Source organism: Boleophthalmus pectinirostris, unplaced genomic scaffold (assembly GCF_026225935.1).
Source record: "Boleophthalmus pectinirostris isolate CB_2022bp ecotype Guang Dong unplaced genomic scaffold, ASM2622593v1 HiC_scaffold_9, whole genome shotgun sequence".
Classification (NCBI taxonomy): Eukaryota; Metazoa; Chordata; class Actinopteri; order Gobiiformes; family Gobiidae; genus Boleophthalmus; species Boleophthalmus pectinirostris.
Window position 1 is genome coordinate 31845364 of NW_026571541.1, and position 144179 is coordinate 31989542.

The window sequence follows — 144179 nt, forward strand, 5'->3', positions numbered from 1 at the left end:
TTCTGCTTTGACTCATTATAAGACAAGTTCATTTTAAGGTGAAGCCAAGTCAGTTCCTTTTGTAAAGTTTTTCAAAGTTTGGTGCAGCGTCTTCGCTCACGCTGCTCAAGACGACATCTTCAGGTGCGGCCCTGTCCTGCCGCTTCCCCAGTTTAGGCTCCTGGCTCCACTAACGCTGTTGGGCAAGTTACTTTAAAACTGTAAGGTGTTATTTATGACTTGTTCAAAGTAATTTGTTACATTACAATATTACTGTATTTAAAATGTAAAACATTACATGACTATTGAAGCACTTTAAGTTACTCAACAAAATAACAGTCGTCAAATAACAATCAGCGAGCAAACATGCCGAAGTTTTGTTCTGTATATGGACTGAACCAGGTCTAAACCAGGACTAAACCAGGTCTAAACCAGGTCTAAACCAGGACTAAACCAGGACTAAACCAGGTCTAAACCAGGTCTAAACCAGGACTAAAACAGGTCTAAACCAGGACTAAACCAGGACTAAACCAGGTCTAAACCAGGTCTAAACCAGGACTAAACCAGGTCTAAACCAGGTCTAAACAGGACTAAACCAGGACTAAAACCAGGACTAAAACAGGACTAAACCAGGTCTAAACCAGGACTAAACCAGGACTAAACCAGGTCTAAACCAGGACTAAACCAGGACTAAACCAGGTCTAAACCAGGTCTAAACCAGGACTAAACCAGACTAAACCAGGTCTAAACCAGGTCTAAAACCAGGACTAAACCAGGTCTAAACCAGGACTAAACCAGGACTAAACCAGGTCTAAACCAGGTCTAAACCAGGACTAAACCAGGTCTAAACCAGGTCTAAACCAGGACTAAACCAGGACTAAACCAGGACTAAACCAGGACTAAACTAGGTCTAAACCAGGACTAAACCAGGACTAAACCAGGTCTAAACCAGGACTAAACCAGGACTAAACCAGGTCTAAACCAGGTCTAAACCAGGACTAAACCAAGACTAAACCAGGTCTAAACCAGGTCTAAACCAGGACCAAACCAGGACTAAACCAGGACTAAACCAGGACCAAACCAGGACTAATCTTGGACTAGGACTTGGAATCTAGGACCGCCCCTGAGAGAACCCCGAGCCTGTGGGGCAGGGTTTCTGCAAAGCGCGATCGGGCATCAGCTGCTTTAGTTCCGTGGAGCGTGGAGTTCTGCGTCGGTCCTTTCGCCCACGGTCACCTGACAGTCTACACGGGCCAATGTTGGGGCCCGTCCCGACATTTGAAACCGTAACAATGGCGCTTCACCGCTGCTGATATCGTGGTGATTTTAGCGAATCTGTATGAAGAAAAATGAAAAACCCACCACTTCAGTCTGGATTAAAAAAGCATTGTGACGCACGTTACTGACATTTATACCCAGTAAAATATCACCATTTTTTCCCTGTGATGCCAAACATTACTGTGTTACAGCAAAAAACAACGCATTAGTTACTTTTATAATGCGTTACTCCCAACATTGATCACTAATGACATCACTCTGCTGCGGCCAATGAAAAAGCGACGGGGTAACCCTGTCGTCATATCACTGAATACACCTCAGAACGTCTAATAAACAAACGGTCTGTGAACTAAAACGTGCTAAATTAATACTATTGTGTTTGGAAAAATATCTGAATAAATGTTTATTTTTGTTTATTAAAATAAAGTGGCAAATATTGGGAGGGACTATTTTGTCTTCCCCAAATATCGGTTGTGACGTGTCCCCACCGTCCCTACGCCCTCGGACAAACAGACCTGGAGTTGTGTTTTGTTTCCTTCACACTCATTCATGTTTAAAGGTTGTATAGAGGATTTTTCTAGAAATCACACTTGTTTACAGCCAGTGCGTGTTCAGAATTACTGTTGAGTGACCTGTCTAGAAATAATTTAGGGACTGACACGTCAGTTTTTAGACCCTTCGTCTGCTTCATTCGCGCAATTACTGGAAGGAATCTCCAAGAATCACCTCAGTTTGTCTTTGCTCCTTTTCCCCTTCTCTTCTTCTTTCAACGACCTCATCGCAACAAACTTTGTGCAAACTGCGAGGAAGCTACAGTTTAAAAAAGCCTCTAAGAACCATTGCATAAACCACATAATCCCCGCGCCGGTGAGTCAGTTACACTAGAAACATAGGGAGTTTGATTGACAACCTAACAGCCAATAGATAAAGAGGGAGCCTCGTTTTCTATTGGCTGTTGTTTCTCTGGCCTCACTACATCCACAGTTGATAGATTTTCGTTCTTTTTTTTTTTGGTCATCATAATTACAAGGCTGCTGCTTCTCTGTAATGGTATTTTAAACTTTCATTGACAATTTGAAACTAAAAAAAAAAAAATCCTCCATACAACCTTTAACACACAAACTCTGCATATTTAGGCTGAGATCTTTTCTCAAATCTGAAAACACTCACTTGAAAACTACAGCTACATGACATTATAAGATGGTACAGAACATTTTGAGCTTTGGAGATGTAGACAGAATAATAATAAAGAGCTACTCAAACACATGTGAATGAAACAAAACACAACTCCATGTCTGTAAGTTCATTTTGACGACATAACGACACTCTAACATGCCTTAAAGCGCCCAAGAGTGAATTTAGCGTAATATAGGACCTTTAAATTGGACTAGGCCGGTCCTAAACGTTTCCTGAAGCCCGTCCTGCTGTGAGGCGAACGCGCTCACCCCCGGACCAACAACACAAACCGTAGTATTCTTAAATTAGCGCCGACCTCACGTTACGGCTTCATTATCATGGCCCGAACAATGGAACTTTCTCTCCGTACTTTAGACTTTCCTTGGCGCAGTAATTCCACGTCTATAAACCTGACGCGATGTGAATTATAGACTCCGTAGCGCAGAGCTGTAGAAACCTGTGTGCAGACCGGGACGGGGGCAGCACTGGTCTCGTGGGAGTCTTCAGAGCTGCTGTATGGATTTTATTAAAGACATATCATGGAAAAGTTAGACATCACGCCATCCCTATTTTCCTTATTTTTACAGCTATAGACATAAAGTGAAGTCATGACCTACAAACGGAGCGGCATGGAGCTGGAGGAGATCTGGTACAAGCGCAGACCAAGACTGTAGCTGCAGCCAGAGGGAAACAGACGGATATGATGAAGAATTAACATTATAAAAAGAGTGTAAAGGTCAATGTAAGTCCATTTGAAATGTCTTGTTCTAAGCAAAATTGACCCCCTCCCATACGTCGTGCAGACCTGTGCCCCCTCCTGTGTTTCCCACGCCTCTAAACCAGAACTAAACCAGGATTAAAACCAGGTCTAAATCAGGTCTAAATCAGGACTAAAATCAGGACTAAAACCAGAACTAAACCAGAGCTAAACCAGAACTAAAATCAGGTCTAAACCACATCTAAACCAGGAATAAAACCAGGTCTAAACCAGAACTAAACCAGGACTAAACCAGGACTAAAATCAGGTCTAAACCACATCTAAACCAGGAATAAAACCAGGTCTAAACCAAAACTAAAATCATGTCTAAACCATGTCTAAACCACAGGTCTAAACCAGGACTAAACCAGGACTAATCCAGGTCTAAACCAGGTCTAAACCAGGACTAAACTAGGACTAAACCAGTACTAATCCAGGTCTAAACCAGGACTAAACCATGTCTAAACCAGGACCAATTTGATGGAACGATTTCCAACCAAAAAGTAAAAACTGAAACCTAAAAAATGGCTAAATTGGAGAAACAAGTGTTTTTTTTTGTGCAAAAATCTCAGACATAATCATCTTCGCTGTGTTTTAGTAAAAAGAGCAGATTAACTTGTTATATAGACTCTTTAAAACCACAAGAATGTATATGTTGTGTCTTTGGTTTTGGACATCTCGCCGTATAAGCCAGACCGTACATCTGTTCTGGTCTTTATATAAACTCTATATAAACTCGTATAACTGACAGAAAGATCGCGGTCGTGACTGTGTTTATTGTAGCTGTAAAAGACGACAGTGAGGGCAGCTGCTTCCTCTTAAATTCAACGTAAAGACGGTTAGAAAGCGTGTGATGAAAACCATATTATCTCACTTCAAAGTCCGATGTGAACTTCTGCCTCCGCCATCGTCGAAAGAGACTTCGAAAAATATTTCTTTTATGGATCTGTACATTTATATCACAGATTCTTTGAACTTAAAGGGCAAATATTATGTAAAATTGACTCGTGTGAGCTTTTGTTTCATTCACATGTTTGAGTAAATCTTTATTTTTAGTTTGTCTGCAGCTCCAAACCTCAAAATGCTCTGGTCCACCTTGGGATGAAGCAGCAGTTTTTAAGTTAACAACTATGTTTACGTTTTGTTCAGTACAGATTGACAATTCCAGGACAATTCAAGTTACTTCAAAACTTTAATGTGTTATTTTTTACTTGTTACTGTCATTTCAAAGTAATTTGATACATTACTGTGTTTAAAATATAAAACAGGACTAAACCTGTTTTAAACCAGGACTAAACCAGGACTAAACCAGGACTGAACCAGGACCGAATCAAGACTGAACCAGGACTAAACCAGGACTAAACCAAGACTGAACCAGGACTAAACCAGGACTAAGCCAGAGCTGAACCAGGAGTAAAGTAGAACTAAACCAGAACTGAACTAGAACTGAACAAGTACTAAACCAAGACAGAACCAGGACTAAATCAGGACTAAACCAGATCTAAACCAGGTCTAAACCAGGACTAAAGCAGGACTTCAACCAAGACTAAACCAGAGCTGAACCAGGACTAAACTAGGACTAAACCAGGACTAAACCTGGTCTAAACCAGGTCTAAACCAGGACTGAACCAAAACTAAAACCAGGTCTAAACCAGGACTAAAGCAGGACTTAAACCAAGACTAAACCAGAGCTGAACCAGGACTAAACTAGGACTAAACCAGGACTAAACCAGGTCTAAACCAGGTCTAAACTAGAACTAAACCATAACTAACACCAGGTCTAAACCAGGACTTAAACCAGGACTAAACCAGGTCTAAACCAGGTCTAAACTAGAACTAAACCATAACTAACACCAGGTCTAAACCAGGACTTAAATCAGGTCTAAACCAGGTCTAAACAGGTCGAAATAGGTCAAAACCAGGACTAAACCAGGTCTAAATTCAGGTCTAAACCAGAACTAAACCAGAACTAAAATCAGGACTAAAATCAGGTTTAAACCAGGTCTAAACCAGGACTAAAGTCAAGACTAAAACCAGGTCTAAACCAGAACTAAAACCAGGTCTAAACCAGGTCTAAAACCACGACTAAAACTAGGTCTAAACCAGAACTAAATTCAGATCTAAACCAGAACTAAAATCAAGTCTAAACCAGGTCTAAAACCAGGTCCAAAACCAGGACTAAAACAGGATTTAACCAGGACTAAGTCATACCGCCTTCTCCCATGTTTCCCGTGCCTCTAAAACAGAATTAAACCAGGACTAAACCAGAAATAAACCAGATCTAAAATCCGGTCTAAACCAGGTCTAAAACCAGGACTAAAACAGGATTTAACCAGGATTAAACCAGAACTAAAATGAAGTCTAAACCAGGTTTTAACCAAGTCTAAATCAGATCTAAAACCAAGACTAAAGCAGGATTTAACCACACCGCCTTCTCCCGTACGCTCCATGTGCGTTTGTGATGAGGAAATAAATTTATAACCGTGTAAAATGAACCCTGAATGACAAACAATAATAATAATGATCACACTTTCTGTCCAGAGTTTGTAAAACCGTGAGCGTCTCTGCTGCTGCGTCTTTCTCTGTTACGTAACATGAACTCGTCCTCATCCTCCTCTTCATCACGCAGAGCTCACAGACCTGCTCCAGCTGAACCCCTCCACCCCTCACTCTGCACACGCTCTACTGTCCCTGCTGACAAAAAAACGTCAAACGTGGACATCCAGACAATCACTCAACTAAGAGAAAAAATGTGGAGAATACAACTCCAATAATTGTATAACAGTCTGGAAGAAATCAGACAGAATAAGATTTCGTCCATCGATCTTAAACGTGCTCCATAGATGCTCCTCTGCAGTTGTGTAATAGTATTTTTAAAAGTCGCTTGTTAAGTTGCCTAATTACTTTCCTGGAAAAGTGAAAACAGGTGTTTTATTGTTAGAAACTCTCTCTTCTCCACATATCTGACGTGTCACTTTTGCCATGGAGACTGATAAACTTAAACAGTCGAACAGCAGCGTCTGTGTGGATCAGGTCAGGAAACAAGAGGAAGTCCAGCAGAAAATAAAGTAGGGAGTCCAAGAGGAAGTTCAGGAGAAGGTCCAGTAAGAAGTGCAGAAGGAAGTCCAGGAAGAAGTGCAGAAGGAAGTCCAAGAGGAAGTGCAGAAGGAAGTCCAGGAAGAAGTCCAGGAAGAAGTCCAAGAGGAAGTCCAGGATGAAGTCCAGAAAGAAGTCCAGAAAGAAGTCCAAGAGGAAGTCCAGGAGAAAGTCCAGTAGGAAGTGCAGAAGGAAGTCCAGGAAGAAGTCCAAGAGGAAGTGCAGGAGGAAGTCAAGGACGAAGTGCAGAAGGAAGTCCAGGAGAAAATCCAGGAGGAAGTGCAGAAGGAAGTCCAGGAAGAAGTCCAGGAGGAAGTGCAGAAGGAAGTCCAAGAGGAAGTGCAGAAGGAAGTCCAAGAGGAAGTGCAGAAGGAAGTCCAGGAAGAAGTCCAGGAAGAAGTCCAAGAGGAAGTCCAGGATGAAGTCCAGAAAGAAGTCCAAAAGAAGTCCAAGAGGAAGTCCAGGAGAAAGTCCAGTAGGAAGTGCAGAAGGAAGTCCAGGAAGAAGTCCAAGAGGAAGTGCAGGAGGAAGTCAAGGACGAAGTGCAGAAGGAAGTCCAGGAGAAAATCCAGGAGGAAGTGCAGAAGGAAGTCCAGGAAGAAGTGCAGAAGGAAGTCCAAGAGGAAGTCCAGGAGAAAATCCAGGAGGAAGTGCAGAAGGAAGTCCAGGAAGAAGTCCAAGAGGAAGTCCAGGAAGAAGTCCAGAAAGAAGTCCAAGAGGAAGTCCAGGAGAAAGTCCAGGAGGAAGTGCAGAAGGAAGTCCAGGAAGAAGTCCAAGAGGAAGTGCAGAAGGAAGTCCAGGAAGAAATCCAAGAGGAAGTCCAGGAAGAAGTCCAGGAAGAAGTCCAGAAAGAAGTCCAAGAGGAAGTCCAGGAGAAAATCCAGGAGGAAGTGCAGAAGGAAGTCCAGGAAGAAGTCCAAGAGGAAGTCCAGGAAGAAGTCCAGAAAGAAGTCCAAGAGGAAGTCCAGGAGAAAGTCCAGGAGGAAGTGCAGAAGGAAGTCCAGGAAGAAGTCCAGGAGAAAGTCCAGGAAGAAGTGCAGAAGGAAGTCCAGGAGAAAATCCAGGAGGAAGTGCAGAAGGAAGTCCAGGAAGAAGTCCAAGAGGAAGTCCAGGAAGAAGTCCAAGAGGAAGTCCAGGAAGAAGTCCAAGAGGAAGTCCAGGAAGAAGTCCAGAAAGAAGTCCAAGAGGAAGTCCAGGAGAAAGTCCAGGAGGAAGTGCAGAAGGAAGTCCAGGAAGAAGTCCAAGAGGAAGTCCAGGAAGAAGTCCAGAAAGAAGTCCAAGAGGAAGTCCAGGAGAAAATCCAGGAGGAAGTGCAGAAGGAAGTCCAGGAAGAAGTCCAAGAGGAAGTCCAGGAAGAAGTCCAAGAGGAAGTCCAGGAAGAAGTCCAGAAAGAAGTCCAAGAGGAAGTCCAGGAGAAAGTCCAGGAGGAAGTGCAGAAGGAAGTCCAGGAAGAAGTCCAGAAGAAGTCCAGGAGAAAGTCTAGGAGGAAGTCCAGGAGGAAGAGTCAAACCTGCAGTGGGTTCAGCTGTGAGTCCTGGAGCTGCACAGACCTGCTCATGTGAGAACTGTTCATTTATCGATGGAAAAGGCTCCTCTGCACTAGTCTGATTCATCAGACGGTTTCACTTCGTGGAAACCGTCTGACCTCGCAGCATTTGGACTCATTTGCTCAACAGTAGGCAGGTACTTTTTAAATTTAACCAACTGCTGATATTTGGTCGTATGTATGTAATGCACCAAATCTCGTAGGAACAAGGACAATAACGTCTTTCCCCTTGATAAAATTCACCAAACGTTCTCTTTGTTCCAGCTTTAAATCCTCGATCTCAGGAATCGTTGAGAACATAGAACATATGGGTCTTCGCTGATTGGCTGGTGCCTGAACTCACATTCTGGGGTTTTTGATTTCGATTCCTGACCTAGTCGCTGGAGACAAATTAAATTGAATTGAGGCACTAGGTGGTGAGAGCCTGGTTACCTCCACACCTCCGCCACACTGAACTGAGCTCCTCTTTTACTCTGAAATATACGTAATACTTCTGTCGACTGGAGCAGAGCTGCAGATGTGAGTCTGTGTCTGTGTGAGGTTTTGTTGTAGTAAATTCGACTGCATCACAATGTAAGAGTGAGCGCAGACAGCAGACTGGACATGAGCGTGAAGTTGGCCCCATGTCTCTCCTCAAACCACATGAGGTTTGTGGAACAGATGTGTTAAAACTGAAACTTTTTCCAGGAATATGAAAGACAAACAAACAAAGAAAAACAAAAACAAAAAATGAAAGATCCAATTTATTTATATTTTGGTGTTTGACGTTTTATAACTTCATCATGTAGAATTGTCCATTTACAGAAGCTTCAAATAAATATCTCAAAATGTTGGTGTTAAGAAATGCTGCTTTTCTCCATCAAGAGTGTTAAATCAAATCTGTAATAACATATGTAATAAATAATATGTACAATTTTGATGTTAAATGAAATAAACATAACTTACCTCTTTGTTCTCAGATTAATCAAAATGTTACTTTTACTGATAAGAATTTGCTGAAATCCAGTTGGTTTAAACCTAAAATGCCTCTGTCTGATCTGAACAGTCACCACCTAAACCCAGTGTTGGGGAGTAACAGATTACATGTACCGGAGTTATGTAATCAGAGTACAAATTATGAGTAACTGTATTCAGTTACAGTTACTCTTTCAGTGAGTGGTGATTGGATTACAGTTACTTTGTTGAAATAAATGGATTACACAGAGGGATTTTCCTGTTTTCACATTTTGGGCTTCACTCATTGTCGGAAACTAAACCAGGTCTAAACTAGATCTAAACCAGGACTAAAACCAGGTCTAAACCAGGACTAAAACCAGGTCTAAACCAGGACTAAAACCAGGTCTAAAACAGGACTAAAACTAGGTCTAAACTAGATCTAAACCAGATATAAACCAGGTCTAAAACCAGGTCTAAACCAGGACTAAAGCAGGCCTAAAACCAGGCCTAAACTAGATCTAAACCAGGACTAAAACAGGACTAAAACAGGACTTAACAGGACTAAAACTAGGTCTAAACTAGATCTAAACCAGATATAAACCAGGTCTAAAACCAGGTCTAAACCAGGACTAAAACCAGGTCTAAACCAGGACTAAACCAGGACTAAAACCAGGTCTAAACCAGGTCTAAACCAGGACTAAACCAGGACTAAAACCAGGTCTAAACCAGGTCTAAACCAGGACTAAACCAGGTCTAAACCAGGTCTAAACCAGGACTAAACCAGGACTAAAACCAGGTCTAAACCAGGTCTAAACCAGGACTAAACCAGGACTAAAACCAGGTCTAAACCAGGTCTAAACCAGGACTAAACCAGGACTAAAACCAGGCCTAAACTAGATCTAAACCAGGACTAAACCAGGACTAAAATAGGACTAAAATAGGACTTAACAGGACTAAACTAAGCTGCATGGACGTGTCTCCTCCTCTTTTATCAATAATATTTTTAATATGGTTCAGTAAAGTCTGGGCTTTTCATTTTCTTTTAGCAGAAAAAACATCTTATGTTACGATTTCCTAATTCCCTACTTCCCTAAATCCTTTGCTTCTCTACAGCAAATCAAATAATCCAAAGTATCCAGATTACGTTACTCACTTTAAGTAACTTAATGGATTCTGTTACAAACTACACTTTGGTGTATGTAATCTGTAATGTGTAGGGGAATACATTTTAAAAGTCACCTTCCCAACACTGCCTAAACCCCAGAACCTGCAGTCATCATGAGTCAGTGCTAGTGCAGCCTCTGCAGCTCAGGGTGGGATTTCTGGAGAATTCTGATCTTTCACATGAGGCCTGTTCATAAACTGAGAATGTGAAAAATATGTATGTGTGTCTATGTGCAGGTTAAGACTCTGACATCTGCTCCAGATACTCACAGACTCGATTCACGCTTAACGAAGACGTTTGGAAACATGTGGATGACGACTTCTGGTGTATTTACCAAAACTGGACATGTGATAAATCAGTGAATTCAGCAGAAGCGTCTTCAAAACCTGCCAAAGATTTCCATGGGGGACGTGACTCATAATGGAACATAATGAAACGCAACAAGGACTTTTTTTTTTCTTTTATTAAGTTAGACAACTTATAATACAAATAAATAGGCAATTGAGAAAAAGATTAAAATATAAGAATACAATGACATCTAGATGAAGAAAACCAGGCCATTTTCTCTGTTTTCCCAGATTTGATCAGAGTTTCTATCGCCAGCAGAGCCCAGAGGAAGTCGTCATCCACATGTTTCCAAACGTCTTCTGGTTATGTGACATAAGCGTGACTAGAGCCAACTGTAGCGTCCTGTTATGTTCGTCAGATCTTCAGTTCCAACCAGCTGCTGCCTGTGAGTGACACTGAAGACCCGATTAGAGTCACGTCCCCCGTGGAAAAGCTTTGGCAGGTCGTGAAGACGCTGCTGCTGAATCCACAGTTTTATCACATGTCCAGAGTCGGTAACAGCACCTGAAGTCGTCACCCGCGTGTTTCTAAAAGTCTTTATGGACACATTGTACATAAAAGTGTGTAAGTGGCCGTGGCTGTTGTTCATTAGCTCTACAGCGGAGCAGCGTGTCTGTGTGATAAAGAGGAGCTGATGTGGACACACTCATCATCACAACAGCTGGAGCTCTGGGACGTGGTGTGTCCCGCACACATGTTTTCCTCGTCTGAGTTCTCTCTGTGTCTCTGCACACGAGATGCTACTGGAACACTGAGGAATCTGATTTTTACTGTAAACAACAAATATCAAATCTGTTTAAATAAAGTTAGGATAAACACAAAGATAAGTTTATAAGATATCTGATAAAAGTGTTTGTCATGTGCTTGTCTCCATCGAGATGTTATGGCTTTGGCAGGCTCGCCTCTCCATAGATCTGGACTGTAACTTGACGGTGCACCCTGTCTGTCCATGGAAATAGAAAGTTGAAGTCACACTGCGTAACAATCTCCCTGGAAATAAACAGTTTTTGGAAATGTTGCTCCACAGAATTGTGGAGCAACATTTCCATGAGAACACGCAGAAGGCCCCCCTCCAGGCCAAATATGAGTCAGGTTTGTGGAGATGCAAGTCAGCTCAGATTAAGGCAATAAAAACATCCATAATGAAAAAATAAGCTTTTATAAGAAAAAGTAAAACTGACTCTAATCATTTTTCAGATAATAAAAATCTTCTAGTCTGTTTTATCTAAACTACAGAAGCTGAAAGTTTATATGTCTCAGTTTAAGATGATTTGTTTTTTAATAATTGATTCCGACTCACACAGATGAATGCTGTTGTAGTGTCCTTGGGCAAGACACTTCACTCACCTTACCCCCAGTGTCTGTGTACACTGCTGTGTGTGTGTGTGTGTGTGTGTGTGCGTGTGTGTGTGTGTGTGTGTGTGTGTGTGTGTGTGTGTGTGTGTGTGTGTGTGTGAATAGGTGAGTGGTTCCTTGAAGGTGGAATAGTGCTGTATAACTGTGACCACTTTTCCATCCATCCATATTCTTTCTCTTATCTGGGGCCGGGTCGCGGGGGCAACAGTCTAAGCACGGACCCCAAACACTTCCTCCAGCTCCTCCGGGGGAGCCCAAAGTGTTCCCAGGCCACAGAGAGACATAGTCCCTCCAGCGTGTCCTGGGTCTTCCCTGGAGCCTCCTCCTGAAGGAGACGCCCAGGAGGCATCACCTCAGCTGCTCCTCTCAATGTGGAGGAGCAGCAGCTCTATTCTGAGCTCCTCTCGTGTGACTGAGTTCCTCACCCAATCTCTAAGGGAGTGCCCAGGCAACCTGCAGAGGAAACTCATTTCGACCGCTTGTATCTTGTCTTTTCGGTCATTACCCAGAGCTCATGACCAAAGGTGAGGGTAGAAAGAAATCGAGAACCCATTTACATACAAGCAGTTGTAGCTACAAATAATCAGAGCAAATACTAAATTATTAGACGGTCCTGAAGTCTTTTAATGTCTTATTTTTCAGTGTGACCCATAGACTGTATACTTAAATTAACCTCCAAATAGGAAGTGTTCATGGGTGCGTTTCCGGCTCCACTGACTCTGGTTCTAGCTAACTTCACTTTAAGAAGTTGTCTCTGTAACTTTTTTAACTCTGTCTTTCTCTGTAACTGCTGCTGTGAGCCTTGCCATTTTGATCTTAAAATGTTCATATTAACCCACTCTATATGATCCTGGGGTTTTTATTTCACTACTGACCCTCGGTGAGCTTCATTTTTCACAATAAAGTAACACTAAAACAAGGACAGACAAAACAGTAATGAGAAATAAGGAGATTTGAGGAGTTTTTTGAAGGTGTTTAGTGAGTCTGAGTTGCTGACGTGAAGGAGGAGAGAGTGGGGACGTCTGTGGCAAAAGCTCGGTTCCCTCAAAGTCCAGCGCTTTGGTTTGACTGTGGGAGTGAGAAGGTTAGAGTCGGACGGGGGTAATACGATCGGAAGCTGGAGGTGATGAAAGCGTGGATAAGAGTTTCTACAGTGGAGGGGAGAGGGAGGTGTGAAGGCCGGTGATCTTACAAAGGCTTTATACCGTCTTTGCTTTTGGCATCACTGGGACAAGAGTGATTTTACTGGTTCTTGGAGAAAAGAAAAGAAAATTGGATAAAGAGCAAACCGGTGCATGTCAACATAGTAACAGAGACACATGACTCTCCACAGTGGCCCTAAATGTCATTTTACTGGCCAAGTTCAACTATAAAGTGCACATGTTGGAGGATGTTGTAGATGAGCTCACGGTGCACACAGATATACTGCCCCCTGTGGTCTGGGTTAGTAATGTTTTTGTGTCAGCCCGTCCCTGTAGAGCAGTAAACACTGTCGAGCACCTGTACTTTTACTTTACACTGTGTTCACTGCAAAGCTGAAGGAAAACACTGAGTTAAAGGCAGTGTTGATAAGGTGACTTTTAAAATGTATTCCCCTACAGATTACAGATTACACACACCAAAATGTAGTTTGTAACATAATCCATTAAATTACTTAAAATGAGTAACGTAATCTGAATACTTTGGATTACTTGATTTGCTGTAGAGAAACAAAGACGAGGATATTGTAACATAAGAAGTTTTGGCTGCTAAAAGAAAATAAAAAGCCTAGATTTTACTGAACCGTATTAAAAATATTATTGATAGAAGAGAAGGAGGAGACACATCCACCCAGCATGATTTAGTCCTGTTTTAGCCCTGGTTTAGACCTGGTTTAGACCTGGTTTAGACTTGGTTTAGATCAAGTTTAGATCTGGTTTAGACCTGCTTTTAGTCCTGTTTTAGTCCTGGTTTAGTCGTGGTTTTAGACATGGTTTAGACCTGGTTTAGACCTGGTTTAGATCTAGTTTAGACCTGGTTTAGATCTAGTTTAGGCCTGCTTTTAGTCCTGTTTTAGTCCTGGTTTAATTGTGGTTTTAGACCTGGTTTAGACCTGGTTTAGACCTGGTTTTAGTCCTGTTTTAGTCCTGGTTTAGTCATGGTTTTAGACATGGTTTAAACCTGGTTTAGACCTGGTTTAGACCTGGTTTAGATCTAGTTTAGACCTGGTTTAGATCTAGTTTAGACCTGCTTTTAGTCCTGTTTTAGTCCTGGTTTAGTCCTGTTTTAGTCCTGGTTTAATTGTGGTTTTAGACCTGGTTTAGACCTGGTTTAGATCTAGTTTAGACCTGGTTTAGATCTAGTTTAGACCTGGTTTAGATCTTGTTTAGACCTACTTTTAGTCCTGTTTTAGACCTACCTGTTTTAGTTCAGTTTTAGTTCTGTTTTAGACCTGTTTTAATCCTGTTTAAGACCTGTTATAGTCCTGTTTTAGACCTGTTTAAGACCTGTTTTAGTCTTGTTTTTGATTACGTAACTCCGGTACATGTAATCTGTTACTCCCCAACACTGGTTAAAGGTCTTATATTATGCAAAATTGACTCTTTTGAGCTTTTAGACATGTTAGAATGTGAATATCTTCTCAAAAACAGACCTGTAGTTGAGTTTTGCTTCATTCACATGTTTGAGTAATCCTGCATTCCTCCAGAGCTCAAAATGCTTTGTTCCACCTTGTGACATCTTGAAGCAATAGTTTTCAAGTTAACAGCTACTTTTACGTTTTGTTCAGTGGAAAATGGAAATCCCAGAGCTGAAATCCTCTAAATGATTCTAGTGAAGGTGTGTGGGGTTTAAAACACGAGGGGTCACTTCCTTTATTACCACATTGTTGTAGAAGTTTTCAGCTTGTCCAAGAAAGTGTGGAAGTAAAAGGCTGGAGACCAAGTGGACGTCTTAAGCAGAAGTTTATTGTTTATTTACCATCAATAATATGAACCTGACTTGAAAAGTGAACATAGTCTGATCTTTGAGTGTTCAAGCCCCTTTGACTCTGCTTCCGGAGGAGGAGGTTTATAAAGCAAGTGTGGTGAGACTATGAAGCCCAGAAGACAAAGCCAAGGGAAGATCATGGTGTAATTATAGCTTTTGTGGGTCCATGTTAAACTGAGATGTACATGGAAGATAAATGACTTAAATTCTCTTACACACATGACATCAGTGAGTGTTTCTTGTTTGAGAAGAACTATAAATATTCAGGATTTGTGTGTTAAACATGTGAATGAAACAAAACACAACTCCAGGTATTTTTGTGATGAGGAAACAACTTTATAACATAGATCAGAAAAGAACAATCTTGGCTCTTTAAAGTGATTTTTCTACATCTTTTTATGTTGCCTGGATGTCCATGTTCTGTTGGTGAGAACAGCAGACGGTTGTTCACCCTGAATCAACCCCGTTCCCACACTTTCAGTCAGTTTAGTCGCTTAATACACACACATACAAACGCTTTTATGTGGAAACTTCCACATAAAAAAATTGTCCACTCTGCACTGAAAGATGTTTTAATATTTATTCAGTCAACTCATATCCATCGAGTTAGATCATCGTAAATTCAAAGTTTTCTTTATTTTTCTGTCAATCTCACGCTCTGTCCTCCCCTCACTCGTGAACAAGACCCCGAGATACTTGAACTCCTCCACTTGAGGCAGGGACTCTCCACCCACCTGGAGATTTTACAATTTACTTGTCGGTCTTCGTTCCTGCCCTCACCTATGGTCATGAGCTCTGGATAATGACCGAAAGGACGAGATGACGGATACAAGCGCTTGAAATGAGTTTCCTCCGCAGGGTGGCTGGACGCTCCCTGAGAGATAGAGTGAGGAGCTCAGTCACACGAGAGGAGCTCAGATTAGAGCCACTGCTCCTCCACGTCGAGAGGAGGCAGTTGAGGAGGCTCAGGCATCTGTTCCGGATGCTTCCTGGGCCCTTCTGGAGGTGCTCCGGGCATGTCCCATCGGGAGGAGGCCCCAGGAACACCCAGGACATGCTGGAGGGACTATGTCTCTCAGCTGGCCTGGGAACACCTCAGGGTCCCCCCAGAGGAGTTGGATGAAGTGTCTCAGGTGGAGGAAGTCTGGGAGTTCCTGCTTAGACTGCTGCCCCCGTGACCCAGCCCCGGATAAGCGAAAGAAAAATTTTCCTCTCATAAGGATCACAAATTTGACAACAATATACTTAAGATTTTAACAAATTGTACAATAACATGTTTTATTTAATTCCAAATTTGATTTATTTATGTAGTGGCCAAATTTGATCTTAAAGAGGCCCAAAAGATTTTTAACAAATATATACTAAAATTTCAAAATAAGGCCAGGGATAAATATACACTCCTACTTTAGACCCATTTACACAGTTAATCAGTAAAAAAAAGTGGTTTTGGTGTTTAGTGGCTCTTTAAGTTTAAACTAAAGTTTAGTTTAGTTAAGAAGATAATCTCCTCTGTTTATTTTAAGTATGTGACAAAATGAAGCAACAAATTTGAACCAGGCTCCATCTATTTAGAGTCATGTCATAACAAATCATGAGTTATTACACAAAAATACCTTATTTTTATATGAAAACAGTACATATTTCTTATATTTATGGCTTTACTTTCAGTGTCTCACCCTATTAGAGTCTATTCTGTATATTTTGCAGCTATATTAAAAGTCTAAATTTGATTCCAGCTGCCGTTTGTCCCTGATCGTGTAAAATAAAAGTCAGAAAACAAACTCACAGTGACAGGAGACAGAGCCCAAACCCTTTATTAGATCACTCACAAAGGCGCTCTACCCAACATGACGTAACACACTGTAGAAGCGGTCGAAACTCGTATAAAACTACACCAGAAACTAAAAAAAAAATAAAAAAACGGTAGTTGGTAGATACTAAACTGACAAAACCTGCTGCGGGATACAATCTTCAAGGAAAAAAAAAAAAAAAAAGAGTTAAAAAAAACAACCTTAAGCCACGTTTAAGCAACAATTCACTTTCCAGTCCTTTCCAAACGTTTATATAATACACATTTCACAACGATCTTTAAGAGACAGCCAAATCCTCTGTTTACAGTTACCATCTCGCAAACGTAATAAAAGTGGGAAATTCTGCTTTTATGACTGCGTTAATAGCTAGCAGGAGAAACATTTTATTGCTATTGAACGCGCTTTATGCCTTTAGAAACAAGCCAAAACTAAAACAAAAACAAAAAAACAGAAAAAAAAAAGAAGAACGCTCATTTGTTTCGTTTCGTTATTGCACAGTACAATTTTCTCTATACATTGGAAGCACCATAAGTTGATAAAAAAAAAAAAGATTGTTTGTCAGTAACGACTTTGAACAGCCCTGTACAAAGCTCCCATTGGGTTTCACGTACGTCCTCCCCTTCCAAACGCTCTCATCTGTTGGTGGTTAGTTCCTGCCTTGTGTTCTTCCAGCTGGGAGGAGAAAAAAAAACAAACAAACAAAAAAAAAACACAACAAATCGTATATTTTAGTTAGAAACAGGCCTGGTGAGTTCTGGGACTGTGCTGATGCTTAGTCTTAATGCTGCACTGCGGAACATTCCCGAGTTAAAGCTCCTCTATGACGCAAAATTGACTCGTGTGAGGTTTAGAACGATGTTACCGTCTCAGAAACAGAGCCGGAGTTGTGTTTTTTTTGTTTTTTTTTTCTCATTCACGCATGTTTAAGTAAAGCGTCTGTGTCTCCAAAGCTCGAAATGCTCAGTTCCACCTTGTGATGTCATGCAGTGGCAAGTTAACAGCTCCTTTTATCGTTTTTTTTTTTTTTTTTTTTTTTAGTAAAGATTGGCTGAAATGATCCAAATGATTCTAGTGAAGGTGTGTGGAGGGGAACACAAACGGGTACCTGCAAATAGTTGCTGAAACGGGCGGGTAGTGATGACACACGGGCGGGTCGGGTGAATTAAATTAACGACGAACGAGAGGAAAATACCTGACCAGGATGTTCGTTGCCCTGGAAACAAGAGCCGTTTCCCGGTCTTTTTCTGGAACGATTACAGGCCAGACTGAGAGAGACTTTAGTGTTTTTATTACATGAAACCATAAGAGGAGGTGATCAGCTCAGCGACTGTGCTCCTAGTTTAGTCCTGGTTTAGTCCTGGTTTAGTCCTGGTTTAGACCTGGTTTAGTCCTGGTTTAGTCCTGGTTTAGTCCTGGTTTAGTCCTGGTTTAGACCTGGTTTAGACCTGGTTTAGTCCTGGTTTAGTTCTGGTTTAATCCTGGTTTAGACCTGGTTCAGTTCTGGTTTAGTTCTGGTTTAGTTTTAGTCCTGGTTTAGACCTGGTTTAGTCCTGGTTTTAGTCCTGTTTTAGACCTGGTGGTAGTCCTGGTTTAGTTCTGGTTTAAGTCCTGGTTTAGAGTCCTGGTTTACCTGGAGTCCTGGTTTCGTTTAGTCCTGGTTTCCTGGTTTAGTCCTGGTTTAGACCTGGTTTAGTCCTGGTTTAGTCCTGGTTTAGTCCTGGTTTAGTCCTGGTTTAGTTCCTGGTTTAGTCCTGGTTTAGTCCTGGTTTAGTCCTGGTTTAGACCTGGTTTAGTCCTGGTCCTGGTTAGAGTCCTGGTTTAGAGTCCTGGTTTAGTCCTGTTTTAGTCCCATTTTTGTCCTGGTTCGGTCCTGGTTTAGTCAGTCCTGGTTCAGTCCTGGTTCGGTCCTGGTTCAGTCCTGGTTCAGTCCTGGTTCAGTTCAGTCCTGGTTTAGTCCTAGTCCTGGTTTATCATGGGCACGGGCGTCCTGGTAACAGGTGGAATGTTGACAAGTCCGGACGGATGTGGATTTAACTTTGATATAATCTTGGGTTAACGGGCGGGTGTGGCTCTCCAAAAATGGACCTGTGCAGGACTCTGCTGTGGAGCACTTCCTGTATTACCACATGACATCACAAGGTGGAACAGAGTGTTTTCTTAAGTAAGTTTGAGAGAAGACCTGCAGGGTTTGTGAGTTAAACATGCGTGAATGAAATAAAACACAACTCCAGGTCTGTTTGTGACGAGGAAACAACATTAAAACCCAGATCAGAAAATGGCGTAATTGAATTGTTGGGTAAAATGTTCCAGAGCGTGGCATTAAGGTGCATCAGCGACACATACATGAAATAATGCAAGACTGAAGCTTATAGCGACAATGAAAGGGTCAGCAAATCTGCGACTTAATAAAGCGCTAAACTATTCGCTTTGGTCGCTGCGTGGTCATTCAAAGATGGCCGTCACATTTGTGGATCATTCAGAACAATATTTCTAGAGAAACAGTGTTGATCCAATCGTCACAAATGCACGAAGAAACAAACAGCGTGGACTTGTGCTGAAGAATGAAGAGTGTCTGGAGGCTTATAAAATCTACTATAAACTCTATTTATAGTATCTATTTTTACATTTATTACTCTTCTTGTTTTTACTATTGCCTGTGACCTCCCGTATCCATAGTGACCCGAAATCTCTCGTATTGCGTTAGTCTGTAGTTAGTTTAGTGAGTTAAACAGAGCAGATGTGCGCTGGTAAAACGGAGAACAGCTGCAGGGAGATCAATAACCTTTAAATCTCTCGTTTCATGATTTTATAAGTCCTGAGGTTTGTGTCCCTCAACTCGAAGACGCCTCCTCCAAGATGTGACTGAGGGCCTGTGCACGCGACAACGTTTTTTTGGTCGAAACGGTGAAGTTTGTATTCATTTTGGTTTTTCGTCCACACAGAGCTGGCGTTTTGGGTGGGCGAAAACAGGTTCCGGAGTGGAAAAATCTGAGAACGGCGGCATTGCGTTGTCGTGTGGACGAGCAAACCTCAGCTTTTGGAAGACAATGACGTCACAATCCCGTCATCGTCAAGGTCCTCCGACGCATCGAAGGCTGAAGCCCTCGAACTAACCTCCACAGACCGCAAGACTGTTACCAAAATGTGACAGGTGTAGCCTACAGAGCCACGTGTTCGTGTTAATACTAACAAGACGCACCGCAGATTACGCACACGGATCAATAACAAAGATCAGGCACGAGTAATTAAACTGTTGGATTTTGAGACCAAGTTATTCTAATCATTCTCATCCAAATCTTATGGCTCAAAACGAAAACTTATGTTTAACTTTGGCAAAACAAAATGTCTATATTTGTGGGATGCATCTAAAATCGGCCAATTTACCTTAAAGTTTAAAAAAAACTGTGATGAAATATACATGTTTAAATATTATTATCTTTGTTAACAGCGCCACATACAGGTGTGGCAGATTTATTACATCGTTTTCACTCAGTGCTCTGATGTCATCTGGACTTGAATATTTATTGATCCAGGAGCGTCGTCGTGTGGCCATAGTCTTAGTCGTGTTACAGCTTGTGCGCACTTTTAAGTGTTAAAGTGCCTCCAGTTTGCGATTTGCGATTCATAATGTAATTGTAAGAACTAACTAATTTTAGAAGCAAACATAAGTTACTTTAATTTAACTTGCTCTCCAAAGAATTAAACATAAAAGTAAAGTACCTTTTGTCATGTTTATGTCATGTTAATTCACTTTATCATCCAGAAAGTTTTGTTTTATAAAACTAGGGTGACCAGATTTAAAAAAAAAACAAAAACAAACTGGGACACTCTTGGTTTGTGGTGGTTGATAATAATAAAATTGTGACTCGAGTGTGTAATTAAGGAAAACTGTTCTGCACTTGGCCCATTTATGAGCCAGTATAGTCACATTTTCTTTGTGCTTTGGTCATTTTTAAGTATCTTTTTCTGTAGCAAATGACAATTTATTCCTCTCATTACTGTTGGCAGGGATCAAATTAGTCAAAACCAGGGACATTTCTTGTATAAAACTGGGACAAATCAGTGGTTTTGGATAAATCTGCTGGGACAGGAGACACAGGGCTCAAAACTGGGACGGTCCCGGGTAAACAGAGACGTCTGGTCACCTTATATAAATCTGTTCACACACTGGAATGGCCATTTACGTTATTATAGACTTGAAACTCAATAGATGATTTCACAGTTTGGTCACGTTGTCAATAATCACATAATCATAAAACCCGCATGTTTTTGCAACACTAGAATTTAAAATTATCCTGCGCATCACGTCATCTTCCCCGGTCGCTCAAAAGTCGTTCTTAATTTTTGCTGATCTGTTCCATAAACTCAAACTTCACACAAACCAGATGAGTGAACGCGTTAGGCTCTAACTGCACGACATGAGAGCAGCCGCTGTAGCGTCATGGAGCAGCGCAGCTTTGAGATGCAGTAAAAAAGCACAACAACAAAACACAAATTAGCCAAGCCAGTAATTGCTTTTTTTTTTTTTTTTTTTTCTTCTACATTAGCATTTGCTTAGCGACTTGATAAGTTTTACCTATACGTTTTTTGCCAGGTCTCCTTCGATCACCTGATGTGGGGTAAACACATGTAGAGTACAGATCACACAAGAAAACAAGGACGCTGACATTTGTAGGGATGCACCGATCCGATACTGGGATTAGATATCGGTGCAGATACTGAAACATTTGCTGGAACGGATATCGGTTTCCAAATATCGGCTCAGTTGATTTCCAGATTGGACATATGAACTGAAGACTTTTTACTCGCCGTCATTGGCTCCATAATGTTTGACTTTTTATTCATACAAATCTGTTCTGTAGTTACTTAAAAACAACATCTGCAGAACAAATTTGGATAAGTTTCGTCAAATTTTACTATTTTTGTTTGAAGGAAATAAACGCTGTTTTCAGTCTCTGCACTGGTATCGGTCGATATCGGGCAGAGGTGGGATCGAATCGTCCTTTAGCAAGACTCAAGTAAGTCTCAAGTCTTTGACCTCAAGTCCGAGTTAAGTCCCAAGTCGAGTCTCGGGTCACTGGCCCTTACAGTAAGTCCAAGTCAAGTCCAAGTCGTCTGCTTTGAGCTTCACGTCATTTCAAGTCTAGATTTTTGCAATTTATATGACTTTAAAGTCATAATTTTAAATTACATTGTACTTAAAAAGTCATTGTATATTTCTATAAGAGTTGTAGAAATGCACATGTTGCCTTTTTAAAAGTCTTGACGAGATCTTAGTGTGAATTATTATGATCAGAACAGATAGAATTAAGATTTAAAAGTGCAGTTATTTTGTCGTGTTGTCTGCACTGAAATGGAAAGATCATGTTAAGCCAAAGATGTTCATTTTGTCTTCTTATATACTTTAACTTCTTGGGTTCTTTTTAAAGACAATGCAGTAAAGTGTTTTTACCTTGTTGACATGTTTCGGCTGCTGCTGCGATTCGTCTTCAGAACTGTCCTCGGTGTTGGTGGTGACGTGTCGTATATCAGCTGTTGTTACTTCCTGTAGACGTGGTCAGCTTCATGGACCTGGCAGGTCACTCAGACTGACCACGCCTCCCATCACCCGATGTTCTCTGGAGGAGGGGGGCTCAGGTGTGTGAAAGGAGGAACGCACCTTGTTGTTTTCTGATTCAATGACCCGAGCCACTATCAGAGCACTGTAAAACAAAACTGAACAACCACATTCTGGATTGGGACGGGGCTCGGGTCATTGGATCAGAAAACAAGAAGTTCAAACGCTGGATCAAGGAGGCCATTGAAATCAGGAAACGAGGCACGGACAGGATTAACCTTGATGACGGCTCGTTCCTCCTTTCACACACTTGGGACCCCCTCCTCCAGAGACACCGGGCGACGGGAGACGTGGTCAGTCTGAGCGACCTGCCAGGTCCATCAGGCTGACCACGCCTACAGGAAGTAACAACAGCTGATATACGACATGTCACCACCAACACCAGGGACAGTTCTGAAGATGACTCACAGCAGCAGCCGAAACATGTCAACAAGGTAAACACACTTTACTGTACTGTCTTTAAAAAGAACCCAAGAAGTTAAAGGAAAAGATCATGTTCTATGTTCTCTCTGTTTTACTGTATTGTACTGTAAATTACTGTAGTACATTTGAGGATACCACATCGCAGTACTTCAGTTACTGCTGCCATAGTAACAAATAGATAAGTGGGAAGGACATGTTCCAGTTTGTTCCCGTAAAATTCAGCACCGCATTTATCAACTGAAGTATTTTGTAAAAACATACACTGTATATTTTCAGCAGAAGCATAAAGTCTCAGAGTCAAGTCCTGAGTCTTAGTCCATTTTCTCAAGTCAAGTCTCAAGTCCTAAAAATAGTGACTCAAGCCCCCACCTCTGATATCGGGTATCGGCAAATATTTGAAGACGTACTATCGTAGTCGGTATCGCAACTGAAAAAGCTGGATTGGTGCATTCCTGGTCATTTCTTACAAGTCTGAAACCTGAACATAACTGGACCCACCTGTGATGATTTTGGTGAGTGTTTCGGGGTTCCCTTCGATACGGGATAGGTCTGCACAAAAACAGAAGGGAAAGATCACGTCACACTTCGCAGAAACAACCCAGCTCCTCGGAGTTTCAATTATTTATCAGCTTTAAAAATAGAAAATGCTAAAGTATGTGTTTGCTTCTAGTTGACGTAAACTCTGCTTTGAACTTGGGAGTTAAAAGGAGAATTTGGACCAGATCAATATTTACAGACGGATAAACACTGAGAACACGGTACACACTTGACGCACTAAGTAAATACTGCGTTCTAGAGAAGTAGGTGTTCTGTCTCTGTCGGTCTCTCTTACTTATATTTTAATTTGAGGTTAATGAAGGTTAGTCTTTAGTTGAAAGAACAACACCTACTTTTATAAACAGTTAAGTATCTACACTGTACATAAAGGTCTTTACTGTCCTGAGTTTCCGTCTTTTCTTTATAAATATTGATTTTTAAAGTCCCTACACTACGCAATTGTGACTCTTGTGAGCTTTAAGTCATATTATAATGTTGTTACTCAAGATATTTGAAGGAGTACTATTAAAGGTCCATTAAAAGCACACGGGCCCGGTCAAGCAGAAGTAAACAACAAGGCCAAAAATTCAAGTTAATGCATCTGATATAAAAATGTATTGAACAGATACATATGTACTCTAGTTTATGAAACTGTTTACCTTTTTTCTGTACCATTTTTGGTTCTAAAGTTACATACGTTTTAAACAGACCATGTATGAAACATGGAACAAAAATTATTTCCCAAATTTCAAAGACCTGAAAATCATGTAAATAAATGGATGTATTTCATCATATCTTGTGTTATTCGATCTTTGAACATGATTTTTTTTTTTAAAAAAAAAAAAAGTATTTAAAATGATAAAAATTTGCTTGGAAGGACTGACATATTTTATAGAAATAGTTTCCTTTCATTTTGAAGTAATATTAAAGTATTCAGAAGAAAAAAGCGACAAATTATGCAAAATCATGCACCTTCTACTTGTTTGCACAATTTTCCCTCCGTTACTTTTCCCTCTGTTACTTTTCCCTCCGTTACCATGACCTTTCTTAATAAAAAATCTCATTACTCAAAAAGTAAGAGGTTTTTCAACCTAATCTTGTACCATATGGTAGAAAACTATATGAAGCAAATATTCAAACCAGTTTGTTAAGGATATGTAAGTGAGAACCAAGAGTTATCACTGTTTGTATTTATTGCCCAAAATGTGCTGCATATTTCATTCCCTCCGTTACCGACATGAGTTTTTTAAATTTTTTGTCAACAACTTGAAAGAATATCACAGGTTTAACTTGACCCTGTTGGAGTGTAACTCTTTCCTACATTCTGATACTTTACTTATTTCAATAGTCCCTCTAGTTTCTGAATAAGAGACATTTGAATGTAAAAAATCTGCCCGTTTCTCCAGTTACCACTTGACCGGACCCATATATAAATTGTGTGAAGACCCGGTCTCAGGACGCTGTTGATGTGAGTTGGTTTGTGGCAATAAAAGTAAAAAAAAAAAAGCACACACAATCGTACGACTTCAGATAATATCTCAGGTGCTTGAGGTTCACAGGAGGACGCAGATCAGATGCTTCGTGTATCTGGAAAAGGAATTCATTCATACCTCCCTGGTGGCCCCTAACTCACTATCAAGGTTGGATCAGGTAGCACAAGGAAAGTTCAAAGATAATTCAAAGAAGATGTTGTATTTTGGTGTTTGTGATTTAGTCGGTTGCAACTCTCCCACGGCCCACGCTCCAAAATTAAAGCAGGGATTGTAAAGTGAGAGTCCAGCTGGTAACCTCACAGCTGAGTCACAGTTTTGTTTTTGTTCCTTATTAATAATTTATCATAACATTGGATTACTAAGCGCTGGTTGGAGTCCGTCACCTGCTTATTTCAATGGATATATCATTGCTCTGCCTGGAATGTTCCACAGTATGACATTAAACACTTCTGCTTCACATTTACTCAATTACAGGTGGTTTTATCGCTCAAAAAGACCTAGAAAAACAGACATCCTGGCTACGTTCAGACTGCAGGGCTTAATGCTCAATTCAGATTTTTTTGTGAAATCTGATTTTTTTGCGAGGTCGTTCACATTTCCAATTAAACGCGACTTGTTTGTGATCTCCAGTGTGAACTTTAAACGCCCCAAAAGTGTCCCACGTGCTCATTGGAGGTCAAGACGACGTCACAAGCAGCGAGTGTGTTCAGTGTTTACGGAAGTCGCCTAAACAAAAGTTGCTGTCGTACCGGAGCCAGAACATGTACAGCTTATTTGCTTTAAGGAGGAGATTGAGAAGGAGAAGGACGAGGTTTTTTGCGGGACAATGGCAGCAACGTCCATAGAAAGGAACTTGTGGGTGTGGAATTGCAGCCAAGAGTGGTGGGATTCGATATGGGCTTCACTGCTTCACTCACACAGTTCATACACAATTTTCGTATGACCAGAAGAACATTCGTGTGCATTTGTGAGCGCCTACTTAGGAAACACGTCTTCAGTGGCCTATTTCAGTGAGAAAATGTGTCGGCATTGGGCTGTATTGACGTGCAACAGGTGCTTGTTACCGCACAATAGCCGGTCAGGTTGAACGTGACCTGGCCGTTCAGACTGAAGTCGCATGTCAAAAGATCAGATATGTATCGGTTTTAGGACCACATATCCAAGTGGCCTGGGTCGCATTTGAAAAAATCTGATCTGTTTTGTTCAGACTGTCATTAAAAGATCAGTTACAGGTCACAAAGGGGCAAAAAAAAAAAAAAAAAATCGGATTTGGGTCACTTCAGGCTGCAGACTCTGTCAGTGTCAGCTCTCCGTAGATCTGACCTGCAACTTGGGCTGGTTTGGTCTCCATGAAGATAGAAAGGTTTAATACCACACTGTGAAACATTCCAGACAAAGCAACAACATCTCGATGGAGACAAGACATTTGACAGAATCTCCACTAGAAAAGTTACACAGTGCACCTTTAACAAGCCTATAGGAGTGTTGGTCTTACTTTCCAGCTCGAGGTTGGTGGTTCCGGAGCTGTACGAGAACTGAGGACCTGAGAGACAAAGAAGCAGATGACATAAGCAACAGAAAAGGTTCTCAAAGTGTGGTCCAGAAGTGTCTGAGTCCTACCTGAGACGACCCGGGTGACTTTGGTGATGGGACCCTCTCCTTCGATCACCCGGGTGACTTTGGTGACGGGACCCTGTCCTTCGATCACCCTGGTGACTTTGGTGATGGGGGCCTCTCCCTCAATGACTCTCGTTACCTTGGTGATGCTGGGTTGACCATCGATGACCCTGGTGACCTTGGTGATGGGGGCCTCTCCTTCGATGACCCTGGTGACCTTGGTGACGGAGGGCTTCTCGATCACCCGTGTCACTTTTCTTTCTGGAACTGCAAATGCACAGCCACACAGGTTTTACAATTGATATTTGAAACTCACAGCTCATTTCATGAATATTCAGGGGTGTCAAACTCATTTTGGTCCGGGGGCCGTGTCCAACCTACTTTGATCCCAAAGGGGCCGCATCAGAAAACTCCTGGCCCCAAAAATCGCAATAAATTCAAATATTTGTGCACAGAAACGCAAATCTATTACAGAAATCTTTTTTAATTGATGAACTCTTTCTTTTACAAAATATTATATTATGAACAACCTGAAACTTTAAGAAAAATGCAATTTCAACACAATGTTTTTGTTGTAAAATCCTGCACTCGGCTCCACTTTTCTCATGTTGGACATTTTTCTGATGAGGGTGTCACGGTCAACAGTCAAAACGATCGTCCTTTAAGAGCGTTTGGAAAGAGACAAGTCTTCATTTGTGCTGCTCTGGTGGGAGGGGCCACGTACAGAGACGCTGGAGACGCTGCTGTGATAAACACCTCAGAAAATTACCAATATTTAAAAAGCAAATATAATTCAAATATTTTAGTAGAAAATCAGCCGAGGGCCAGATTAAAGGTCTTGGAGGGCCGGATCTGGCCCCCGGGCCGTATGTTTGACACCTGTGCCTTAGAGTATGACACTGTGGGCAACGCTCTGGTCTGAAGCTCTGTTACTCAAGTTAGACTTTAATTTGAGCTTTAATTTAACACGATCTGACCAAAAACAACTGATTTAGCAGCTAAAACTACAACAGGTGAGAGGATTTGTGCTCTTAAACAAAGTCCAAGAAGCCAAAGGTTTTTCAGTCACTGTGATCATAAGCTCCTGAAAATGAGTTGTTTTCATCCATTTTGTATTTTTCTTGAGTTTTCAGACTATCTTAAATCTTTTTTTGTCAGTGTTTGCTAATGTGTGCAGTGTGTCTCCATGGTAACTGTTGAACAATCCACCATAGAGATACACGTAAAACACCTCCAACAAGTATCAATATGCTTGCTTTACCAATCTGAAGAGAGAAATGTGTCTGCTATACATGGGTTTCAGAATGATAAGAAATTAGTCCTGTTGCCGTAGTAATTAACAATACAAAAATATATATCCTCTGAATGAATGAAACTCAAGAATAAGCTCAAACAGCGATGTAAAACTCAGAGAACTTGGGTTACATTCAGTGACTGGTTAAAGAGCCTGTACCCATTTTTTTCCCCAGTTTTGGCGAATGCTGGTGAGCTTTTGACTGTAATTTTATGAGTTAGAGCAGGGGTCTTCAGCGTTTTTCAGGCGAGGGACCCTCAAACTGATGGAGAGCTGGAGCAGGGGCCCCCTACTATATATATGTCATACAATTGTATTTATGTGTAAATTGGGCCTAGTGTTGTGTATAAACTTAAAGGTTGTATGGAGGATTTTTTTGTTTTTTTTTTGTTTCAAGTTGTCAATGATAGCATTATAGAGAAGCAGTAGCCTTGTAATTATGATGACCAAAAAAAAGAGAATAAAAATTCATCAACTCTGGACGTGGTGGGGCTAAACATTTGCCAATAGATAACGACACTGCCTCGTTATCTGTGAGCTGACAGGCTGTCAATCAAACTCCCTACGTTTCTAGCGTAACTGACTTGCCTGCGCGCCGCCGGTACGTGGTTTACGTACGTCTGTCACGCAGTCCACAGACGCACAGACGCTGTTTACTCCACCAACGCAACAGTTCTTAGCGGCTTTTTTTGACCTATATCTTCCTCGCAGTTAGCACAAAGTTTGTTGCGATGGCGACAAGAATCCAGGAGCAGTTAGCCGCAAAAGAAAGTCCGTTTTTGAGGTCGCTGAAAGAAGAAGACAAGGGGAAAAGCAGCGAAGCCAAACTAAGGTGATTCTTGAAGATTCATTCCAGCGATGGCGCGACTGAAGCAGACGCAGGGTCTAAAGACTGACGCACTGGTCCACAAATTACTCCTGGACAGGAAACTTCTGCTTATTATGAAAACGTACTTTATTTCCAAGAGCTACACAAACGTTTTTCAGGACACGAAAGCGATATCCTATGTCTGAAAACGTAATTTTCAAGGCAAAGAAAGAGTCCGCTTGCTGCTGCGTGTTGTAACTAGTTCATTCGGACGGAATCTCCGCGCAACCTTCTCTGCACCCCTTTCCTGCTCCTGTCCCCGCTGCCCAATCCACTCTTCCCCCTGCTCCTCACTTCTCCGGGCACAGAATCTCCGCGCACCGCTCCCCTCTCCTCTCTCCTCTCTCCTCTCTCCTCTCTCCCTGCTCCCTGCTCCTCACTTCTCGTCCGCGAACGAAATGTCCGCGCACCCGCTCCCCCCGCTCCTCACTTCTCCGTCTTGCCTAACCAACACTGTAGTTAGTTGTTTACAAGTCATGTGCAGCGGCTGTAAACAAACCTGTTTCTGGCGTAAAGAGGAGGCGGGAGAAGGCGTTTCTACATAGGAGCTGTAGGGGAGGGGGGTGGTTTCACGCATGCGCAACATTTGAAAAAGGACAAACAGTCGCTGGATTTCTCGTTCCTTGGAAAATCCTCTATACAACCTTTAACTACTCTGTTATTGTACATTCAATACTAGGCTTATCCTGAAATCCTGAGCTGAAACTAGCTCCATCTCCAGTTTAAGCCTCAGCTCGTTTCATGACGGAAATAAGCCTAAGTTTGACCAAAGCTAATTCAGGCCTGAAGTTTAAGTTGCACTTTGTGGACGTTTCCGGTAACTCTGAGATCAACGGAGCAACGACATCATGGAAAATGGACTCAAAGTGTGACTTTTTTAAACGATCCGATTAAACAAAAGAGGAGCCACAGCGCCCACGGACAACAGTCTGATTTGCGCCATGGAACTTTTCCAGTCATTCTGATCCGAGGAGTGAGAGGAAAGACACGACACACCCTCCTCTTCTGATCGCTCCTTCGGTTGCTGTCTGCGTAGCACGGACTCTGAAGCTTGATTAATGCGGGCCAAGGAAGGAAGTTGCCCGACCCCTTCTTGATGTGCGGTAGTACGTGTGGAGATTAAGTTCCGCTGTGCGTAAAAGTAAAGCTGTAATGGACCTCTTCACATGTGACGTAGAAGAAACGATAAAATCCCGGCCGACGTATTTGCAGTTTGACGAGGAGCGAGAGACGAGGGAGTGAAGAAAGAGACACAGACGTTGATAAAGGAGCGAACAGAAAGAACCCACTGAAAACCAATCCATCCTCATCCTTCAAAAATGAAATATTAAAACAAAAAAAGTCTAATCAACCTAAGATTTCACAACCCTCCTGTTGAAGACCTCTAATTTAGATGTTTGTTTAACGGCACAACTCAGCTCACCTGTTGTAGTTCCAACCAAGTCAGCGCTTTCTGGAGTTCCCAGAGTCTAACTTGAGTAACAGCTTCTAACTGGGTAGACCTTTCAGTAACTTCACTTCCCCAGGGAATGTTGACAGTATCAGCTACAAATCATCAATTGACCTCACCCAAATATCAAAAGGGCAACAAGTGCTTGGCAAAAAAGTCAGACTAATCGTTTTCCGAAGAAGCCGTGCCTGCATCTACGGAAAATATTTAGGAACCGAACGATCCGTACAACGTGTCTAATCCTGTGTGAGTAATGAAGTTAATTATAACACTCACTGGCGCATTAACAAAAGTGTTGACGTTTTGACAGCTTGTGCGCACCTCAGTCCTTCCTTTATTATCAAGTTATGAAAATATATGAAGTCCCGTACCTGTCTCAACTCGAGTGACGATCCTCCCTGCCGATAACAAATATATCAAGCGTTAGTGTTTGTAAAGAGTGATTTACGCCGTGCGATGTTTCGGCTACTTACTCAGAAAGGTAAGGGGGATTTCCTGGTACCTGAAACCTGGACTGAACTGGAGGTAAAACATAAAGACAAATTAGACACATAACATGAGTTTTACAATGTGCTCCATAATTAGACCTGTCATTATAACATATTTTGAAATACGATATATTGCTACGGGGAAATGTTGCGATAAACAATGATGCTGCTGACACAGTAAACCAGTTTTTAATGTACAGTAGCATTAAAAGGCCTGAGCTGCATTAGTTAAAGGACGAATATTACACAAAATTGATTAGTGAGTAGGGAGGGTACAAGACCTCGTGAGACAAAACTGCTACAAGATCATGCACATGAGAAAAATGATCTTGTAAGACTTTTTTTCCATTTGTTTACATTTGGATTGGACAAAAAAAGAGTTACATGTTGGTGACTTGCATCTTTTACAGTTCCCAAAAGCAATAACAGAATGGAAACAAAACAATGAAATCAAATAAATAAAACACTGTGAGGCCAAAATTGGAAACTAGGGATGTAATGATATCAAACTTTCACGATACGAACCTCACGGTATGATATTTATTGCGATATCGTGGGAAAGCTCACGATATGTTGGGGAAGCTCACGATTAGGGATGTAACAATCTCTTACGATATTTTCACGATATACATCTCACGGTACGATAATTTACTGCGATATTTTTTGGAGGTTAATTTGCTCCTTTTTCCTCTTAAAATGCCTTTACAAGACTTAATCCAAAGAACTAAGACTTAAAAGTGTTTAGAACTGTTATTTCTTCATGTAATCTACACTGAAATGGAGCAAAGGATCATGGTCTATGTAGTTCCCTCTGTCTTTTTTTTTGTTATTGCTGCACCGTAACTCTTAATTTAAGCAAAGAGACTTGTAATTCGATATACTGTGAGAACTTTGACGATACGATATCACGATATTTCGGTTATTGTTACATCCCTATTGGAGAATGAATCGTGAATTTTATATATTAGGAATTATGTTAAAATGTTATCTGGTCTCATTCTCATGAACTCAATCTCGTATCTCGTCTCGTCTTGTGAAAATTATGTCTCGTCCCATCCCTACTATTGAGCTTTAAGCCATGTTATAATGCTGTTACCTCATCAAAAACAAACCTCGAGTTGAGTTTTGTTTCATTCACATATTTGAGTAATCTTTTATTATCAGTTTGTCTATATTTCCAAAGCTCAAAATACTCTCGTCCACCTTATGATGTCATGAAGCGGTAGATTTCACATTAACATCTACATTTTAACTTTAGTTCTGTATAAATCGGCTATTCCAGGGCTGAATTTTGTTTTGTTTGAGAGGAGAACTCAGCCTAAATACGCAGGATCTTTGTGTTAAACGTGTGAATGAAACAAAACACAACTCCAGGTCTGTTTGTGACGAAGAAACATTATGACACAGATCAGAAAACAGTGTAATAAGTGCCTTTAACTGCATTATAACTAAAGTTTGATCTGATCGGCATTGTTAGTCAGACGGTCGTGTCCTGTGGCCCACCTTAAACTCCATGTATGTGATGAAACGTCTCAGCAGAGAAATGAGATCCTCGCTTCCAACAGGCATATCTGAGAAAAACACAATCATGTATTATTTATTATATTACAAACGATCTGCTATTGTGTCCAAATGAAGAAAGAAAGGAAGGTTCCAAGAGTATAATTTAGCTTTTAGACACAAATGTCTTTACCGCCACACTTTATTGACCCTGTGTATTTGACCTGTTGTTCAATGTCACTGGGGAAACCTGTGACGCCTCCAGATCCTGGTCGAGGGTGGATCAGGACTAACTCAGCTGGAGGATTTGACCTACACCTGTGCAGGCTTTGGTACTTATTGAAATTAGTACAAAAAAGGAAAGAAATCCACACTGAAGTTCTTTGAAGCTCCAAATTTTTGTCGTTCATTGAAAGTAAAACATTTGGAGCTTTAAAGAACTGCAGTGCGGATCTCTTTCTTTTTTTTTTGTACTGTTTTTGTCTTTGGACCCAGTGCGTAGTTGCAATTTTTATTGGATGTGCATGTCTCTATCAACCACTTACTGAAATTAGTCATGCAGGTAATTACTTATTTCAAAATGCTTCACTGTGACTAATCCAAGTGTTCTCTGTGAACCCCAAAATGTAGAAAATAAAACAATCAATCAATAGAAATGTTTTAAAGTTGAGTTTTAAATTGTGAAACCTCCTTTGCATCAGTATCCACTATTAAAACAGACCTATTCTGCAAAATCGACCTTTCAGAGTTATAGTTATTTCCACTTGCCATTTAATCACCCGAAGTTGTATTTGGAGTGCTTTGGGAGGCAGGAGTGCTACTTGGATATACAGAAATTGTGCAGAATTGTCCTTTCGATGGTCTTCAGTGTAGAGACCAGTGTCCAATATAAACTTGAGTTGTATTTGGAGTGATTTGTGCATTTTAATCTTCAATCTTTTAATTGTTTATTTTCAAGACACCGTTTTGATGCTCAACCTCCATTTTCATCACCACCGGTAGAGGTCTGTGCGAGATAAAATTTTCAGTCTCGCTCCTGCCCGCACCCGCACTGTGCAGTCTCGCTCCCGCAAAGAATTGTAATTTTCAGTCCCGCTCCCGCCCGCATCTGCGATATTTTGTCCCGCTCCTGCCTGCAAGTCCCGCAGGATGGGGACGTTCGCTTTCTTAAGCTCTATCAAACACGTAGAAGCGGGAAGAAATTGTCTAAAATGTGCACAAGATTAGACCACATCTACAAATTTAAGCTGTTAAAAATGTTTTTTTTAATGCCAAATAAAATATCCAGCACAAATGATGTATGATAGGCAAACATAAATCATTTGTATATTTCACTTTACACTCATATTTAGTTTGTGGAACTAAATATGTGTCCCACGCTGCACTGTTTTGCAATCGGGTCCCGCGGGAGTGTAGTGCGGGTGTGTAGTGCAGGGCTCTAACCACCGGTACACACGCACTTTTCATTTTCTTAATCAGTGATAAATGTAGGATTTGGCAGAGTCGTGTATTCATTTTGGTACAAATAAAAAATATCTGCTGCTCGCTCGTGTGATGTGCAGTTATCCATCGGAGGTGCTGACAGCTACACGGTCCTTTGTTATGATGACGTTTACGGTGTTACGGCTCGCGGCCTGGCTCCGCCTCGCCCGGCGCTCCCCGTTTGTTTTACTGCCTGCTGCTTGTCTGTCCATATTCGCCTGTTTGGTGGGGTGCGGTCCCGTCGCTGTTGGGCTGACTCCAATGTTCGTCGCCTCTGGTTGGAGGATTGACGTCCCGCTCCTCCAATCCCCTTCCTACACATCCCGTCGTCTCATCCAGTAAAAGTGCTGTGCGTCTGTTCCTCCTCGCAGCTGGATTTCAGTTTCAGCTCACCACATTCCTTGATAGACGAGTCTCTGGTTGAATTGTATGTTCTATTATGACCTATTATTTGTTTGTATTTGCCAGTTTGGCTCGGCCTTTGGGCATTTGTATTTTCTTTGATTTATACTTAACCCATTAGAGGTATTGTTTAGTTGTATTTGGAATTTCTGATTTATCTTATCTTCTTTTTGTTATTATACTTACTTACGTTTAGGTTCCACATCTTGTTCGTGTTACTTTCCTTTGTCCTTAGTACTGGGTTGTAACAATGGCGACATCAGCTCCCATCTGGCACTACAGTTTTCTCCAAATTATAACCTAATGATCTGATTTGTGGGTGTCATAGATTATAACTACAAAGAGGACCCAAAAGCGCAATGCATCTTCTTTAACAAAAGCATAATGAACATGTGTTAGTGTTGGATGCAGTCTGAAGAGTTACCTGCAGGATAGAGAACTTTGTCGACGTAGTGAATGACTCCGTTGGTGGCCATGACATCACCGTCTCCCACAGGCACAGAGTTCACAGAGACGCTGCTGTTGGTCTGGGGGAAGGGAACAATTAAGAAATACACTGCCAAGAACCATAATTTACACTGCGCTTTAAGACAGATCATAACTATATCTGATTCCTCTGACGATCTGATATTTGTGTGAAGTCGTCAAGTGGTGATTTATCGCTTCTCTGTTTAAAGACGCTGTATCTAATTTTCATTGTCGTAAAAATATAACTTTTTAGACAGTTTGCAGTGGTCCAAAGTATTTTCTCACTTACTTTATGCATTCAGAACATCCTAAGTATTCAACACAATGAGTTTCTGAGTGTTTTTCACAACTCTCAGTATTTCGTCATGGCAGTAAAGCTAACTAGAACAACCTAAAAAACATGACACATGGAAATAAGCTCTAGTGCTGCTGTTTTTATGTGTGCACTGTCCCTGTCTTATAAATAAACGAAATAAATATACTAACTGTGCACTTCCTGATTATCGAACAATAAAATGCTGACTATAGATGCAGACAGCAGGTTTATTTTGACCTCAAGAGCTGCTTAGCTGTAATATAAATGTTTTAGCAAATTTCCTTTATTGATTTAATTGTAATCTTATAAGCTTCAAAAATATGGTCTTTTATAAGTTTGATTTCATTCTATTGTTTTTGACTTTGCAATTGTTCAGTCCAGTGACTCGTATATGAACCACAAACAGTGGTGGAAGAAGAAGAATTTTGGACATAGGACCTCATTTCCTTGTGATCCAGAGTGTTGGAGACGTGTGGAGACACTTTTTTAAATATTCCATCCAGTCCTTGTATTTGCAGAGGTCGCTGGTGCTAGACTAGTCCATGTCAACGGCCATAGTTATCCTGCCACTAAAAACAGTCTTACTCACTCCACAAAACACACAAAGCAAATCTGTTATTACCCCAGACTGTCAATGTAAATGTCTGTGTTGATAGAATCATTTTAGAAGTAAAACCAACCTTGTATCACATGAATCGTCGCATGTTGAGGGACTATTTTCTCACATATCAGTCCACCGCTGCCGAGCTTTCTATCAGGAAGAACAACTCGCTGCTGCTCAGACATAAATCCTTCAAATGCAAGGTTGGTTTTACTTCTAAAATTATTCTATCAACACATCGACAGTCTGGCGTTGTAATTGTTTTGCTTCGGGTGTTTTGTGGAGTGGGTGGCAGGATAACTACGGCCATTGACATGCACTAGTCTAACACCTCTGCAAATACAAGGACTGGATGGAATATTTTAAAAAGTGTCTCCTCACGTCTCCAACACTCTGGCTCACTAGGAAACGAGGTCCTATGTCCAAAATTCCGGACCGTCCCTTTAAAGGTGCATTTTGGAGATGCTATTGCTTTGTCTTGATTGTTTCTCGGTATGGTATTAAAACCTTAGTTACAGGTCAGATCTGAGGAGAGGCAATCCGGCTTACAGTCTGAATGTCAGAATTTCAAGCTATAAAACCACCTGTAATTGAATAAATGTAAGGTAGAGCTGTTTAATGTCATACTGTAGTAAAAATACTCAAAAAATAGCTAAAAAATACCAAGAAAAACAGGCATTCTGACTGTGAATGGGGTTGCTTCTCCACAGATCTGACATGTAACTTGATCAGGTTTGGTCTCCATGAGGATAGAAAGGTTTAATGCCATATTGTGAAACATTCCAGACAAAGCACAATTACACAATGTACCTTTAAGTATAGTACAGTACCGTACTACTTGTACTTTATGTTCCACTACTTCATACATCTTCTACCCTGCCCTGTATCTTCAGTTTCAAAGTTGATTTATTATGATTTTTTTTTTTTTACATTTTTGTATTCTTCCTTGATAATTAATTACATGTTTTATTCATAGCATTCTTTCATGTGGCTTTCCAGTATTCTGTCAGTCAGTTTGGCGCAGAGACTCACCGCGATGACCCGGAGGTTGCTGCCCTGGAGGGACTTGAGCAGGTTGGTCACGCCCATCTCCAGACCTCCCCCGATGTACGCGCCATTGTTGAAGTGATACAGGAGGATGGTTCTGAGGGCGTTCACGTCCTCTGAGACAAGACACGGCGGGTTTTAATGAAACCTCTCAATCACAGGCATCACCTTTGTGGATAAATAATACGCAGAGACAACTCACTCTTAAGCAGGGCCAAGTCTCTGCTGCTCAAGCCAGCGAAGGCCTTATCACTGGGGGCGAACAGGGTGAACTCTCCCTCCTGTTTGAGCAGATCAGTCAGACCGGCAGCCTCCATCAGAGACAGGAAGATCCTACACAAACACAACACTTAGAATTAAACGGGCTTTTCAAGTGTTTGGTGTGGAACTGGAAGACCCCACAGGTTCAGTGTGATACAATCTTATCAGTATTACATAATAACTAATTGTTCAAAAAGTACAGAGCAGTCATATTTCAAAGTATTAAGATTTGTAAAGTGATACCATAGTAATAACAATTTATTTTTTTATGTTAGCTGCACTGAAACAGAGCAAAGGATTGCGATCTATCTATTTTTTTCACTTGATCAACAATGACACTTTCTCAAAAGATCTCAAAGCGTCTAGGTGTTCACTAATGAAAAAGCAGATTTTACTCCAGCTACAACTACGCATTTTCCTCTCTGCTGTGGTCCATATAAATCCTCAAAATCTTAATAACAGAAGTAGTCCAAATAATTTCCCTTGTGGATCAATAAAGTTTGATCTGAAGTTAACTAAGACATCATTAATCAACAACTAAAGGACTTCAACCTTTTCACACACAACTAAAAGGTACATTTACAATTCAGAGGAACATCAACATCGCTGAATACAAAATTAAAACCAAAGCCTGGACAATAAAAGTTATGCAATCTGTTTCTTTAGACTGGTTTGGACCTTAGCCAGTTTTAAATCAGGAACAAGGACAAAACTACAACTTAACAAAATCAGGACTAATTCTAGACTAGACTAAGACTCTATCAGAAAAAGTGCAGGTTCCACCAATTGTACATTTACTAGTGATGGAATGGGAAGTAGCCAGTATCGATGCTGATTCATCAGTATCAGCCTATATCGATATTTAATGCTGATATCTTTTTAGCACTGACCAACAGAAATAGAAGAGTGTTATATGGCTCTATTCTGTTTAAACAAACATGGAACTAATTATTTTATATTTCAGTTTAATACATTTTGTTATTATTTTTTACAAAAGTGAAATTTACTTCAACTTACAATACATTTCAGGGCCTTGCTCTAGATTTTAAAAGCTAAATATCTGTATTGGCAGATATCGTTATGTGAACGTTCACAGGCAGTGGTGGGGAAGTTACTTCAAAAAAGTAATGTTTGCTCATTACTTCTTACTTCTTTAAAAGGTATTCCCTTACTTTACTTAGTAACTTTTTATGTTACTTGTTGCTCTTTGGTGGTAAACTCCATCTAAGGCATGAGAGTGATAGACGACAAGTACCATAAGGGAAAGTTGGAAAGAACTTTGAAGAGATTGTTCAAGAGGACGTGAAACCGCTAAGAGGTAAACGAGTGGGGTCCATGCACTCTGCCCAGGGGATTCAACTCTGCGGGCAAGGGACGGCCACTCGTTGCGGGTGGATCCCCCTCGAGGGATCTCTCCCCACGTATCGCTAGCCCCTGCTTCCTCCAAGGCTTTGCACAGCGACCGGTTCTGGGTCGGCCAGGAAAGGCTCGAGGCGTGCTTTACACCTCCTCCTGCCGGACCGCGCCGCTTCCCGGGGCCGTGGGTGCCCGCTGCGCCCTCTGCCTGGGTGGGAACGGGCCCTCCCTGAGACCAGCCCGCGTACACAGAAAAGTAACGTTGCAAAAGGAAAAGGAAGGAGCAAAAGGAAAAATGTAGTTACGTTATTCTAATGCATTACTTTGTACTGCATTACACCCAACACTGGTCACAGCAGAAGGCCAAATATCGAATATAGATATTGGCTCAAAAATCTGTATCAGCCCATTCCTAACATGTACCACAGTTTGAGAACTACTGCTCAATACAAACAAATACTTTCACACATAAATACTAAAAATTCAAATAAAACTGATCATAAAAAGTTATTAGCCATCACAGCAGAGGCATTTCCCCATCTACCCACGAGGAGATGATGTAGATGTTGCACTGTGGAGACGTGGCTGGACTCACTTGAACCCGCCGTCTTCGGTCAGGATCTGGTACATGGAACTTTCCGGGGGCTTGAGGAAAGTTACCATGGAGTGGAGAGCCCCGTTGCTTCCCTCCCTGCTGCCTCGGATCAGACAGGAGTTCTCGATGCACACGGCCTGCCAAAAAAAACAAAACACCACCACCACCGCCACAGGGGAGGAGGAAATCAGAACTGGCTCCAGAACACATGGACTGCATGTGGACAGTGTTTTAGATATGTTCTCTGCACATGTGTTTGCTAAAAATAAAGAGCTCTCTAGCAATGTTTGAAACCGCTAAGATTTACAATGACTGAAAATACATACACTGGCAGTAAAAGTTTGGACTCGCACTCTCATTCAGTGTCTTTTTTTTTTCTTTTTTACTACTTTCTACATATGGAAGACATCAGATATATGAAGCAAGATGTATGGAATTATGTAGCAAATAATAAAAAGGTAAATAAAGGTCCTATATTACGCAAAATTGTCTCCTGTAAGATTTAAGACATGTTACGATGCTGTTATCTCATCAAAAACAGACCCAGAGTTGTGTTTTGTTTCATTCACACATGTCTTCATCTCCAAAGCTCAAAATATTGTAGTTTTCAAGTTAACAGCCACTTCGTGAATTCGGTTCAGATGAGTTGGGCAAGTTCAGGTCTGGAATTATCCATATGATTCTACTGAAGGTGTTTGGGTGTTTAGAAACGCAGTGGAGCACTTCCTGTATTATGAAATGACATTACAAGGTGGAATAGGGTGTCTTCCTTACCCGAACTCAGCCTAAATATGCAGGGTTTGTGTGTTAAACGTGTATGAATGAAACAAAACGTAACTTCAGGTCCGTCTGTGATGAGGAAACATATGTAAACCCATTTCTGCCAGTAAATAAAAAAACAAAAGCCTTACAAAAAGTTTATTAATTATGGGTTTGAAAGTCATAATTACGAGTTTAAAAGTCATAATTATGAGTTTAAAAGTCAGGCCTGTTGACAGAAATTTGGAGACCCAGGGCAAGAAGACTCAAATGGGCCCCCCTCTAATATAAATTAATATGTAGAGGGTCCAATTCTGGGTCCCTAAAACCCTGGGGCCCAGGACAACAAACCGCTTTGCCTTCTCCTGCCTACTGCCCTGACTACACAACAGTAATTTTTAACTGCGTTTGGGCATTTTTGCAATGACTTTTCACATTTTATAGTGTAAAAGGCCCATACTATGTCATTTTCTGATCAGTTATATTGTTTCTGCCAGAAAATAAAAATAAAAGCCTCACAGAAAGTCATAACTGTAAGTTTAAAACTCGTTATTATGACTTTAAAACTCATAATTATGACAGTAAAACTCATAATTATGACTTTCTGTGAGCCTTTTATGTTTTATTTACTGGAGGAAATGGGCTTCCATATGTTTCCTCATCACAAACATACATGGAATTATTAGAGAAAGTCATAATTATAGGTTTAAAAGTCATAATTACGAGTATTAAAGTCATAATTACGAGTTTTAAAGTCATAATTATGAGTTTTAACCTTATAATTATGACTTTAAAACTCATAATTATAACTTTCTGTGAGGCTTTTATTTTTTATTTTCTAGCGGAAATGAGCTTCCACAGAAACAATATTATAACAGATCAGAAAATGGTGTAATATGGGCCCATTACAAAAATGCCCAAACACAGTTAAAAATCATTGTAGTTGTAGTCAGGGCAGTAAACAGGGGAGGATAAACGGGTCTGTCGTCCCGAGCCCCAGGGTTTAAGGGCCCCAAAATTGGACCATCTACATATTAATTTATTTTAGAGGGGGGCACATTTAAGTCTTCTTGTCCCGGGTCTCCAAATTTCTGTCGGTGGGCCTGGTTGTAGTCTTTGCAGTGAGGTGCTTACAGTGCGGTAGATGAAGACGCGGAGTAATTTGCCCCCCAGAGTCTCCAGGAGCTGGCCGTTGTACAGCTGCCCCAGGGTGAACTTGTTCTTCAGGATGTGGTTCTCCAGGATGAGCCTGAGCATGCTCTGGTCTATGGACATCACCTCATCTGCAAAATAAACAAAGACTTTTACCAAGATCCAGTTTCTTTTGGAGTTGATTTAAAGCTCTTAGCTGCCTATTTGACTGAATTCCTGTCTGTCCACAGTTCGAACGGGGCATTAAGGTCAAGCAACCAACTCTTGCTGGACGTCCCCAGAACTGGACTCAAACACTGGGGTGATCGGGTTTTCTCTGCCGCCGGCCCAGACTCTGGAACAAACTGCCCGCTGTGTAAACCCAGGCTCAAAACTGATCTATTCAGACTTTTAACACTCAGTAATGCAGTGACACTTATCTTTTGAATGTTTTATATTGTGTTGGTTTGACTGGAAAGCACCTTGGTCACCTTGAGTGTTATAAATGGCTCTATAACTAAAGTTTGACAGATTGATTGATGGATGTTGTTACAAAGACCGAGAGTGGGTTGGACTGGCGCTGGTTCTGATTTCCATTTATTTTTCCCATAGACTTCTAACGGGGAACAACATCATTAAGAGGTTAACCAGCAATTACCATGACATGATTTTATAAGTAGTAACTATTTGCTACTCCAAACACTTTCACCACCATGTTGCTACGAAGACCATGAGTGGGTGGACTGGCGCTAGTTTTGATTTACTTTTCCCATAGACTTCTAAGGGGGAAAGAATAATATTAAGAGGGTAACCAGACTTTGATGATTTAAAGATACTGAAGTAGTAACTATCCCTACGCCAGACAAAATATTACTCAAGTGAAGTTACAAGAAATTGTGTGAAAATAAACTGGAAATAGATACAAAAACTGGCACAAAGTTTGGAATTCCCACATGTTTAACACACAAATCCTGCGTATTTAGGTTGAGTTCATCTCTCAAACTGAAAACACTCTGTTCCACCTTGTGATCCCACATAGTAAGTGCTCCACTGTGTTTTTAAACTCAGCCCTGAAACTGCCTAGCCAGGTTGGTGCCACCTAATGCCCCCACTCAGTTTCATTTCTCTCCAGTGACTAGGTCAGAAATCAGAATACACTAGACCAGGGTGTCAAACTCAAATTCACAGAGGCCAAAATTAAAAAATTGGGACCAAGTCGTGGCCCAAACTAAATATTTATTGAAAAATTTGCATGTTTTCTCTTCTTTCGAGATGTTCAATTTTATCTTATTAAAATAAATGTTTCATAAATGTTTTGCTTAAACATTGAATCCAGAACAAGCATAATATAAAATAATACATTTTAAATAAATAATGTCTGTATAGTCTATCTGTAGCCGACGGGCCAGCTCTAATACATATTTGATATGACCTCACGGGCCAAATATAATTATCTCATGGGCCAAATTTGGTCCCCGGGCCTGAGTATGACATGTCTGCAATAGACGATTTGCAAGAACCCTGGAAGTTGTAGACCGCGCACTGGACAATCAAAGAAGAGCTGTGAAGCCATGACGTCAAACTCAAGCACCTGTCTGGGTCACAACAGTAAACAAAGCGTCGAGATGGATGTAGACGAAGACATATATTCTGTGTTGACAACGATTCTCGGGATCGCAGATTTAAGGCCGGGACAAAGAGAATGTTTGGTAAATTTTATCAAGGGGAAAGACGTTATTGCCCTTCTTCCTACGGGATTTGGTGCATTATGTCACGATCAAATAGCAGCGATTGGTTAAATAAAAAAAGTACTCGCCTACCATCGAGCAAACAAATCTTAATGCTGCGAGGTCAGACTGATGAATCAGGCCAATTTCTACTGAACAAAAGGTCAAACGTAGCTGTTACCTTGAAAGCTACCAGTTCATGATATCACAAGGTGGAACAGAGCATTTTGAGTTTCTCAGATGTAGCCTGACTAATAATAATGGGATACTCAAAAATACAACAAATACAACTCCAGGTATGTTTTCGAGGGGTTAACAATGTTCTAACCTGCTTTAAACCTCACAAGAGTCAGTTTTGTGTGATAATATTGGACCTTTAAGGGTTAAAAGTCTATCTTTACCTACTGACATCTGCTTGTAAAATCGTTCAAACCCCATTTATCTCAGCCAACAGACAATAACAAATGACCTTATATATTTCCATTGCTCATTCCAGCCAGAAACGTAACACTTATCTGTAGATGAGTGATTTACCGTTCACTTCCAAGTACAGCTGTACGCTACAAATCATGTCATAGGAGAAGTTAAAGAGCCCATACCGCGCTATTTCTGATCTGTGTTGTTGACTCTTTTGAGCTATAAGCCGTGTTATAATGTTGTTTCCTCATTACAGACAGACCTGGAGTTGTGTTTTGTTTCATTCACACATGTTTAACACACAAACCCTGTATACTTATCCTCTGTTCTTCTCTCAAACAGAAAACACTCGACTCCACATCTCCACATTGTGATGTCAGTCCTGGAATTGCCAATCTCTCCTGAACTAAAGGAGCTGTTCACTTGAAAACTATCCACCGCTTCATGATATTACAATGTGGAACGGGAGCATTTTGAGCTTTGGCGAAGTAGACAGACTAATAATAAAGTTACTCAAACATGTGTGAATGAAATAAAACATAACTCCAGGTTTGTTTCTGAAGAGGTAATAAGATTATAACATGGCTTAAAGCTCACGAGAGTTAGTTTTGTGTAAAATAGGACCTTTTCTGGAATGTTCATTGCAATACATGTATCTCTCTACATGGCGACAAGCAGGTAACACCACAGACATGTCATTAATAGATGTGACAAAAACACAACGGACTCCAGGCACTCCAAAGAAGTAAAAATCTAGTTAAAAGGCCTTTATGGGTCTGGTTTCAAATAGATCTTATTCAGAAACTAGAGGAACTACTGAAATAAGTAAAGTATCAGAATGTGTGAAAGAGTTACACTCCAACAGGGTAAAGTTAAACCTGTGATATTCTTTCAAGTTGTTGACAAAAAATTTTAAAAACTCATGTCGGTAACGGAGGGAATGAAATATGCAGCACTTTTTGGGCAATAAATACAAACAGTGATAACTCTTGGTTCTCACTTACATATCCTTAACAAACTGGTTTGAATATTTGCTTCATATAGTTTTCTACCATATGGTACAAGATTAGGTTGAAAAACCTCTTACTTTTTGAGTAATGAGATTTTTTATTAAGAAAGGTCATGGTAACGGAGGGAAAATTGTGCAAACAAGTAGAAGGTGCATGATTTTACATAATTTGTCAGCTTTTTTCTTCCGAATACTTTAATATTACTTCAAAATGAAAGGAAACTATTTCTATAAAATATGTCCAAGCTAATTTTTATCATTTTAAATAATTTTTTTTTTTAAAAAATCATGTACCTTCATCAACAGTTCAAAGATCGAATAACACAAGATATGATGAAATACATCCATTTATTTACATGATTTTCAGGTCTTTGAAATTTGGGAAATAATTTTTGTTCCATGTTTCATACATGGTCTGTTTAAAACGTATGTAACTTTAGAACCAAAAATGGTACAGAAAAAAGGTAAACAGTTTCATAAACTAGAGTACATATGTATCTGTTGAATACATTTTTATATCAGATGCATTAACTTGAATTTTTTACCTTGCTGTAAACTTCTGCTTGACCAGGCCCTTATTTAAAATACTACTAACCCTGATGAAGACCAGTTTGGTCGAAACATGTTGGATTTAGACAATTAAATAAAGGCCTTTTAACTACATTTTTCCTCATGCGATTTTTAGTTCTTTGGAGTGTCTGGAGTCTGTTTTGTTTTAGTTTTTATCCTTTTTCCAAGAGCACCCTTTACCTGCTCCCACTGATTGGAACACCTGCAGCAAACAGCCACATTTTTGTTTTTTTCTTAATAGACGTGACGTTCGATGATAATGCTCGCACCACTCCACTTAGTAACTTGACTAGTCCCCTGTATTTTTTCCTACAGTCATTAGCATCAGCCCTCAAAAATCACAAATTATGAATAATCAAGAGTGGGGTATCGAAAATCATGTAGGCTTCCAATCAGTCAGTCAAAAGTAGTATCGAAACTAGATATTAAATTTGAATTTTGTTCAGTAGAAACAATTTAATGAATCTTTTTTATTCTAGCAATATTTTAGTTTTTTTGGTTGTATAATTTTGTTTGCTCAAGTTATGAACATGTTAAAAATAAATACAGTAGATCCTTTTCAGCAGGTCTCAAACTATATAAAAAAAAACAACTTAACTTTTGAGTCCGGTTCAAAAATGTAGATTAGTATGAAGTGCAAATACCAACTCTCAAATGTAGTCAAGTAAAAGTAAATAATATCCACTTTCAAATCTGGTAACACTTTATAATAACTATACCTTATTTAGCCTTAATAAAGCATGAACAAAGGCGTAATTAATAATGAACAAAGACTTAATTAATAATGACGCACACTTAGTAACTACTTAATTACTACCTTAATAGCAGTTGCTTTTAATTTGCCTGTGCTGTAAATAGTTACTCATAATTATTTCATACTTAATTACTCATGGACTAACCATTTGAGCATTTATTAATCCTTAGTAAACTATGAGACAATGATTTACTAATAATGTAATGAAATGATAATTCAGGCAGCTGTTATCTGTTAGTTAAGTCTTTTTGAGAGCTTTTCTAAAGTGAAGATGAATTATGCTTTATTAAGCATTTACTAAGCGTGAATCATTTTTAATTAAGTCTTTGTTCATTGTTAATCAAGTCTTTGTTCATGCTTTATTAAGGCTAAATAAGGTGTAGTTATTATAAAGTGTTACCTAAAATCAAATTAGAGATGCACTGTGTAACTTTTCGTCTCCACGGAGATGTTGCTGCTCAGTCCAGAATGCTCCACAGTATAGCATTAAACATATCTATCTCTATGGAGGCAAAAAGTGGCACCACCAAGTCAAGTTACACGTCAGATCTGCAGAGAGGCAACCCTGCTCATGTGTTTGTTTTTTCTTTAATAAATACAATAAAAATACCTGTAATTGAATAAATGCAAGATAGATCATTTTAATGCTATTGTGGAACATTTCGGACAAATCAATACAATCTCCATGGAAAAAAAAAATCAGATGACAGACTCTGCACCTGGAAAGTTGCACAGTGCACCTTTAAGGAAAATATTGATATCTAAAATTTTCACTCCGATACAGTACTTCATTACTACTGTGTTACATTCCACGACTAGTGAAAGTGAAGTGTTAAAAATAGCATTATTACTCCCGCATTGGAATTGCATTACGTAAAACCATACAGTAAGTCATCCAAGTTGCCCGGCGTTGTAGCTCCTGTAGTGTTTTATATACCGGTAGTGTATTAAGTGGCATTTGATTTGTTGATGAAAGAAGTCTGTCTGGGATTACTCAGGGACAAAGACTGCGCTCCCTCTGTGCTCTGGAATGCCGAGAGGAGACAGGACTGCTCTTACATGGGAAAGACTTTCACTTCAGACTACAGCTGTGCGGAGTCATGTGTGAGTCAGTAGTCGACTCATATGCAGCTGGCATTTCACATAGACTGTATAAAGAAGTGGACTAAAGGAGAGTGACATCAGCCATAGTGTTCCAGTAGAATGAAGCTGACTGAGGCTGGCGGTTATAGGCATGAATTTGGAGTTGAGTTCCATATTGGGAAAAGGAATTTATTTAAGGACAAAATGGTGAAATTAAAACACCAGGATCATGTAGAATGGGTTAATACCATCGACTGTATTTATAAATGATAGGGGTGTAAGGGTACATGTATTCGTGTCGAACCATTTCAGTACGGGACTTTCGGTTCGGTGCGCAGCTGTGCACGAGTGAGTTTGCGCATTTTGTGTGTGTTTACATTCCACCACTACATGTGCAGCTACACAGAAGGCTCGGCTCTTTAATATTCACGAGGAAACTCGTACGTGATTAGGGTGGCAGTGTTTCCTGCAGCACTTTTTAGTTAGAGCGGCTGCCTTGACAACAATTGCCCCAAGCCTTGACTACGTCCCTCCAAACCTGGCCAAAAAATATGAAAATTTAGTAAAACTTTATGCTGGAACTGTTAGTGCTGTGCTTTACTTTTTGAAAAGTTTTGTTTACTGTTTACATTTGTTGCTTACTTGAGAATATTTTAGTTAACTTATTAGTATTTCTAAACAGCACTTTGCATTTATCTTATTTTCCTGTTTGTATAATTTTAAAACAAATTTTTGGTTTAAAAAACAACAAGCAAATGGTTTTGCATTTTGTTCTCATACTGTGTCGAAAAAGAACTGAACTGTGACCTCAAAACCGAGGTACATACCAAACTGTGATTTTTGCGTACCATTACACCCCTGATAAATGGACACTCTTCTGGCTCCTTCTGACCCTGGCTCCTATTGACTTACACTGGAATATTGTCGCCCCTCTCACTGTAACTGCTGCTGTGATCCTCGTCGTTTTGGTCTTAAAATGTTCATATTAACCCGCTCTACATGATCCTTGGGGGGACCCCAAGACGTTCCCAGGCCAGCCCAGAGACATAGTCCCTCCAGTGTGTCCTGGGTCTTCCCCTGGTGCCTCCTTCCAGTGGGACATGCTCAGAACACTTCCCGAGAGAGGCGCCCAGGAGTCATCCGGAACATGGACATGGAGACTGGCTCTGATCTCTATAGTGTCCGTTTATTTGAAGACGCTCAGTGTCTACGTGTCATGTCCAGTTTGTCCTCAGTGCATCAAATGTTTCTTTTCCACCAGACTAGTGAGTTAAAATAGAATAGACGAGCCTTGTACCTTATTTTTCATTCACTATTGTCTTGTAAAATGAAAACTAAAAAGTCTATGTCAAATCAGATAACCGGTCTCTAGAACAGATCATTGAGTTCAAATGGAAAAAGCATAGTAGAGATGCACCTATCCAGCGTTTTCAGCTTTTAATACTGTTATCTTTATTGCTTACTGCTACTTCAAGTACCTGCCAATACCTCATATTAACCAATACCAGAGCGGGGATGGAAAACGGGCCTTATTTCCTTAAAACATCGTTAATTTATTACACAACAAATCCAGCTCTGTTATGTAATGGTTATTTATCTTTCAAACCACTCTTGAACAGCTTTGTATGAATAAAACTTCAAACACGATGAGATTTTCTAGGACTAAATCGGCCTGTAAATAGTCTTATGACATGACATGGAAATTAAAGGCCGACCAGGATATCGGCTGAACTGATGTCGTGGAACTGAGACCCAATCCATCTTTATTTATTTTTTTTACAAAAGTGAAAAATAATAATGAAAATTTTGAGAACTTCAGTATATCTTTACTACAGACTGTGAGAATCCGTGTATCATTCGTTCATTCATTTTTCAATATAAAACCAAAAATAAGAAAATGAAAAACAACAACTGTTTTCTTCATTATTTGTCTCCAAAACCAAAATGAAAAAACACATAACGATTTGTTTTTTTCAGTTTTCGATTTTGTGTTTAAATGAAGAATGTAAAAAACGGATAACGGCCATTTCCTGCCGGACTATTGCGCCGCATATGGACCGAATCAGAACTGATCCAGGTCCGAGACCGAGACCAGACCGGGACCAGAGCGGACTCCAAGCTTTGACTCCAAGCCTCCGCAGGGTCTGAGCCTCAGCTTCGATCTCCGGCCGTTGGCTCTGAGCCTCCGGTCTGGTCCAGGCCTGGTCTCGGTCTCAGTCCCGGTCTGGTCCCGGTCTCAATCCCGGTCTGGTCCCGGTCTGATCTCGGTCTCAGTCCCGCTCTGGTCCCTGTCTGGTCCAGCTCTCAGTTCCAGTCTGGTCCAGGTCTCAGTTCCAATCTGGTTCCAGTCTCAGTCCCGGTCTGGTCTCTGTCTCAGTCCCAGTCTCAGTCCCGGACCTGGATCGGACCTGGATCAGTCCTGGTTCAGTCCGTATGCAGCGCAAAAGTCCGGCATCGCAGTCACGGAAGTCACATAAACGGGAAACGGCCATTATCCGTTTTTTCCATTCTTCGTTTAAAAATAAAAATTATAAATAATAAAAAATAATAAATAATAAATTCAAATAACAAAGAAAACTGTTGTTTTTTTGTTTTCTTAGTTTTGGTTTTATATTGAAAAACAAATGAACGAATGATACATGGATTTGTGAGGACTGAGAAGACTTCATAATATTGATCTGAAAACATCGGTTATGGACCAAATCAGCAAGAAAAACGTGGGATATGACCTGAAAATATCTAAATCCTTGTGTGTAGTAGTATTATAGTACAGGCGGGCATAGTACTGACCAGTGAAAGCTGCGTTGGAGGGGGCCAGCAGAGTGTACTCGGTCCCTGCTTTCATTTCTGCAGCCAGGCCCAGCTCCGACACCATGTCCCCGAACGTGGACTGAGACGAACCCACCAGCTCCATAACCTGCTTGGCTGAAAAAGTACACACATATACACACATTTAGTACTTCGAATGGAGAGTATTAAAATATATATAACAATAATAATAGTTCATTGAGTTTTGTCACACAATTGTAAAGGTACACTATCGGTCAAAAGTTTTAGAACACCACACTTTTTTCCATTTTTTTACTCTTTACTGTTGACCAAAAGGTATTCTAACCTTTTGATTCATGAACATGTCCACCTTTAGCAGATGTAACAGCTGAACACACTCGTGGCTCGTTCTTTTTACAATAGAAATCAAATATTCTTCAGAAAGTTCTTCCCAAGTCTGTTGCAGAAGTTCCCATAAACGTGTGGCACTTGTAGGTTTCTTGACTTTTACTCTTCTGTCCAGTTCATCCCAAACCAGCTCAGTGGGGTTTAAGTCTGGAGACTGTGCTGAACACTCCATGTTGTGATAGTTTTGGCAGAGCTTGGACTTGTGTTTTGTATCTTTTATCTTTTTTTTTAAACCTTTGGCTCTTCTGTTCTTACCTTTGTACCATTTCAAGCTCTTCATTGGACTTGCACGACTTCAATTGCAATAAATAACTGGAAAAATTAGGGTGTTGTAAAACTTTTGACCGGTACTGCATCTTCTTCATCTAATCTAGCATCACTGTCCTGCTAAGAAGCTCTTACATCACACAAAGACCAAAGTTAGGTCATAAGTTTAGTACAGTATATTAAAAGAACAAACCAAAACTACAAAGGCTGCCACAATAAGTCATATATCAACTTATTGTTTAATATATTAGAACTTAAAGGTTTTGTATCCTATTTTTTTTCATATATTTGAGCAAAATGAGTCTTGCCCCCGTACAGATACTTCTCAATTGTATAAGCAGCTCTTGAGGTCAAAATAAGTCTGCTTCAAATTAAAAAGCATTTTATTGTTGCTGAGAAGTGCTCGTTAGCTTGCTAGTTGTTGGTAGCTTTACTGTGAGAGCACTTGTAAAGCTTATAAGTGATAAAAAAAAAGTATATGTATTTTAAGTTTTTCTCATTTTATTCATTGTTGTAAGTGGAATAATCCCAATCCCAATGTCTTTCTATTCAAACGCAATCTAATATAATATTTAAAATCATTAGAAAACCTTCCAAATAAACAAGATAATTACATGTTATCAATTTATAAAGAACTTAAATGATCGATCTGAATCATTTAATTATCCCTATTTCATGTAATGCCTGTATATAGTAGCATTATTTGTCTCTTTCTTGTATGTTTATATTAATTTGTACGTACACTACTGGTCAAAAGTTTTAGAACACCCTCATTTTTTAAGTTATTTTTTGCAATTCAAGTCGTGAAAGTCCAATGAAGAGCTTGAAATGGTGCAAAGGTAAGAAATGAACAGACAGAGGTTAAAAAAAAAAAGATAAAAGATACAAAACACAAGTCCAAGCTCTGCCAAAACTACCTCAAGAAAAAAAGAACAAGATGATAAAGCTTGAAAACATGGAGAGTTCAGCAGCACAGTCTCCAGACTTAAACCCCATCGAGCTGGTTTTGGGATGAACTGGACAGAAAAGTAAAAGTCAAGAAACCTACAAGTGCCACACATTTATGGGAACTTCTGCAACAGATTTGGGAAGAACTTTCTGAAGAATATTTGATTTCTGTTGTAAAAAGAACGAGCCACGAGTGTGTTCAGCTGTTACATCTGCCAGAGGTGGACACTTTCAAGAATCAAAAGTTTAGAATATGTTTTGGTCAAGAGTAAAATGTGAATGAGAAAGTGTGGTGTTCTAAAACTTTTGACCTGTAGAGTGCATATGCAATAAGTGTCATTTAAAAAAAATGGATGCTCTGAATGCATGAGGCAAGTGAGAAATAACTTTAGACCTTTGCAAACTGTTGCAAAATGAACTGGTCGTGTTTTCTTAAGACGGTAAAATCAATCACTAGATCAGCTTTTATTTGCACATCTGCTGTATGACCTGAGTTTCATCGCGTAGCCGTGCGAGTTCTAACCTGAGTCGGGCACGAGCACTTTGTCGATGAGGTGGATGACTCCGTTGCTGGTGACGATGTCCTTCTTCAGCACCATCTTGACTCCGTTGACGGTGAGACTCTCTCCGTCGCAGCCGATGGCGATGTTGGTGCCCTCCATGGTCTCGTAGGACGTGCCGGACATGATGGCCTCCGAGCACTGCACCGAGTTCAGGAGGTGGTACTTCACGAGAGCTGCAGAGGGACAATACACAGGGAAATCAGTATAGGAACTAAGGATGCAACCACAGACTTATAAAGAAGTGGACTAAGGGAGTGTGACGTCGCCCGTAGCGTTCGGCTCCAGGCAAATGAAGCTCACGAGGCTAGTGATTAAAATCAGAAATAGGAATTGATTTACAGACAAAATAGCAAAATAAAAACACCAGGATCATGTAGAGCAAGTTAATACAAAAATTTGAAGGCCAAAATGAGAAGCCTGACTGAATTACAGAGAGAGGGGCGACATTTTTTCTGTGTAAAGTCAATTGGGACGCATGGTGGGTGAACCAATCACATCGCAGCATTGAGGTTTGTGGGGAAGCCAAAGGCCAAGTGCCCAAACAAACCAAAACATCTTTAGCGTATTTTATTGTCAATATGGAGGACAAAGGTAGGGTGATGTGGAGCAAAAAATATAACTGTAAAACAAAGGAAGAGATAATACATATTGCCTTGTTTTCATTCCAAAATAAAACAACTCAACTCAAGCTCATCTTTGCATTAACTATATGATAGTCGTAACCATGAGTTCCTTTAGCAGAGGAAGCTCAGGAGGTTCCTTATTGTAATAAACGAGCTGTGAGACGCTGCAGAACATCCAGAACGCTGCAGCTCGGGTCCTTACTCGAACTAGGAAGTACGAGCACATAAGTCCTGTGCTCAGGTCTCTGCACTGGCTTCCTGTGCCTCAGAGAATAGACTTTAAAACAGCTCTGCTTGTACAAGTCTCTCCATGGCCGAGCACCAAAGTCCATCTGTGACATGTTAGTGTCATATGAACCATCTCACACTCTGAGGAGCTCAGGGACCGGCCTCCTGCTGGTGCCCAGAGTCACGACTAAACAAGGGGAGTCAGAGATTCAGGTTCATGCAGCTAAAACCTGGAACAGTCTGAACATGTGAGACAGACTCTTCTGTGACGCTGTTTAAATCCAGGCTCAAAACATTTCTGTTTAACTGTGCATATAACTGAAAGGTTTTCAATCCGCACTCTTCTCTCCAATTTATGTCTCTCTTTTTTAATTTTAATCTTCATGATTATTTATGTTTTGATTTGTTTTTATTATGATTTTAATGTATTTCTTATTCTGTAAAGCACTTTGAATTACTTTGTGTACGAATTGTGCTATACAAATAAACTTGCCTGCCTTGCCTTGCCTAATAGATCCATCTTCCTTACAGCGGTAAGGAGCTCTGAGATATCCCACAATCCAGTGCGCAGATCAAACTGAATGTTTCCAAATACTATTGTACAAGTTCTACACTGCAGCAGATTATTAAGTAAAAATCTTCTGCATAAATAAATGTTTACATTACTAAACTGTTTACATTTTACAGAAACGAAACTTAAAACCACATGGCTAATTAGCATAAACTATAAGCTCGCTCATTGTGTTGCTGATGTGGTTCAGCTTCTGTTGGACTCAAAGGCACGACTCAGTAGAATATGAGTGTTCTCTCGGTGACAGAGGTTGTGCTGCTGATGAAAAGGTTCGAGGTGGTAGAAGCTTTTGATTGACATTGACACCAACTTTGGGTATTCGCGGCAGTAGCGAGTTAGTCCGATTTATCGGTTTCACTTCGTAGAAACTGTCTGACCTTGCAGCGTTAGAATTCGTTCGCTCGACGGTAGGTGGGTACTTTTTTTCATTTAACCAATCGCTGCTATTTGGTCGTGACGTATGTAATGTGCCACTAACAGGGCTAACTGGAATATAAAGCTTTTCCCAAATCCCACAGGAAGAAGGGCAATTGATAAAATTCACCAAACTTTGTCTTTGTTACGGCTTTAAATCCTCCATCTTGGGAATCGTTTGCAATGCAGAATGTATGGCTCTTCACTGATTGGCTGGTGCCTGAACTCGTACTTCCGGGGTTTTTGTGAACTATCTAGTGTATTCCAATTCTGACCTAGTTGCTGGAGAGAAATGAAATTGAGCGGAGACACTAGGTGGCGCCAGCGTGGCTAATAATCAGTAGTGAATGAGACAACATGCGAGGGCAGGGGGTCACAAAAGCGAGGAGACGGAGGCACAAACAGGCAAAGAGGCGAAATCAGAATCAAAGAATCCAATTCAAATAGTCTCCGCGACGTTCCGTATTTTCCGATCTCTTTCAGCGAGAGCCGTTCCAAATTGATAATGTGTAGAACTCTTTTCAAAGGGACCGACAGATCAGCCCGGGGTGAGACAAGTTATCAATTAGTAACAATGCACGGTTCAGTTCTAAGAAACACACCAACATCATCGAAAGTACAAGTTTACACAGCGACTACATTTTTTTAGGTTGAATCTTTGTTTTATGTTTTGATAAGTTCTGTAAGGAGTTAGTCCTGTCACACTGTACATGCTTGTAATTGTGAGGAATGTGTTTATTTGGGCCAGGTTACCCAAGCGTCTTTCCGGTGGTACTCACGGGTCAAGGGCCGTCTGAGTCCGTCAATTTCATGATTATATTTTAGTCATGGTTTAGTCTCTGTTCAGACCTGGTTCAGTTCTCATTCACACCTCATTTAGCACCGGTTTGTGTGGCAGTTTTGACCAGATTTTGACTTTGGTTTTATTTAAGACCCTTTTTTATATCCTGTAACAATTTAGGACAGGTTTAGTTTTAATTGTTTGACCTGGTGTAGCCCTGATTTAGACCTGATCTGGCATAGACCTGGTTTAAATCTAGTTGTAGTTTTAGTTTTCTGGGTTTAGTCCTGGTTTTGTCTTGGTTTCATCCTGGTTTAGTCCTGGTATATCTAGTTCTGGTATAGACCTGGTTTAGATCTAGTTTTACATGGGTTTAGTCCTGATTTAAAGATGGTTTTATCCTGGTTTGGTCCTGGTTTACACCTGGTTTAGACCTGTTCTGGTATAGACCTGGTTTAGAACTAGTTTTATATGGGTTTAGTCCTGGTTTTGTCTTGGTTTTATCCTGGTTTAATCCTAGTTTAGTCCTGGTTTATTTAGTTCTGATACAGACCTGGTTTAGATCTAGCTTTATCTGGGTTTAGTCCTGATTTAAAACTGGATTTATCCTGGTTTAGTTCTGGTTTAGACCTGTTCTGGTATAGACCTGATTTAGAACTATTTTTTTCTGGGTTTAGCCCTGGTTTAAAGATGGTTTTATGTTGGTTTGGTCCTGGTTTAGTCCTGGTTTATCTGGTTCTGGTATAGACCTGGTGTAGATCTAGTTTTATCTGAGTTTAGTCCTGGTTTTGTCTTGGTTTCATCCTGGTTTAGTCCTGGTATATCTAGTTCTGGTATAGACCTGGTTTAGATCTAGCTTTATCTGGGTTTAGTCCTGATTTAAAGCTGGATTTCTTCTGATTTGGTCCTGGTTTTGACTTGTTCTGGGATAAACCTGGTTTAGAACTAGTTTTATCTGGGTTTAGTCCTGGTTTAAAGCAGGTTTTATCCTGGATTAGATCTGGTTTTGATCTGTTCTGGTATAGACATGGTTTAGATCTAGATTTATCTGGGTTTAGTCCTGGTTTATCTAATTCTGGTAGAGACATAGTTTAGATCTAGTTTTATCTGGGTTTACTCTTTATTTAAAGCTGGTTTCATCTTGGTCTTGGTCCTGGTTTAGTCCTTGTTTATCCAGTTCTAGTATAAACCTGGCTTGGATCTAGGTTTATTTGGGTTTAGTCCTCTGATCTAGTTTTATCTTGGTTCCTCTGTGGACAATCCTAGGTCAGTCACATTGTTTTTTAGTATTAAATCCGAATTTCACGTGAAATCCCAGAAATTCCGTCAAACCATTTGTTCCAGTTTAATCTCAATTCCAGAAAAAATGCATAAAAAGAACTCGTCTCCCTGGAATCTGTCTGCGCCGTGTCCACTTTACATCTCCGATTCCGAAAGAGCAGCTGGGCCTTCAAAACCGTCTGAACCCGGGGAGCCGTGCGGTCCCGGGGGTCCTTCTGTGTTTCCCATCGTGTGTGTGAACGGGTCCCCGCTCATCTGAAGGGCGCTCGATGGGCTCATAAAACCATCGTAGTTCGGCTGCCAACCGGACCAGAGACACAGCTGCAGTTCACTGACTTTATGTAAGACCCATAAGAAGAACGATGTCATCCTTCTGTAATCTCTCGTAGTGCACATGGTCATATTTTCAACACACGCTCATTGTTTTACTGGAAAAACGCTCACTTATAAAAGCCATATTTTCATTTCTACTGACTACGGAGAAAAACAGCAGATTTGTAACAGGTTTATGTCAAAAGGTTTGAAAATCAGATGTTAACCCAAACCAAAACTAGTGTCAAAACTAGATCCTCATTTGAGCCAAAAACGTCACAGTTTCAGCACAGAAATGAAGCTTTCCTGAATAGATTTAGAATGATTTTGAGCTGAATCAGAACAAAATATCAGAGCACATAGACTAGTACACGCACATGGACAACTTTGGAACCAACTTGGACCACTGAAATGCAAACCTACACAAAAACTCTGTCTATCGTTTGTGCTCCATGCGTGCTGCAAAAAGTTAGTATTAACGATTCTTTTATAGGTCAAATTGGGATCGCCCAGTCACCCAGGGAGCCTAAAACTGCTCCAAAACAGCCCAAAATGGTATCAGTTGCTTTTTGTTTGTTTTTTTAAAGACCACAGAATATAACATTTAATAAAACACAATAAAAACAAAACACAAAAACATAAAGCAACATCAGCAGTGTCAGGGAGTAACAGATTACATGTACCAGAGTTAAGTAATCAGAATACAAATTATGAGTAACTGTATTCAGTTACCCTTACTGTTTCAGTGAGTGGTAATTGGATTACAGTTACTTTGTTGAAATAAATGGATTACAGGGCGGTATTTTCCATTTTCACATTTTGGGCTGAAGCAGGACTAAAGCAGGACTAAACCAGGTCTAAAAGCAGGACTAAAGCAGCACTAAAGCAGGACTAAAGCAGGACTAAACCAGGTCTAAAAGCAGGACTAAAGCAGGACTAAAGCAGGACTAAAGCAGGACTAAAGCAGGACTAAACTAGGACTAAAACTAGGACTAAACCAGGACTAAAAGCAGGACTGCAGGAGGACTAAACTAAGACTAAACTAGGACTAAAACTAGGACTAAAACCAGGTCTAAAACCAGGACTAAACCAGGACTAAACCAGGTCTAAAAGCAGGACTAAAGCAGGACTAAACTAAGACTAAACTAGGACTAAATCTAGGACTAAAACCAGGACTAAACCAGGACTGTAAAAAGTTTCGTTTGCGCGATTATGGTTCTTAAGATATTAGTTTTATTTCGAGTCGATGGCATCATCCAGCCCCTCGAAATGTTAAATAGGCTCAAAATAAGCAGAATATTATGTAAAATGTTTGTATTTCGTTTGTGCTGTGACAATATTTCTAAAAATTATTATTATTTTTTGTGGAAATGATATGAATTTCTGCTAAGATGACGGTAGTTGCTTTAGCAAAACTCCGCAAAAGTGAAGATAAACGGTCTGAGGCTGTGGAAAAGTATGTATTATTATATAAAATATGATTCAAAAGCAAATTATAAAAGACTGATACAGACTTTTCCAGAGCACTATTTACCATTTTGAGGAGCTAGATGATGCCATCGACCCAAAATAAAACTCTTAATATCTTAAACAAAACTTTTTGCAGCACAAAACAGCACAATTTAAACAGTTTTTGTGTAGGTGTGCGTTTGAGATATAAGACAACATGAGGATATAAAAGAAAGTACTACTATTTAATGCTGAAAATCACATTCTACTGTCTAAAAAAGCAACTTTAACTTTGAAACTAATTGAGTTAGCCAGGAACAAATTAATAATACTTAATAGTCCAGAAGTGGTCTCGGTTTTTGGGGATATTTTTAACTAAATCTCCGTCCGGTCTTAGAAGCTAAGCAGAGCTGGCCCCCGGTCGGGACTTGGACGGGACACCGCTGGGAATGCCAAGTGCCACGGATTCACTTCCATCCGCTGTGGCTAAAGTAGGATCTTACCACAATCGAGTGTGGAGTGAATGAATAATGAACCAAACTGTAAAATGAGTTTGAGTGTCTATATGAAGCTAATGTGTTATTATTTATTACTGTTATCTGATTTACTTTGGGTATTTTAAGTTAAATACAGTATCTATAGTACAGTAGTTATGGTATTTATCAGAGGTCGGACCAAGTTGCTGTTTTGTGAGTCTAAAGTAAGTCTCAAGTCGTTGACCTCAAGTCCGAGTCAAGTCCCAAGTCAAAGACAGGCAAGTCCAAGTCAAGTCTCAAGTCACTGGCCCATAAGTCCAAGTCAAGTCCAAGTCAAGTCCAAGTCGAGTCTCGAGTCACTGGCCCGTAAGTCCAAGTCAAGTCCAAGTCAAGTCTCAAGTCACTGGCCCATAAGTCCAAGTCAAGTCCAAGTGGAGTCTCGAGTCACTGGCCCGTAAGTCCAAGTCAAGTCCAAGTCGAGTCTCGAGTCACTGGCCCGTAAGTCCAAGTCCAAGTCAAGTCCAAGTCGAGTCTCGAGTCACTGGCCCGTAAGTCCAAGTCAAGTCCAAGTCGAGTCTCGAGTCACTGGCCCGTAAGTCCAAGTCAAGTCCAAGTGGAGTCTCGAGTCACTGGCCCGTAAGTCCAAGTCAAGTCCAAGTCAAGTCCAAGTGGAGTCTCGAGTCACTGGCCCGTAAGTCCAAGTCAAGTCCAAGTGGAGTCTCGAGTCACTGGCCCATAAGTCCAAGTCAAGTCCAAGTCGAGTCTCGAGTCACTGGCCCATAAGTCCAAATCAAGTCCAAGTCGAGTCCAAGTCGTCTGCTTTGAGCTTCAAGTAATTTCAAGTCAACAAAAGAACCGAATATAGTTTAGATTTTTGCAATTCATATGACTTTTAAACTAAATAGTTCTTAAAAAGTCATGGTATATTTATATATGAGTATTTATATAAGAGTTGATAAAAGTCTGGACAAGATCTAAGTGTGAATCATTACGATCAGAATAGAAAGAATTCAGATTTCACTAGGGCATTTCATCACTTTTCACTCTCATATAAATAATTGCTGGTTATGAATCAATTATGATATGATTGTAAATTTGAGGCCTCCATATTATTGTTCCATGTATTGATCTATTGAAGACCATACTGTGATTATTGTGGCAGGACTGTGGTTTGTTTATCTGTTGTGATCTGATGAGCTTTTTTTTGTTAGAAATGTGCTAAAACATGCCTGTACCGTATTTTCCGCACTATTAGACGCTCTGGATTATAAGACGCACTGTCATTAAATGGTCTATTTTCGAACTATTTTCACAAATAAACCGCACCGGACTTTAAACGAAACACAACAGTTGGATGAGTCAGTGGGACTTTGTTTGTGGCGTTCACGGTGACTCTGGGCTTTGTTCAGTTGTGGCGTGTAGGGAGGGTGCTGTCTGGGACCGCTGGATTGTCGGCGTGTTCGCAGTGACTCAGTTGTTCAGTTCGTGTCTAGAAGCGGCACATTGCACTCGCTTTTTCGGTTCGTTCCTCCGTTCCGTTCCTCGTCGGCGTGGAGTGATGAGTGTGACTGTGGGTGTTTTTCGCTGCGCGGTCGCTGTCTGCTCCGTGTGTTTGCGGCTTTGTAGTTTACTGAAGTCATTCTGGGACACCCGAGTGGATTCGTGTATAGGGCACTCTGGATTTGCGGGGTGCAATTTTTTCATGTGGTTGGAGGCTTAAGAGAACATCTAATAGCCCAGAAAATACGGTAACTATCTTTGGTTCAGGTATCAGACAAATGTGACTTTTATTCAACTCTTTTAGTAGAATTTTGAGACATAGACCTATAAAATAGAAGTTAATTTAGTTTAAATCGGGTCTAAACCAGATCTAAAAAAGACCTAAACCAAGACTAATTCAATAAAACAAGGACTAATTCAACAAACAATGCCAAAGGTGAGGACTTGCAAATTGTGACTTGGACTCAAGTCAGACTTCAGTCACTGTTTTCGGGACTTGAGACTTGACTTGACTAAAATGGAGTAAGACTTGGACTTGGGACTTGACTCGGACTTGAGGCCTATGACTTGAGAAGACTTGATGCATCTAAAAAAAAATATGTTTTCTTTGCAGTTGATAAATGCGGTGATTAATTTTAAACGAACAAACTGGAACATGTCCCTCCCACTTCTTTTTGATAATTTGTTTTGGTAATTTGTTTTGGTAATTTTCAAAAGTGTCCGTGGTATCATTAGGGCACATTGCATCAGGTTTGTGAAGTTGTAGTATATTGTCTTGTATCGCGTTTTTGTATATTTATGGAGAATTGACATACAGGAGTATGGGTGGCATTGGACAGAATCGTACCGTAGGAAGGGCTCGAAAGGGCCCAGGAGAGATCACTAGATTACTCAAACATGCATGGATCATTTTCTAAAGTTGCGGAAAATTCAGAAAATTTAATATTGCCTCTTTTAACATTAAATTGTGGGCCTGACAATGGATTAAAAAAATAAATACATAAACAATATCAGTAATGGCCCCAAAAAATCCACATTGGTCCAATGTTTGTGCCAATAACTCATTATAAATACTAAAAATATTTACTTTAGGGATAATGTGTACTTTTATTATTAGAGTTCATCGTTTTCAGTAGCAATAAATCTCACTAATTTTTTTTTTATTTGACACACAACCTCGATTTAAAAAAAAATGGAAAAGATAGCTATGTAAAACGAGCATATGTTCCAACTTAGTGACACTGCCAAAAAGTCAACATTGCTTTTTCAGTATCGCTTCAATTTCAACTTCTTGTCCAGACAACAGATGCATTTTATTAGGATTGGATGAAGTAAAACACCTGGAGTTTGGAAATAATTTGGATCCATAACAAAGAGCCTATAATTAAAGATGTGAGTTATGCAAAATCCACTTTTTTAAGCTATGTTATAACGTGCTCCCCTCCGCAAAAATAAGCCTGAAGAAGTTTTATGTGGCATCCATGCACGTCAGAGTGAACTTGCGATCTCTCCTGCAGCCTATTCACCTTCTCTTTACAGTTAGCGGTAAGATTCTGTCCAACCGGGCTCCTACACGACAATTCTCCACAAATATACAAAAACATGATATAAAACTGTACACAACAACTTCACAAACTTAGATTGGAGAGGCAAGACTCAGATCATCAAAATCAAAACTTATCGAAACTTATTAAAAATGTTATTACTGTATTTTTCAGACTATTATTCGGAGTTGCACTTTTTTTTTTTCATGGTTTGGGTGTTTCCTGCGACTTGTATATTAAAATTTTCACACTGACAGTTGCAAGAGGCTCTAGACTTGTGTGTCAGTATCTGCTGCTCCCATTACTCCTGTACATAGACTGTATATATGAGTGGAAATAGTTATCGCTCTAGCCGCTGCGTGCCAAATAGGAAGATCGCCAGGAGGCTCCTTCTAAACCTGGCGCCAATTGACTTACATTTGGATCTTGTGGGCCCTCTCTGTAACTGCTGCTGTGGCCTCATCATTTTGGTCTTAAAATGTTCGTATTAACCTGCTTTAAATGATGATTCACTATTTTGTCTGTCAAAAAAATCCTATTCTTAATGCTCCTGTAACTGTTCTCATTTGTACGGCACTGAACGCTATGGATGGCGCTGAGTCCACTTTATTTTTATACAGTCTATGCTCCTGTACCACTGTCTACTGCACATGTCTCCCGCAGAAAGAGCCGCTGTCCTGTCTTTTTTTAACTTAAAAAGTTCCATGACTTTTCCAGGCTTGGAAAATGACATTTTCAATTTCCATCAGTTTTCCAGGATTTCCGTGATTGTGGGAACCCTGAGTAGAGATTGGAAATTCCAGGAGTGAAATCATGACAGTCGATCGCACCATTACTAAAATTTAAGTAACTTCAGTGACAACAGAAATCATCCTTTCGGGATTCCTGTCGTTACCTCTAGCGGTCGCAGAGTTGCTCAGATGTGACACCGAGGATGAATTGGAGTGAGATGGAGAGTTTGGTAAACTTGTTCTGTTCTGTTGTTTATTACGGAAGCCGAGAGGAGTCACATCAAACGCAAACGCCACAACAAATACAAATGCGACAACACAACAAAAAGCCACAACAAACAAAAAAAAATGCCACAACGGAAATGACCGAGGGATTCTATTTTAATGCAAACGCTGCTACAAATACAAACGCCACAACACATTAAAAAGCCACAACACATCAAAAAGCCACAACAGAAGTGACCTCGGAACTCTATTTTCCGACGGACCGATCAAGCGGCAAGTGAAGAAGAAGAAGAACTACAATGTGAAAAGTAAAGGAACAGAGAAGTTGGAAACATAAGTAAAAGTAATTTATTGTTTTATCATTATTCGTTTCACGTTGTAGTTCTTCTTCTTCACTTGCCGCTTGATCGGTCCGTCGGAAAATAGAATCCTGCGGTCACTTCCATTGTGGCTTTTTGATGTGTTGCTGCATTTACGTTTGTGTTGTGGCTTTTGTATTTGTTGCGACGTTTGCATTAAAATAGAGTCCCGCGGTCATTTCCATTGTGGCTTTTTTGTTGTGTTGTCGCATTTGTATTTGTTGTGGCGTTTACGTTTGTTGTGACCCCTCTCGGCTTCCGTAGTTTATGCTCTAGTGATCTGAAGAACTGTTCATATGTGACGTTAACAGTCTGTTGTTCTCTGTTCTATTGTTATGACTATATCTTGTCTTTCAAGATGAAATGTCGGTTCCTGGTCTCTGATTTTTAAAATAAATTTCCCTCAGAAAATGCAACTTAGATGTTTTTTTTCTTCTTCATTACTCATTTTTTGGCTGGTGCGACTTATACTCCGGAGCGGCTTATAGTCCAGAAAATACGGTAAGTTGTTTTCAGCGAATATAACATTTTCAAAACAATAAAAAGTATCTAAATATGTTATGTGTTAGCAGTCAATACCCCATAGAAGTGTCATAGCCTCTCTTTAATTTATTTTAATAGTAGACAAATAAAGGGAAGGAAGCTCAGATCATACAGCGCCTTGCCTTCTTCTCATTATTTCTATATTGTATTCCTTTGCGTTTTATTATTTCAGAAATGGTCTGAATAAGGACATGACTTAATCTTGGAGTAATCTGCAGCCTGTTTGACTTTCCACCCACAGCTCCACGCTTGATTTGTCAGAGCAGCCAGTTTTTATTACGAGACAGCACTTTGTTATAGAGCGCCTGCCAAAAATGTGCTACAACTCCTGCTTCATCTGTTTTGATTTGGGACGGTCTGAACATGAGAAATAGAAATGCTTCCTATGGGTGACTGCTCAATGTGTAACCACGGAAACGCACTTTTGTCCACACTGCACATGCATAAAGTCTACATCATGTAAGTTTACAGTTATGCAAACATATATGAGGAAATGGCCTCGGGTGAACTGCAATACAAAGGTAATGGGGTCTCAAACTGTGGTGGGCGTACTTCTGGTGAAATCCTTAGGTTTTGGGTTCTGGGGTTATTTTGTTCAATTTAAAAGTGAAATATGGCTCATTTTAACCATGTTATAACAGTATTATCCTCAGTATTCGCTAATTCAGAGTAGGGATTCAGCGATCCAGCTTTTTCAGTCCACATACTAATATCAATACCGTATTTTTTGGACTATAAGGCGCACTTAAAATTCTAAAATTTTCTCAAAAATCGACAGTGTGCCTTGTGTATTAATTCTGGTTGTGCTTACTGACCTCGAACTGATTTTATGTGGTACACGGTGCCCAAAAATCTGTCAAAATGTTTTAGAACGACTTTGGCAAACTACGAAGCCGCACCGTTTGATGGATTGTCAGAGCATTACGGCTACTGTAGTCAGGAGCCTTGCAGAGTTGTGTCGTTTAGTCCGACAGAGGCTGAACCGCATCAGCGCACAAGGAAGCAGCTATATTTTTGGGGGGTTTTTCAGCGCTTATAGGCAAGGCAAGGCAAGGCAAGTTTAACTGTATAGCACAATTCGTACACAAAGTAATTCAAAGTGCTTTACAGAATAAGAAATACATTAAAATCATAATAAAAACAAATAAAAACATAAATAATCATAAAGATTAAAATTAAAAAAGAGAGACATAAATTAGAGAGAAGAGTGCGGAATGAAAAATAGTTTATGCAAATTAGCTGTTGAAGCCAGTTTATATTAATTTCAGAAATTATTCTTTTGATGAATTTATATAATATTAAAATGCTTGTTTCTAGAATTTTTATTGTAGGTTATCCTGATCTCCTCTCCCCTCCCCTCCTCCTGCAATCTGGTATATCTTGTCACCTGTAGCAGCAGGACGGGGAAGGTAGTGCCCGTAGAGAGGAGAAGATACTATTTTGTCTATATTGCAAGAGAAAGTCAACCATGGAGAATATTATTTTTTTGTTCTTTAAAATAAATGGATAAATGGATCTGGATCTCCGCGAGTTCTTATTTTTTTACGTGAGTTACAAACAAACAACATTAGCCATGTGGTTTTAAGTTTTGTTTCTGTAAAATGTAAATACATGTGCACAAAGCTGCATCAAACACATTATTACTCAATGTATATTTGAGTCCTCCTCCAAGGAAATAAAAAAAAACTAACAAAAAACTTAAATTATCCACTGACAGTCACATTGATAATACACGATCACCAAGACAGGGAGGCAACACCGGGCAAATTATTTATTTATTTATTTTAGATTTCAGTCTCAAGTGTCCATTTGTTTCACTTAATGAGTCTTATAATCTGGTGCGCCTTATGTATGAAAATAGACGAGAGAATTCAACATTATTGATATTGCGCCTTATAATCCAAAAAATACGGTACTTTGACTTTAAGTAACTGCCAATACCCGATGTTAACTGATAACAATGTAGGGACGGAAAATTACATTTATTTTCTTAAAACACAGTTAACTTATTATACAAGAGAATCAATTATGTTGTGTAACGGTTGTTAATCCTTCAAATAAATTAGTGAATGGTTTTGTATTCCAGGCCTAAATCAGCCTGTAAAGACTCTGATTACTATTTTGTCTAAATAAAGTATTTTTTTTTCAGTATTGGTGCCGATATTTGATACCAGTATGTTCCTTGTCTACAAATGAACAAAGCTCTGACCTTCCGCACATTTTTCAAAACAAAATAGTTTGTATTTTTGCACAAACAGGCTGAAGTGCGTCTGTCTACCATGTTTGTTTTGGTTCATTTGGGTGCTTCGGCTTTGGCTTCTGCACAAACCTCAATGCTGCGTCGTGATTTGTCCACCCGCCCGATCATCCTGACAGCGAGAGTCTCTCAAGATGGAGGAAGATGAGCTCACAAATAACCAAACAGAGAAAAACCCTGACCCCAACCCTTTTATTTGAATCTGTTTTAGATTAAAAGTTACATACTGTGGTTTTAAAATCAGACGTTTTAAATCTGTAGTGGTTTACAATTAACAAAATGCGAAATAATTATCTATATGTTACACTATACTAAATAAAACCCTAAAAAGGATCATTTGTTCTCTTTAAAAGTCCCTGCTTAATTTATGGTTTAGCTCCAGGTTTAGACGTGATTTAGTCCAGAAATGTTTTGGTGATCTGGTATCTGGTTTAGTTCTCATATTTTGTACTTTTTTATCCTATATAATTGAGTTTTAGTCTTTGTACTGACTTGAATTAGTCTTGGTTTAGGCCTGGTTTTAGATGTGGTTTAGATCTGATGTAGACCAGATTCATTTATATTTTAGGGTTATTCATGATTTTAATCTTATTTCGAGCCCACATTCATCCTGTTTAACATCTGGTTTTGCTAAGGTTTAGTCCTGGTCCAGTTCTTGCTTAGACCTGTCTCTGTATTTTCAGTACACCCACTTAAGACTGAGGATGGAATAATAATCGAAATATCATGATGGGCTGCAGCAGTAGCTAAAAAGAGGACAGGGAACTACATAGACCATGATCCTTTGCTGTATCAGTGCAGACTACATGAAGAAATCTTTGTATTATAACAGTACCAAAGGCTTTTCAATGCATTTTAAGGGAAAAAGTTGCATATTTGGTCAGCCCCCACAAAATATTCCAGACCTGGTTTATTCTTTTTCATGTTTTGACCATTAGGGCTTATCCACACGACAATGACTTTTGGCCGATACACTGAAGTTTTTATTTGTTTTGACCTTTAGTCCACCTGGAACCGGTGTTTTGGGTGGGCGAAAACTGTGTTTTTTGAGAACGGGTTCCAGAGTGGCGAAATCTGAGAACGCCGCTATTGCATTGTCCTGTGGTCAAGCAAACCGCCGCTTTTGGAAAACGATGACGTCGCGATCCCGTCATCGCCAGGTTCCTCTGATGCTGCAGCCCTGAAACTAGCCCCCGCGGACTGCAAGAGCGACAGGTGTAGTCGACGGAGCCGCACCGAAACACGTGCTAATGCCAACAACACGCACCACGCAGATTACGCACACAGATCAATAACAAAGATTACGCACGAGCAGTGTTGGGGAGTAACAGATTACATGTACCGGGATTACGTAATCAGAGTACAAATTATGAGTAACTGTATTCAGTTACAGTTACTGTTTCAGTGAGTGATAATTGGATTACAGTTACTTTGTTGAAATAAATGGATTACAGGGCGGTATTTTCCGTTTTCACATTTTGGGCTAAACCAGGACTAAACCAGGACTAAACTAGGTCTAAAAGCAGGACTAAAGCAGGACTAAACTAAGACTAAACTAGGACTAAAACTAGGACTAAAACCAGGTCTAAAACCAGGAGTAAACCAGGACAGACTAAACCAGGTCTAAAAGCAGGACTAAAGCAGGACTAAACAATATGACACCTAACATTAGGTTGGACATAATTTAAAGCAGCAGTGATCTCATATAAAAATCATTTCTCTATCAGTAATATTTTTTATACGCTTAAGTAAAGACTGGGCTTTTTATTGTCTTTTAGCAGAAAAAACAAAATATCTTATGTTAACATATCCTGGTCTTTGTTTCTCTACAGCAAACAGTTGCTTATTCATGGAGACTTGGGCTCAACAGACAATTTGAAGAGAACAAACAAGAATTTTCAGGATGTGGTTGTTATATTCCTGTAGTTTTAAAAGTAAGACAATATCAAGTAATCCAAAGTATTCAGATTACGTTACTCACTTTAAGTAATTTAATGGATTTACGTTACAAACTACATTTTGGGGTATGTAATCTGTAATCTGTAGGGGAATACATTTTAAAAGTCACCTTCCCAACACTGCGCACGAGTAATTAAACTGTTGGATTTGGAGACCATGTTATTCTAATAATTCTCATCCAAATCTTATGGCTAAAAACGAAAACTTATGTTTAATTTTTGCAAAACAAAATGGCAATATTTCTGGGATACATCTAAAATCAGCTAAATGACCTTAAAGTTTAAAAAACAGTGATGAGATGTGCATAATTAAATATTATTATCATTGTTTACAGCGCCACATACAGGTGTGGCATATGTATTACATCGTTTTCACTCAGTGCTCCGTTGTTGTCTGGACGTGGATATTTATTGATCCGCAAATTTTTTTCAGCCCATAAAAGAAAAAATCCAGGAGCGTTGTCATGTGGATGTAGCCTTAGACTTGGGTTAGTCCTAATCTGTTCTCTATTTTTCCCCCTTTTTTGTGCATATTAAACCTAATTTTGAAGGAAGTATGAAGAGTTTGTTGAGTACAGAGAGCCTGCTGTTGGCGTGTCTTACCCTGGAGAGCCTCTTTGTTGTCCTGAAGACGTTCCAGTGTCTCGATGCCCATCTGCTCGAAAGCGGCGTTAGTAGGAGCGAAGAGAGTGAACTGCCCTTTCTCGCCGAGTTTCTCCATCAACTCTGCGTTTTGAAGGATGTCCTACAGGGGGCAGCGCAAGTAGGTTCAGTCAGCTGTGAGTTGAAACTGTAAAGGGCGTCTATAATCCAGTTTATAGCTGGGTTTCACGTGACGTCACAGGGCTTACGTTTGTCAGCACGCAAAATCAGATGGAGGGCAGGAAGTGAACTGACTGGAGGAAAATGCCGATGTGTTGTGTAGTTTACGGCTGTGCCAATCGTTCTAACCGAGAGAAGGAAAAGCGATTTTTTTAGAGTACCGAATATAGTCGTCCACAAAGGTCAGAAATGGGAAAAGCCGACAGAACAACGCCGTAAAAAAGTGGATTACAAACCTGTTTGCGGTCGGGAGGAGCAGAATTCGCTCATGCTCGTGTCTGCGGTGACCACTTCCTCAAAGGTTTGTTACAAAGCTAAATAGTTTTTTGTGGTTTACCTAAACATAAACGAATCTTTAACGACTAACGGCTAACGACGTTTGTTGACATGAAATAGTTCAGATAGAGGTTACTGCCGATACGCTGCAGTTTTTCCCATAACCGTCTATACACATAAAATAAGAGAAACACTCACCCCGGCGAAGACCAAACGATAATCATCATTTAGGCGTTTTGCACCAGGGTTGAGGACCCATCCACTGACAAAAAAAGTGATATGCCTCCAAACTTTTGTACGTCTTCATCTGTTGTCTGGTGTAGAACGATGTCTGAAGAGCTAAATAGTTCGTGATCTCCTCTGCCTCGATTGTCGGCAAATCTTTTACTTCGGTTGAAAATTCTCTCATTTTCAATAAGATCAGGGTCACGCCCAATATATTTGTCGACTAACTGCTCGTACTTTTGCCTCGCTACTGGCTCTAAATCCTTACAATAAGAACTCTTCTCCATATATCTGTGTTCTCCAGAGACGTGTTTGTCGTGTTTGTCTTCACTTCCTGCCCTCCACCTGAAATTCGCGCGTCATCGTGATCACGTGACTGAAACCCTCCCATTGAGAGAGAGCCTTGTACTCACACTGAGGGTGGTGAGTTCATCGTCCACCTCCACATAGGACTGGATGGTGTTGCCTGCGGCCTGGATCACTCTGTCGATCACGTGCACCACTCCGTTTGTGGCCACCTGGTTCCCGTGGATGATCCTGGCACAGTTCACCGTCACCACCTGCAGCATCAGAACAAGAGTTTTCTCACCACACACTCATTAAAGTCCACATAAAACGCTAAATGGACTCTTGTGAGCTTTCAGACATGCTATAAAGCTGTTACCTTCTCAAAAACAGACCTGGATTTGGTTTTGTTTCATTCACACATGTTGAAGTAACACTTTATTATTAGTCTGTCTACATCTCCAAACCTCAAAATGCTCTGTTCCACCTTGTGACGTCATCAAGCTCCTTTTACCTTTAGTTCAGTAGAGATTGGAAATTCTGAAATGATCCAAATGTTTCTAGTGAAGGCAAGTTTTAAAACACAATGGAGCACTTCCTGTATTACCACATGACATCACAAGGTGGAGCAGAGTATTTTCCATTTGAGAGAAGAACATATGGCGTCAAAAAGGGTCCGACAAATCATAGCTGATGCCTTGTCCCGGATGTAAGTATTTTTTTTACTCTTGGGGGGAGTGTTACAGGCCCTGGCCCTTTGTTTTTTTTTTAGTGTGCTCCCGTTCTTCTCTATTTGCTTTTGTGTGTGTGATGAGATCGGCCCGCGAGCCCTGGACCCGGATGAGTGGAAGCACCGGACGCCGGCTGGGCATCGCGTCGAGGATTGGCCGCCTTCCGCCCCCACCAATCCGCAGATGCCACCTGTGGAAGCGCGGGCTATAAAAGGACAGTCTTCCGCCTGCTTGGGGCGGCTGGATCCCTGCGGCCAGCTCGCCCTTTTGTTTGATTAATTTTTGGTTGTGTCATTTTGTTTTTCGTTATAATCCCGGCTGTTGCCTCTGTTGATTTCGTTGAGACACCTTGTTTTCGCAGTGCTTTACTTAGATTTTGTTAAGGTGTACTTAGTTAGGGCTCCTTAGTAGATTATTTTGTTTAAATCCTTTTTATTTTCTCTCCAAATTTCTGTGCTTTTTTTTTTTTTTAAACAAGTGTGAATGAAAGAAAACACAACTCCAGGTCTGTTCACGATGAGGAAATAACAAAGATCAGAAAATAGTGTAATATATTAAATTAATATTCTTTACACAAACAGTTACAGCACATTATTAGAACAAATGAAACCAATCTTATGTAGTTGTTTTGGAGATTTTATGACCCCATCTGTCCTTCAGCAGTTATTTTAGTGCTAATGGTTAATCTCATCCAGAGACAAACAAGTGTCTGCAGCTGATTCAGAACACAGTTATTTGTGATCAAATTATTCCCCTGACACTAGAAAGTCCAGGGGTTCATATTTTATTTTGTTATTCAAAATAATTCACAAGTATTCGGGTTAGGGTTAGTTGTGATTTAGTTTTAAGGGCCCATATTACATTATTTTCTGATTTATGTTATAATGTTTCCTCATCACAAACAGACCTGGAGTTGTTTTTGTTTCATTCACACATGTTTAACACACAAACCCTGCATATTAAGGCCGAGTTCTTCTCTCAAACAGAAAACACGCAGTTCCACCTTGTGATGTCATGTGATAATACAGGAAGTGCTCCATTGAATTTTTAAACTCCATACACCTTCACTAGAATCACTAGATAATTTCAGCCCAGGAATTTCCAATCTCTACTGAACTAACGGTAAAAGGTAGCTGAAAACTACCACTTTATGACATCACAAGGTGGAACAGAGCATTCTGATTTTTAGAGATGGAGACGGCCCAATAATGCAGTATTACTCAAACATGTGTGAATGAAACAAAACATAACTCCAGGTCTGTTTTCATCAGGTCACAACTAGGGATGGGCATTTGATTAAATTTTCTTAATCGATCGTCGGGAGAATTAACGATCGATTATCAATTAATCATTAACGTTTTTTATAGTAAAGTTTATCATCATTATTATTACTATCTGCACTACTAATCTGCATAAATAAATTCAACTTTACGACATATAAACCGTAACGACTCTAGAGCCACATCAGCCCGTTTGACATTATAATGTGTTTAATTCAGTTTTGAGTAAGTCTCACAGAAACTTAAAACCGCATCGCTAATTTGCATAAATTAAGCAAAGGAAATAAAACAGCTCTTGTGTCGCTGATGCGGTTCAACTTCTGTCGGAATTAAAGACATGACTCAGTGGAATACAGGTTAGTGTGACCATATTTGCGTTTGTCAAAACCAGGACACCGTACGGGGGGAGGGAGGTGGAGACTCGTCATCGACATTGCGCGACTCTCACCTGGCAAAACTTTTTCCCACTGGACACCGAAACATATGTGCTGCTTTGTTCACTGTGCACATGGACTCACACTTGTCCCGAACACAACGGAAAGTGTGGAATTTCTTGTACAAATCATCGTTAAATACACATTTGCGCTTCGGTACGTTGCAGACTGACCGACTGTTTGTGTCTCGCTCCTTCTGAGTGGAGAGAGACACATGTACAGACCCCCATTTGGTCACTCTACGCTACACACAGCGACCTACATTCAGTTTATTGATGAAAATGAACGTAATCGATGAAATTCTTAATGATCAATTATCGATTAATCGACTAATCATGCCCATCCCTAGTCACAACACTGTAACATGTCTTAATAATTTCACATAATATAGGATTTTTGAAGCACTGTTCGTGTCTATTTTAATTCCAAATGTTAAAAAACAATTTAAGACACATATCGTTAGCCTCATAACATAATTTTTCATAATTTTGGAGGAAAAATACAACAATAATGGATGTGGATGTAGTCAGAGACACCTACAGACGCAGCAGGATCTGGAGAGACTTGTTTTGAAATAGCCTAATAAAGTTTTTCCGTCTACCCTCGTGCTCATATTTCATGGGTTCAGATAAGATAAGCGAGCTCTGTGGAGAGGCGCTCTCACCCCGTTGGGATAGTGGTTGATGTGGAGGCCCAGGTCTTGGTACATGGAGTTGATGGTCATGCCGTCCTTCAGGTCCTTGGTCAGGAAGCGCTTGTTGGCCATGTGGTAGTGCAGGGCGTTGTACAGCTCGATGTTCACGTTGCTCACCAGATTATTCCTGACCTCCTGTTACACAAAACACACGCAAATCTCAATCTGAAATGAAGACTTTTGTATATTAATATATAGAGGTGAGACAAGACGATTTTTATACACCACAAGATTGAGTCCAAGACGAGATTTTGACATAATTTGTAATAAATAAGTAGTGTAATTCATTTCACAATTTTGGCTTCAGTATTTTTATTTATTTTACGCCTTAGCGGTCATTGTAGTACTGATTTTTTAAACTACAGCTTCACAAATTGTGTGTCTCACCAGCTCTTAACTCTTTTTTTTAATCCAAGCCAAAGGTAAATTTAAAAGGCAAAAATCTCACAAGATCGTTTTTCTCATGTGTGCACAATCTGTCGTGGTTTAGTTGTGGTTTAGTTGTGGTTTAGTCCTAGATTAGTCCTGGATTAGTCCTGGTTTAGTCATGGTTTAGTCATGGTTTAATCCTGGTTTAGTCATGGTTTAATCCTGGTTTTAGTTCTGTTTTAGTCCTGGTTTAGATCTGGTTTTAGTCCTGGTTTAGTCCTGGTTTAGTCCTGGTTTAGTCCTGGTTTTAGTCCTGGTTTTAGTCCTGGTTTAGACTGGTTTTAGTTCTGTTTTAGTCCTGGTTTAGACCTGTTTTAGTTCTGTTTTAGTCCTGGTTTAGTCCTGTTTTAGTTCTGTTTTAGTTCTGGTTTAAATCTGTTTTTAAACCTGGCTTAGTCCTGGTTTAGTTTTAGACCTGGTTTAGTCCTGGTTTTAGTTCTGCCCACGCGGCGAACGGGAGGAGGTATTTAATCTTTTTTATTGCCTGGAAGTATTGTTTTATTTCGTTGTTGCTGTGATGATCTTTTGGTTTATTTTGAGTCCATTTGGTTTTGCGTGATATGAGTCTTTCTGAGAAAGGAAAGATCTTTGGGAATTGAAGAAAAACACGATCACCAGGATGTCCGGTTTTGGTCCAGATGAGCTGCTGTATGCGGGTCCAAATATTTGTTTCAGTTTCGTCGCAGTTGTAATCAGTGTTTAATTTGAATCTTTCTACAGATTATTCCTGTTCCTGTTCAAAATACGCAAAATGAAAATTTTGTTACATTAATAGAGTAGGGCTGAATGATTGGTCACATGGTCAAAACTTTACCAACCACTCATTCATCATACACACGATATTTCACTGCATGGTGTATTTAAACTGTTTTAAAGGACCTTCAGACCAAGACCTCATCCCAGACTAAATCTTAAGACCTGGTGGTTTAGTCCTTAGAGTTTCCTGGTTTATATGTTTTATTTTAGTCCTTTCTTGTTTGGAGTCCTGGTTTAGTCCTAGTTTAGTCCTGGTTTAGTCCTGGTTTAGATCTGGTTTAGATCTGGTTTAGTTCTGGTTTAGTGGTTTAAGTCCTGGTTTAGTCTGTGGTTTAGTCCTGGTTTAGTCCTGGTTTAGATCTGGTTTTAGTTTTCCCCTGGTTTGTTTTAGACCTGGTTTAGTCCTGGTTTAGTCTTTAGTTTTGGTTTAGTCCTGGTTTAGTCCTGGTTAGTTTAGAGTTCTGGTTTAGTCTGGTTTTAGTTTAGTCCTGGTTTAGTTCTGGTTTACCTGGTTTAGTTCTGGTTTAGTCCTGGTTTAGTTCTGGTTTAGTCCTGTTTTAGTTCTGGTTTAGTCCTGGTTTACCTGGTTTAGTCCTGGTTTAGTCCTGGTTTAGTCCTGGTTTCCTGGTTTAGACCTGGTTTAGTCCTGGTTTGGTTACCTGGTTTAGTCCTGGTTTAGTCCTGGTTTAGTCCTGGTTTAGTCCTGGTTTAGTCCTGGTTTAGTCCTGGTTTAGTCCTGGTTTAGTCCTGGTTTAGTCCTGGTTTAGTTCATACTGAACTCTGATTTTGCTCTGTTTTAATGGAATATGCAAAAAAAAAAAAGACATTACAGAATCCAGTAGGTCCCAGGCGTCGTTGCTCGGGGCGAAGAAGGTGAAAGAGCCCGGTCCTTCGATCTCGGGTCTCAGTTTGGAGGTGTCTGCGTAGTTCTGAGTGGAGCTGGCCTTCACCAGAGCCAGGGTGCCGTAAACGTGGTCTATGGGGGCCACTGTAAAACACAAAGCACTTTTATACTCTGCCCATCACTAAAACAATAAAGCCGAGTGAACATGTGCGCACAATATGGCTGCTCTGGTCCATGTGATGGTTATGGCCGTGTTGTTTGGGCCAGTAAAAGGGGAAGATCAAACATCTGGAGGTCAACGGTGGAGCAAAGTAAAAGTAGTAAAGTACTGTACTTAAAGATGGACATGTCATTGCTCTGCCTGGAATGTTCCACAGTCTCTACCTTACATTTATTCAATTACAGGTGGTTTTATCGCTCAGAAATACCTAAAAAACAGGTATTCAACTGAAAGTGAGGTTGTTTTTTCACAGATCTGACCTGTAACCTGGTCTGGTTTGGTCTCCATGAAGATAGAAAGGTTTAATATCATACGGTGAAACATTCCAGACAAAGCAATAAACCATGAAACAAAGTATTTGACAAACCATCCACCAGAAAAGCACCTTTAAGTACGTATTTTAGGTATCTGTACTTTACTTAAGTACGTTTTAAAATGAACACTTTTTACTTTTACTACATGATATTTAAGAGCAGGTATCTGTACATTTTACTTAACTACATTTTAGATCTAGACTGAAAAGTAAAAGTATTTTTTTATTATTATTGAGCGAGACCCGCTGAAAAAGCTGAGTTTATTTTAACACATTCATAGTTCGATCAAACTAAAACTAAACAAATAAAGAGTGTAAAGAGCACAGATGTTGAGATCTAATAAAGCTTCAATTTGATTTTGATAAAGATTTGTGCTGAATTTTGTTCAACAGAAACAACTGAATTAATTGTTTTTTCACATAGATTTGATGTGATACTTTTAATTTTTCTTTTTCTTTTCTTTTTTGCTCCAGTATCTGTACTTTTACTGAAGTAACAAAACTGAGAACTTCTTCCCCCCTGCTGGAGGTCAGAGGGGAGGAGCCTGTACCCACCTGCAGGGCAGCCGGGCAGATTGTCCAGCTTCATGTACCCGGGGCAGCACTCGTACAGCACCGTCCTGTGGGCACACACACGAGAAGGTCACACGAAATACTACAGACATGACTTTTATTTTTCCAACACACGGTGATGTAGTGGATGTATGAAGTGTCTTTCAGCGTGTCCAAGCCACGTTTAATGTGAACTGTGTTTTCTGATGAAAGCTCTGCAAACCATCTTCTCTCCATGGAGAATGTCCCAATTTGTCCCATATTACGACATTTATCTCATCTATTTTAGATTTAAAAATCGAAATAATTATTATTTACTTTGCAATCCATTCACAATAACTCCATAGCATGGTCCTGTAACTTGGCAACCAAGATAAGTTTAAAGCCATACTGTGGGACAACACAATAACATCTTCGTGAAGACAGTGGAGGATCCTTCCCCTGAAAAGGTATCATGCCCCTTTAAATCACATTATGTGGTCATTTGTTCCTTTGTTGCATCAGCAGAGGTAAACTGTGCAGCCAGCTGCCCTGGGGCTGATGATGGAGACATGGCTGCTCTATGTGCATCTACCATCAAGACCAGAATCAGTCTGATAGAGTCAGAGGATATGAACCACAAATCTCCCAGTTAAAAGGCTTTACCAGCTCAGCCACTGTGTCCAACAACATCATATGAGGTGTTTGTTGTTTTAGGAAGCCACAATCACTTTCACTGTACAGTGTCGCCTAAAGATGGTTTATGGTTTTTCAACAATTTTCCCAAGCCAAACACATACTACAACTACTGCTACTATTACTACAACTACAACAACTACTACACATTCGACTACTATTACTACTCAGTGAGAAGCCGGTTTTGTAACCATCTTAAGAGTCATGAGTTCATCGCAGCGCCTCAAAGCGTGCGGTGGTTGTGTGGCCGTATTCAGAGCTGATTCATCAGTACGTGTTCAGTGTTTCCAAAAGCACATTATCATTTATAACCCAAACATCCACGAGGTCCAGGAGCCAAACGCTAACCAAACGGAAAGGCTCCGATTCAGTAGTGAGCGAGTCTGCCAACGCGGCCACTTTGAAGCGAGACAATTACTGGACTTTACAGATGTTTAGTCCAAGAACAAAAACATGGAATCTCCTGGCTCGGCACAATCCAGAGTGATTAGAGCTGGAGGTTAGGACGTTACAGGTCACAATAAACATTTTAAATAGTTTTCTTGGGGCTAATTGAGCAGACGTAAACAAGGATTTGATTCCAGAGAAATTTGGACTCTTGAGTGTAAAAAAAAACAATAAATACTTCTTTGGGGTTTTGACTGCTAACACAAAACATACTTTTATCTTTTATTGTTTTGAAAATGCTGTGTTTGCCAAAAATGTTTTATGAATTTCACTTTTCACCTCCCCTTGCTCTCCGTGTTAATCACTACCCCTTCAGAGCGCATCCTGCTGACGAAACTCCTGCACATCGCATCGGGTTTGTCAAATTGTAATGTACGGTAATGTAGTTCTGCTTCGTGTTTTTGTTTATTTATGGAGAATTGTCGAGTATTTTTGAACTTTAGAGATGAAACTGATAACGCAGGACTACTCAAACATGTGTGAATGAAACAAAGCTTAATCTAAGATCTCTTAAAGGTCACAAGAGTCAAATTTGCGTAATATAGGGCCGTAAAAATCTAAATTCATCATTCTTATGGTCAGAATGTTTCAGTGTCAGTATAATTTACATTAGGTCAATTGCATTATACATAAATGAATTCCTTTATTTAGACTTATATTCTTATTTGAGTGCACATGTTTTTGTTCATATTAGTCTTAATTATTTACTTACACTTGTTCTTTTTGTTTTTTTGAGCACCGGACAGAGGACCTTTGGAAGAGACCATTGTGACTCAACAAGGGGGGAGGGAGCACTATTTCATGATCGTATTTTCCGTATTAGTCCTGGTTTAGACCTGGTTTTAGTTCTGTTTTAGTCCTGGTTTAGACCTGGTTTAGACCTGGTTTATCCTGGTTTAGTCCTGGTTTTAGTTCTGTTTTAGTTCTGGTTTAGATCTGGTTTTAGTTCTGGTTTAAACCTGGATTTAGTTCTGTTTTACTCCTGGTTTAGATCTATTTTTAAACCTGGATTAGTCCTGGTTCAGTCCTGGTTTATTCCTGGTTTTAGACCTGGCTTAGTCCCCGTTTATTCCTGGTTTTAGACATGGTTTAGTCCTGGTTTATTTCTGGTTTTAGACCTTGTTTATTAATGGTTTTAGACCCGGTTTTGACCTGGTTTGTTCCTGGTTTTAGACCTGGTTTATTCCTGGTTTTAGTCCTGGTTTATTCCTGGTTTTAGTCCTGGTTTATTCCTGGTTTTTAGATCCTGGTTTTAGACCTGGTTTATTCCTGGTTTTAGTCCTGGTTTATTCCTGGTTTTAGATCTGGTTTAGACCTGGTTTAGTTCTGTTTTAGTTCTGTTTTAGTCCTGGTTTTAGTTCTACCCGTGCGACGTACAGGAGGAGGTATTTAATCTTTTTTTATTGCCTGGAAGTATTGCTTTATTTTGTTATTGCTGTGGTGATCTTTTGGTTTATTTTGAGTCCGTTTGGCTTTGTGTATCTGATATTTGGCCAGCGTGATAAGAGTCTTTCTGAGGAAGCAAAGATCTTTGGGAATTGAAGAAAAACAGGATCAGGAGCCCATCGTGACTCAACAAGGGGGGCGGGAGCACTATTTAGTTACTGTATTTTCTGCACTATTAGTCGCTCTGGATTCTAAGGCGCACTGTCATTAAATGGTCTATTTTCGAACTTTCTTCACAAAAAAAACGCACCGGACTTTAAACGAAACACAACAGTTGGATGGGTCAGTGGTTTTGTTTGTTTGTGGCGTTCACGGTGGCTCTGGGTTTTGTTCAGTTGTGGCGTGTAGGGAGGTGCTGTCTGGGACCACCGGATTGTCGGCGTGTTCGCAGTGACTCGGTTGTTCAGTCGTGTCTAGAAGTGGCACATTGGACTCGCTTTTTCGATTCGTTCCTCGGTTCCGTTCCTTGTTGGCGTGGAGTGATGAGTGTGTCTGTGGGTGTTTTTCGCTGCTGGGACACAGGAGTGGATTCGTGTATAGTGCGCTCTGGATTGTGGGGCGCGCAGTCGTTTTTTGATGAAGTTGGAGGCATAAGAACGCGCCCTATGATGCAGAAAATATGGTTGTTTTATTAAGTTAATTTGTTTAGTTTGCTTTAAGATCACTTTATTATCACTTATTATTTTCTGGGTCCGGTCAAGTGGTATCGGAGGGAAACAGGGGCAGATGTTTTACATTCAAATGTCTCTTATTCAGAAACTAGAGGGACTATTGAAATAAGTAAAGTATCAGAATGTAGGAAAGAGTTACACTCCAACAGGGTAAAGTTAAACCTGTGATATTCTTTCAAGTTGTTGACAAAAAATTTAAAAACTCATGTCGGTAACGGAGGGAATGAAATATGCAGCACTTTTTGGGCAATAAATACAAACAGTGATAACTCTTGGTTCTCACTTACATATCCTTAACAAACTGGTTTGAATATTTGCTTCATATAGTTTTCTACCATATGGTACAAGATTAGGTTGAAAAACCTCTTACTTTTTGACTAATGAGATTTTTTATTAAAAAGGTCATGGTAACGGACGGAGGGAAAATTGTGCAAACAAGTAGAAGGTGCAGGATTTTACATAATTTGTCGCTTTTTTCTTCCAAATACTTTAATATTACTTCAAAATGAAAGGAAACTATTTCTATAAATATGTCAGTCCTTCCAAGCAAATTTTTATCATTTTAAATACATTTTTTTTGAAAAAATCATGTACCTTCATCAACAGTTCAAAGATCAAATAACACGATATGATGAAATACATCCATTTATTTACATGATTTTGCAGGTCTTTTGAAATTTGGGAAATAATTTTTGTTCCATGTTTCATACATGGTCTGTTTAAAACATATGTAACTTTAGAACCAAAAATGGTACAGAAAAAAGGTAAACAGTTTCATAAACTAGAGTACATATGTATCTGTTCAATACATTTTTATATCAGATGCATTAACTTGAATTTTTGGCCTTGCTGTTTACTTCTGCTTGACCGGGCCCTTCTGTATTATAATTATTTGCCTTTTTGTTTTTGATTAAGTTAGTAGTTTAGTTAATTATCTGTTCAGTTTGATTTTGAGTTACCCCAGTTGGGCCCGGCTTTTGTTGTTAATAATTTGCCTAATTTGAGCCTTTGTTAAATTAGATCTTTTTATTTTTATACCTTGTCTTTGCCTTTCTGTTTGGTCCACTACAGTCTCCATAACAACCACATAAATTGGATCGGAGGCTCAGTGTTGGTAACAGTCATGTGCGAGCGCTCTGTTTTGGCAGTGTGAGCGAGCGTAGCTGGAGGTGGCTGTAAAAAAGCGCAGCTGCTGGATATAAACCTCACTTTCACCTTACAGTAACCAGGCCCAGGCTTGTCCCACCGATATCGTCTTTAAAAACAGATGCCCTACCTCCAACTACTGAGCGGCTGTAAAAGTCCTCAAGGAAAACGTGTAGAGAAAGTGTTAACAGAGAACACATGGGTCCAGCCAGTGGTGGAAGAAGTACGCAATATTGTTATTCAAGTAAAAGTACAAATCTGTGTAAGTAAAAGTATTAAAATTCCTGCTTAAAAATGTACTTAAAGAGTACGTGGTTTGGGAGCATTTCTACTAAAAACAAGAACTCCCTGAATCAGTTGGTTAAATGGGCGAGTAAGGTGATTGGCTATCCTCAGAGCCGTCTGGACTCTCTGTACTCGAGACACTTACAGAGGATGTCCCAGAGTATTTTGGGAGACGTGCAACATCCACTAAACTCAGAGTTTCAGCTGCTTCCCTCTGGTCAGAGGTTTTTAGTCCCAAGATCTAGAACGAATCGTTTTAAGAGGAGCTTCATTCCGGCTGCTATCATACTTATGAATAAATTGTAATCTATTTATTTAAGATTGTGTGTTTTTAACCTATTTAAGATTTATTTATTGTAATTTTAGACAAGTGTGTTGGATGATTTTAATTGGTTGTTTATGGAACAAACCATTCTGCACTGGAGCACTGTAAAACTTTATCGTAACATTTTATCGTGTTTTTATGTGTGTTTTGTGGATGAATGAAATGTGAAATGTGGAACCTGTCTCTTAAATCTGCAAAGCAAATTTACCTACGGGTACGAATAAAGCAACCTAACCTAACCTAACCTAACCTAAAAAATAAAAGTAATTTGCACAGATTTTGAGATCTCACAAATCTTCAAATGTACTGTTTTTGATATACTGTATTTTCCGGACTATAAGTTACACTTTTTTCATGGTTTGGGTGTTTCCTGTGACTTACTCCGATGCGATTTATATATTAAAATTTTCAGACTGACAGCCGTGAGAGGTCTAGTCTTGTGTGTCAGTATCTGCTACTCCTATTACTACTGTACCACTGTCACTTTGTACTCTACTGCTCATGTCTCCTGCAGAAAAAGATGTTGTTCTGCTGCAAATAGTGAAATATTCAACCGAAAACGGTAATCGAGCGACAGAAAGATAGTTTGGAGAGCGAGAAACTTGTGAGGGACTGGCGGAAAGCGGGGATGGAGAACACAGCTTCACGGCAACCAGGATTGTGAGCATGCAACTTTCCTGGAAGTCAATGGATGAATCGACAAAGCCTGAACTTCAATAATAATCAAAACCATCCTGTCGGGATTCAGAAAGGCCGGAATAATTCTAATTGGAACTGATGCTGAGTCTGATGACAGCTACACAGAAGAGGAAGCGGTGCAGAAGTGACACAGAGGATGAAGAATTGAATGGATTTAGTGATTTGGAGTGAGATCGAGAGTTTTTTAAACTTATATTCTGTTGTTTATGCTATAATTATCTGAATAACTGTTAATATGTTACGTTAACATATTAACGCCTATTCAGCCTGTTGTTCTCTCTTCTACTGTTATTGCTGCAACTTTCCTTTCGAGATGAAATGTCGGTTCCTGGTCTCTGATTTTATAAAATACACTTCCCCAAAAAGTGCGACTTATTGTCCGGTGCAACTTATATATGTTTTTTCTTCATTATGCATTTTTTGGCTGGTGCGACTTATACTCCGGAGCGACTTAGTCCGGAAAATACAGAGATTTGTGCTGAATTTTGTCCAACAGAAACAACAGGATCAGATTTATTCCTGTTTACTAAAGCTATGAATGTGTTAAAAATATGTATAGTGATTGTATGTATAGTGAGTGTGCTGGTGTGACATGTACTTTTATGTGATTGTTGTGGTACTTTTCCCTGTCCTGTAGATTATTTGATCAACCTGCTGAGGGACTGAAGATGGAAATTACCCATATTGGCTATAATCTTTACACATTTACAACTCCAGGTCTGTTTGTGACGAGGAAACACAATATACTAATACACAAATGCGCAATTTGTCATATTACTTCATATTTCTCCAAACTTGAGATCACAGTAGTATTACAACTTTTTGTTTTACTTTTGGCTTCTTAAAGGTCGCCACTTGCTTGTTTCTATGGATACGTCATTGCTCTGCCAGGAATGTTCCACAGTGTGACATTAAACAGCTCTACCTTACATTTATTTAATTACAGGTGGTTTAACAGCTCAAAAATACCCAGAAAAACAAACATTCAGACTGTGAGCGGGGTCGCCTCTCCACAGATCTGTCCCATAACTTGATCTGGTTTGGTCTCATGATAATAAAAAGGTTTAATGCTGTTATTATTATTATTTTTATGATTATAATTCTGTTTGTTTTGCTCGCGGCATGCTCTGTTCCGATGTAAATGTTGTTCAGCACTTTGGTAAGCTTTGGCTGTTTTAAACGTGCGATACAAACAAATTCCAGACGGCGAAACATCTCAGATAAATCAGTAAGCATCTGACGGATCCTCCACCACAAAAGTAACAGAATGCGTCTTTAAACTTCACATAACAAAGCAGATGAAGACTGATTTATTTGATTTAACGATACGTACGCCAGAAAAAAAAAAAATCCAGTAGACCGTCTCAGGCTGCGCTTCTGTCTGCAGAGCTGTATCTAAACCAGATGGGACTGTGGGGGCTCCATTAGTGTGTGTACAGTGATCTCGAAGCACTTCATAATGGGCTCTATGGTGAGGTGCCAGCTCCTTAATGTGGCTCTCGTACTCAGCTGTAAAGTGTCAGACTCATTTCACTTAACACAATATAATGCCGCGTGTTTATGGTGAGCGGAGTCGGCTTGTCTATTTAACTTTTATGTTCAGAAGAAGCTCTTGATCTCCTTATAAGTTTTTACACAGTTCATGCACATTTAAAAGTTCTATCTTACACAGAACTGACTCTTGTGAGCTTTTAGGTTAGGTTTACACTTAAATTAATCATCGTAAATTAATCACCGTATCGGAAACGATTTGTGTCCAGACACGTCGTTTCTGTGTCCGCAATCAAAGCCTTTCCTCCACGCAGTTACGTGAACCCGCCTGAAGGAAGTAAAGCGCCGTGTCTGAAAATGAGGCAGCCGATTTCGAGTCGAGGAAGATGGCAAGCGTGAAAACAGACGACGAGGTTCAGTTGTTACTAAACGTAAGTGTGGACTGGGATTCTGTCCAGACCAAGTATGGGGACATAATGCGTCGCTGTTTCCCGGTTGTCTATGGTTTGTTTAAACTGTTTTCCTTCAATGGCGAGGAGAAAATTCAGTTTGTCGACTGGACAAAAATTTGTTTGGTTGAAGACGTTTTCGCAGCTCATCCAAGCTGCTTCTTCAGTTCCATTTTTCTTTTTTTTCCTTATGTGGCGCTCTTTTGTTTTGTGGTGTTGTCTTAACTGTCCTGTGGCTATGAAGTCCTTAATCTTCTCGCCCATTTCCTTTGGGACTAAACAGGTTATCCTTGTTTTGTAAGTTTTCCATTTCAAATTTTAAGTTTTCAGTTTCAAAATTGAGACGGCTAATTCTAAGGCTTAGCATCCCCCTCAGGTAACGCTGGGTTAACCTGGCTGCCCTATGTCCTGGTTCTGGTGCTTTCTTCTGCAAAGCCTTGGGAATCAGTTGCTTCTGTCGACACCTAAAGTCAAAGCGTAAATGATTCCTCTTTTCTGCTAATCTTTTAGTGTCTTTTTCCAGCTTCCTTACCAGTCCAACGGTAGATGGCTCGTAGTTGTTCTCGAGATGTGTGAAGAATCCCTCAGTCGTCCAGGTAGAATCCATGGCGAGGAGAAAATTCAGACTGGACAAAAATTTGTTTGGTTGAAGACGTTTCGCAGCTCATCCAAGCTGCTTCTTCAGCTGTTTTCCTCAATAGTGATGTTACAAACCCAGCAAATCAGGAAGGCACAAGTTACAGTGACGTGGTCAAATAAGGACACAACTAGAGCTCCTACATCAGCGTATCAGTGTTTTCAGGCGTCCACACAGTGCTGGATCAGATCTGTACTCAGATGAATTCGTGGGAGCTGGAGGCACCAGATCGTTCCGTCTCTGGAGCCGTTTTCCATCAGATTAGTGTGGACGCAATAAAAACGACTTGAGTATGTACTAGTGTGGATGGGGCCTTAGGCTTGTCAGAATGTTGTTACCTCATCAAAAAGACCTGGAGTTGTGTTTTGTTTCATTCACATGCTTGAGTAATCCTTTAGTCTGTCTTCTAAAATCCAAAATGCTCTGTTCTACCTTCTGATGTCTTGAAGAGGTAGTTTTCAAGTTAGCGTCTACCTTTTACCTTTAGTTCAGTAGAGATTGGGCTGACATGATCCAAATGATTCTAGTGAAGATGTATGGAGTTTAAAAACACAGTGGAGCACTTCTTGTATAGAGTGTTTTCTGTTTGAGAGAAGAAATCAGCGTAAATATGCAGGATTTTTGAGTGAACATGTGTGAACGAAACAAAACACAACTCCAGGTCTGTTTGTGACAGAGGTGGGACCAAGTCGTCGTTTGGCAAGTCTCAAGTAAATCTCAAGTCTTTGACCTCAAGTCCGAGTCAAGTCCCAAGTCAAATACGGGCAAGTCCAAGTCGAGCCTCGAGTCACTGGCCCATAAGTCCAAGTCAAGTCCAAGTCGTCTGCTTTGAGCTTCAAGACTTTTCAAGTTTTTAAACCAAAGTACCAAATATAGCTTTTGATTTTTGCAGTTTATATACATTTTAAACTAAATTGTACTTAAAAAGTCACAGTATATTTATATATGAGTATTTATAGAGTATGTACAAGTTGTAGAAATGCAATTTTTTTCCTTTTTAAATGTCTTGATAAGATCTTAGAGTGAATCATTACAGTCAGAATAGAAAGAATTCAGATTTAAAAGTACTTCTCAAGTCTTCTCAAGTCACAGAACTCAAGTCCGAGTCAAATCCCAAGTCACTGACCTTCAAATCCAAGTCAAGTCCCAAGTCTTAGTCCATTGTGTCAAGTCTGAAATCCTAAAAATAGTGACTCAGGTCGTGACTTGAGTTCAGATCATGACTTGCAAGTCCCTACCTCTCTCTTGTGATAAGGAAACAACATTATAACATAAATTTAAAAAAAAAAGAAGAAGAAGAAGATAGCATAATATGGACCCTTTAACTGTCTGTTTTCAGTGATTTCAGTGCATCATCCTTAAAGGTGCATTGTGTAACTTTTCTGGTGGAGGTTCCATCAAATGCTTTTTTCCATGGAGATGTTATTGCTTTATCTGGAATGTTTCACAGTATGGTATTTAACATTCCTATCTTCATGAAGACCAGACCAAGTTACAGGTCAGATCTGTGGAGAGATGAACCCGCTCACAGTCTGAACGCCTGTTTTTCTAGGCATTTTTGAGCTATAACACCACCTGTCACTGAATAAACGTAACGTAGAAGTGTTTAATGTCACACTGTGGAACATTCCAGACAGAGCAATGAAATCTCCATAGAAACAAGCAGGTGACGGACCCCCAACCAAAAAGTTACACAGTGCACCTTTAGGGCAAACTACTGCAATGGTCCAAAGTTATTCCTCACATAACACATTCAGAACATCCCAATATTTCCCCACGTTCTTTTCAATTTCTCACCTTTCCAGAGCGCACTTCCTGATTATCGGATTATATTTAGACGCAGACAGGACACAGAGGATTTATTTTGACCTCAAGAGCTTCTTTTACAATATCTCTGTACTGCGGCAAGACACATTTTCTCAAAAACATGGGAAAAAACTCAGGTTAAACACTGCAAATAATTAGGGGAAACTATTTGAAAGCAGATTACTGACATGAGAAAACACGTCCTGCAAACATAATTATTTGCGTAAATATTGGAGCTGGGTTGAAAATGTGTGGTTTGGATAGTACGCTTACAAAACTTTTTCTTTTTTGGAATTTGGCATATCTTTAAAGCGAATTCTTAATGTGCTTAAATTGTCCCGCGGGGATAAAAAAAAAAGTTGTACCGATTGATTTATTTCTGGAAGTACAAGCTTAGAATGACACAACTTTCTGTAAAAACTTTCATCGTATTAGTGATAAAAATGTGCTACCTGAAGGTATTTTAACAGAGAGTTGTCAGTTCAAATCTCCTAAGCACAGCCGAATAAAACAAAAAATTTATGAAAATCCATGTACCTGCTTTCAGTGTTGGGAAGGTGACTTTTAAAATGTATTCCCCTACAGATTACAGATTACATACCCCAAAATGTAGTTTGTAACGTAATCCATTAAGGTACTTAAAGTGAGTAACGTAATCTGAATACTTTGGATTACTTGATTTGCTGTAGAGAAGCAAAAACTCGGATATTTTCGCATAAGATGTTTTGACTGCTTAGAGACAATAAAAAGCCCAGACTTTCCTTAACCGTATAAAAAAATATTATGGATAGAAGAGGAGGAGACACGGTCCGCACGGCATGGTTTAGTCCTGTTAAATCCTGTTTTAGTCTTGGTTTAGACCTGGTTATAGTCCTGGTTTAGACCTGTTTTAGACCTGGTTTAGTCCTGGTTTAGACCTGGTTTAGACCTGTTAAATCCTGTTTTAGTTCTAGTTTAGACCTGGTTTTAGACCTGGTTTAGACCTGGTTTAGTCCTGGTTTAGTCCTGGTTTAGACCTGGTTTTTAGACCTGGTTTAGTCCTGGTTTAGACCTGGTTTAGTCCTGGTTTAGACCTGGTTTAGACCTGTTAAATCCTGTTTTAGTCCTAGTTTAGACCTGGTTTTAGACCTGGTTTAGTCCTGGTTTAGACCTGTTAAATATCCTGTTTTAGTCCTAGTTTTAGACCTGGTTTTAGACCTGGTTTTAGACCTGGTTTAGACCTGGTTTTAGACCTGGTTTAGTCCTGGTTTAGTCCTGGTTTAGTCCTGGTTTAGACCTGGTTTAGACCTGGGTTAGTCCTGTTAAATCCTGTTTTAGTCCTAGTTTAGACCTGGTTTTAGACCTGGTTTAGTGTGTGGCAATGAGGAATTACAGAAAAAAAAAGGGGGATATAGCCCAAAATGTAAAAACTGGAAAATATTGTTATGTAATCCATTTATTTAAACAAAGTAACTGTAATCCAATTACCACTCACTGAAACAGTAACTGTAACTGAATACAGTTACTCATAATTTGTACTCTGATTACATAACTCTGGTACATGTAATCTGTTACTCCCTAACACTGCCTGCTTTTAGTATTTGAGCAAAATGGGTCTTGCTCCAGTCCAGATCTATTGTATATGCAGTTTTTATGTTCATGTTCAGACCGCGGCGTTGAGTTTATATACAAAGTTTACGGTGGATGCACGTCTGTCCTGTGTTTTGAGCTTTCGTGAGACGTCAGAGTTGAAAAATCTGAACTTTTGACATTTGACATTGCGTGTCAATCAGTCAGAGACAACACTCCAGTGACGTAACAGCGTAATTATCCAGAAGGAGACGAAAGAGAAAGACCCTGGAGCCACAAAACAAAACAGAACGTGGCCTGGTTCTCCTGTATGCAGCCTCATGTGGGATTGTTTTTACTTTGTGGTTCATTTTTGGTATGAAAAGAGCTTTATAAAAAAAAGTCTGATTTACTGATGTATGCATGAATGAATGTTTATCGTAATTTCTGGACTATTGAGCTAAACTACTAAATTTTAACTAAATTCTAAAATTGTACATATATAGGCGAGTTTCATTGTTGACAAAAGCGCGCGTTGCATGCTGGGAATTATTTTGGTCGGCGGCAAGAAACACTAATTCAACATGACGGACGGAGCGAGAAAGCACGTAAAGGGTATTGATCCCGGTTATTTATCCACTCTAACGGCAGAGGACCCAAGACCATTTGACCAGAAATTGGTCATAAGCATCGATGGAGCCAAATCACCCTTTTCAACCCCTACAAAAGGTGGAACAAACCAAATTTCTGGTCGGAATCGCCAACTACCTGGACAAATATTCACTTTGGCGATATCCACAATGACTTGGTGGAAACTCCTGGGCCATTCACAGCAGAAAAGATGAAAACCTCCAAGAGTCTCGATGTGTTGTTGAACTTGTTGGAGTCCACGGTTTGTTAGGATCTTCTACGTTTGCTCTGCGAATGTTTGAAAGCCGTTTAATTCACCGTTAGCGGTTCTTTTCTCTCGGAATACGAAAAAGACATTTTCCTTCTTCCGTGCTTCTATTTGTGCATCCGATAATGCAGCAGGAATTTACCATTATCGGGGATAAAATACGCGAGGTTACGCACTGTGTTTGACGCTATCGTGTTTCTTGCGTCCGACCAAAATATTTCCCAGCATGCAACGCGGGCTTTTAATAACAATGACGTCAGCTGAAACTCGCCTATAGGCAGCACCTGAATATAAGACGCAGGTGTCCACGTCTTTAAGAACGTTTTCAAGTTCAGGTCGTCTGCTTTTGTCATCTTTTTGCGTTGAGTCAGTTCGTCACGCTGCCATCGCCAAAATCTCACCATCGACTCACTGATGCTGAGCTCATGTGAAGCAGCTCTGTTTCCTTCTTTCACTGACACATCAGTCGCCTTTAATTTAAAAGCTGCATCATCTGCGTTTCTTCGTGTGTTTTCCATGAGGAGGGTGTGTGTATGAAGTGCAAATAACAGTTCAAAACACAATCAAACTGGCATCTTCCTCGGCCCATCAGCCCTCGTCTCTCCCCGAGCATGTCTCCTGCAGAAAGAGTCTCTGTTTTGTCTGTATCGTGTCAGTGTCTCTAAGGATTTCAGCAGATTTCAGACTCCCCCGAGGGCGAGGTTAGTTGTGTCAGTCAGGTCTGAGTGGATGTCCGGCTACTGAAATTTGAGACGTTTCTTCTTGTCATTTGCGCCCGCACCTGCATTTAACGCACACGTGTAAGAAGTATCCCACTCACTAATGTTAATTTAGCATCATAACTTATTTTATTACACGGTGATAAACTGTTTTAGTGCTGATAACATCGCTGGCAAACACTGCAACTTCATGTTAACTCTAGATCCATGTTTAACCGCACAGACAGTGATGTTTTCTGCACTCAGGCTGCACATATTTGTTGTGTTACCAAACCATAAACCGTAAATATGAATGGACAATGTGCCAAACAAATAATCCGTCCGTATATTCGCTGCATCGTTTTATAAGACGCAGGGTTCAAAGTGTGAGAAAAAAGTAGCGTCTTATAGTCCAGAAATTATGGTACTCGGACAGTAATACATAGAATAAGCATAGAAAACGTAAACACCTAGATATAAAAAAATAAATATCACGCGGATTTTACTTATGTCCGAAAAAGGAGTGGGAGGAAGTAAATACTTATTTAATCTTAATCTTTATGCTTATTTATGTTTTGATTTGTTTTTATTATGATTTTAATGTATTTCTTATTCTGTAAAGCACTTTGAATTACTTTGTGTACGAATTGTGCTATACAAATAAACTTGCCTTGCCCTTGCCTTAACCCTAACCCTTTTATCTACGGTCCAAAATTAACAAAAAGCACACAGACTTCTCATTTCCTGTACAGTAAAAGCTATAATTGCACAGTACACTCATCCCTCGCTATAAAGCGGTTCACCTTTCGAGGCCTCGCTGTTTCATGGATTTTTTTTTGTGTGATTTTGCATGATTTTTTTTTTTGTACAGTGTATGAACGTGCATTGTGCTCCTCCCCCTGCATCCTGATTGGCTAAGTGACTGTAGACTGTTGTCAATCAGTTTCCTCCGTGCCGTGTCTCCTGTACAGTACAGAATGTGTTCAGTTTGTCAAATTTACAAAAATGTTCGATCTCTATCAGTGTGATTCTGAAGTGCTGTATGTTTGCAAGTTTTCTCCCCGACAAAACCCACAATGTCGACGAAACGTTCTGCACCGACAAAGGCTCCTGCGGTCGCACCCAAAAGGCAGAGGAAGACGCAAACAATCGCACAAAAAGCTGGACTTCTAGACACGCTGAGGGCGCCATTACGGAATAAATTAATCTTCGGTTCGTTACGTAAAGAAGGAGGAAAATAACAAAAGGACGACAGCAGGAATAAGTTTTAAGAAGGATGCAAAAAGGGTTGTACTTGTCCTGTCTGAGAAAAGTGTATAAAGTTTGTGGTGAAGGGTTTTACAGCCTTAAAACAGATATAATAATTGTACAAAATAAAGCTGACTACTTTGCGGATTTATTTTTAGAACGTAAACCCAAACAAACAACAACAAAACTGATAGACTGACTGACTGACTAAAGGCGTCCAAGTTGTGAAAATCGCTTAAACTTTTTAAATATTTCAAATAATCTAGTTCTGTTTCTGTTTTTTACACCAGGTATAAAAAATAAATCTGGTAGCAGTCCAACGTGACAAAACTAGTAAGCCAATACTTCCCTAACTGTCCAAAGGAATCTCCAGTTGTAACCTTGACTCCAGGTTAGGCATCCGTCGGTATATATCGGATAACAGGAACTTCACTAACTGCTGTCGTAACACGCCGAACGGACCACATTAAATGCCAGAGCCTCCGGATATTACTTTTGGGAGACAGATGTGAAAAATGGACTGACACTGAGCAATCACCGTCAACGGGTTTGGATCTGAGTCTAAACCTGCAGGCGCTGACGAGTTTCTACTGACACGGAAGACACGCCAGAGATACTACCGAGTTCACGAGAGAGGAGAGAGGGGGAGAGAAGGACAGAGAGAAGGAGAAGGGAAAGGAGTAAGGAGAGGGGGGAGGAAAGAGAGGAGAGGAGGAGGAGAGAGGAGAGAGGTGAGGAAAGGACAGAGGAGAGGGGAGAAAGGAAAGGTGAGTGGGAGGACAAGAGAGGAGAGGGAAGTGGGGAGAGGAGAGCTAAGAAGAGAGAGAGGAGGAGAGAGGAGAGCGGAGAAAAGAGAGAGGAGTGGAGGGAGAGGAGAGAAGAGGAGAAAGAGAGAAGATGAGAGGAAGCAGAGAAGGAGAGGAGAGGGAAGGAAAGAGGAGAGAAGAGAGAGAGGCGAGGAGGAGAGAGATGAAAGGAGAGGAGAGAGAAAAGGAGAGAGGAGAGGGAAGAGGAGAGAGCAGAGGTAAGAAGAGAGAGGAGGAGAGAGAGGGAAAGAGAGAAGAGAGAGGGAAAGAGAGAGAGGAGAAAGAGAGAGGGAGAGGAGAGCGAGGGGAGAGAGGAGAGGGGAGAGAAGAAAGGAGAGAGAGGAGAGGAGAGAGGAAAGGAGAAGAGAGAGAGGAGGAGAGAGGAGAGGAGAAGAGCAAGAAGAGAGCAGAGGAGAGAGAAGAGGAGAGGAGAAAGAGAGAGAAGAGAGGAGGAGAGAAGGAGAGAGGAGAGGAGAGGAGAGAGGGAAGAGAGGTAAGAGGGGAGAGGAGAAGTGAAAAGAGAGTGAAGCGAGGAGGAGAGAGATGAAAGGAGAGGAGCGATAAAAGGAGAGAGGAGAGGTGAGAAGAGAGAGGAGGAGAGAGAGGAAAAGAGAGAAAAGAGAGGGGAAAGAGGAGAAAGAAGAGAGAGGAGAGGAGAGAGGAGAGAGAGAGAGGAGAGGAGGAGAAAGGAGAGGGGGAGGGGGGAGGAGAGAAGAAAAAGAGGAGAGGAGAGGTCAGGAGAGAGAGGAGAAGAGAGGAGAAGAGGACAGAGTGGAGAGAGGGTAGAGAGGAGAGAAGAGAGAGTTTAGGAAAGGAGAGGAGGAGGGAAGAAAGAGAAAGAAAAGAGGGGAGAGGAGAGTGAGGGGAGAGAGTAGAGAAGAAATGGAAGAGAGGAGAAGAGAGAGGAGAGAGGAAAGGAGAGGAGAAGAGCAAGAAAAGAGGAGAGGAGAAAGAGAGAGAAGAGAGGGGAGAAGGGAGAGGAGAGGAAAGAGAGGAGAGAGGAGAGAGAGAGAGGGAGAAAGGAGAGGAGAGGAGAGAGAGAAGGAGAGAGAGGAGAGGAGATAAGGAGAGAGTGGAGAGAGGGTAGAGAGGAGAGAAGAGAGGACAGGAGGAGAAAGGAGAGAAGGAGGGGGGAGGAGAGAAGAAAGAGAGGAGAGGTCAGGAGAGAGAGGAGAAGAGGACAGAGTGGAGAGAAGGTAGAGAGGAGAGAAGAGAGAGTTTAGGAAAGGAGAGGAGGAGGGAAGAAAGAGAGAGGGGAGAGGAGATGTGAGAAGAGAGAGGAAAGGAGAGAGGAGAGGGAAGGGGAGTGAGGAGAGGAGATAGAGAGGAGAGGTCCGGAGATGAGAGAAGAGGAGAGGAGACGAGGAGAAGGGAGAGAAGTGGGAGGAGAGAGGAGAAGAGAGAGATTAGAGAAGCAGGAGGAGACAAGGAGAGGGGAGAATGGAGAGAAGAATGAGGAGAGAGAAGACGGGAGAAGAGAGAGAAAAGAGGACAAAGGCGGAGTGGAGAGGAGAAGGGAGAGAAGAGAGAGGAGATGAGGACAGGGGAGTCTGGAGAGAAGAGAAAAGGAGACAAGGAGCGAGAGGAGACGAGTAGAGGGGGGGTCACAGCAGCTGTAACCCAGGCAGAGGTGATTGGAGCTGGGGGAGCACACATGAGGTCACGGCGTACGATGGAGCAAAGTCAGCACATCCGACCGGGGTTATAATTCTCCCACAGTTTGAAGGAGTTTGAATTTGGCAAGCAGATCGGAAAACTCTGGAATCGTCAGTCTGACAATAAAAGTTCTGAGCGTTCCCTCTGCTAATGCCACGTACATACTTATTATTCGTTTATAGGTTTATAGACCGTAATCAGAAAAGTGTGTCAGTTTATTATCAACTTCGGTGGGGGAAATGGTTAGAATTAATTAAAGGTGCTCTAACTAATGCCCTTTTCGCACTGGATTAGTCTGATTTAGGATCCCCTGGAAAATCTGAATAATTATAGACATCTTCTGTATTTATAGTCCCGTGTGAATCGTGTACGTCTGTGAAAATGTCTCGAAAATCCCCTAAATTTTACCTCTGCAAACTCAGGGCTCCTAAGGTGAGTCTGTAAATGTTTCTCGTCACTGAGGGTTTTTCGTCGCTAAATGTTTGCAGGCAAAAATGACAAAATATTTTATCAAAAGTGCCTTTTGTTTAGACCAAACTCAAATTCACAGACAGACAAAATTAAAAACTGGGACTAAATCGTGGGCCAAACTAAATATTTATTGAAAAATTTCAACAACATCTGCATGTTTTCTCTTCTTTCGAGATATGTAATGTTAAACCTTGACTTATTAATAAATGTTTAATAATAGTTTTGCCTAAACATTGAATCAAGAACAAGCAAAATATAAAATAATAACAAAATTTTAGATAAATAATGTCTCTATAGTCTATCTGTAGCCGGCGGGCAGCTCACAGGCCAAATATTATATGACGGGACAAATTTGACATGTCTGGTTTAGACGGTGACAGCGTTTTTGGGGCTTAAAAACACAAAAATCTGAAACCACCCTCCAGAGTGGAAAAGTTGAATACGCTCCGCCGTAGTGTTTCCGTCGACACTGCCCAAGACGCAAAACTCTAGTCAGATCTGCTCACGTCGCGTACACGTTTACGTCACATACATACAATCGAATTCCACACACTTTTGCGTCAATGTATCCACACAGATTTCCTCCCGAAAACTAAACGCGGAATAAAAAGTGAAGACGCGACGCTACTTTTGCCTTTGTCATCATATAAGCGTTGCCTAATAGTGATTTAAAACGTCTTTACTTTACGTCTTTATTTTAGGTCCAAAAACGAACTAAATCAACAATATTTATTTTCCACTCTGATTCAGTGATTGTTTTTTTTAAATATATAATTAAAACGTAAAAACTGAACATGTGCCATTCAACTATATCCATGTGCAATTATTTTTAAGCCATTATTTATTATCTGTTTTATTGCATATTACCTTTTTCCTGCCGTTTTTGAATTGCGCGTTGCAACACTGGAATTTCCCCACCGTGGGACTAATAAAGGCATATCTTATCTTATCGTAAAAACCTTAAATCAAACTGCGGTAAAGATTTGACCCGAAAGTACACCTCGTTTTGAGCAGCATGGAGCGTCGATGGAGAACTTTGGAGTTTTTGGTGCAAAGTTTGTAAAGTTTGGGCCTAGTAGCGTAAACAGACACGGCAACTGAGACTGTTTAAGAAGAAATCTGATCACGGGCATTATTATTCTTCAGTGCAGTTGGATAAAAACAAACTTAGAATAAAAGCAACGTTGGCGACACGATGAATGAAAAGGTTCTTGTCTTGTTTTGGTGTGTGCCTCGGTCCAACATTCCCGGAATAAAGTCGGAAAAACAATTAGTTCGCTGACATTGCTTATCCGGTGTGGACGTACACAAAAAACACAGATGTCGAGGGGTTATTTCAGTTTTATAGACATCCCTAAATAAAACTAATCCCGTGCGAAAAGGGCGTAAAAGGTGCATTGAGCAACTTTTCCGGTGGAGGGTCCGTCAAGCGCTTTTCTTCATGGAGATGTTATTGCTTCGTCTGGAATGTTTCCCAGTATGGCATTAAAACTTTCAATCTTTACGAAGACCGAACCAGACCAAGTAACAGGTCAGATCAGTGGAGAGGCGACCCCGTTCACAGTCAGAATACCTGTTTTTCAATGCATTTTTTGAGTTATAAAACCACCTGTAATTGAATAAATTTAAGGTAGAGCTGTTTAATGTCACACTGTGGAACATTCCAAGCAGAGCAATGACATCTCCATAGCAACAAGCAGGTGATGGACCCCCAACCAAAAAGTTATTGCTTTGTCTGGGACGTTCCACTTTCTTTACAGCTATAATATACCTTGAAAAACATGCTCTTAATGAGTGTGGGCGCCTCTCCACAGATCTGACATGGTAACCGTTCCATGCTTGTCTCCATAAAGATTAGATCAATGCCATACTTTGGAACATTCACCTTTAGGTTTTTCAATTTCCAGTCCTTATTGACTTCACTTGAAAACACCGAATGAGAGGATGAGTCCAAAGACATTATTACATACAGGTCTACATTATTTTAACTTGTATAATTTAACTAGTTAATTACACAAGGTTAATCGACCTTTTTTTCGCAACGGTTAATGGTTTTCTACGGCAAAATATCTGTAGAAATGTCTCGCGTGTTCTCCACCAGCTTCATAAATCTGCCCCATCGCCAAATCTTCAACCAACAAGGTCCACAAAAGATAAACATTCACCCATGAAGAATTTATCCACAACTATCAAGGTAAGAAAGACGAAAACGTAAAGGCGAACAACGAGCGAACTCCTGAGCAAAACTAATGTTAGGGTCATGAATAAAACTTCAATTCAATTCAGTTCAAGTTTATTATATATATATATAGCACATTTAAAACAACTTCAGCTGACCAAAGTGCTTCACATACAAGTCAACAAAATAGAAGAAACTGTTACAAATACACATATACAGAAAAACACCAAGATAACCTGACTAGCTCGTACTAAATGCCAGGATGAAGAGGTGAGTTTTCAGTCTTAAACTGCGTTACAGACTGAGAGGATCTGACAGGAAAAGGAATGTTGTTCCACAGTCTGGACCCTGCCACAGAAAAGCCTCTGTCACCTCTCGTCTTGAGTCTAGTTTTGGGCACGACCAACAGGAGCTGGTCGGCTGATCTCAGGGTCTGGGCGGAGTACAGGGCTGCAGTAATTCCCTCAAATAGACTGGACCCATAGAGTGCAAACATTTGAAAACAATTAATAACATTTTAAATTGCACCCGATATAAATCAGGGAGCCAGTTCAGGTTGCACAGAACAGGTGTGATGTGTTCACGTTTTCTTAGGCTGCGCTCAGACTGCAGCCTGAAGTGACCCAAATCTGATTTTTTGGCCCCTATGTGACCTGTATCTGATCTTTTAATGACAGTCTGAACGGCACAGATCCGATTTTTTCAAATGTGACCCAGGACACTTGGATATGTGGTCCGATACATAACCGATCTTTTGACATGCGACTTCAGTCTGAACGGCCAAAGTGCATTCATTTGACCTACACGTTATCAACAAGCCACAAATGTCACTATTCTGCGCTGAAGTAGGCGAAAATTGTTAATGAACTCCGTTTCACTGAAGTGAAGCACATCTCCACTCACCACTCTTGGCTCCATCTCCACATCCACACGTTCCTTTCAACGGACGTTGCTACAGCTGTCCTACAAAACACCACGGCCAAAAAACCTCGTCCTTCTTCTTCTCAATTTCCTCCTTAAAACAAGTAAGTTGTTCATGTTCTGGCTCCGGTACGAGAGGAACTTTAAAATCTCCAGGTGCTCAATGCTCGCATCCATGTTTGGACAACTTCCGTAAACACAGAGCACGCTCGCTGTGGTTGACGTCATCGTGTCTCCAGTGCGCATGCGGGACACTTTCGGGCCGTTTACTGTTCACACAGGGGATCGCATACAAGTCACATTTAATTGGAAATATGAACGACCTCGCAAAAACATCGGATTTCACACAAAAATCGGAATTGAGCGTTAAGCCCTGCAGTCTAAACGTAGCCTTAGTATTTGTCAGGAGACGAGCTGCAGCTTTCTGGACGTGTTGTAAGAGCCCTGGTCTAACCCTACATACAAAGAATTACAATAGTCCAGGCGTGATGTTACGAAAGCATGGATAGCTTTTTCGAACTCTGCCCGTGGGAGGTAGGGCTTTACTTTAGCGAGGAGCCTTAACTAAAAGAAGCTGGACTTAATCACAGAGGTAATGTGCTTGTCCAGTTTGAACATGGAGTCCACAATCACTCACAAAACATAAGTAAGTTGTTAACTCAGACTGATTCTACAATTAAAATTAAACATTGATTTCATGATGTTGATATCAGCACAGAGAGATTGATTTGTGCAGTTACGAATGCGAGACATGTCTAGGATACCATGACGTTACTTAGTTTTGCTTTTCGTCTTTCTTACCTTGATAGTTGTTATCCTTTGTGAATTGTTGGTTGAAGATTTGGTGATGGGGCAGATTTATGAAGCTGATGGAGAATAGGTGTAGCCTGATTCATCAGCCGGTTTCACTTCGTACAAACCGTCTGACCTCGTAGTGTTAGATTTCATTCGCTCAACCGTAGGCAGGTACTTTTTATCATTTAACCAGTCTCTACTATTTGGTCGTGACGTATGTAATGCGCTGCTAACAGGGCTAAGTGGTATATTAAGCTTTTCCCAAATCCCATAGGAAGAAGAGCAATAACGTCTTTCCCCTTGATAAAATTCACAAAACATTCTCTTTGTTCCGGCGTTAAATCCTCAATCTTGGGAATCGTTGACAACACAGAATGTCTGGCTCTTCGCTGATTGACTGTGCCCGAACTTACATTTCTGGGGTTTTTTGCGAACCATCTAGTGTATTCCAATTCCTGACCTTGTCGCTGGAGAGAAATGAAATTGAGGGGAGGCACTAGGTGGCGCCAGTCTGGCTAGAATACACAAGACATTTACGCAGACATTTTGCCAGAGAAAACCATTAATCGTAAGTTCCACAAACCTACAGCGCAGCACTTCCTGCCTTTATGAAAAAGGTCTATTACCAAGACTAGTGATCAAAATGTATAAATTAGCCTGGAGGACGAAAACTTGATTCAGTCCTTCTGAGCATTTCCTTGAATAGATTGTAAGATATAAATAGTAAGTATGTAAAGAATGAGCTGCACCATTGGCCTCATGCGTTCATAGTTCGCTAGTGTCAACAAGCCCCAAACATTCACCAAGAATCCACATCCCCACGTCCAATATCAATAGTGGAAGGTAACAAAAGTACGAAAGTAAAAGGACAATACTTCAGTACAAATTTTAGGTATCAGTACTTCATTTAAGTGGATTTTACAGTGGATACTTTTTACTTTTACATCACTGCGCTTGAAAACGTGTATCTGTACTTCCTAATCCACTACATTTTAGATCTGGACTGAAAAGTTAAAAAAGTACTTTTCTTTATGGTTTGAGATCTGCTGAGACTTCATTTTTAGCGCATTTAATCTGAGTTTCTGAGTTCATAACTTTGAGCAACACAAAAACACAAAAACGGCTAGACAAATAAAGAAATCAATTGAATCACTTAAAATCTGAGAATTTCTTTATCGAAATCACTACATTTTTAGATGTAATTGTCCTAGAAGTCTCCACAGTCTGCAAAACACTTTTACTTTTTACTCTTAAAGTCCATTTTTAAACAGGTTACAAAGATTTTCTCATGAGATACTTTTACTTGAGTAACTTTTTGCCTCTGTATCTGTACTTTTATTTAAGTAACAAAACTGAGTACTTCATCCAGCCTTGTCTAACGTTTGTTCTCCGTGTTTTTCAGCGGTACGGCCCAGTGTTTGGGTTGGGTCTGGTTTATATTAAAGGACAAATTATGCTAAATGGGCTTTTTTCTTTTTCCTTTTTTGAGCGTTTAGCTGTTGTTGTCTCATTAAAAACATATCTGCAGTTATATTTAGCGTCTTTCACACTAGTTTCAGTGATCCTCGTGTGACTGCAGCGCTGTTAGAGGTTTGTGGTAAAAAGGGTTTGGGAGGAGTTTGTAGTAAATGTAAATTGCTGCATTTAAGTTAAACTGGATCTGAGTTTGGAGGAGTAAAGGGAAAAGTGAGAAGGAGCAGGGAGGACTAAAGGGGAGAGTGAGGGAGAGGAGAGACGGGTTCTGGAGGACTAAAAGGGGAGAGTGATGAGGGAAGAATGGCGAGGTCTGGAGGACTAAAGGGATGGGGGCGGGGGAGGCGAGGAGGGGCGGGTTCTGGAGGACGAAAGGGAAGACTGAGGGAGGAGGAGGGACGACTAAAGGGAAGAGTGAGGGGAGAGGAGAGACGGGGTCTGGAGGACTAAAGGGAAGAGTGAGGAAGGGGAGAGGAGGAGTCTGTAGGACTAAAAAGGGGAGAGTGAAGGAGGATGAGGGATGGGGCCTGGAAGACTAAAGGGGAAAGTGAGGGAGGGAGAGAAAGGGTTTAAAGGACTAAAGGGAAGAGAGAGGAAGGTGAGAGGAGGAGTCTGGAGGACTAAAGGGAGAGTGAGGGAAGAGGAGGAGGGAGGTCTGGAGGACTAAAGGGGAGAATGAGGAGGAGCAGGTTCTGGAGGACTAAAAGGAGAGAGAGTAAGGAGGAGCAGGTTAAGGAGGACTAAATGGGAAAAGTGAGGAGGGGCAGGTTCAGAAGGACTAAATGGGAGAGTGAGGAGGGGAGAAGAGGAGTCTGGAGGACTAAAGGGGAGAGGGGGAGGAGGGATGAGATCTGGAGGACTAAAGGGGAGAGTGAGGGAAGAGGAGGTGCAGAATCTGGAGGACTAAAGGGAAGAGTGAGGAGGGGCAGGCTCAGGTGGACTAAAGGGGAGAGTGAGGGAGGAAGAGGGACGGGGTTTGAAGGACTAAAGGGGAGAGTGAGAAGAGAGGGATGGCGGGGTCTGGAGGACTAAAGGAGAGAGTGAGGAGGAGCAGGGAGGACTAAAGGGGAGAATGAGGGAGAGGAGGGATGGGGTGTGGAGGACTAAAGGGGAGAGTAACTGAGAAAGAGAGGCGAGGTTTGGAGGACTAAAGGAGAGAATGAGGAGGAGCAGGTTCTAAAAGAGGAGAGCATCGCCCACTACTGGAAATCTCAGAGGTCACCTAAGGCAGCACACACTTAGATTTAGGCGTTTTTGACGAGAAAGTTACAGGTTTACCTAGTTTCCACTAACATTGCCAAAAAGGGACTCAGAACATTTGATAACGTTATTCCAACACCATGTGCACCGTTTAGTAGCGAGGAAAGTGGATTTTTAGTGTTTTAGTTCCACTTGAAGTCTCTATTGGCAGTAAAGCTATGATAATGTTTGTGTCTGAGCCTCGGGAGGGCAGGGGTAGAACGGCCCACATGCGAATACAAAAGTGAATACAAAAGTGCTGAGGAGGCGGAACAATGAGGCAAAGGGACCTTGTCTGAAGCGATTCATCTCAAGGCTTTTCCATTCACAAAGTACAGTGGGCTTTTATGGCTGGAATCAGAGGATGGTTGCTACAGTAACCCATCGCGGGCTCCCCCAGTTCTGCATGCCAAACTTTATAGAATCATTTTGAGTTTTTTTTTTTTTTGAAGCGCTGGATTTTAAGATTCTGGTGCAGCGGCTGGATTCGAATAGCAGATGTGTGTTTTTGTGGAAAAACAGGGCGAAGGAGTTTCCAGCAAAAAGAGATGGAGAAGAGGAGGCTGCAACGTGGTTCGTCTTTTGTATTGGCGACGCTGTATTACGCAAAAATTTTGGAGCTTCCTACCCCCATATTATTTTGTTCCCTTGTCAAAACTAATCCTAAAGTATGGGAGACCCGGGATGTTTGTCCTTGGGCGATATGACCAAAAAACAAAAACAAAGAGCAGTGGGTGAAGGTCTTTTGGGTCATTTTTTATTTGGTTCCATCTCTAAAGTTGTACATTCCAATTCATTACAAGCTGAAGTCAAAAAAGCTGTTTATTCGCTCCTCCTCCACAATAAACATTTCACAATAAACCTTAATATCACATTTTAGCTCGTGTTTACATTGTCAATTTAAAAAAAAACTACTACTCTTTACTGTAAATGCTACAACAAAAACTGACAAAGACGACAAAATTTACTGTGTCCAATTGCCCCGTAGAAGGGAAAGCTGTAACGCTGACCCGATAAAGGAATAATTGAAATGGGAACAACAGTGCTGCCCCCTCCTGGTGTTCTCTCCTGTCACTTTTAGGGTTGTCAAAAGTATAAAAATGGACGAACAAGCGAACTAGATACTCATTTCAGCATGTGGAAAATGACATTCTACTGTCTAAAGAGTGTTTTTTTTAATCATAATTATGGTATCGGAACCAGTATTGAGTATTCCTTAGTATCAAAACTACATTTAAACTGGAAAAAGAGGGGAGAGGAGGGGTGGGTTCTGGAGGACTAAAGGGAAGAGTGTTTTTTTTTATTATCATTGTGTTGTCGAAATCAGTATTAAGTATCCCTTCGTATCAAAACCACTTTTAAAATTTTAGTATGGTGACAACACTTGCTTTCACACTAGCGTATTTTTCGGACTATAAGTCACACTTTTTTTCATAGTTTGGGTGTTTCCTGCGACTTATACTCCGGTGCGACTTATGTATTTATTTTTTCAGACTGACAGCCGTGAGAGTGCACTCTAGGCTTGTGTATCAGTTTTCTGCGCGTGTCTCCTGCAGAAAAAGCCGCTGTCCTGCTGCAAGTAGTGAAATCTGCAGCCGAAAATGGTAATCGAGCAGCAGAAAGAAAGTTTGGAATGTGCGAGAAATTTGTGAGGGACTGACGTAAAGCGGGAATGGAGAACACAGCTTCACGGCAAGGGTGCAGCATGCCTGGACTGGAGTTGCTTAGATGTGACACCGAGGATGAATAATTCAATGGATTCAATGGATTTAGTGATTTGGAGTGAGATCGAGAGTTTGGTAAACTTATGTTCTGTTGTTTATGCTATAATTATCTAAATAACTGTTCATATGTTACGTTAACATACCAGATTCCTATTCAGCCTGTTGTTCTTTATTCTATTGTTAGTACTGTATCTTGCCTTTCAAGATGAAATGTTGGTTCCTGGTCCCTGATTTTATATAAAAAAAAAGTATGACTGATACTCTGGTGCAACTTATATATATTTTTTTCTTCTTCCTTATGCATTTTTTGGCTGGTGCGACTTATTCTCCGGAGTGACTTCCGAAAAATACACTATATTTTGAGAAGTATTAGGAATAAACTTGGACTAAACCCAGAACTAAACCTCGATTAGACTACAAAATAAACATTAAATCTAAACTACCGGTAGGCTCAGACCCTCCCAACCGAAAACAAGTGTAAACGAAATCTTAGAAATCTTTGTGCAAAGCTCCCCTAGAGGCATCTGAGCATGATTTAGAGACACCAATTATAATTCACTTTTTATGAAATGTCACATATTTGGCACGTCCTGCTTTATGAAATACGACTGTCATAAAATAAGTTGAATAAATCTTGATTGGGAAACACTTACGCCTTCCTGCCACAGATGGAGCCCTTGTACCAGTTGCGGCAGGTGCTGAAGTACTTCTTCTTGGTGCCCATCACCTGCTGCAGGGCGCACACGTTGGGCCTGGGGAGAGAGGACATGCTCGGTTAGAACACCAGGGGGCGATGGGGAGGAGGCACACAGATGAAGATAGATAGAGGAGGGGGGAGAGTTGAGAGTAAACAGTGATAATTTATGCAGTGACAATGAGAAGTGTGGAGAGATGTGACGGATCTGGTGTTGCATACACGAGTTAGATGTTCAAGATATGAGGAAATTAAAGGAAAATTAGGAAGGATTTTAAAAGAATATGCAATAAATAAGGAAAATATAATGAATTCAACAGATTTCAAACTTTTATTAATGATCCTATATTACACAAAACGGATTAGTGTGAGCTTTATGTCATGTTATAATGTTTTACTTCATCAAAAATTAGCTTGAGTTGTGTGTTTTTTATTCACACGTGTTTGAGTAACATTTTATTATTAGTCTGTCTACATCTCCAAAGCTCAAAATGTTCTGTTCCACACGAGAAATCAATCAATTCCAGGGCTATAATCATCCAAATGATTCTAGTTAAGGTGTATGGAGTTTAAAAACACAATGGAGCACTGGAACTCAGCCTAAATATGAAGGGTTTGTGTGTTAGAAATGTATGAATGAAACAAAACTCCAAGTATTTTTGTGATGAGGAAACAACATTATAACATAAATCAGAAAATAGTGTAATATGAGCAGTGTTGGGAAGTTTACTTTTAAAATGTATTCCCCTACAGATTACAGATTACATACCCTAAAATGTAGTTTGTAATGTAATCCATTAAATTGCTTAAAGTGAGTAACGTAATCTGAATACTTTGGATTACTTGATATTGTCTTGCTTTTTAAAACTGCATGAATGTAACCAACCACATCCTGAAAATTCTTGTTTGTTCTCATCAAATTGGCCCTGGTTTAGTCCTGGTTTAGACCTGGTTTAGACCTGGTTTTTTGGACCTGGTTTAGTCCTGGTTTAGACCTGGTTTTTGGTTTAGACCTGGTTTAGTCCTGGTTTAGACCTGGTTTAGTCCTGGTTTAGACCTGGTTTTAGTCCTGGTTTAGACCTGGTTTTAGTTTAGTCCTGGTTTAGTTTAGTCCTGGTTTTAGTCCTGGTTTAGTTTAGTCCTGGTTTAGTCCTGGTTTAGACCTGGTTTAAGTCCTGGTTCCTGGAGTCCTGGTTTAGTCCTGGTTTAGTCCTGGTTTAGTCCTGGTTTAGACCTGGTTTAGTTTAGTCCTGGAGTCCTGGTTTAGTCCTGGTTTTAGTCCTGGTCCTGGTTTAGTCCTGGTTTAGTCCTGGTTTTAGTCCTGGTTTAGTCCTGGTTTAGTCCTGGTTTAGTCCTGGTTTAGTCCTGGTTTAGTCCTGGTTTAGTCCTGGTTTTAGTCCTGGTTCAGCCCAAAATGTGAAAACAGGAACATACCTCTGTGTAATCCATTTATTTCAACAAAGTAACTGTAATCCAATTACCACTCATTGGAACAGTAACTGTAACTGAATACAGTTACTCATAATTTGTACTCTGATTACGTAACTCCGGTACATGTAATCTGTTACTCCCCAACACTGAATATGAGCCCCTTAAAGATAGCAAATTATTATATAAATACAAACTGTGTATTAGTTATTTGCTCATAGCACTTGAAAAGGACGGAATATAAATTCAATCTGGGTAATGTGGCAAAAAGTGGATAATGATTTTTAATGATATGGACAAAAAATAGCCAATTTTTTCCTTCAAAGTCTGAACTCTGCTCCAAATCTCCTGCTTTTACTGACAAAGTATTGGCTGTATTTCTCCATTAAAAACGCCCACGCGGAGCATTGACCATTAGACACGGCCAAGTCTGGATAAGAATTTGATTAATCACACAGAATTTACGCATGATAAAGCAAAACATGTAATCAGCCTATAAATGAGTACATAATGGTATCTATCGATCAAACTGTCAATTTGATAGACTGTACAAAGAAGTGGACTCAGGGAATGTGACGTCACCCATAGTGTTCAGCTCCAGTCAAATGAAGCTCACGAGGCTAGTAGTTATAGGAGCAAATTTGGAGCCGAGTTTAGGAATAGGATTTACAGACAAAATAGCGAAATAAAAACACTAGGATCATGTAGAGCGGGTTAAAACGAACATTTTAAGACAGAAATGACGAGGCTCACAGCAGCAGTTATAAAGAGAGAGGTGACAATAATTTCATGTAAAGTCAACTGGAGCCAGAGTCGATGGAGCTGGAAGTGTGCCCATGCTCACTTCCTATTTGAAACGCACCAGCAGGTTAGCTCTGTCCATTTATAGTATATTATATAGTATAAAATAATAACTATGGTCACTTCACAGTTACTGCAGGTGGTCAGAGTATCCAAAACTACTACAAGAAGAGTATTGTGACATCAAAACTATATTACGCACAATAATATCTTGGGCTGTCACAATATATCGAATTACAAGTTCCTTTGCTTAAATTCATGGTTTTATAGCAGCAACAGCTTATGGACATTGGGAACTGCATATCCCATGATTCATTCAATTTTTTACTTGAATTCTTGACATTATAATGGAAATAATTCACACCAAAATCTTGTCAAGGTATTTTAAAACCCAAAAAGTCGCTCTCTCCTCTCCAAAATATCGCAAGAAATATCGTACTGTAAGATGCATGCCATGATAGAAATCTGGATATCGTTACATCCCTAGTAATATTTATTTCTATTTCTATTTTAGTAATGTGATATAGTCAGACAGGCAACATATAAAATCAAGTTCTATTTCTAATGACTTAAAAAATCTATGTTATAAAGTTGTTTCCTCATCACAAACAGACCTGGAGCTGTGTTTTGTTTCATTCTCACATGTTTAACACACAAACTCTACATATTTACGCTGAGTTCTTCTCTCAAACTGAAAAAACTCTACTCTACCTTGTGATGTCATGCAATAATTCAAGCGCTCCACTGTGTTTTTAAACTCCACACACCTTCACTAGAATCATGTGGATCATTTCAGCTCTGTAATTGCAAATTTCTTAACTTGAAAACTACAACTACATGACATTTTGAGAGCATTTTGAGCATTGGAGATGTACATAGACTAATAATAAAGTGTTTGTCAGACTTGTGTGAATGAATTAAAACATGTTTTAACATGACTTAAAGCTCACAAAAGTCAATTTAGGACCTAGGGTATTAAAATAGATACTTAAAACTACTACCCATCTTTGTCAAGTCTTTGTCCATCTTTGCAAATATGATAACAGTACCATATCCATCTCTTACCCCTCTTTCCTGGCCCGGATGCGGCTGTGTGCCACTATCTTGTCGTAGGCGGAGGAGTCCACGTGATCCAGGGCGCAGAGGACCCAGAGGGCGCAGGCGGTCAGGCAAAGCAGCTTCATCCTGGTGGAGATGTTCTGTCCTCTCAGCCTCTCTCTCCAAGTGTGATGGAGCCCCGCGCAGGAGGAGGGGTCTTTATACTCACACTACCCCGGGACGCGGGGAGGGGTCGCTGGAGGATACAGGGAGGATCTCGGGGAGGAGCTGGGGGTTAGACCGGGACTTGCAGCGGCGCGGAGCTACAAGAGCCTGGGGACCTGTCCAAAGTACTCACAATTTGTTTTGATTTTAAAGCAGTGGTGGCTGAAGTGCTCTATTTTGTTAACTTATGTAAAAATGCAGATAGAGGGGAAAAAGTTACTGAAGTAAAAGTAGAAGTACAACATGGGAAAATCTACTGGAGTACCTGTTTAAAAAGAGTAAAAAGTAAAAGTATTTTGCAGAGATTTTTAGAACAATTAAAGACTGAAATGTAGTGATTTTGATCAAGAATTTTGTTAATTTTAAGTGATAGGTTAGGTTTGCTCAAAATTGGGACGGAAACTCATTAAATGTGCTAAAAAAAAGTCAAAGTACTTTTTACTTTTCAGTCCAGATCTAAAATATAGTAGAGTAGAAAGTGCAGATACAAGTTCTCAAATGTAGTGAAGTAAAAGTAAAAAGTATCCACCGTAAAACTGACTCAAGTAAAGTACGTATGATGAAAATTTTTACCGTATTTTCCGCACTATTAGGCGCTCTGGATTATACGTCATATTTTCGAGCTTTTTTCACAAATAAATCGCACCGGACTTTAAACGAAACAGTGGTTTTGTTTGTTTGGTGCGTTCACGGTGACTCTGGGCTTTGTTCAGTTGTGGCGTGTAGGGAGGGTGCTGTCTGGGACCAACGGATTGTCGGCGTGTTCGCAGTGGCTCAGTTGTTCAGTCCTGTCTAGAAGCGCCACATTGCACTCGCTTTTTCGGTTCGTTCCTCCATTCCGTTCCTCGTCGGCGTGCAGTGATAAGAGTGTCTGTGAGTGTTTTTCGCTGCACGGTCGCTGTCTGCTCCGTGTGTGTTTGCGTGCGCTGCGGGTGGCGCGGCTTTGTAGTTTAATGAAGTCGTGCTGGGACACCCGAGTGGCTTCGTGTATAGGGCGCTCTGGATTGTCGGGTGCGCAGTCATTTTTTGATGGGGTTGAAGGCTTAAGAGCGCGCCCTATAGTGTGGAAAATACAGTAATTAAGTATTGTACTTTTATTTCTGTACTTTGTTACCCTCCATCGCTGTTTTAAAGTGGTCCTATGTTACGCAAAATTAACTGCAAGCTTTAAACCATGTAATAATGTTGTTTCCTCGTAAAAAAACAGACATGGAGTTGTGTTTTGTTTCATTCACACATATTTTGAGCAACCCTTTTGCATTAGTCTGTCTACATCTCCAAAACACTCTGTTCCATCTTAAAATATCATTTAGTGGAAGTTTTCAAGTTAACAGCTCATTTTACCTTTTGTTTCGTACAGATTTCAATTTCAGTGAAGGCGTATGGAGTTTAAAAACACAGTGGAGCACTTCCTGTATGATCACATGCCATCACAAGGTAGAACAGAGTTTTTTTTACAGCCTAAATAACGCTGACTGTCACAAATATGCGACAAACCGTTTGGATCAAGATATAAGGATATAAGGCGAGATAGCGGTTAGTGCAAATGCAGTAATTTCGTAGGAATCTTTGGCATGCACTTGTTTCTAGTTGTCGCAAATTTGCAACATACCCACATTTGTATTTATTTTTTTGCTGAAGTCAAATGAATAATCTTAACTTAATTTACCATCAACTCAAAGGGAAAAAAACACACACATTTTTTTAAATACACGTCTATATAAATTCAGGTGTTAAAGGGTTAAATTGGATGTGTGTTAAACATGTGTGAGTGAAACAAAACACAACTCCGGGTGTGTTTGTGATGTGGAAATAACATTAAAACACAGATCGGAAAATAGATACGTAAGGTTGTCAAAAATATTGAAAATCATACTAAAACTAGCATCAAATCTGGATACTCATATGGATATTAAAAATTCCCATTTACAGGACAGAAATGAACCTTTCCTGAATAGTTCTAGAATGATTTTGAGCTGTTTCAGAACAAATATAAGAGCACATAGATTAGTTTACGCCCATGGACCACTAAGAAACCTCCCTGGACCACTGAGGGATTAAACAAATATAAAACCACATGGGAATAGAAAAGAAAGTAATGTTATTTAATGTTGAAAGTCACATTCTATTGTCTAAATAAAGAGTATTTTTATTATCCTTGTTTTATTGGAAGCAGTATTGAGTATCAAATGTATTCCTTAGAATCAAAATTGAGTTCAAAATTTTAGTATTGTGACCACACTAGTACGGAGGCACAGGAGCATATAAAATAACGATGATAATAACAATGCATTAACCATGATAAATTGTGTGGCATTACATAATAGGGACTTGTACAGACGTGTTTCTTGGACGTTGAATTTGCATACGGTTTGGCCTGAACTTGTGGAATGAAGAGTTCAACTTAGGTCTAGTCTCCACTCGTTTATTGTTTATTTTGGTACTCAAATAAAACATACGTACATCTGAGGGATGGGACAGTTCTCAGAAAAAGATAGAACAGTTTGATTCTTGTGTTGAGTTTGATTTGATTGTGTTGAATTCGATTCAATTATGTGTTGAGTTTGATTCGATTCTGTGTTGAGTTCGATTTGATTCTGTGATTCTGTGTTGAGTTGGATTCGATTTTATGTTGACTCTAATTTGATTCTGTGTTGAGTTTGATTCGATTCCGTGTTGAGTTTGATTCGATTCTGTGTTGAGTTTGATTCAATTCTGTGCCAAGTTCGATTCGATTCTGTGTTGAGTTCAATTCTGCGTTGAGTTTGAATTCGATTTGATTCTGTGTTGAGTATGATTCGATTCTGTGTTGAGTTCTGTTCTGTGTTAAATTTGATTCGATTCTGTGTTAAATTTGATTCGACTGTGTTGAGTTTGATTTGATTCTGTGTTGAGTTTTAATCTCAGATTTTCCACTGACATGAATGGGATTCCCGTTAAACCAGACGTGCCTCCACAAGAAAGCGCAGTGTAGGAGAGTTTAGAAGCAAAAGTGGCTGGGGCCGGATAAGGTGAATATTAAGTAAGTTTTATCTTTCAGTCACTTTTCATTTTACGTTAAGAGTTGATAAGACAAGAAGAAAGCAAGCAAAACGATAACATTGATGAAAACATAGACGAAAACTATGTAAATACATTTTAGTCTAAAAACTGACCACTGATGGAGGACAGAAGAGTGTAGGGATGGGACAATAAACAATAATATCAGTTTTCATGATAAAAACAGTAGAAAATAATAATTTGTGGGACTTTTTATATAATCGTGAGAATCGCCAACAAAAATAATCACCATTTTATCACCAGAATGTGCTGAAAAAAGATACTTATACTTGATGCTTTCTTCTAGATCATTGTTGTTTTCACTCATAAAGTACATATAACAGCTGTCTAAATATGGAACTTAGTCATAACATAACATTTTTAAACAGTCTTCAACTTTAATAATTATCATGATATAATCTTTAATCTCAATTATTTTAACACCAAATTGGAAAATTGTACCGTGCCTAGTGCAGGGTCACTGAAAAATGTAGGGATCAGTCAAAATTCAACTTTGTGTAAACTAATCACAGAACCCCACTGTAACAGGGTTCCCACAAAATTTCAAAACTTTTCCATGACTTTTTCATGACCTTAAGTGAATTTTCCATGACTTTACGGCACCTACATGTGTAGAATTGATCAGACTTTTAGGGATAAATATGAAATGTTAACCCTTTCCATTCACCTTATGGTTTGGGATTATAGTTTCTTAACATTCAAAATACCGTATTTTCCGCACTATTAGGCACTCTGGATTATAAGGCGCACTGTCATTAAATGGTCTATTTTCAAACTTTTTTCACAAATAAACCGCACCGGACTTTAAACGAAACACAACAGTTGGATGGGTCAGTGAGACTTTGTTTGTCACGTTCACGGTGACCCTGGGCTTTGTTCAGTTGTGGCGTGTAGGGAGGTGCTGTCTGGGATCGCTGGATTGTCGGCGTGTTCGCAGTGACTCAGTTGTTCAGTTGTGTCTAGAAGCGGCACATTGCACTCGCTTTTTCGGTTCGTTCCTCCATTCCGTTCCTCGTCGGCGTGCAGTGATAAGAGTGTCTGCGGGTGTTTTTGGATGTGCGGTCGCTGTCTGCTCCGTGTGTGTTTGCGTGCGCTGCGGGTGGTGCGGCTTTGTAGTTTACTGAAGTCATGCTGGGACACCCGAGTGGATTCATGTATAGGGCGTTCTGGATTGTGGGACGCACAGTCGATTTTTGGTGGGGTTGGAGGCTTCCGCCCAATAGCCCGGAAAATACGGTACTGTCAGTGCATTTATTGTCGTCTCTTTTTAAACAAAAGGCGCAGATGTTTGGATATAATCATAAAAGCCTAATGATAGCTTGAAAGTAGTGATGGGCAAATGAGTCGGAGCTCCGGAGCACGTCTCGTTCTTTCTGAAACAAATTGCTCCGAAGCACTGCCTCAGAGCTCGTCTCGCAGCAGCCGCTCACGTGACCAGAGTGTGGAAGTGTCGGTCCCTCCCCCTACTGCTTCGCTCTGCGTGTCAATCGCTTCAGTGTATCGAAGCGTTTCATTGGCTCAGCGAAGGTTCCGCTCTGCGATTGGTTCAGAGTGCTTCAGAGTGTTCAGCGCACTTCTGTGGTTTGACAAGCGCTAAACTGCTACAGTATAAAAGATGCACCAATATTTCTTAAAAATGTTGGGTAGTGAGGAGTATTGTGTGACGTTAGTGGTGATTTTGGCGACTTTTGACATTTGTTTCATTTTCGATGGCATCTACAAGTGGAAAAAAGCGATCCATGGTTTGGGATCACTTTGATCTAATTCCACCTAACAAGGTCACCTGTTTTCTTATTTACAGCTGCTATTTATGTTGCTCTTTACATATTATTTTAAATCATCATTATTATTGTTGTTGTTGTTAGGTACGGTGTCGCTCTGCACACACGTATTGTCTTACACTAATAATACTTCATCGATGCTGAGACTCCTACGTGCCAAAGGTTAAATTTGTCCTCTAGAGGTCAGTGTTTCTCCAAGGCCTCAGACACGTCAAACCACTTGAGACAATATTGCGTCTGAGGTGTCAATGCTTCAGGAGGCTCCATTCGCCCGTCACTACTTCAGGATTTCCATGACCGTGGGAACCCTTTTGTAATCATTGTGTTAATATATTCCCTTTAAATAACTTCATATGTAAAAGTCCATGTGTGTTTGTGATGTGTTGGACCTGGGACCAGTTTGACTTGATTCTATTATTGATGTGACGGTGGTGCAGTCGCTGAGCCTTTGCCGTCTTACTACAAGCTAAACGGCATCACATCTGGAGCATATACTTACTACACGTACATGTACTTGTGTCCTTTATGTGGCTGCTTGTGTCAGGGAGGGCATCTGGCATAAAGCAGTGCAGTTGGACTTCGGTGGTGACCCATGACTTCAAAGGAACTGCGAAATAAAATAAAATAAAATGACTCTTTGATGCTTATTACATAACATCTGATTTCTTTCAGTTGTATTGAGACAGACCGTCCAAGAAGCGGCTTATCTTGGATTTACTCGGGATCTCCACACGGGAACACTTTTGGTGAGGATTTATGGAATTTAAAAACCCAGAGGAGCCACTTATCCGGCTCACGGGTGGGTGCGTTTTATGAAGCTGTGAGTTTGGTCACGGGTGAGTGTCTCTGAGTTCAAATGAGACTGACAGGTGGATTCAGCCAATCACCAGTGGCGGAAAGTAACCAAGAAAAATAAGCAAAGTACTTAAAGGTGAACTGTGTAACTTTATATTTGAGGGTCTGTCACCAGTTTTTTTCTGTGGATATGTCATTGCTCTGCTTGAAATGTTCCACAGTGTGACTTTAAACAGCTCTGCCTTACATTTATTCAATTACAAGTGGATTTATAGCTCAAAAATGCCAAGAAAACGCTGTATTCTGACTGTGAGTGGGGTCGCCTCTCCGCAGATCTAACCTATAACTTGGTCTGGTTTGGTTTCCATGGACACAGAAAGGTTTAATACCATACTGTGAAACATTCTAGACAAAGCGATAACATCTCCATGGATAAAAAAACCATGTGACAGCAGTGGATATGTGGATAATTTTTACTTTTACATCACAACATTTCAGAGCAGGAATCTGTACTTTCTACTCCACTACATTTTTGAACAGGATTGAAAAATAAAAGTAGTATTTATTATAGCCTGAGACCTGCAAAAAAGGCTGAGGGTTCATAATTTGAGGAAACAAATAAAAACTGCAATGAAAAAAAAATCGATTCAATTGATCAAATTTCAGCCCCCTTAAAATCACTACATTTGAAGCTTTACAAGACTGGTACTTTAATACTTTTACTTAAGTAAATTTTTTCATGTGAAACTTTTACTTGAGTTTTTTTTTTTTTTTTTTTGCTTTGGATTGTGTAACTTTTCTGGTAGAGAGTTAACCATTTACGTGTTTTAGATGTTTTTACTTTGCCCCTATTCTTCCAAAGTACGGCATTAAACTTTTCAATCTCCATAGAAACACGCAGAAGATGCCACCAGGTAATTTACAGGTGAGATCTGTGAAGAGGCGACCGCGCTCACAGTAAGAATGGATATTTTTAAAGGTGTTTTTGAGCAATAAAAACACCCATAATTGAATAAATACATCTTATAAAAGTTTAATTTTAGTTTAATGGTGAAGTTACGTAGTACTTCTTCCATTACTGTACATTTGACACTAGAATCCTCCTTGAATCCGGTCTAAGCTCTGTGAGGCGACATCTGATGTGTTCTCTTCAACGAGGACAAACACGCACCCATGTTTTGTTTCTCCCCTCCGCAAACAGATAATGAAACGCACAGTTTGATGAGATAAGTTTGAATAAAATTTCCATTAGCCACAGTCATTAATCATATTGTTGATGTTTGTGGGTATTGAGAGTGTCTCCGTGTGCAGATGGAGAGACAGAAGACAGCTGCAGATCCCAGCGTCCTGGAGAACAATCAAAGAGAAATGACACCATCAGACCAACGACTACTGCCAGACAGAGCCAGAGGAAGGCTCAGCAGCTACATCTAGTGGTCAAGCCGAGTATAGCTGCCAACTAACTCAGAAAACTACGGTATTTTAGATTACAGAAAAAACAAGTGCAATGAGAGATAGCAACCTGGTCCCCCATGAGGCATCGGTGGGGTCAGTTCATCAGCACAGAAGCAGTTTATGAGGAGCCCAGCCCATATTATATGATCATTATATCCACAAGGCAATGTGTGTATCTGTACAGGCCCGTGAACATTTGTGTGTCACACATGAGAATGTCTGTGTTCTGTGACTGTAGATCAGTGTGTTGTGTATGGTAAATGGTCACATTATTCTATAGCGCTTTTCCACCTTCAAGGCACCCAAAGTGCTTTACAACAAGGAACCACTCACCCATTCACACACCAGTACACAGACACTGTGGGCAAGGTGGGTTAAGTGTCTTGCCCAAGGACAAAACAACAGCATTCATCTGTGGGAGCTGGAATCACATCAGCCAACATCAGTGGATCTGACCACTCAACCTGTGATGTTTTATGTCGAGAACTGGATTCGAACCACCAACCTTCAGATCAGTGGGCAAATACTCTACCAACTGAGCTACTGCCGTCCATCACCAATTAGAATTTTAACGGCATACACTGAAAGAGAAAGGAACTGTTATAATTAGTGATTCTCTTCAAAACTATTAATATTTTACTATACAAATGCATAGAATTATAAACAGATAATAATTTTTCTGAGATTACGAGACCACTCCCCTTTCTCTAGCTCGATCCTTCGCGGAGTTACGACCAAAAAATGCATATTTGACCTTGGTTACCTTGACCTTCAAGTGACCTTGACCGGTTTCAACCTGTAACATCCAGGGTACCCCGGTTATGTGTGTGCAAACTTGTGTGATGATTTTTTAACCCACAGATGGTTCAGAAATTGTTGAAATTGCCGATCCTTTATAATGACGAGACCTCAAATGACCTCGGATCGTCACCAAACTTTTTTTGTGGCATCGGACACGGGGGCTTGACCTACGTACCAAATTTGGTACACTTCTATGGGGGATTAACCGCTAACACATAACATATTTAGATCACCATGTTACCTTTTATTGTTTAGAAAATATAATATAATATTATAATAATAATACATTAATATTATAACATCGTAAATAGCTAAAAAAATATAAAAATAAATAAAAATAAATTAATTAATAATCGATTTTGCGTAATACCCCCTTTAAATCCTGCTCTTTGAAAATACGCTGTACAGAGCTGGAGGAAACGCGTGTGAAAAGTCCGGGTCTCCCAGCTCAGACAGCTGGCTTCGAGATCCGGCCCCGGATAAATTGGAACAAAAAGAACAGATGGATGAAATAATAACTAATTTCCATATTTAAACTGTTATAGTAATGTACTTTGTTAATTGAAAACAACAATGATCTAGCAGAGAACTTTATGGTTAAGCTTTTTTCAGCACATTCTGCTGATAAAATGATGATTATTTTTGTTTGAGATTACAGCCGTCCCACGCTATATCGCGGTTCACTTTTTGAGGTCTTACTGCAGATTTTTTTTGTGCAATTTTTCATGCTTCTTTTTTTTTATATATAATGTATGAACGTGTATTGTGTTCCTCCCCCTGCGTTCTGATTGGATAAGGAACTGTAGATCATTGTCAATCAACCTCCTCCGTGCCATGTCTCCTGTACAGTACAGAATGTGTTCAGCTGCCAAATTTACATAAATGTTCGATCTCTAGCAGTGTGATTCTGAAGTGCTGTATGTTTGGAAGTTTTCTCCCCGACAAAACTCACAATGTCGATGAAACGCTCTGCACTGACAAAGGCTCCTGCGGTCACACCCAAAAGGCAGAGGAAGATGTAAACATTGCACAAAAAGTTGAAGTTGAAGATGAAAATCAGTTCTTCCAAGTCCGAGGCCATGGTTCTTGACCGGAAAAAGGTGGGTTGCCCTCTCCAGGAGGAGTTCAAGTATCTCGGGGACTTGTTCATAAGTGAGGGGAGGATGGAGCGTGAGATTGACAGGCGGATCGGTGCAGCGTCGGCAGTGATGTGGTCCCTGTATTGGACCGTTGTGGTGAAGAGGGAGCTGAGTCGAAGCTCTAAATTTACCGGTCAGTCTACGTTCCTCCCCTCACCTATGATCATGAGCTCTGGGTAGTGACCGAAAGGACAAGATCGCGGATACAAGCGCTCGAAATTAGTTTCCTCCGCAGGGTGGCTGGGCGCTCCCTTAGAGATAGGGTGAGGAGCTCAGTCACACAGGAGGAGCTCGTGGTAGAGTCGATGCTCCTCCATGTCTGTTCCGGATGTCTCCTGGGCATCGTCGTTCCCGGCATGTCCCACCGGGAGGAGGCCCCGGGGAAGACCCTGGACATGCTGGAGGGACTATGTCTCTCGACCGGCCTGGTAACGACTCGGGGTCCTCGCGGAAGAACTGGAGGACGTGTCTGGGGTGAAGGACGTCTGGGAGTCCCTGCTTAGACTGCTGCCCCCACGATCCAGCCCCGGATAAGCAGAAGAAAATGAATGGATGGATAGAGTTGACTACTTAGCAGATTTCACCTATGACGGATTATTTTTAGAACGGAACCCCCGCGATAAACGAGGGAACACTGTAATCGATATTATTGTTTATTGTCCCATCCCCATTCCTTACCTGACAACAGATTGTGATTTTGATTGATGGATCACTAATACAGACACGATGTGGTGGGTACATACTGTCTGCAATAATCTGCAACAAAACAGGAAAAGCTGTTATCCTCGGTGAACTCACAAACATGTGGGATTTACTCATCCCAGCTCTTCTGAAATCACTGGATAACATTATCATTTTTACAATTCCAGATGCCTGCACCAGCTTTCTCATCATGTGGACAAACAAGGCTCCGGGAGAGTCACTGTGCTGGTAATTGGATGCAGCCCGGTTCCAGCATGTTGAGTTCGTTAACATTTCTGTCTCTAGAGTCACACTTTCAACAATGTGTCAGATGTGATTATGATTATGAAAAGATTGTGGACTATTTTCTACTTAGTCTGTGCTTTGCTCACTGTGGGTTGGTTTGCAGTTATATTTGGAAGACACGTGTTCATTTATGGATTTGCCACAAGAGAGCGCTATTGTTCTGCAAAACTAATAAATAAATAAATAAATATATGCAGCTTATCTAACAGCCTAAACTAAAATAAATAGGCATAGACACAAATGTTTCAATCATGCATAAACACACATTTTCAATAGCACGAGATAACTTTGAGATTCATGCAATTTTTGTTCATAAGTTCATAAGAAAAATAAAAAATAAAACTAAATTCAAATTGCACAACAAGAGCAGGCTCTAGAGGTGACTGCTCTGTGCCGTTTAGTAAAAGTGCTTTTCGACAGGCTCTTTTGCTTATCAAACAGCTCAAATTTGGAGAACAGTGCACAAGAAATTTTAACACTCGCAGCATTTTCTAAAGCAGAGGTGGGCAAACTACAGCCTGGGGGCCATATGCGGCCCTTTAATCTTTTTAATCCGGCCCACCAAACTTGAATAATAATGACAATAATAATAATTTTCAATTTCAAATTTCAATAGTTTTCAATTTTAAAAGTAATTTCAATAAATAGTAAATACAGTGGGACTTGAAAAACTGATATTTTGTTGTAATGCTTTGTAAAGATTTTCAATGATGAGATATTTTAATGTTCAATATGTTTTCTACATATCCCATGTTAATTTTTTCTCTTATGAGGATTCATCTGCTCCTGGTCCGGCCCTTCCGTCAAATTTTAGAATCCTTTGTGGCCCATAAGTCAAGAAGTTGGCCCACTCCTGTTCTAAAGCCTTAAAACATTGGTTGTCAAATATGTTGCCATGTTTAACCAAATTACATTTTCTTTTATATTGAGGGGTTGTTGGTTTAACTCTTGATTTAACTGTTAACTTTGACCCTCAAATGAACTATTTGAAATTAATTTGTTTGTACAGAGAGTGTGCTGGTTTTGTGTACTTTTCTGTGATTGCTGCTCTACTTATGATTTTACATCAACCTGCCGATGGACTGAAGATGGAAATTAGCCACTCTGGCTATAATCTTTACATATTTTCACTTAATGTTCATTAATATGTGCTGTCCCTTTACAAATAAATAAAATAAGAAATGAGAAATACATGTTTGTCAGCTGTTTCTGTACATTCAGACCCACAGGAACCAACAGAATCTTTACCTGAACTTGAATGTTGTTCAAACTTGCCAAAGCATGGATCTAAAACAAGAAGATTTTATTATAGTTTTATCAGTTCAATTACTTTATTGTCATTGTCATATAAAATTACAACGAAAATATGTTAAGAGCATCATACACACTGCATAGTATTTTAAAATGCATAAAAGTGTAGAGCACCCACCCTATGACAACACCACGTAAACATAGGCCAAAGCTAAAGTTTAACCATCATCTTAAAAATGTACTTACACTGGGGTGATCAGGCGTCCCTATTTACACGGGACAGTCCCAGTTTCGAGTCCTGTGTCCCCTGTTGCAGCAGATTTATCCAAACCATTGATTTGTCACAGTTTTATACAAGAAATGTCCCACGTGTCTCGATTTTTGACCAGTTTGATACCCGCCAACTGTAAAGAGAGACATAAATTGTAATTTGTTTAGGTAAAATACTAAAAATCTGCTTAAAAATGACCAAAACACAAAGAAAATGTGACTATACTGACTCACAACAACAGTTTTCCTTAATTAGGCACCTGTTTCATAATTTTATTATTAATACCAATCACCAAAAGAGTGGGGATGTCCAAGTTTTATATTTTGAAATTCTGGTCACCCTACACTTACTCAGACTGTCCAGCAGAAAAATTGCTATTTTTAAAGTCTAGTAGACATGTATTAATTGTGTGTACTGGGAATTAGCGGAGTCGTGCTAAAACCTCCATCCGTTTAAACAGTGACAGATTGAGGACTACATTCATACCATACTCCATACGACTCTACAACTCATATTTATGTAACAGATAAACGTATGTCCTGTCAATCATATCATTGTTGAACTGTCTACCTGTGACCTCTTGTCTAAAGCTGTGATTTTATATATTTTATTATTTATCTTTCTCTTTACATTTTATTTTGACTTGTACATTTACATTTATCTCTTTGTTGACACCTGTCTCTTGCTCTTTTTTGCTACTTTAGAATTTATTATTACCATATATATATATATATATATATATATATATATATATATATATATATATATATATATATATATATATATATATTCTCTAAGTTATTGGCGCTACGAGAATAAAGTCGTAATTTTACGAGAATATAGGCTGCTCGGAAAGTATGAGTAGGCTGGTGCGCTATGGACAATTTGGAGCATTTTGTAAAGAAGAATCCGTGTATCATCCGTTCATTTCACTGACTTTATTCCTGTAAAATTGTGAGTTTATTCTTGTAATATTACGACTTTTTCTGGCTCCAACTTTATTCTCGTAATGTTACGACTTTAATGTCGAAGTGTTACGACTTTATTCTCGTAGAGCCAGCATCATTTTTTATTTTATTTTTATCTGACCCTTATACTCTATCGTAATATTGTGATGTTTGAGCTTCTGCGTCCAAATAATTTCTCTTGTGGATTAATAAAGTTTGTCTACCTCTAAGTCTAAGTCTAAAATAAATGTATATGTTAATATCAGACACGGGGACAGCAGATTACAGGCATATATATATATATATATATATATATATATATATATATATATATATATATATATATATATATATATGTCACAAACCTTTACTTAGACGTAAATACTTCACCGGGGGAAGCTTCTGTGTGAGAAAGATCATGTTAGGTCTTTCTGTCTCGAAGCTTATCTGTAATTAAAATGAATTAGTGATGTTAAATACCGCTACAATCTGAATTATTTTACACAGAAAACCAGTCGACTTGTCATTAGATGTATTTTCATAAAGTTGTTTTGTGTTCTGTTTTGAGATTTAGGTTAGCATTAGCATTAGCATTAGCATTAGCATTAGCTTTTAGACACAAACACTAAACTTACTTTTTTACTTTTATCCACACAGAAGCTTCCTGCGGCGAAGTGTTTGGATTGTTGTAAAGGTCTTAACATGCTGTCTGTGATTATCCATGTGTAACCTGTTGTCCCTGTTGTCTGATATTTAAATATTGATTTATTTTAGCTTAACTAACAAATTCCCGATGAAGCAGGAAGTGCTGCTCCACTTTTTTTTTTTATTAATTAATTTATTCGTTATTATTATTTACCTAATCAAATATACATATACAAAGGGGAGATAAACCAAAGGAAAAAAATACAAACATACTTAAAATAAAATGCAGGGAACAATAATACTGTTAAATTATTGATATTTCCGGTATATATTGTATGTTTTAATAGCTTTAATATTCTCGAGCATGTGTTATTATTATTATTATTATTATTATTATTATTATTAGTAGTAGTAGTAGTAGTAGTAGTAGTAGTAGTAGTAGTAGTAGTAATATTTTTGTTGTTATTTTTTATTTTTTTATTTTTATTAACTTTTTTTCACACTTTTCAGGCAAAAAATATCAGAATGTTGAGCACAGCGCCATGGATGGACGGTCAGACTGTCTCCTTTTTCATCATGCCTCAGTTTGCAGCCTTGTAATTAAAAGATAAAAAACATATTCACGTTTGATCTTTGTAGGTTATAAGTGTTGGCTTATGGAAATTGTAAAATAAATAAATAAATAAATAAACAAACAAATCAATAAATAAATGTCAGAGGGTAAAAATGTTTTACTCAGTGTTTTTAAAGTCTCACACATTTGCCACAAGAGGGAGCCGTGACACTGTTTTATGAACGCAACCTCCTCATCGTCCACAAATAAAAGCAAGAATTATGTGTAATAAAAAGAAAATAATTGGAGGAATAAATCATACGTAATAGCCTCACAAATCTTTAAAGGGCCCATATTACACTATTTTCTGATCTATGTCGTGTCAATGTTGTTTCTTCGTCACAAACAGACCTGGAGTTGTGTTTTGTTTCATTCACACATGTTTAACGCACAAACCTACATATTTAGGCTCAGTTCTGCTCTCAAACTGAAAAAAATTCCCCTTGTGATGTCATGTGGTAAGACAGGAAGAGCTCCACTGTGTTTTTAAACTGCATACACATTCACTAGAATAATTTGGATGATTTCGGTCCGCAGAATGCTGCATCTTTTACTGAACGAAAGGCAAAAAAAAAAAAAAAAGTAGCTGTTAACTTGAAAACATGACATCATGAGGTGGAAAAGAGCATTATGAGGTTTGGAGATGTAAACAGACTAATAATACAAAGTTAAAGGATCATGAATGAAAAAGAACACAAGTCCAGGTGTGTTTTTTAGCAGGAAACATTATAATGTGGATTAAATCTCACAAGAGTCAGTTTTGTGTAATTATAGGGCCTTTAAAGGGATCAGCAGGCCGTATTGTGTCTTTTGTTTGTTCAAAAAAAAAAAAAAAAAAATGTGGAAAACTGTTTGGAAAGGCACAGGTCTGCAGGCTACAAACCTGTACTAAAGAGCTCATTCTGTGCTCAGGTAGGAATGAATAGGCTTTTATTGATGCAGTAAAAATACAGGAAAATAAGCATAAGATCTCCGGTGATGGAAATACTGTAGTACTGAACACGTGTAGGCTACTCTAGTAAAAGTACTATAAGGTTACATGGCAAAAAAAAAAAAAAGAAAATATTTGTAATTTTTTACTTTCCACCCCTGGAGAGGATGAATTCAGTAACTCTATACTCCGTACACCTTTACTAGAAATACTTGGATGATTTCAGCCCTGAAATTGGAAATCGCTACTGAACAAAAGTTTTCAAAAGCAGTGTTAACTTGAAAGCTACCTCTTCATGACATCACAAGGTGGAACAAACATATGAATGAAACAAACCACAACTCCAGAATAGTACAGAATTATAACAGCTTTCTAAAATGGCTTAAAACTCACAAGAGTCAGTTTTACATAATATAGTATCTTTAAGTGAAACTGTGAATATTCAGCTGTATGACTTGGCCTGGACTTCCTGGAAACTCATTAAAAAACCAGAGTCTTTTTGCCCCTGTGAGAAGTCTGATCTGTAAAGCAGTTTGGAACGGCTGCAGCTGGAAATGTGAACTGTCCCAAACCTATAGTAAAGAGAAAGAATAGGTTTTATTGATGTGCACCTTCTCAAATTTTACTATCTTAATAACTTTATATAGACTACAGCTTTTAAAGGGCCCATATTACACCATTTTCTGATCTCTGCTATAATCTTGTTTCCTCATCACAAATGAGCCTGAAGTGTTTTGTTGCACTGTCACATTTAACAGACAATTCCTGTATATTTAGGCTGAGTTCTTCTCCATCCATCCATCCATTTTCTTCCGCTTATCCGGGGCCGGGTCGCGGGGGCAGCAATCTAAGCAAGGACTCCAAGACTTCCCTGGACACTTCCTTCAGCTCCTCCTGGGGGACCCCAAGACGCACCCAGGAGGCATCAGAACAGATGCCCAAGCCACCTCAGCAGCTACTCTCAACGTGGAGGAGCAGCAGCTCTTCACCGAGTTCCTCCCATGTGACTGAGCTCCTCATCCTATCTTTAAGGGAGTGCACAGTCGCCCTCCAGAGAAAACTCATTTAGACCGCTTGTATCCGCGATCAAGAACAAGGCCAATTAGGTCGCTCAGATTGGCGTTACCAGGGCCACATCTTGGAGCAAGACCTGGGGTGGGCACTCAGTGGCGAACATGATGGCCAGTCCTCTCCCCACGAGGTTCAGCCAGGCAAAAGAGCGACATGGGGTCGTCCTCCTTTAGACCCACCACCCAGAGGAGTGGGCTTTTAAACTAACCAAACCATGTTACCATTTATTGTTTTATTCATCCATATTCACCCAAAACTACATATCTGCATGTTTTATAAGTTTCTCTTTTGACGCTTTTGAGTCTCTCCACACTTTGCTCCCCCTTCAGAATGCTATCACAACACAGTCAGCAGTTGTACAGTTTTGTATCACATTTTTGTATATTTATGGAGAATTATCATGTGGGAACATGGGTAATGTAGGCTTGTGGGTGGAGCACTGGAAAGAATCCAGGGGAGATTGCTAAATTACTCAAACATGCATGGATGACATCTAAAACCTCTTCAGTTTAGATGTCAATGCCATAGCATGGTAGAAGGCTCCAAAAAGTAAATCTTGCACAATACCCCCTCTGTAAAGGTACATTGTGTAACTTTTCTGGTGGATGGTCAATTACCTGCTTGTCTCCATGGAAATATTATTGCTTTGTCTAGAATATTCCGCAGTGTAGATTAAACCTATCATTCACATGGGAGACAAGCAGGTAACAGCACAAAGCTACATTACAGCTTAGATCTGTGCAGAGTTGCCCCTGTTCACAGAAGGATTTAAGGGAGCACTTTATAATAACTCCTCCTAATTAAGCATTTATTAAGCATTATTTAATACATTTGTTAATCATTAGTAAACTGTTAACTCTTAATTATTTCTCATCAGTTAATCATTTATAGATGTTTATGTTAATGCTTTGTCCATGGTGAAGAAGTCGTCTTACAGCCATTTGTTAAGCATTATTTAACACATTGGTTAATCATTTGTACACACTTACCTCTTAATTTATTCATGTGATTTAATCATTAATAAATACATTATTTAATGCCTTTAGTCATCATTAGTAAATCATTACTAATTCATTACTACTCATCAACTTTTAATATGTAACAGCATTGTTACACCCAAATTTATCAAATTCTTAACCCAAATACTCAACTAATGATTTGTTACTCATTTCTTAATGGGGTTATTCCCCAGTATTGATCAGTTACTAAGCACTTGTATATGGTAGTTAGAATAGGTTAAGCAGGGGAAGTTTACGCTTACCACATGACGACCACCCTTCATGGACGCAATATGTTCTTCTAAAGGGAGACTTGTCTATGCTCTACTAAATATTTACAAATGATTTGTTAAGCTTTACTCATGATTAATTGATCAGTTATAACTGCTTAATTAAGTATTTTGTGGGAGCTCTTCTAAAGTGAAGCTTGTCTATGCTCTACTAAACATTTACAAATTACTTATTAAGGTTTGTATTAATATGTTAAAAAATTTGACATGTCATGAAACCACACCATAGAGGGAAAGGAAATAACAAATATGTAATTGGTTGTGTTGAACACTCTTTTCAACAGAGAAGAATAGAATATGCTTGAGTTAATCATGGGTGAGCCTTACACTGCAAAAAGTGCCTGACTAGAAACAAGAAAAAAAAAAAGACTAAAAATTAGACAAATGTTCTTGTTTTAAGCAAAAAAAAATCTGCCTATGGGGTAAGAAAGTTTTTCTTGCCTAGTTTTAAGAACAACATAAGTGCAAAAAACAAGTCAGAAATTCTTAATTTAAGCAAGTTGCAAGTAAGATTTAAGCTAAATATTCTCAGTATATGGTCAAACTTAAGAAAATAATTCTTATTAAAAAAAACATTCTAGACAAATGTGCTTAAATGTAGCTCAAAATAAGCATTTTTTTCTAAATTTAGCCTAGATTTAAGCAAAACTTGCTCATATACTGTAAAATCTAAGCAATATTTTCTCATTATATTCAAATTTCAGGTCAGTGTTGCTAGATTTAAGCAAAATTTACCTATATGTATTTCCTTAATTTAGTCATAAATTAGAAAAAAAAATTAAAATCTTAAAATTATGCCCATTCAAAGCTGTAATTTTAAAACAAGACAACTCCCAAAAGTCTTTCCTAATTTATTTATCCATGAAAACATGGTATCAAATACAGATGGCTCACAATAGCTACAGTAGAGCAGATTTAAGTAAACATAACTAAAATAAAAAGTAAAACACTCTTATTAAATTACAAAGTAGTATATTACAAGGAAAACCAAATGTAAGAGCCTTCTTGTAAATGCTAAAAACTCTAGTAGCACAACACAAGTGTTTTGGAAAATTTGTTTGTACATTTTAAGTAATAAAAATAATGAACTAAAATAGTTGCACATTCACTCACTCAGTGAAGGACTTCCACTCTGCTATGGCTTTTTTGTATGTTGATGTTGCATCTTTGTCATGGATGGAATCTTGAAGGACTTCAGTTTGTAGGACTGAGAGCAGAGTGGAAATACACTTTATAAGTGATAAGTGTGATGAAAGACATAGTAAAAGGCCATCAGGTACACTAGTCCTTCATTCAGCTTGTTACGTGCAAAGGTGGTCACAAGTGTGTTGCCAGTTGCGATCATGCAGTTGTCCTTGCTCAAGAGCAGCACTGGACACGATAGTGGCTGCTTTTGAAGATAGCCTTCAGGGTCCTCGGATGTCTGCGATACAAAACATGATAAGGGTAAGTATCCACTGTTATAAAATACTGAAACACCTTAATTCTAAAGAATAACATACACAAAGCTATTCTCACCTTAAGTGCGTGAAAAAAGCTTCACTGCAGGAACCTAATTTCTTTGATGGTGGTGCATTGGATGGAAAAAGGAGGGGCAGCGCTGCAAACACTGCTAAGGCATGATCAGACAAAAGACAAAACAAGTTACCATCTGTTATAACATTGGTGCATTAGTCTAATAATTGTGTTATCTCACCACTATTGAGTGTCTTTGGAGGCTTCATGGCTTTCTTCATTACCCCATAGAACTTGACTTTTGAAAAAAAGTTTTCCCATCTGTCCCTAGTCTCTGGAAAAATGCAAACTGCTTAAAGCACAGTAAAAGTAGAGTAACTAGTTTAAGGAAGTTGTACTTACATGGTCCAATTCTTTGAAACAAGGGTAAACATCAAAAATGTTTGATGGCCTGTCATCGTCTTTTAGAACATCAGATGTGATGAAGCGTCGTCTTGAGTTAAATTCCAGGTTGAGCAAGTGGCTGACAGCAGCTTTATTTGCCTTTTTAGCCTTGTACATCTCTTGGAGGGTATTATAGTGTCTGACTTGGCTCTTCTGACTGTCCAGGACGTCAGTGTCAGCAGAACCCCCTAAGCGAGGACATAAAAATGTTGTAATGTTTTTCTTTGAATGAATACAAAGTAAAACTTCATACTGTACCAGCATCATCTTCACTGCTGTCTGGAGGGGGCTCTGGAGTGCTGGCAGCAGCAGGGGACTTCTCCAGAATGATGGTGGATGCTTGGCTTTATCCAGTTAAGATTTCATCAAAGTCTGTTGAGCAAGACTCTTCATAGGTCATGCGACATTTCTTGAAAGGTGCACTGGCTTTTTTTGGGCTTTTGATGTTTGAGAGCCTCTTTATGAGCTTCTTAGTAACATGCCCCTGCAAGATAGAGAAAATGGCAAAATGCATAAAAGAGTATCAGAAAAATATTCTTATATAAACAATACTGTGATAGAAAAGTATTTATCCATTCACTCTCAGTTTTTTTTTTCCCTTTAACATTGGATAATACTCGACTAATCTCTTCACCACAGTGTCAACCTCATGTTTGGAAGGGTACCTTGAGTCTTCAAGGGCTCTTGCAGTGGACACCATGTTTGTCATGATGTTTCTAATCAGTCTGCAGAAGAGTTCCTTGGACAAGTCAGAAGTGGTGGAGCCAAGGCGTTTTTGTTCAAAGTAGAATGAACAGGCTTGTTCAAGTTCACTATCTGTGTAGACAATATACTCTGGGCTGGACATGGCTAGATACTTTGATGGATTGGGTCTGTCTTCTGGAGAGCGGCTAGTTGCAATGGCAGATTGTTTTGATGGCTCCACATCTTTGGCAACACCTTCAACCTAAACAAATAAAAGTATTCTGTAATTACATTTTTATTGCTTTAAGTTGCATGGAAAGTTTTGATTCATCTATATCAACTATTTGAATCATAAGTAATGTATATACTCACCTTTTCATCACTGTTCACAAGAAGCCATAGTGTCCTGTGCCTGAGAACATTTTCTGGACCTGGCAGCAAATCTTTAATGTCATCCCTTGAGAGTGACCGTAGTAATTCTTCCCCAACATTGGCAGCTAAAACACAATACACAAAAAGCAGTTAATGAAAAGTATACTACATGCGTTCATTTTCATACGTTTATACTTTCATGGCTACATGCTTAAGCTACTCTAGTGAACCATATTAACTTAGCTAGGTCCTTAGCAAATAGCCAGTATTATGAGCTAAGTATATTATACAGAACATTAAAAGTCTGGTATTGTTGCAAAACATACCTCTTAAAGTGTCTATTGTAATTTCGTCAAGTGTATCCATTACAGTTATTGCGTGTTAATACTGGGTTCTCTTAAAAAATCTATCTTTTACTGCTCCTGTTGAAACGAGCCGCCAGAAGAGCCGTTACGATGAGCCGTTACGATGAGCCGTTACGATGAGGCCTTGGATTTGAACAGCAAAGCGCCGCTCTCTGGACGAGTCCATTATGTGTGAGAGGGGTTTTCGCGGTGTTGGGTGTAGTTTAGCATTTTAGCTATATCAAAATCTATTTGACTGTTCTAATGTAAATTGAATGTATAATAAATTAAATGTTCAGGTAGAACCGCTATTTTAGACAGTTTTATTGTACAATTTATTGCATAAGTCACTTATGCAACCACTTATGATAAGTGGTTCGACCCACCGTGAAAGTACAGCGGCATTATGAGTAAAATAGAGGTACTGTACTGTAAACAAGTTTCCGCGGCATGTCGTGAGAGATTGTAGTGTTACCGAGAGAAAATATGATTTGGCGTTGCGTTATTTGCTTTGTATTTGTCGGTCTAACCCTCAAATCTTTACTTAGTCACATCAACTCTGCCCACACCCGAAGTCCGGACTTCCGGGTGGTATGTGGTATTGATGGCTGTTAAAAAAAATAAATAAATAAATAAAAATATAGTGTACAACTCACTCTGGTACCATATCCGGAGATGTCAGTCGACGTATCTTTGCTGTGGCCAACACAGGGCGGCTCCACTCCCGGGAAGAAATTCTGCGCCAGGGAATCACAATATGTGGGAAAACAGACCCGCTAATGAGCTAACCAGTGTGGGTCCTTGGGCAAGACCCTACTGCCCACCTCATACAATGATGAGAGAGAAAGAAACGTATGACATGCCGGCTCAGACGTCGCCCGGCCAAACAAGGTCTGCATCAGGTGCTGGGGAACCAGGGCACCTTGATGAAAAATGGGCTACTGGAACACGGAGGAAATGGGCGAGATGCAAGAACAAGGCTCTGTTGGAATGCTACTACTACAGTAACCCTAGGCAGAGGGGTTACATGAACAGGATGTGGGAGAAATGGTTATTACGATACCCACAGTCCAAGCTAACGGCCAAACAACTAGTAGCTCAGTGTTCCAACATCCACAAACGGCAACTGCTATCACAACTAGAAATTGATGAGGTACAACACAAATGCCACGGCAAGGGGGAACCAGTGTGCCAGGTCAGAGGGGAGTTGACACCAACTCCCCAACCAGAGATTGGGTACGAAACCCCAATAAGTATCACGCTGAGCGAGGCAGCGACTGACCTGAAAGGTAAGATCATGGCCCGAATGAACACAAGGCAACCCCGATGCCAGTTACAGAGGCTAAGTGAAGTACCATCTGAAAGTCTCCTAGACGATGTGAATGCAGCACTGAGAGCGATCCCTACCACAACAATCACTGAAACCAATGAGCTGATATACACTTCAGCAGCAGTGATCCTAGATGTGTTGGGCTATAAGAGCAACCATGGGAGCCATGCGATACAATACCCACCATGGCAAAGACGGTTAGAGGCTAAAATCAAGGAGGTGCGGAGAGAAGTGAGCCAACTGTCAGAGGCCCAGAAAGGTGCAATGAAAAAGCAAGTGCCCAAGAGGTACAACCAGTTGCCCATACCTGAAGCACTCGAAACTGCCAAACAAAGGCTCCAAGCCTTGGCCAGCCGCCTAAAGAGGTACACACGAGATAACGAGGCCAGACAAATAAACCGGCTGTTCGCAACACAACCGGCGAAAGTGTACGCTCAGTGGCAGGGTAATAACAGCAGAGCATACCCACCAAGGCTGGAGACTGAAAGGTACTGGAAAGGCATATGGGAGAGAGAGGCATCACATAACACCGATGCACAGTGGCTGGTGGATCTGAGAGAAGACCACAGCAACCTCCCTGAACAGAATCCAGTCACCATCACAGTGGCAGACATCCAGGGAAGAGTCTCAGGTATGAAAAACTGGACCGCACCGGGCCCTGACATGATCCATGCGTACTGGCTAAAGAAGCTCACTGCCCTCCACGAGCGCCTGGCAGCACAAATGAACCAGCTGCTAAGGGATGGGACTCACCCTGAATGGTTAACCCAAGGGCGTACGATCCTGATCCTAAAGGATCCCTCAAAGGGTGCAGTCCCATCCAACTATCGGCCAATAACCTGTCTCTCCACAACATGGAAGCTCATGTCAGGCATCATTGCGGCTAAGATAAGTGGGCACATGAATCAATACATGAGTGCAGCACAGAAGGGTATCGGCAAAAACACCAGGGGAGCCAAACACTAACTCCTGGTTGACCGAACAGTCGCCCGCGACTGCAGAACCCGTAAGACCAACCTGTGCACTGCCTGGATTGATTACAAAAAAGCCTATGACTCAATGCCACACACATGGATCACTGAGTGCTTGAAGCTGTACAATACCAACAGGACTCTAAGGGCGTTCATTGCGAACGCGGTTGTGGAAAACCACCCTTGAAGCCAAGGGGAAGCCACTTGCACATGTGTCCATCAAATGTGGCATATACCAAGGAGACTCACTGTCCCCACTACTGTTCTGCATAGGCCTGAACCCCCTCAGCCAAATAATTGACCGCACTGGCTATGGATACCGACTCAGAAACGGGGCCACCATCAGTCACCTCCTCTACATGGATGACATCAAGCTGTACGCTAAGAGTGAGCGAGACATCGACTCACTGATCCACACCACAAGGATCTACAGTACAGACATTGGGATGTCATTCGGGCTTGAGAAATGTAGCAGGATGGTGACAAAGAGAGGGAAGGTAGTCCACACAGAGGGGGTGTCACTCCCAGAGGGAACAATAGCAGACGTTGAGGACAGTTACAAGTACCTTGGTATCCCACAAGCAAATGGCAACCTTGAAGAGGCAACAAGGAAAGCGGCTACAGCCAAATACCTGCAAAGAGTGAGGCAAGTCCTTAGAAGCCAGCTCAATGGCAAGAACAAGGTGCAGGCAATCAACAGCTACGCCCTGCCAGTGATCAGATACCCTGCAGGGATTGTAAGCTGGCCAAAGGAGGAGATACAGACCACAGATGTTAAGACACGAAAGCTCCTGACCAGGCATGGAGGGTTCCATCCCAAATCCAGCACCCTGAGACTGTACGCAGGCCGGACGGAAAGGGGGCCGAGGACTAGTGAGTGTGGGAACCACTGTCCAGGATGAAACATCCAAGCTCCTTGAGTACATCAAGGACAAGGCCCCGGCAGATGAGGAGCTCAGAGAATGTCTCAGACAGTGGGGTCCAGAGGAAGAGGTGCTGGAGGGACCATCATGGCAGGACAAACCCCTACATGGGGCGTACCACCGGAACATAACTGAAGTGGCTGATATCAAGAAATCCTACCAATGGCTTGAGAGGGCTGGTCTGAAGGACAGCACAGAGGCACTGATCCTGGCTGCTCAGGAGCAGGCCCTGGGCACTCGAGCAATAGAGGCCCAGATCTACCACACCAGACAAGACCCACGGTGTAGACTGTGCAAAGAGGCTCCTGAGACAGTCCAGCACATAACTGCAGGGTGTAAGATGCTGGCAGGGAAAGCATACATGGAGCGACATAACCAAGTGGCGGGCATAGTGTACAGAAACATCTGTGCAGAGTACGGGCTGGAAACCCCAGGATCAAGGTGGGAAACACCTCCAAAGGTTGTGGAGAATGACCGAGCCAAGATCCTGTGGGACTTCCAGATACAGACTGACAGAATGGTGATGGCGAACCAACCAGACATAGTGGTGGTGGATAAGATACAGAGCAGAGCCGTGGTGGTGGACATCGCAATACCAAGGGATGGTAATATCAGGAAAAAGGAACACGAGAAGCTAGAGAAATACCAGGGGCTCAAGGAAGAGCTGGAGAGAGCCTGGAAAGTAAAGGCATCAGTGGTGCCTGTGGTGATCGGAAACTCGGGGCTGTAACCCCCAAACTGGAAGAGTGGCTTCAACAGATACCGGGAAAAACAATGGACATCTCAGTCCAGAAAAGTGCAGTACTGGGAACAGCAAAGATACTGTGCAGAACTCTCAAGCTCCCAGGCCTCTGGTAGACGACCCGAGCTGAATCAGGGTGAGAGACCAACCACCGTGGAAGGTGAGAAACACATTATATATATATATATATATATATATATATATATATATATATATATATATATATATATATATATATATATATAATTGACACATTTCTTTGTGGTTGTTTTTTAGACTGCCGTGAATGATGGCAGCAATACAGCAGTATCAAGGTATGTTGGTGTCTAATTTGAAGAGTCAGTTTTAGAGGGTCTTCCAGCAACATACAGAAAATGAATTTGAGGGGGAAACAATGGCAATGTTTGACCAGATTGAGGATCCATTTGCTACAACATACAGACAGGACAGTGTGATCAAAAAATCTTTTAATTTTGTTGGACCTGAGAAAGTGACAGTGGGGTATACGGCATGCTTCTGAAAAAAAGGAGCAAAAAGACTTCTGTCCACTAAACCCAAATGTTTTCATTAGGACCCACCTCAGAAGTGAAAAACATGTCATCTTAAGGAGAAATTAAAAAACTTTTTTGGAAATGATCACATCAGTCAGGCAGTGTCTGTTAAATGGTTAAATCTGAACGGGAATAAATATATATCTGGTAAAAGCTTAATTATCAGTACAGTTAATGGTGACCTACCTGAGTTTGGACTGATTAAAAACATATTTGTTGTAAATCCAACTTTGTTTTGTTTTGCGCTTCAGCTGTATATCACTGTTGATAGAGATTATATGGCATATTTAATTGAAATTCCAAGCATGGCACAAGCAAATGAATTGATCTCATCTGAAAACATTGTAGACTATACTCCATATTACAGTTTTGTTCACAAAGATGTGACCTATGTACCATTGAAATATCATCTTGGTGACGTTATTGCATCTTATACAGTTTGATCTGGTGGATTGTGCTTCCATTGATATAATGCTTTGCATTTTCTTTGAGAAAATAAATGGTTGGTATTGATAAACTATCTGTGTAAGCCTGTTCTTATAATAAGATTTTGGTTTTTATTATTTCCTAAATTAAGAAAAATTTTCGTAGTCTAAAGCTGAAGATAATTCAAAATGTATTTGCATCTTGTTATAAGAAAAAATATAACTGTTTTTAGCAACAAAATCTTGCTAGGTTTAATGTCTTAAAATAAGCAATGTTTTCTTAAGAAAATTTTGCTAGACAAGATATTTTTCCTTTTTAGACAAAAAAAATAATATTTTTTTCTTATAATGAGACAATTTTACTTTCTTTAAATCGACTTTTTGCATTACCTTTGTAAATGTTTAGTAGGGCATAGACAAGCTTCACTTTAGAAGAGCTCCCACAAAATACTTAAGTAAGCAGTTATAACTGATGAGTTAATCATGAGTAAGGCTTAACAAATCATTTGTAAATGTTTAGTAGAGCATAGACAAGTCTCCCGTCCATGAAGGGTGGTCGTCATGTGGTAAGCGTAAAGTCCCCCTGCTTAACCTATTCTAACTACCATATACAAGTGCTTAGTAACTGATCAATACTGGGGAATAACCCCATTAAGAAATGAGTAACAAATCATTAGTTGAGTATTTGGGTTAAAAATTTGATAAAATTGGGTGTAACAATGCTTTTACATATTAAAAGTTGATGAGTAGTAATGAATTAGTAATGATTTACTAATGATGACTAAAGACATTAAATAATGTATTTACTAATGATTAAATCACATGAAAAAAATGAAGAGGTAAGTGTACAAATGATTAACCAATGTGTTAAATAATGCTTAACAAATGGCTGTAAGACGACTTCTTCACCATGGACAAAGCATTAACATAAACATCTATAAATGATTAACTGATGAGAAATAATTAAGAGTTAACAGTTTACTAATGATTAACAAATGTATTAAATGTATGAAAAATCTCTCTGTCGCCCAGGTAGAATCTAGCCAGGCTGGCGCCACCTAGTGCCACCGCTCAGTTTCATTTCTCTCCAGTGACTAGGTCAGAATACGGTCCATCAGCCTCCTGTTCCACTTCCTCTTTTTCTTGTCCCTCTCCTGCATCAGCGTTGTGTTCATCTCCTGCAACAGGGAGCACTGTTTTGTTGTGTGTCTCAGGTTTTCCTCCATCTCACTGCATCTCTCGAACTGCTGGAAGTGCTTCGTGTTCAACTCCGCACAGGTCCTTAAGAGTGCATTTTTCCTTTGCTTTTCCTGCTCCACGTTGTCCTGTAGCGCACTTATCATTAGCTTCAACACACTGTCTCTCTCGACCTGTACCGCGTGTTCTTTCAATAGCTCCTCAAAGATCAAACACACTGAAGTCTTCTCCTCGACTAGTGCAGTTTTGATCTGTTTCTTTTCTTTTAGCTCTTGCTCTAGTGCATTTTTCCTCTTGACCAGCACCAAGCACTCTTCCTCTGTTCTTGTCAATCTCTGTTCCAGTGCACTACATCTCCCCATCTGCAGGGAGCTTTGTACCTTGAGGTCTTCACAGGTTTTCAGCATGGCAGCCATCTTGTTCTCCAGTTCTTCTCTGCCATGTTTTTCGTCCTCCACCTCCTGCTCGAGTGCACTGTTTCTTTGAACCAGCTGGAGGAGCTCTTCCTTTGACCTGTTCAGTTGTTCCTTCAGCTGCTCGGAGGTCCTCAACATGGCGGCCTTCTCCTTCTCTAGGTCAGCTCTGCCATGTTTGTCCGCCTGCACTTCCTGCTCTAGAGCACAGGTCCTCTCAACCAGCAGGAAGTTCTCCTTCTCCGACCTCTCCACGAGCTGCTCTAGTTCACTACATCTCGTCAACATGACGGACTTGTCTTTTAGTAAATTTGTGCTGTGAAGTTTTTCCTGCTCAACCTCCTGCTGCGAGGTCCTCAGTCGCTCCTGTAGCACATTGCAATGCTCCTCCAGCATGTAGCACTGCTCATTCATCTCGTTATAGCAGCTCAAAATGGTGTCATACTTCTTTTGTATTTCAGAGCTCAGAGATTTCTCCGGTTTCAGCTCGTTCTTCAGAACACTCAAGCTCTTGAACTCCAGGGACCTCTGTTCCTCCAGTTCCTTCAGCAGCTGCTTTAGAGCACAGTGCCTCTTCTCCAGAATGGAGTGCTCTTGCTGGGATCTCTTCAGAATGTCCCTCAGCTCCGCACAGGTCCTCAAAATGGCATCTTTCTCCTCCTCCATCTTTTGGACCTGTGTCTGTGTGTCCTGCATCTGGCCCTTTAGCTCAGCCTTGAGTTCTGCGACTTCTTTCCGCAGTGCCTCAATATCTCCATCTTTGGACTGAAGCTGGTGTTTCAGTTCATCTGACTGGACTATCAGTGCATCTCTCTCCTCTTTTACTGTGTCCAGTTCAGATGTGAGGTCTTGCAGTTGCCTCTCATGAGCTTTGAGCACAAGTTTTTCTCTGTGTCTGGTCTCAGCATCTTTTAGGACCTTTTCAAATGCTGACATGTGCAATGCCATGTCATTCTTCACTTTAGACCTCTGCTGGTTTTCAGGTCCTAGCTGCTCTTTTTCCAACGCTGGAGTAGTTGGTTTTACTGCCATAGTTTTGATTTGCTTTTTATTTGATTCTTGAATAATATGTAATATGCACATAAGAGAAGATTTCGTGCTTTTATTTTGGTAGTCAGCAGGTAGGAACTGTTATTGTTTTGTTCGGTTCCGCTGGACCCCTTGATAGAGACGCACGCCTGGTCAAGAAACAGTAGTGTGGCGTGTCAGCAAAGAAGTCAATTAAAGTTAAAATAAAGTGAATAGAGTTATGTTAAAGGTCATTCTACCTCCAAAATATGGGTCAGCCAGCGAGGTATGTTTTTTGTAATTGTTCATGTTTTTATTTTATGTCTTTATATTATACCTTTTCTGATTGTAATTTATGTTAATTATTTTAGTTCGACGGTGGCGTTGGTGATGTTGGCATCAGGGGCATCCTGTGGGTCTCGAAATTGTACAAGCCACAATAAAGATTAAGCAAGCCATCAGTAAAAAGAACACTTTATTGACAACACGAGGAGGTGGAGTGATAGTTGGACAGGGGTTGACCACCTGTTCCGATGGTTCAGGGGTCTGCTGTGGGTTAGTGGGTGCTATCTTCCAGTTTATTAGCTTGTTTTTTAGGCATGTTGATCACGACCTGATATTGCAGCAACCTTAAGTTAGCAGGCAAAGCTTCGTTGCACTATTTCCAAAGCGAAATGGTTATTAAGAGTGTGTCCCTGTGCGGAGCTCAACGTGACACAACTTTACATGGCGCTGCCTCACCGGAACTCTGACAGGCTTCAACCTAACACCAGCACGAGGTCTGAAGGCCCTGGGTGAGGGGCCTGTAGGGGGAGTCAGTATAAACAGTGTTACCAGGGGACTGACAGTGAGGGGCCCGAGGTGCAGGAGCCTGAGGTACAGAGATCCAGGAACCCGGGGCATGAGGTGCAGGGGCCCGAGGTGCAGGGGACTGATATACAGGGAACCAGAAGCCTGGGGCCTTAGGAACACAAGCTGGAGCCCAGCCGTGAGAGCCTAGGGCCCTGAGCACAAAGGGGCCCCTGCTGTCGGAGCTGTCTTTTTGAAGCCTCTTCTCTGTCAGGTCTGAGACTGTGAGCAGGTTGGAGCTGGACTCAGTGTTCACTGTGGAGACAAACAAACCAAACATGATTTACATCATTTCATGAGATGTGTGTTTTGTACAAAGACTTTGTGAAACACATTGACTGAATAACTGCTGCAGAAACAAAGATCATATAAGAATGTGTTTGACTGCTGACTGTGTTTGACTAACCTGGTCCTCTGGTTACGGGAATCTCTGAATCTCTCCTCTGAGGCCACGCGGGCAGAGTAGGACTGGGGGTGTCTGAAGACGTCCTGGACCATAATGACAGAGGCAGACTCACACTGGACGTCCCTGAACTTGAGGAGGTTCGGCTTGGACTCAAAGTCAGAGGTGAGGAGGGTGGCCTCGGGGACAATGCTGATATGCACTCATGTGTTAGGACAGAGGAACCACGGGATACTGAGGGCTTCATTAGCTGCAGCTCAGCTTGGACAGGTGGGGTGGGGGTCCAGGGGGGTAGTCCCCTCAACTCCTCAGGGATGTCACTGTCCAGACTGGGACAGGAGCTGGAGCTGCTGTGACAGCTGTAGTCAGGGCTGCTCTGACTGCTCCCTCTGGGGGCTGGTTGTGGTGGGGTGGGGGCCAGAGGTAGGGGAGATCTTGTCGCTCGAGATTTTGTTCCATCCTTACTTAGTATATATGTATTCTGTAATGAATCCCAGCATGCAGAGGCAGGCTTCAACTTAACATCAGCACGAGGTCTGCAGATCGTGCTTGGACGTCCCGAGGGGGGAGTAGGTACAGGCAGCTTTATTTTGAAGCTGGGATCCAGGGGCCCGAGGTGCAGAAGCGCCATGCACTGGGATTCCGGAGGCGGGCTTCAACCTAACACCAGCACGAGGTCTGAAGGTCCTGGATGAGGGGCCTTTAGGGGGAGTCAGTATAACAGAGTTACCAGAGGACTGACAGTGAGGGATCCAGGAACCAAGGACCTGACGTAGAGGGGCCCGAGGTGCAGGAGAACCTGGGGCTGAGGTACAGTACAGGGATCCGGGAACCTGGGGCATGAGGTGCAGGGGCCCGAGGTACAGGGATCCGGGAACCTGGGGCATGAGGTGCAGGGGCCCGAGGTACAGGAGATCCGGGAACCTGGGGCATGAGGTGCAGGGGCCCGAGGTACAGGGATCCGGGAACCAGGGGCATGACGTGCAGGGGCCCTAGGTACAGGGATCCGGGAACCAGGGGCATGACGTGCAGGGGCCCCGAGGTACAGGGATCCGGGAACCAGGGGCATGACGTGCAGGGGCCCGAGGTACAGGGATCCGGGAACCAGGGGCATGACGTGCAGGGGCCCGAGGTACAGGGTCCAGGGCTCTGTTCTGTGCCCACAGTCTCTCTAGAACACTGGTACCCGCAGCCATCTTGTTCTCCAGTTCTTCTCTGCCATGTTTTTCGTCCTCCACCTCCTGCTCGAGTGCACTGTTTCTTTGAACCAGCTGGAGGAGCTCTTCCTTTAACCTGTTCAGTTGTTCCTTCAGCTGCTCGGAGGTCCTCAACATGGCGGCCTTCTCCTTCTCTAGGTCAGCTCTGCCATGTTTGTCCGCCTGCACTTCCTGCTCTAGAGCACATGTCCTCTTAACCAGCAGGAAGTTCTCCTTCGACCTCTCCACGAGCTGCTCTAGTTCACTACATCTCGTCAACATGACAGACTTGTCTTTTAGTAAATTTGTGCTGTGAAGTTTTTCCTGCTCAACCTCCTGCTGCGAGGTCCTCAGTCGCTCCTGTAGCACATTGCAATGCTCCTCCAGCATGTAGCACTGCTCATTCATCTCGTTATAGCAGCTCAAAATGGTGTCATAATTCTTTTGTATTTCAGAGCTCAGAGATTTCTCCGGTTTCAGCTCGTTCTTCAGAACACTCAAGCTCTTGAACTCCAGGGACCTCTGTTCCTCCAGTTCCTTCAGCAGCTGCTTTAGAGCACAGTGCCTCTTCTCCAGAATGGAGTGCTCTTGCTGGGATCTCTTCAGAATGTCCCTCAGCTCCGCACAGGTCCTCAAAATGGCATCTTTCTCCTCCTCCATCTTTTGGACCTGTGTCTGTGTGTCCTGCATCTGGCCCTTTAGCTCAGCCTTGAGTTCTGCGACTTCTTTCCGCAGTGCCTCAATATCTCCATCTTTGGACTGAAGCTGGTGTTTCAGTTCATCTGACTGGACTATCAGTGCATCTCTCTCCTCTTTCACTGTGTCCAGTTCAGATGTGAGGTCTTGCAGTTGCCTCTCATGAGCTTTGAGCACAAGTTTTTCTCTGTGTCTGGTCTCAGCATCTTTTAGGACCTTTTCAAATGCTGACATGTGCAATGCCATGGCATTGCACATGTCAGCATTTGACACTTTCTTCACTTTAGACCTCTGCTGGTTTTCAGGTCCTAGCTGCTCTTTTTCCAACGCTGGAGTAGTTGGACAGGGGTTGACCACCTGTTCCGATGGTTCAGGGGTCTGCTGTGGGTTAGTGGGTGCTATCTCCTGCCCTTCCATCTGTTTGAACTTGTCCTTGTAGATGAGTTCGACATCTTTAGTAGAACAGTTGAACTTTTCTTTGGATAAGTTTGTGTCTTTTTGTGTTGGTCGAGTGCGCATTTTATATTAGTTTGTACAGAGAGGGATCTGTGTGACCTTACACCGAATCTCTCAGTCGAATCTTTATGATGTCATAAAGATAAAGAATGATGGAACGTGTTGCCAGGTGTTGTCTTGTTGCTATAGTTACAGAATTCCATAATGGAACAGAATGGAACGAAACACAGTGGGTATATAGAGTCTATGACCCTGTTTACACTGAAACGCGACGGATTTAACCCTTCCAAACCGACAGTATCATTTACAACAAACTTTTTTTCTGGGGACCCATATTTTAAAAATCACAAACCTTCAAGACCCATGTCAAACATTATTCATAAGACATATGTCATAAGAAATAATAAGACATTTCATAATGTATTTACTAACAGTTAAATCACATGAAAAAATGAAGAGGTAAGTGTGTACAAATGATTAACCAGTGTGTTAAATAATGCTTAACAAATGGCTGTAAGATGATTTCTTCACCATGGACAAAGCATTAACATAAACATCTAAAAATGATTAACTGATGATTAACAAATGTATTAAGTACAAGCGAAATAAACCTAAACTGAGCATAACATATATATATTTATAAATGATTAACTGATGAGAAATAATTAAGAGTTAACAGTTTATTAATGATTAACAAATGTATTAAATCATGCTTAATAAATGCTTAATAAGGAGGAGTTATTATAAAGTGCTACCGGATTTATTGTGTTTTTGAGCAATAGAAACATAAGTAATGAATAAATACTAGATTGATGTGTTTAATGTTATAGAACATTCCAGGGAAAGCCATAAGATCTAAGAAAGTAGTGGACTCACAACCATAAAGGTTGCGCGATGCATCTTTAAATGAATCGTTGCGTAGTTCCGCTTGTGTCTCAGTTGCCTTCTCATCTATTTTGGCAAACAACTCTTGTTTAAGCGTAGTGATTGCGTTGAGAACTTGTCGGTCACCGGTGTAGCCACGGGCTGCTGCGTCCTCGTCCAGGCAGGCTGGGTCAGGTATGCTAGCGTTAGCTTCCGCTCGAGGCTCAGCTCCCGCATCCAATTGTTCCAGTTTATTAGCTTGTTTTTTAGGCATGTTGATCGCGACCTGATATTGCAGCAACCTTAAGTTAGCAGGCAAAGCTTCGTTGCACTATTTCCAAAGCGAAATGGTTATTAAGAGTGTGTCCCTGTGCGGAGCTCAACGTGACACAACTTTACATGGCGCTGCCTCACCGGAACTCTGACAGGCTTCAACCTAACACCAGCACGAGGTCTGAAGGCCCTGGGTGAGGGGCCTGTAGGGGGAGTCAGTATAACAGTGTTACCAGGGGACTGACAGTGAGGGGCCCGAGGTGCAGGAGCCTGAGGTACAGAGATCCAGGAACCCGGGGCATGAGGTGCAGGGGCCCGAGGTGCAGGGGACTGATATACAGGGAACCAGAAGCCTGGGGCCTTAGGAACACAAGCTGGAGCCCAGCCGTGAGAGCCTAGGGCCCTGAGCACAAAGGGGCCCCTGCTGTCGGAGCTGTCTTTTTGAAGCCTCTTCTCTGTCAGGTCTGAGACTGTGAGCAGGTTGGAGCTGGACTCAGTGTTCACTGTGGAGACAAACAAACCAAACATGATTTACATCATTTCATGAGATGTGTGTTTTGTACAAAGACTTTGTGAAACACATTGACTGAATAACTGCTGCAGAAACAAAGATCATATAAGAATGTGTTTGACTGCTGACTGTGTTTGACTAACCTGGTCCTCTGGTTACGGGAATCTCTGAATCTCTCCTCTGAGGCCACGCGGGCAGAGTAGGACTGGGGGTGTCTGAAGACGTCCTGGACCATAATGACAGAGGCAGACTCACACTGGACGTCCCTGAACTTGAGGAGGTTCGGCTTGGACTCAAAGTCAGAGGTGAGGAGGGTGGCCTCGGGGACAATGCTGATATGCACTCATGTGTTAGGACAGAGGAACCACGGGATACTGAGGGCTTCATTAGCTGCAGCTCAGCTTGGACAGGTGGGGTGGGGGTCCAGGGGGGTAGTCCCCTCAACTCCTCAGGGATGTCACTGTCCAGACTGGGACAGGAGCTGGAGCTGCTGTGACAGCTGTAGTCAGGGCTGCTCTGACTGCTCCCTCTGGGGGCTGGTTGTGGTGGGGTGGGGGCCAGAGGTAGGGGAGATCTTGTCGCTCGAGATTTTGTTCCATCCTTACTTAGTATATATGTATTCTGTAATGAATCCCAGCATGCAGAGGCAGGCTTCAACTTAACATCAGCAGCACGAGGTCTGCAGATCGTGCTTGGACGTCCCGAGGGGGGAGTAGGTACAGCAGCTTTATTTTGAAGCTGGGATCCAGGGGCCCGAGGTGCAGAAGCGCCATGCACTGGGATTCCGGAGGCGGGCTTCAACCTAACACCAGCACGAGGTCTGAAGGTCCTGGATGAGGGGCCTTTAGGGGGAGTCAGTATAACAGAGTTACCAGAGGACTGACAGTGAGGGATCCAGGAACCAAGGACCTGACGTAGAGGGGCCCGAGGTGCAGGAGCCTNATTGTTTTGTTCGCTTCTGCTGGACCCTTGATAGAGACGCACGCCTGGTTAAGAAACAGTAGTGCGGCGGATCGGCAAAGAAGTCAATTAAAGGTAAAATAAAGTGAATAAAGTTATGTTAAAAGGTCATTCTACCTCCAAAGTACGGGTCAGCCAGCGAGGTATGTTTTTTGTAATTGTTCATGTTTTTATTTTATGTCTTTATATTATACCTTTTCTGATTGTAATTTATGTTAATTATTTTAGTTCGACGGTGGCGTTGGTGATGTTGGCATCAGGGGCATCCTGTGGGTCTCGAAATTGTACAAGCCACAATAAAGATTAAGCAAGCCATCAGTAAAAAGAACACTTTATTGACAACACGAGGAGGTGGAGTGATAGTTGGACAGGGGTTGACCACCTGTTCCGATGGTTCAGGGGTCTGCTGTGGGTTAGTGGGTGCTATCTCCAGTTTATTTGCTTGTTTTTTAGGCATGTTGATCACGACCTGATATTGCAGCAACCTTAAGTTAGCAGGCAAAGCTTCGTTGCACTATTTCCAAAGCGAAATGGTTATTAAGAGTGTGTCCCTGTGCGGAGCTCAACGAGACACAACTTTACATGGCGCTGCCTCACCGGAACTCTGACAGGCTTCAACCTAACACCAGCACGAGGTCTGAAGGCCCTGGGTGAGGGGCCTGTAGGGGGAGTCAGTATAACAGTGTTACCAGGGGACTGACAGTGAGGGGCCCGAGGTGCAGGAGCCTGAGGTACAGAGATCCAGGAACCCGGGGCATGAGGTGCAGGGGCCCGAGGTGCAGGGGACTGATATACAGGGAACCAGAAGCCTGGGGCCTTAGGAACACAAGCTGGAGCCCAGCCGTGAGAGCCTAGGGCCCTGAGCACAAAGGGGCCCCTGCTGTCGGAGCTGTCTTTTTGAAGCCTCTTCTCTGTCAGGTCTGAGACTGTGAGCAGGTTGGAGCTGGACTCAGTGTTCACTGTGGAGACAAACAAACCAAACATGATTTACATCATTTCATGAGATGTGTGTTTTGTACAAAGACTTTGTGAAACACATTGACTGAATAACTGCTGCAGAAACAAAGATCATATAAGAATGTGTTTGACTGCTGACTGTGTTTGACTAACCTGGTCCTCTGGTTACGGGAATCTCTGAATCTCTCCTCTGAGGCCACGCGGGCAGAGTAGGACTGGGGGTGTCTGAAGACGTCCTGGACCATAATGACAGAGGCAGACTCACACTGGACGTCCCTGAACTTGAGGAGGTTCGGCTTGGACTCAAAGTCAGAGGTGAGGAGGGTGGCCTCGGGGACAATGCTGATATGCACTCATGTGTTAGGACAGAGGAACCACGGGATACTGAGGGCTTCATTAGCTGCAGCTCAGCTTGGACAGGTGGGGTGGGGGTCCAGGGGGGTAGTCCCCTCAACTCCTCAGGGATGTCACTGTCCAGACTGGGACAGGAGCTGGAGCTGCTGTGACAGCTGTAGTCAGGGCTGCTCTGACTGCTCCCTCTGGGGGCTGGTTGTGGTGGGGTGGGGGCCAGAGGTAGGGGAGATCTTGTCGCTCGAGATTTTGTTCCATCCTTACTTAGTATATATGTATTCTGTAATGAATCCCAGCATGCAGAGGCAGGCTTCAACTTAACATCAGCACGAGGTCTGCAGATCGTGCTTGGACGTCCCGAGGGGGGAGTAGGTACAGCAGCTTTATTTTGAAGCTGGGATCCAGGGGCCCGAGGTGCAGAAGCGCCATGCACTGGGATTCCGGAGGCGGGCTTCAACCTAACACCAGCACGAGGTCTGAAGGTCCTGGATGAGGGGCCTTTAGGGGGAGTCAGTATAACAGAGTTACCAGAGGACTGACAGTGAGGGATCCAGGAACCAAGGACCTGACGTAGAGGGGCCCGAGGTGCAGGAGCCTGAGGTACAGAGATCCGGGAACCTGGGGCATGAGGTGCAGGGGCCCGAGGTACAGGGATCCGGGAACCCTGGGGCATGAGGTGCAGGGGCCCGAGGTACAGGGATCCGGGAACCTGGGGCATGAGGTGCAGGGGCCCGAGGTACAGAGATCCGGGAACCTGGGGCATGAGGTGCAGGGGCCCGAGGTACAGGGATCCGGGAACCAGGGGCATGACGTGCAGGGGCCCGAGGTACAGGGTCCAGGGCTCTGTTCTGTGCCCACAGTCTCTCTAGAACACTGGTACCCGCAGCCATCTTGTTCTCCAGTTCTTCTCTGCCATGTTTTTCGTCCTCCACCTCCTGCTCGAGTGCACTGTTTCTTTGAACCAGCTGGAGGAGCTCTTCCTTTAACCTGTTCAGTTGTTCCTTCAGCTGCTCGGAGGTCCTCAACATGGCGGCCTTCTCCTTCTCTAGGTCAGCTCTGCCATGTTTGTCCGCCTGCACTTCCTGCTCTAGAGCACATGTCCTCTTAACCAGCAGGAAGTTCTCCTTCGACCTCTCCACGAGCTGCTCTAGTTCACTACATCTCGTCAACATGACAGACTTGTCTTTTAGTAAATTTGTGCTGTGAAGTTTTTCCTGCTCAACCTCCTGCTGCGAGGTCCTCAGTCGCTCCTGTAGCACATTGCAATGCTCCTCCAGCATGTAGCACTGCTCATTCATCTCGTTATAGCAGCTCAAAATGGTGTCATAATTCTTTTGTATTTCAGAGCTCAGAGATTTCTCCGGTTTCAGCTCGTTCTTCAGAACACTCAAGCTCTTGAACTCCAGGGACCTCTGTTCCTCCAGTTCCTTCAGCAGCTGCTTTAGAGCACAGTGCCTCTTCTCCAGAATGGAGTGCTCTTGCTGGGATCTCTTCAGAATGTCCCTCAGCTCCGCACAGGTCCTCAAAATGGCATCTTTCTCCTCCTCCATCTTTTGGACCTGTGTCTGTGTGTCCTGCATCTGGCCCTTTAGCTCAGCCTTGAGTTCTGCGACTTCTTTCCGCAGTGCCTCAATATCTCCATCTTTGGACTGAAGCTGGTGTTTCAGTTCATCTGACTGGACTATCAGTGCATCTCTCTCCTCTTTCACTGTGTCCAGTTCAGATGTGAGGTCTTGCAGTTGCCTCTCATGAGCTTTGAGCACAAGTTTTTCTCTGTGTCTGGTCTCAGCATCTTTTAGGACCTTTTCAAATGCTGACATGTGCAATGCCATGGCATTGCACATGTCAGCATTTGACACTTTCTTCACTTTAGACCTCTGCTGGTTTTCAGGTCCTAGCTGCTCTTTTTCCAACGCTGGAGTAGTTGGACAGGGGTTGACCACCTGTTCCGATGGTTCAGGGGTCTGCTGTGGGTTAGTGGGTGCTATCTCCTGCCCTTCCATCTGTTTGAACTTGTCCTTGTAGATGAGTTCGACATCTTTAGTAGAACAGTTGAACTTTTCTTTGGATAAGTTTGTGTCTTTTTGTGTTGGTCGAGTGCGCATTTTATATTAGTTTGTACAGAGAGGGATCTGTGTGACCTTACACCGAATCTCTCAGTCGAATCTTTATGATGTCATAAAGATAAAGAATGATGGAACGTGTTGCCAGGTGTTGTCTTGTTGCTATAGTTACAGAATTCCATAATGGAACAGAATGGAACGAAACACAGTGGGTATATAGAGTCTATGACCCTGTTTACACTGAAACGCGACGGATTTAACCCTTCCAAACCGACAGTATCATTTACAACAAACTTTTTTTCTGGGGACCCATATTTTAAAAATCACAAACCTTCAAGACCCATGTCAAACATTATTCATAAGACATATGTCATAAGAAATAATAAGACATTTCATAATGTATTTACTAACAGTTAAATCACATGAAAAAATGAAGAGGTAAGTGTGTACAAATGATTAACCAGTGTGTTAAATAATGCTTAACAAATGGCTGTAAGATGATTTCTTCACCATGGACAAAGCATTAACATAAACATCTAAAAATGATTAACTGATGATTAACAAATGTATTAAGTACAAGCGAAATAAACCTAAACTGAGCATAACATATATATTTATAAATGATTAACTGATGAGAAATAATTAAGAGTTAACAGTTTATTAATGATTAACAAATGTATTAAATCATGCTTAATAAATGCTTAATAAGGAGGAGTTATTATAAAGTGCTACCGGATTTATTGTGTTTTTGAGCAATAGAAACATAAGTAATGAATAAATACTAGATTGATGTGTTTAATGTTATAGAACATTCCAGGGAAAGCCATAAGATCTAAGAAAGTAGTGGACTCACAACCATAAAGGTTGCGCGATGCATCTTTAAATGAATCGTTGCGTAGTTCCGCTTGTGTCTCAGTTGCCTTCTCATCTATTTTGGCAAACAACTCTTGTTTAAGCGTAGTGATTGCGTTGAGAACTTGTCGGTCACCGGTGTAGCCACGGGCTGCTGCGTCCTCGTCCAGGCAGGCTGGGTCAGGTATGCTAGCGTTAGCTTCCGCTCGAGGCTCAGCTCCCGCATCCAATTGTTCCAGTTTATTAGCTTGTTTTTTAGGCATGTTGATCGCGACCTGATATTGCAGCAACCTTAAGTTAGCAGGCAAAGCTTCGTTGCACTATTTCCAAAGCGAAATGGTTATTAAGAGTGTGTCCCTGTGCGGAGCTCAACGTGACACAACTTTACATGGCGCTGCCTCACCGGAACTCTGACAGGCTTCAACCTAACACCAGCACGAGGTCTGAAGGCCCTGGGTGAGGGGCCTGTAGGGGGAGTCAGTATAACAGTGTTACCAGGGGACTGACAGTGAGGGGCCCGAGGTGCAGGAGCCTGAGGTACAGAGATCCAGGAACCCGGGGCATGAGGTGCAGGGGCCCGAGGTGCAGGGGACTGATATACAGGGAACCAGAAGCCTGGGGCCTTAGGAACACAAGCTGGAGCCCAGCCGTGAGAGCCTAGGGCCCTGAGCACAAAGGGGCCCCTGCTGTCGGAGCTGTCTTTTTGAAGCCTCTTCTCTGTCAGGTCTGAGACTGTGAGCAGGTTGGAGCTGGACTCAGTGTTCACTGTGGAGACAAACAAACCAAACATGATTTACATCATTTCATGAGATGTGTGTTTTGTACAAAGACTTTGTGAAACACATTGACTGAATAACTGCTGCAGAAACAAAGATCATATAAGAATGTGTTTGACTGCTGACTGTGTTTGACTAACCTGGTCCTCTGGTTACGGGAATCTCTGAATCTCTCCTCTGAGGCCACGCGGGCAGAGTAGGACTGGGGGTGTCTGAAGACGTCCTGGACCATAATGACAGAGGCAGACTCACACTGGACGTCCCTGAACTTGAGGAGGTTCGGCTTGGACTCAAAGTCAGAGGTGAGGAGGGTGGCCTCGGGGACAATGCTGATATGCACTCATGTGTTAGGACAGAGGAACCACGGGATACTGAGGGCTTCATTAGCTGCAGCTCAGCTTGGACAGGTGGGGTGGGGGTCCAGGGGGGTAGTCCCCTCAACTCCTCAGGGATGTCACTGTCACTGTCCAGACTGGGACAGGAGCTGGAGCTGCTGTGACAGCTGTAGTCAGGGCTGCTCTGACTGCTCCCTCTGGGGGCTGGTTGTGGTGGGGTGGGGGCCAGAGGTAGGGGAGATCTTGTCGCTCGAGATTTTGTTCCATCCTTACTTAGTATATATGTATTCTGTAATGAATCCCAGCATGCAGAGGCAGGCTTCAACTTAACATCAGCACGAGGTCTGCAGATCGTGCTTGGACGTCCCGAGGGGGGAGTAGGTACAGCAGCTTTATTTTGAAGCTGGGATCCAGGGGCCCGAGGTGCAGAAGCGCCATGCACTGGGATTCCGGAGGCGGGCTTCAACCTAACACCAGCACGAGGTCTGAAGGTCCTGGATGAGGGGCCTTTAGGGGGAGTCAGTATAACAGAGTTACCAGAGGACTGACAGTGAGGGATCCAGGAACCAAGGACCTGACGTAGAGGGGCCCGAGGTGCAGGAGCCTGAGGTACAGAGATCCGGGAACCTGGGGCATGAGGTGCAGGGGCCCGAGGTACAGGGATCCGGGAACCTGGGGCATGAGGTGCAGGGGCCCGAGGTACAGGGATCCGGGAACCTGGGGCATGAGGTGCAGGGGCCCGAGGTACAGGGATCCGGGAACCTGGGGCATGAGGTGCAGGGGCCCTAGGTACAGAGATCCGGGAACCTGGGGCATGAGGTGCAGGGGCCCGAGGTACAGGGATCCGGGAACCAGGGGCATGACGTGCAGGGGCCCTAGGTACAGGGATCCGGGAACCAGGGGCATGACGTGCAGGGGCCCGAGGTACAGGGATCCGGGAACCAGGGGCATGACGTGCAGGGGCCCGAGGTACAGGGATCCGGGAACCAGGGGCATGACGTGCAGGGGCCCGAGGTACAGGGTCCAGGGCTCTGTTCTGTGCCCACAGTCTCTCTAGAACACTGGTACCCGCAGCC

At 41.0% G+C, this 144179-nt stretch overlaps 1 protein-coding gene and 1 pseudogene across 2 annotated transcripts; one reads left to right on the top strand and one right to left on the bottom strand.

Moving 5' to 3' along the window:
* The first annotated feature begins 6172 nt into the window (after nucleotides 1-6172).
* On the top strand, nucleotides 6173-16605 carry LOC129412616 (probable inactive protein kinase DDB_G0270444; annotated as a pseudogene).
* Nucleotides 16403-103591, bottom strand: postnb (periostin, osteoblast specific factor b). Of its 2 annotated transcripts, XM_055148027.1 has the most exons (22): nucleotides 103470-103591; nucleotides 100135-100233; nucleotides 73752-73816; nucleotides 72650-72807; nucleotides 70605-70769; nucleotides 67624-67770; nucleotides 66491-66632; nucleotides 50596-50808; nucleotides 48471-48605; nucleotides 40124-40272; nucleotides 38231-38367; nucleotides 36221-36351; nucleotides 36004-36134; nucleotides 34011-34113; nucleotides 31706-31773; nucleotides 30188-30233; nucleotides 30086-30112; nucleotides 26106-26369; nucleotides 25981-26028; nucleotides 22954-23004; nucleotides 20992-21024; nucleotides 16403-17087 (listed from the first exon to the last, which is right to left on the bottom strand). In XM_055148027.1, the coding sequence occupies exons 1-22, from the start codon at nucleotides 103586-103588 to the stop codon at nucleotides 17062-17064; spliced, it is 2457 nt and encodes an 818-aa protein (XP_055004002.1). In that variant the 5' UTR covers nucleotides 103589-103591; the 3' UTR covers nucleotides 16403-17061. The 2 variants fall into 2 exon arrangements, with proteins under 2 accessions (XP_055004002.1, XP_055004003.1); XM_055148028.1 differs by lacking the exon at nucleotides 20992-21024.
* Between the last annotated feature and the right edge of the window lie 40588 nt (nucleotides 103592-144179).

What these genes read in the sequence shown, in the direction of transcription:
- postnb (XM_055148027.1), bottom strand. Translation starts at nt 103,588, where the DNA reads ATGAAGCTGCTTTGCCTGACCGCCTGCGCCCTCTGGGTCCTCTGCGCC. An exon ending in TCTGCCCGGCTGCCCTGCAG is followed by an intron (nt 72,808 to 73,751) that starts GTGGGTACAGGC and finishes TGTGTTTTACAG; the next exon opens with TGGCCCCCATAGACCACGTT. An exon ending in CCTGGGACCTACTGGATTCT is followed by an intron (nt 70,770 to 72,649) that starts GTAATGTCTTTT and finishes TTTGTGTAACAG; the next exon opens with GAGGTCAGGAATAATCTGGT.